This window comes from Sarcophilus harrisii, chromosome 1 (assembly GCF_902635505.1).
Source record: "Sarcophilus harrisii chromosome 1, mSarHar1.11, whole genome shotgun sequence".
NCBI classification, from domain to species: domain Eukaryota; kingdom Metazoa; phylum Chordata; class Mammalia; order Dasyuromorphia; family Dasyuridae; genus Sarcophilus; species Sarcophilus harrisii.
The window spans coordinates 199,134,926-199,249,715 of NC_045426.1; the positions used below are offsets into that span (position 1 = coordinate 199,134,926).

Below are 114,790 nucleotides of genomic sequence, written 5' to 3' on the forward strand. Positions count from 1 at the left end.
ATATTCTTAGGCTTTTCAGTGTTTTTTTCTTTTTTAGTCTCTATACTTGTTGCTTGACCTGGAAGAGGAACTCGATAGACTTATCTCCCTTGCACTGGACAGTATTAGAAACAAAATCAGCATACGGTATTCTCATCTGCTCCCCTCAAACATCACAGCTAAAATTTATACATTCATGCCAGGCAATATCTGGCTTCGCTTCTATTAAGGGATCTCCTGCCTTTGCAGTTACATGCCTGCCTGTAACTGGCTGCCTGGCTCAGGGAACTTCTGGTGTCCCAGCCATACTCTTGCCTGTCTAACTCATGTGTCCCAAGATTGTTCTCTTGTGGGACATACTTTATATCCAGAGAAAATGCCAATTTGAGGTCTCTTATGTCTGTATAGCACAGGGATTATGGTCTCTACTCTAGCTACCATTGGGGCCCCAAAGTAGTCTTAATTTTCTGTTTCATTGGAGATTCATGCCTGAAACATTTTTATTGATGAATAATCATTGAGGGGCTACTAGGCCGAATTAGGATGAAACATATTTAGATCAAAATCATAGAATGTTAAAGCTTGAAAGAATTTTAGCAATTAGCTAGTCAAATTAAAGTTAACGCTTGCTATACAGAAAGCATTGTGTTAGGTCCTAGGTCAAAAAGAGAGATATATCTAAAGTTTAAATGTGCAAAGTTCTTGTCTTTGTTGCACTAAAAAAAGGTTTCATCTAGATATTCTAGGCATTAGGAAAGGCTTCTTGGAAGATGTGACATTTGAGTCACACTTTTAAGGATAGGTACTTATTATCTGTGTGACCTGGAGTAACTTTTTGAGGCTTTACTCATAAGTAAATAAAAAGTTAAGACTGGATCCCAATTTTTAAACTGAGACTCCATAACTGAATGTGGGGGTCACAAAATTAGAATTTATTATCAGTGATTGATTTGTATAACTATTATATACACACACACATGTTGTGTTCTTTTTCCAAAACACAGCCAGGTGATAAAAAGTTCAGATCTTTTATTGTGTCCTCCAATATAGCCCAGTTAGCTCAGATTCCAACACACACACATACTTAAAGTCATGTAAAATTTCTCAGGCAAAAGGGGTCCCAAGTGGAAAAAGTTTCAGATGCCCTGGAATAGATGATCTTTCGGGTCCCTTCTAGCTCTAGATTTGTGATATTAAGATGAGGAGGAGAGGAAAGAAATTCCAGGTAATGGGGTTAATCATGTGAGTAAAGAAAAGAGATTAGAAATCAATCACAGGGCATGTCTTAAAATGGATAAATCAAGTCATTCAAAGACGTTGCCACAGCAAATACATGGCAAGCTTTTAGACTATATATTAAGTAACATATACATATATATGTATATAAATATATATATATATATATATATATCAGTGAGATCACAGGTCCCATGCATTATACACAGGTCCCATGCATATATAGATAGATAGATAGATAGATAAATATATATAGATATAGATATTTATATATATGCATGAGACCTGTGATCTCACTGATATAGAAAACTACCAGATGAAGAAATTCCTTATACTAATGCTGGTCAGTACCTTCTTTACAACCTATGGTGAGAGTTGTCTAGAGTGTGTTAATGGTAGAACTTCAATACAGAACAGATCTTCTTGGTTCCTGGGTTGCTCTCCATTCATTATACTGGGGGCTGCCTCATGTAAGTATTTTGTATGTATGCATGTCTATGACTTAAAAATCATTACTGGATGCATTTTCTGTATTCAGCCCTTCAATTTATAGATCAGGATCTTCCAGACAGTCAGTAATAACAAAACAGCAACAATAATACTAGTAGCGTTTATGTAGTATTTTAAGGTTAGCAAAGAGCTTCATATATCATAAAGAGCTTTTACAGAAATTATCTCGTTTGATCCTCAAAATAATCGTATGAGATTAAACCTAGGTCTTCTGATTCAAAGACACCTGTGCTCCATCTTCTATACACTGTTTGCTTAGTGTCTGCCCTTCTCAAACAGTGCAAAAACTAATAAATATCCATCAAATCGAGAAGCTATCACCATTTGCTATTCTGCACTATAATTTTGGTCTACTCTTAGGTTTTTCCATCTTAAGTGGAACTTTTGAAATCTAAACAGGAAAGAAGAACAAGAAGAAGTGGGAGGTTGTGCCTGCTCAGCTAATAACAAGGTAAATAATGAGTAGAACCGAAATCCTAGGGAATGGGAGGCAGCCTGTAGTAGAAATAACACTAAGAACCCAGATTCAAATGCGGACTCTCTGTCTTTATTTATTTGTCTGACCTTGGACAAGCTACTTCATCTCTCTGACCTCAGTTTCCTCATCTGTAAAATGAATAGAAAAGATCATCTACTCAAGGGTTTTCGGTTGTATTTTATTTTATTTTTTTTGTCCCTTTCAGGCATTAGTATCCAAAAATGCTTCATTTCCTATGTACAGACACCAGAGGCAGCAAGCTACGTGTGGCCACTAGGGGCAGCAAAGAGAGTAAGCAAGCTTCCCTGAGGAAGGGGGGAGGGGAGGGAGGGGGAAAGGGGGCGGGGAGGCGGGAAAGGGGAAGGGAGGGGGAAAGGGGGAGGGGAGGGGAAAGGGGAGGGGAGGCGGGAAGGGGGAGGGAGGAAGGAAAGGGGGGGAGAGGGAAAGGGAGGGGAGGCGAGAAAGGGGAGGGAGGGAAGGGGGAGGGGAGGAAGGAAAGGAGGGAGCCGAGAAAGGGAGGGAGCTGAGAAAGGGAGGGGAGGGGGAAAGGGAGAGGGGAGGCGGGAAGGGGGGAGGGGAGGAAGGAAAGGGGAGGGGAGGGAGAAAGGGGAGGGGAGGGAAAGGGGGAGGGGAGGCGGGAAGGGGGGAGGGGAGGAAGGAAAGGGGAGGGGAGAGGGAAAGGGGAGGGGAGGCGAGAAAGGGAGGGGAGGGGGGAAGGGGGGAGGGGAGGGGAAGGGGGGAGGGGAGGAAGGAAAGGGGAGGGAGGGAGAAAGGGGAGGGAGGCGGAAAGGGGAGGGGAGGGAAAGGGGAGGGGGGGAAAGGGAGGGAGGGAGAAAGGGGAGGGGAGTGGGGAAAGGGGGAGGGGAGGAAGGGGAGAGAGGAAAGGGGAGGGGAGGTAGTGCCTCTGATACCAGAAGGCAAAGGTTAGCCGGCTTCCCGTGGGAGGGGTCCGGCCAAGGTAGGTGGCCCCCCGGTCTGGGCGCACGGCAGTCCGTTCGTGGCGGGCCCGGGGCGGCCGTGCCCTTCCCCGAGCTTTGAATTTTGCCTTTCTTTCCTCCCTTCCTTCCTCCCGCCCTCGAAACCCAGGCGGGAGGCTGGACCGCGGCTCCGAGACCACACTGCGCTCCTGCCCCTTCCCCCTCCGGGGTCCCCCTGGCAGGTGGGTGCTGGCCCCGGGCTTCCCGCAGCAAAGGCGCTGAGAAGGCGAGACGGATGAGGAAGCGTGGGGCCGAAAAGCAAGCCCCTTCCCCGCATTTCCCACAACTCTCTCTGCTTATGTGGGATCACCTTTGGAATGGGGATTTGTTCGTGTATGGTGGCTTAATGTATCAAATGGATTAAATAATTAAAAAGACAAAGAAAAAACATAAACCCTCCTTCTTCCCTTTCCCCTCCTCCTTCTCCTTTCTTCCTCCTTCTCCCTCCTCCTTCTCCCTCCTCCTTCCTCCTCCTTCCTCTTCCCTTTTCCTCCTTCCTCCTCCTTCCTCCTCCTTCTTCCTCTTCCCTTTTCCTCCTTCCTTCCCCTCCCTCCTCCTTCTTCCTCCTTCCCTTTTTCCTTCCTTTTTTCTCCCCCCCCCCTCCCTGCCCCCGCTGCCTTTTGCCCTGATTTCTTCCAAAATTGGTTTTTAAAAGGGAGGGTTTCATTTCCCCTGTCCTTTTTTAAAAAGAATGAGGGAAACGGGGCTTGCTCAGGGTCACATAGCTTTTAAATGTCTAATGCCACATTTAAACTCAGAAAGATGCCCTTTGACCTGGTACTTTATCCACTTCACAACCTAGCTGCCTATATGTATATATAAAGATGTAATGACATAGAAATGGTTTAAAAAGTGAACAAAAATCCTTGTTTTTAATTCATGGTAGAAGTCATAATTTTCTTACTCATCCTCTAGCTCCCTGATTTCCATTATTAACTCAATAATGTACCTTTCTAGGTTTAATTAAATGTCTATACAATGGTACTGCATTATTAAACTTGACAGATTGCTGGAAATAGAGATTGCCTATACCAAACAAATTCAGATTTAAATTTAAGGAACTGTTAGCAAAATTATTTCTAGAGTTTCCCTTGAAGAAGCAAGTGATACGCAGGACAGTAATATAAATACAAGGCAGTTGGATGCTGCTTGCGAGGTATTTCTCCTTCCAGACTGAGCTACCCTTCCCATGCCAAAGTGCATGAGGGAAAACATAGAATTTTACCAATTCCATAAATATTCAGCCTTATAAAAATTAAGTATCAACCCAGATATACTAACAAGCATGTGTTTTCTTTCTCCCATTACTCCCCATAGATCAATAAAAATAAGTATAGTCAAGCAAAACACATTCCCACATTGACCATATCCAAAAACATATCTCCTTCTATGTTTTAAGGCCATCACATGTCAGAAGGTGAGTAGCATATTTTTTTGGTCCTCTAGAATCATGGTTTTGGTATTTCATTTTTCAATTCTCTAGTCTTCCAAAGTTTGTTTTTTTTTTATATTTTTTCCTCGGGTATGCTGTTTTCATTTAGCATCAGTTTAAAGAGTGAGATGAAAGGAAGTAAAGGTTGTTACTGTGATGATCTTCTCAAAGAATTTATCTAAGGGCAAGAAAGATATAGGATGATAATGGAGGTGGACAGTAAGTAAGTTTTTTGAGGACTGGAGAGACATGGGCATGTTTGTAAGCAATAGGAAAGTAACCAATTTCTCCTAGACAGGGAAAGATGGATGATAAGTGAGAGAGATAATAGAGTAGGCCATCAGCTGGAGAGAATGGAATGGAAAGGAATTCTTGTGCATTTAGATGGATTTGTATTGGCAAGGGCCACTTCATGTGAAAAAGTGAAGGAGGAGAGAGTGACAGAAGGCATATAAAGGAAGGTTTGGGAATACTCCTAAATCAGTGTCCCAAACTGGAGCAGGGGAGCATTGAACTACCTAAAAAAGAGATGAATCAGGCAAGTTGGAAAAGAAGGGTTTTTTGCATTTGAGAGCCATATTTAAAATTATTTATTTTCGTGAGATAGTATATTTCTCCTTTATAAACAAGTGGAACAAGTGAAGAATTATGATACTTGTTTAATATTTTGGAAAACTTGGATCTGAAAAAGACTACATGTGACCTGAAAGATAAAACATTCAACTGAAAATCAATCCCCTTTAGCTGTTGGTTCCAAAATTATTTTGATAAGTGATATTCATATTCTGAACTTCTTTCTAAATGTAAACTGAAGGATAATTAAAACTTTGTTTTAATGTAAAAGTCAGTAGGTCAGTTAATCAAACATTTATTAAGTACCTGTTATGTTCCAGAGGGGGAAAAAAAGGCAAAAGAGTTCCTACTCTTTCAAGGCCTTTCCAATATAATGGGAGAATCAATGTGCAAACAACTATATATATTATCTATACATATACTCTAGTTATATATAGGATAAATTTGAAATAATCAACAAAGGGAAAGTACTAAAATGAAAGGAAATCCATGGAGGTTTCCTCTAGAAAGTAGAATTTTAGCTGAGTATCTAGAGAAGGCAGGAAGTAGAAATGAGGTGAGAGAGTATTCCAGATCTGAGAAACAGCCAGAAAAATGTCTATAGTCTGGAGATGGAGTGTCTTTTTTATGGAACGAGAAAGAAGCTAGTGTCACAGCATTACAGAATAGAGGGAGAAGTTAAGGGTCAGGGTGATATGACACCAGGGGATGAGGTAAATTATAAAGAGCTTTTAATGCTAAATAGAGGATTTTGTATTTTATCCTGGATGTGATAGGAATCCATGAAAAATTTTGAGTAGGGAGGGTGACATGGTAATATCCATGCTTTAGAAAGATCACTTTGACAGCAGAGTAGAGAATTGCCTGGACTAGGGAGAGATTTGTGGTAGGCAGACCAAACACCAAACTATCCAAGCCTTATAAAGTGCAGGTATGAGTTTGTTAAGGGCCTGTACCAAGATGATGGCACTGTTAGAGAAGAAAAGGGTTAGTTTTTAAGAGAGAGTTTAAAGATAAAATCAATAGACCTTGGCAACAGATTTAATAATTTTGATAATTTGGGTAAGGAGTAAGGAGCGAGACAGAGTGAAGAATTGACATCTAGCTATGGAAGTCTGAATGAGAGGTAATAAGGAAATTAGGAAGAAGGGAATGTAGGAGGGGTAGAATAATTATTTCATTTTGGGTTATGATGACTTTAAGATGTCTCTGTAAAATACTCAGTTTGAGATATCTGGTAGGTAGTTGGAGATAACTACATTCAAGGTCAACAGAAGGATTAGAACTGGATGAAATCTGAAAATCATCAGCATAGAGATGCCCATTGAATCCATGGTAGCTGATTAAGTTCACCAACTGAAATAGTATCAGGACAGAGCCCTGTGGACTGGATGAGACTTGGATGAAGATACAGTAAAAGAGAAGAAGCAGTCAGATGTAAGAGAGGAGAGAGAAATGTCATAAAAACCCAAAGAGAAGAGGCTATCAAGGAAAACAGGGTTAGTGGCAGTAATAGAAGCTTCAGGAAGGTCAGTAAGGAGGAGGATCAACTTTAAAAGACCATTAGATTTGGCAATTAAGAGTTCAATAGTAACTTCTAGAGAGAGTAGTTTCAATTGTCTGATAAGCTCAGAAGCCAGACTATATAAGAAGAGAATGAAAGGGAAGAAAGTAAAATACTCCTGTCATAGATAGGTTTTTGTTTTTTTTTTAAAGGAGTTTAGCCACAAAAGGCAGGAGAAATATAGCATAGTCATTATTGAGGATGCATGGATCAAATAAGGTAGGGAAGAAAGGGGCATGTTTGTTGACAGTAGGAAAGCAGTAAATAGTAAAAAAAAAAAAAAAAATTGAAGATAAATGGAAAATGGGGTGAGAGAAAGAGAAAACTGCTAGCAAAGATGCGATAGAATGGGTTCTCGTGCACTTAGAGAAATTTTCTTTGGCAAGCAATAAGACAACTTCATTTTCTGAGAGAGATAAAGAAGGATATCATGGTAGAAGGTATCTGAATGATGTGAAATGAAGTATAGGAAAGAAGAAGGAACTCTCATTGAATTGCCTCTATTTTTTCCAGTAAAAGATGAGGCAAGATTTTCAGATAAAATTAGGATGAAAAATTTTGGAAAAGCTGTTGTCATAAATGGGATGCTATGTTATAGTTATTTGCCCTTTGTTCTTGAAGACAACCTCCACATCAGAAAGATAATGCCATGATATGCAAGGGAGTTGGATTTGAGTGAGAGAGGGCTGGGCAAGGTCATCTGCCTCACTTTTTTCTCCAGTTATCTGGGTCTGGTGGCCAGATATATTTCAGGATGACAAGAGATGGCCCTGGATGCCTTTGGAGACCTTTGCCTTTTTAAACTAAGTGGTCTCAGTTTGACTGAAGTAACCACCCATTCAGTGATTAAGGGTAAGGAAGAAAGGAATGAGGCAAATAAGTGGAATGAGTTAATTAGGGAAATGTAAAGGATTGCCTTGCTGCAGAAAGACCTATTTGAGATAATGTAAAATAAATTTATAGTGGATCCAGTTAGCACAGATTCATGATTTTCTCTAGCTTTGTTTAGGAGCACAGTGGTAGAAGCAAAGAAGCAAAGGGGGTTGGAATCATCCAAGGCAGAAAGGCTTGGAAGAAGTTTAGCAAATCAATAAGGGAGCAAGAGATTCAAGAGAGGAGGACAATTTAAAGTTGAATTGGTTCACCAAGGCATCAAGACGGGAAACAAATCTCTAGTGTAGGGATGAAGGCCTGGGAAAGAACTAAAATGTCTAAGAATTGAAGGTCCTGACATCAAATTGTAAGGCAGATAAAAAAATGGAATGGCAATAGATTGTGACCAGATAAGGTGATTCCAGAGCTTAGAAGTGGTATATTTGCAGGTATTGGCAAAATCAAGAGTTGATCAGATTTGTGTGTCTGAGGTGGGGAATAAGAGAAAATCATGGCAAGTGAATATTGAGTGTGAGGTTAGGGTATTTGTGGAAGTGTCTCTTAAATATGACTATGAGGTTAGGATGTTTGAGAATGTATCAGTATATATCTTGAAGTTTCCCCTTCAAAGTATATGGTTAAGTATGTTGAAGGGAAAAATATTGTGAACTTCGCAGTGAATTCGAGTAAAGAAGGGGTATCCTAGGGGCAGCTAGTTGGTGCAGTGAATGGAGCATCAGCCCTGAAGTCAGGAGGAGTTGAGTTCAAATCTGGCCTCAGACACTTAACACTTCCTAGCTGTGTGACTCTGGGCAAGCCACTTAACTCCAATTGCCTTGGGGAAAAAAAGAAAAAAAAAAAGAAGGGGTGTCCTGGATATTGATAGACACTAGCCATGGAAGTTTGGTATATAAATGCTTGTTGAATGAACTAGTGGTCCCATTACCATTAATTCTAGTAGTATAATATATGGTAGTGTATATATATATATTTCTGTATAAATGAATGTAACATTATCTTCACACACCAATGCAAAATAAATGAATTCTGCCACAAGAATGAGAGAAAATGAGAGTCTTTTAAGGAAAAATATTGCTAGCACTGAACCACACCTTACTTCTCTGCTTTTTTTGACTGTGAAAGAAAAAGAGAGCTATAAAAAACTTTAAGTACCCTCAGGGAAAGAATAGCTGAGTGCCACTTATAAAATATGAACACAGAACTCCAAAACAAGACAAAGTGTGATTAAGCTCTACTGTAGAGGTTATAGAAGATTTTAAAGTTTAGAATCATGTTTATTATGAAAGAGTTTTATGGATGCAAAGAGAGGCAAAAATTTGTTCTACTACTTGTTTTGAAAAAGTGAATTTATTCCAACCTGATTGCCGTGTTAGAGTAAGATTTGAAGTTAATGTACTTTTTTTCTTAATCCATCAGGACAAGGAGGCTTTTTCTTTGATAGTTTCTTTCCAGCTAATTCTATTTCCTTTTTTCTGAGATTGGTTATTTAAGACCTCTAGTTTATACTCTGCTAGTTTAAGTATTGTTTTTTAATGTATTCTTCTATTTCTTTTGTAGTCTCCCTTTTGGGATCGTGTAAGTGTACATAATTGGTTTTTGTTATTTTTATTTTTTCTGGTTTTGTGGCGATTTCACCTTGCTCATTTGATATTTTAATTTATTTAATTTTCTGCTTTCTTTAATCAGATTAGCTAAAATTTTGTCAATTTTATTGTTTTTTTCTAAGCCAGCTTTTAGTTTTTTATTTATGATTTCTACAGTTGTTTTTTGGTTTGTTTTCATATATCTTTCTCCTCTAATTTTTAATACCTCCTCTTTTGGGTTTCTTTCAGATTTGTTTCTTTGTTGGCTTTCTAAGTTTTCTTTTGACGTTCTCATTTTTAAAAATGCATATTCAGTTCATTAATTCTCATTCTATTTTATTAATGTGTGTTTGTTGGGAGTGATTCCTGCTATCCTTCAGAGATCTTTTGCAATGTAGAATATTGCTGCAGTGCTAGTAGTAATTTCCTAAATTAATTTTTTTTGATGGATAATGGATGTCAGAGTGTGAGGGCTGTTTTTTGTCATGGTAACTAGAGCGTCTTTGCTGCGGGGACCATGGTCTGTAGTATGGAAGGGGCTGCCGATTGAATAAGAATCAAGTATTAATTCATGGAGTTTTTCCTTTCTTTGGAGTTCCAGATGCTTTAGACCATGGACATAGATAAAGTTGTTTTATTTTTGGTGCATACTTTATATTTTGGAGCAGTTTGAGAAATTGTGAGAATCATAGAACACAACTAGTTTTCCATCTTCTTGGCCATATGACCCAGAAGTCAGATTCTGTGATTTTTAAGATGTCTTGCAGTTCTAATATGTCAGTGAGGCCTGTTGCACATTGAATAGAGTACAAAGATAGGCTGTGGAATTGCCTTTGGATTTTTGAAAAGGTAAGATTCAATAGTGATAAATATTTAATAACCAGCTCTTCTGTCCTTTTGACTAGCTGAAGAATGGCCTAGATGAACTGTCTCTTTCAACCCTGAGTCTGTGATCCCATAGTGCTAGGGTATTTTTGTATTACAAGTCTTTGGAATATAAATTTAGTATGCAAAGTCCCAAGTCCATTTCTTTATATATACTAACAGTTAGTATCAGTAAAATCAAAGAAGAGAGCATGGCTTTAAGTCAAGGCAACATTATTCAGATCTCCCCATCCCTATCTAGTATTTACAGAGATAGAGGTTTGATCAGTTTCTCTCTCTCTTTTTTTTTTTCTTAAGTAGTGTTAGTTCGAATGAGCCAGAAAATGGTAAAATATATTTCAGGTGAGTGATTTGGGAATTGCAGAAATTCTGTTTTGGAGTTGTAGGAGCAAACAGGTAATTAACTAAATTAACTGTGTGTTAAGATATTTTAATGGAATTGCCTGTTTTCTATGATGGCATCTTCAAATGAAATTAATTGTTCTGGTTATAGAGGATAATGTGAAGTCAGCATCATTCTTGGTTTCTCTCCCCAGAGCTAGATTCTGTTATCATTCATGTGTGTGTGTGTGTGTGTGTGTGTGTGTGTGATGAAGGAATTTAAGTGCTTTTTTAAATTTTGTTCTACCATGTGATAGAACCCAACCATATAATTACAATTTTCATTGCGTTCAAGAACAGTTTTACAACATTACACTGCTGCATTGCTGTGTAATTTGAAATGGGAATAGCCTACTCCGGTTTTGGTACAACAGATGTCAGTATTTTAGTGGAATACGGAGGAAGGGAGATAATAGTAATAACAACAACTAGCATTTATATAACATTTAAAGTTTTGCAAAGTGTTTTTACAAACAAGTTATTTGATCCTTACAACAATCTTATAAAGTAAGTGCTATTATCCCCATCTTACAGATGAAGAAAATTGTGAGATTAAATGACTTGTTCAGGATTACATGGCCTAGCATAAACCTTACTGCCTTGGGTAATCATTTAATTCTTCCTGACTTTCAAGCCCAGCACCATCTCCATTCTGCCATTCTCACTACCCCATTTCATTTTATTCATCATGTACCATTGCCATTGCCATTGCCATTAACAAGTGTTAGAATAAAATTGGTCTTTCAATCCTTTGGATTCCAGGGGAGCATAGAGAAAATGTATTATGACTTCTTCTCAGATGTCTGTTATTATTGAAACTTTTGCCTATGACTGTCATGGGCACCAACTGCATTACTGAGTACTCCCCTCAGAAGTAATCATCTGGAAAGTGTGACAGTTGAGACTGAAAGATTCCAAATACATATGAGAGACAGTCCAGAAGACACATTGCTCTTTCTTTTCATTTCCTGTGTGGCCAGCTGCCAAACAAGTGCCCATGAACAAGCAGTTATCAGTCAGGATACAAGAACTGAAATTCATTACTAAAATTTACTTTTAAAATTGTTATAACCCTGTCAAAGAAACAAACAAACAAAAAAAACCTGCCAAAGGAAAAAACAAAACAAAACAAGAATAAGAGCTGAGGCTGAGTGCCTTGCATTCTTGTAGCTCATCTGCTAGACTTTTATCTACATGACTTTCCAAAATCCAACCTAAATAATTTTTCAGAGAATCTATAGTAGGGATGGTTCAATTAAGACCAAGAAACCAATCTCACTTTCACTTTAATCACTTTCACTTTAATCAATACAAATGCTAATGAGTTATATTTATAAATTATATATATTTTTATTTTCTATATCTCATTTGATCCTTAACAATTCAGTGAAGTAGATATAATTATCTTCATTTAATAGATGAAAAAACTGAGGCTGGGAATGGTACATGACTTGTCCATGTACACAGTCTCAAAGTTCTGAAGCAGGAGTCAGATTCAAGTTTTCCTGTCTTTGAGGCTGGCCACTTAATTTCCTTAAATGTACTTGATATTATTATTTATACATCAATAATCAAAGAGATGCCAAGTTATTAGAAATAATTTCTAATGGAGCAGTAATGAACTGAACCAGCTACGCCCAGAGAAAGAACTCTGGGAGATGACTAAAAACCATTACATTGAATTCCCAATCCCCATATTTATGCCCACCTGCATTTTTTATTTCCTTCACAAGCTAATTGTACAATATTTCAGAGTCTGATTCTTTTTGTACAGCAAAATAACGTTTTGGTCATGTATACTTATTGTGTATCTAATTTATATTTTAATATATTTAACATCTACTGGTCATCCTGCCATCTAGGGGAGGGGGTGGGGGGGTAAGAGGTGAAAAATTGGAACAAGAGGTTTGGCAATTGTTAATGCTGTAAAGTTACCCATGCATATATCCTGTAAATAAAAGGCTATTAAATTAAAAAAAAAAAAAGAAATAAATCCTTGGCTAATTTATGAATACTATTTCTCTGCCAGTATTCTACAAAATAAAACTAAATATAGTAGGCTCAGAGGCTGTTCTCCTACTCACACCAGCAGATTGGATTCCCAGAGAGCAATTGGCTATTTTTCCCTCAGTTGTCTTTGGGTAACCCTGAGATGTTGGGGACGTCCAGCTAATGTTATTCTCACAAGTCTCCATCAGAATTTTTTTTTCCTGAGGCAATTGGGGTTAAGTGTCTGAGGCCATATTTGAACTTGGGTCTTTCTGACTTCAGGGCTGGTGCTCTATCCACTACGCCACCTAGCTGCCTCTCCATCAGCATTTTTAATCCAATATATAGTCATTGATATCAATCAAGCCAAAGTTAATTAGCTTTAATTATAGAGTTATTTACTAAGGTGGTCTAGTCAGAAAAGTTGATAAAAGATCCCCCCAAACTCTATTTGTTGTTGTTCAGCTGTACCATTTGCAGTTTTCTTGACAAAGAGACTGGAGTGGTTTACCATTTCCTTTTCTGGCTCATTTTTACAGATGAGGAAATTAAGACAAGCCAGGTTAAGGGATTGGTCCAGGGTCACCCAGCCAGGGAGTGTCTAAGGCCAGATTTTCCTGACTCCAGACTCTACTCTATCCACTGCACCATCTAGCTGCCTTGACTCCATCCTCCTCCACTAATACATCCAGAAACCAAGAGAGAAACTGGATTCAATCTTTGAATGCCCATGTGGCAAAAGGATGACACAATTCCTGCATGTGTTTAGTCTTTTCCTCTCTTTGTGGGATCATCATGAAAGTTCTTTTAAGTACAGTATAGCTTTGTACCAGGATCCCTGTAAAATTCTGAATTTGACCTTCCTTATTGTGTTTAGTTTGTTTTCAATTCCTAATGCAGACATTGCTGTTAGATAATAGTATTATGAAGACATTACTAATACTTCCATGGGAAATTCAGAAGCTTCCAACTTTTCAAATTCATAAGATTATTCTCTGAACAAAGTAGGGAAAGGATGCCCCACCACCACCAATCCTACGGAATTCCTTTTCAAGGGCTCAGATGAAACAATTTCCATCAAAGGTCTGTTCTAACACTGTACTATTGGGTTTCATTTTCTTAACCAAGTTCAGTGCACTTCCTGTGTAATGTCGCTTAATTTCATTTTACAGATTTCACTCCTTCTGAATTGATTAATTAAGTTTTGTACCTAATTTAATAGCTTTGATTAATTGATTCTATACAAAGTGTTCTCACCTGATAAAGCTAACAGACCTAGGGCATCTTGTAATTATTTTAAGTGGGATGGAGTAAATGATTGATTGAATCAAATTCCCCCTTCTCTCTCCTCTCCCTCAAGAAATATGTATCCCTGAAGAAATCATTTATTTTGGAAATAAATCATAAATGCATACCATCCTTTTTTTGAAATAGACTTCAAAATTTTTTTAAATGATCTTTTATTTTCAAAATATATGCAGTGTTTTCAGCATTCACCCTTACAAAACCTTGTGTTCCAAATTTTTCTACCTCCCTTTTCCCCATTCTCTCTCCTAGACAGCAAGTAATCCAATATATATTAAACATGTACAATTGTTCCACACATATTTCCACAATTGTTATGCTGTACAAGAAAAATCAGATGAAAAAGGGAAAAAATGAGAAAGAAAACAAAATGCAAGCAAACAATAACAAAAAATTGCAAATACTGTATTGTAATCCACATTCAGTCCCCACAGTCCTTTCTCTAGGTGCAGATGGGTCTCTCCATCACAAGTCTGTTAGAATTGAACTGAATCACCTCACTGTTAAAAAAAAAAAAAAAGCCACATCCATCAGAATTGATTATCACATAATCTTGTTACTGGGTATAATTATCTTTTGGTTCTACTCATTTAACATCAGTTTATCTAAATCTCTCCAGGCCTTTCTGAAATCATCCTGCTGGTCATTTCTTATAGGACAATAATATTCCATAACATTCATATACCATAAATTATTCAGCCATTCTCCAACTGATGGGCATCCACTCACTTTCCAGTTTCTGGCCACTACAAAAAGGGCTGCCATAAACATTTTTGCACATGTGGGTCCCTTTCCCTCCTTAAGATCTCTTTGGGATATAAGCCCAGTAGAAACACAGCTAACGTGTATGCAGTTTGGTAGCCCTTTGGGCATAGTTCCAAATTGCTTTCTAGAATGGTTGGATCAGTTCACAACTCCACCCACAATATATTAGGGTCCCAGTTTTCCCACATCCCCTCCAACATCTTAGCCAATTTGAGAGGTGTGTAATGGTATGTCAAAGTTGCATTTTTTTTTGCATTTCTCTGATCAGTAGTAATTAAGAGCATTTTTATGTGATTAGAAAGTGCATACTATCTTAAGTAAATATGGAATACTTAATTTTAAGAAGAGATTTTCTTTATTTTTATAAGGACAAAGCTGGATGAATGCTTAATACTGTGAATAACAAAATGACAAAGAAAATTGGCAGGATTAAAGAATCTTCAGAAACCTAGTACTTTAAAAATGCTATGATTAACACTTTGTGGTTCTTGCTGCATGTTTCTAATAGAAACTTTATAATACATTTATGTTAGTTTAGCATTTGTGTATCTAGTTTTCATGAGATAGGTTCTTAGGAAAAATTAGCCCAGTTCCCATGGCAGGGAACTGTGTTGGATAATTATTGCCCTTACTACTCAAACAATAAAGGTTTAAGAGAGTTTTTTTTTGCCTTTCTCTTGGGGAACTAATTGAGGAAGAGAATCAAGCCCATTAAAAAATCTTATCAAAACAGATTGTTCTTAAAGTACTGTTACATAAAATAGATAAGACTTTCAAAATTGATCATTTTCCCAATGTTGCTGTTATAGTATAATTTGTTTTCCTTTTCTGCTCATTTCATTGCACATAATCATAAGTGAAACTTTTTTTTTTCATTCCACTTGTTTTTGAAACACTATATGCATGTAAGCATATTATAGATTTTTCAGGGGGTCATTATGACACCACCAATATCTGCGAAGCAAGTTTATTTGCTCCTTGTGATGCTGTTTGTTGTAGCTTCCAGGTAATAATTACGAACATCAATGTGTGGAAAACATAGATTTACTTTAGTTTTATTTTAACAGATTCAAGATGATTTGGTTATGGTACAACAGAGCACAGCAAGTCCAACATAGCTTTGGATTGATGTTCAAAAAAAGTTGTGCCTCTAAGAAAACCCTTCCAGTTCTGACCCTGTTCACGAAGGTAAAGAGCTGATCAATTAACGTTTGATAAAGATACTGGTAGATAAAATATGAACTATTCTAGAATGAAAAATTAGAGTATAAAAAGGTAGAGTGGAGTAAATTTTTGCTATTCTGAGATTTTCATATCTTATGTATCAATTAGTATATTAGAGCAATATTTTCTTATTCATATATCTCATGTCCCTCAATTCTGAAAGGGTAAGTTTGTGAAATTTTGATGTAAATCTAATTTGTGCCAGACTTCTCTCTAGATTTCCCAGCAAGTTTTATCAAATAGTGAGTTCTTTAGTTGTGTTCTTTAAGTATGTTGAACATTACACTACTAGGTGGATCCTTTGCTCTTGTATGTCATCTACCTAATCTATTCCATTGCCCAACTTTTCTGCATTTTATCCAGTATCAAACAATTTTGATGATAAATGTTTTTATAGTATGATTTGATTATGTGGTACTTCTAGACTCTCTTCTTCTTCCCATTCTCCCCCCCTCCAATTTCTCTTGAGAATCTCAACTTCTTTTCCTTCATATGAATTTTGTTATTGTTTTCCCTAGCTCCTCAAAATAATATTTTTTATATTTTTCAGTTATATGCTTGTCAAAGTGATAGTTTGATAGTTTGGTGTAGGACTGAAGTAGTAAATTAATTTAGCACTATTATCACTTTTATTTTATTGACAGCCCAAATGAGGAATTTATATTTCTCATCTTACCTAGGTCTGTCCTTATTTCTGTTAAAAGTGTTTTGTGGTTGTAGTCACATAGCTCCTTTGAAAGGAACTTGATAAGTGTGATTTTTGAATGGAATTTCTCTTTCTATTTCTTCCAGCTGATGTTTATAGGTAATAGGTAAATGACTAATGATTTATGAGAGCTAATTTAATATACTGATATTTTGCTAAAGTTATTATTTCAAATTCCTTTTTTATTTGGCTTTCTAGGATTGTCTACACAGACCATTTTATCATCTGGCAAAAATCAAAATTTTTATTATGCCTATACTAGTTCTTAGTTATGAGGATATGCTAATTTTTCAATTACTTTTTCTTGTGTTATTGTTATAGCTAGTGTTTGTAACACTGTCAAATAATATGATAATGATTTTTAAAACTTCTTGTTTACCATTAAACTAATGGAAAAGATCTCTGTTTTATCACCATTACATGTAATTCTGGCTTTTGGTTTTAAATAGATACAATTTACCATAATTGGGAAAAAATACACTTAGTCTTGTGTTATTAATTTTTTAAATGGCTGTTATTTTTCAAAAACTTATAGGGAATTTTTTTACATGAAAGCAAAGGGCATGAGAGAGAGATTATAGTTATAAGGAGATCCAAAAGCAACTGACATCTTAACTCTTAGTGAATCTCAAAGAGTATGTCTCTTCAGCATTTAGTTGCAGCTGATTTTCAGCTGAAATATCCAAAAATTAAAACAAATTTGATAACCCTTAAAAAAATATATTCAGCAACAGACAGAGCTTTCAGCTTTTAAGCACTGTGCAGTGAAGCCTGAGGGAAAGCTGATGGAATTGGTAACACAAGTTGGTGGCATAAGTAATATCATTTATTCTAATGAGAATGAAGAACCTGTATGGTTTCTGACCCAGGGATTCTATTGCCTCCTACTGAAATCAGAGCTAGGAAGAGACTTCGGAACTCCAACTGGTGGCTTTAAAAAAAGTCTATATTTGTCTTATACTGATCTCAAAAATTTCTTCATTGAGGGAGCAGGGATTGGAGCAGCCTTTCACCATCACAGAACTAGATGGTGAACAAGTAATATTGTAAGTTTGCACAGAAACATGATGAAACATTGGAGCAGTGGCTCCTAAAGGAATATATTAGTGGAATTAATGTTGAGATTCTCTACATAGCTGTTTTTACAGGCTTGAGGAGCGCTTTAGGAATTCACTGTTAAAAAATCAATTAAAGTCCAGTTGGAGCACATCTGTTGTCCCTTTGTATTTGGCTGAGATGGGGAGTTATTTGCACTCTCTAGTAACAAAGATAAAGGAAACTAGATTTTATTATATCAGTTCCCCTTACAACAACCCCATGTTACCTATGAAGAAGGCAGGTTCACTTGGAAACTTAACTGTGGATTATAGAGAGATGAACAAAATGATCTTGCTTATCTCTTGACCTTATTAAAGAATCAGATCATCCTCTATTCCATTTGATGCTTATAGCAACCCTGCAAGGTAGATGCTATTACTACCCCATTTTACAATTAAGAAAACAGGCAAACAAATGAAATTACTTGCCCAGGGTCACACAGCTATTATACAAAAATGAATTTGAACTCAGATCTTCCTGACTCCAGGCACTGTGTCACCAGCTGCCTTTTATGGAGTTATTAATCTCACCAATGCCTTTTCCAATGAATTTCCCTATCCAGTTTTATTAAGCACTCTTATAAATCTTGTGTGTGTGTATATATATATATATATATATATATATCCCTTTCCTTCTTTCATCTCTTTTAGGTATAATCTTATTGGAGGTATTGCTGAATCACTTTTTTTTTTACAGTAGGGTTGGGCTAAATCATAGATAGCACAGAAAAAATAAATTCTTATTAATTTTTAAAATGAAATAAAAGTCTGAATTATATGTAAATCTAAACATAAGTTATGCAATGTATTGAAGATAACTTCTGCTTTCAACAAAATGCCACAGAAGGCCTTTCACTAGACTGGTATAAGTTAATCAGTATTTAAAAGAGATTGAATGTGATTCTAAAAAAATCATGCCTGTTATTTTCATAAGGTCTTTGAAGGGTTTAGGTTCTTTTTAGAAATTATTGTATATTTCATATTACAGTTTAGGTAACTTTATCTGTTTGTACTTTTTTTTAAGGAGAGAGGAGGGAGAAACTAGCTAAAATGAGAGCATGAGAAAGCAATATAGCCCAGCTTTCTCTTGTAATTATTCCAACATAGATTCAAGAAATTCATCAGAATGAGTAGGGATTAGCTAATCCAAGAAAAAATCATAGTGGGTCATTTTCAGAGAGGAGGTTCAGCTAAGCAAACCTGTGGTAGAGCCTACAGGATAGAAGTAGGGTCTAGAGCAATGTACTAGGGCAAGGATTAGAAATTAGAATTAGGAAGAAAAAAATTGAGGGCATTAAAAGAAAGACTTGGTACAATTAACAGCTTACTAGTTCAGATCCTTAGGCTATAGACAGATTCTGTGAAAATTAGAGTGAACCAAAGAGAAACTGATGATTCCATGATAGCAAGAAATAGTGAGAAAAAAATTTTTTTTTAATTTTAAAGTAGAAAAAAACTGATCTCATAAAAAGTTCTTTAGTAAGGAGATACACAATAATGAAAGATGGGACATGTAAATCTGATAGCTGAACATAGAATAGAAGGAATGATGATAGAAGGCAGCATGATTTTTTGTTATAGCTTCATTTTTCTTTTCTATTCTAGGATCCGTGTCCTCTTTGTGATGAAGCAAAAGAAGTCCTCAAGCCATTAAAAAACAGGGTAATATATGTACATATAAAATATAGTATAGTTTTAATGTGTACCTTATGTGAATTTTTCTTTGAGAAAGGATATGAAACAATTCCCCCCCCCTTATTTTCTGTTATTTTTTACATATTTTAAAAAACTGATTTTCATAAAATTAATTTCATTTAAGAATACAAATTTTCCTGTCCTTATGACTCTTGGTATTAAAAATAAGCTAAAGTGCACTGAGAGGAGACAGTATTATTATTTTTTAAAAGCCTGTATCCTTCTTCCCTTGATGTCTCTATGTGATAGATTTTCACTTTTCCTGAATTTACATTCAGAAACACTTCTGAACTGGTTTTCAGAGGATGATCTATTCAGGCATATTTTGTTCTAACGGAAACCATGAGCCGTGCTGATGAATGTAGAACAAATGAACCAGAAATGTAATTGGTGAAATTGATCTAAATGTGAAGATGAAGGACATTGACCAAAACTATGAACCAGAGAAACCACTCGGCCTTAGATGTATGCCGGTTGGTAGTAGCTGGTTTTCATTCAGTAGCCATAAAGGTCATTCTTTGTAATTTTCGATTTTTATTTCTTTCAGTTTATTTTGCAAGAGGTGGACATTACTCTTCCAGAAAATTCAGTTTGGTATGATAGGTACAAGTTTGACATACCTGTCTTTCATCTGAATGGTCAATTCTTGATGATGCATAGAGTAAATTTTTCAAAGCTTGAAAAACAGCTCAAGAAACTTGAACAGCAAAATAACCGAGGTTGACTCACAGCAAGATGGTTTTCCCACATTATGTGAATGTAAAATTCCTCAAGAATGTGAACAGCACTATCTTCTGAGAGTAAAATGACCAGGCTTGGCCCCAAAGAAGAAATAAGATAACTCCCACTGCTTTATAGAAATGGAGGATCATGGATGTGTAAAAAGTAGATATATAATTATAGCCTTTTTTGCTATGTTGTTTAGTTTTGTGGAAGTATTTTTTTTATTAATACTTTTTTAAAAAATAAAGGTTGGCTCTCTGGGATTGGATGGGGAAGGGGTAGTTTTTCCATATAAAAACAATATATAAAATTTTTTTTTAATCTTTAGAGTACATGTAGATAAATAACCAAAGAGGATCTTAAAACTAAAAGGAAGGATGAGTACTAAACATTAAAAGTACAAAAACAAATGAAAGTGAACCAATCCCAGAAGCAGCATAGGACCCTGTGAAACCCCAAAAAGGTAATTAGAAATTCTAGGATGATTCAAAAAAGAAGTGAAATTATGAAGGGGAAAAATCAGAAAAGTAAAATAGCTTTTGAGGCAGGAATAATTCGCCCATTAGAAAAAAAAATTGAAGATGGCTAGTTTCTCTGACCCAGCAATAAAATAATAGATTTGGAATACAAAAACAAAAACAAAAGAACTGATGTCGGGTCAATAGCTATTTGTTAAGAATTAGTTTTGTACCACACATGTAGTAAGATAAATCAAAGGAAAATGGGTAAGACTTGGCAACTAACTAGACATAGGATGGGGGAGGAGAAGAGTCAAGAAGATACCCAAGACATAGCCTTCAGGACACCTGCAATTAGGAAGCATAGCCTTGACAAAAATTCAGCAAAAGAAGTAGAGATAAGAAAACTAAGAGAGAGCAGAGCAAAAGGAAGAGTGTTAAGGAGAAAATGATAATCAACAATGTCAAAGGCTGCAGAGAAGAAAATGCTATTAGATTTGGCATTTAAGAGAGCATTAGAAACTTTGGAGAGCAGTTTCAGTTGAATGATAAGGTTGGAGGTCAGACTGTAGAGAATTAAGAAGGGTGAAATGAAAGGAAGTAGATGCCTTAATTCCAGATGACATTTTCATGAAGATTAGCCACAAAAAAAGAGACATATGGGATTATTGGTAGAGGGGTGAATGCATCAAATGAGGGATTTTTGAGGATGAAACATGAGCATGTTTATAAGCAGTAAGGAATTAGTAGACAGGGAAAACCTGAAAACTAATAAGAGACTAGGGAGAACAAGGATTGTCCAGCAGGGAACTGGAAAAAAAAAAAGGCATAGTTGCTGATGGAAAATGTTGTTACCAGGAAGCTTATGAGCCCTTTAAAAAGAAAGCCTTTGGGAGGAGTTAAATGTTCCACTCTCCAGCCCTCCAATGAGAGGGGAGAGGGGAGAGGGGAGAGGCAACAGAAGAGGAATTGAGAAGATGGAGATACTATCAAAATCTGATGAAATGATGAGATTTTTAGGGGATCAGCTTATTTTGAGGAGCATGATGTTCCTGTAAAATTGAAACTAAACAGAACTGATTGAAAATGGAGTGAAATATTGTGTTTTTATTTTGGGTGCCACATTTTAGGAGTTCCAGGGGGCAACCACAACGGTGAAAGGTTTCAAGTGCGTGCTGTATAAGAATTTTATTGAAAGAACTAGGGATGTTTAGTATGAAGAAAATGAGATAAGATGAGACAGGTATTACCTTCAGATATTTAAAAGACTGTCACATACAAGAGGAATTTTAATTATTTTGAAACAATAGGTACAAGCTCCAAAGAAATTCAGCAGAATGATTTCAGAAAGGCCTGAAGAGACTTACATGAACTAATGCTAAGTGAAGTGAATAGAACCAAGAGAACTTTGTACACAGCAAAAACAGTGATGATCAACTGTAATGGACTTGGCTCTTTTCAACAGTGAGGTGATTCAGGCCAATTCTAATAGAGTTGTGATGGAGAGAGCCAATTTTCCTGCTTTTTACAGTTCTCAAATAGAATTCTATAGGTATTCATGGACTGTACTTTGGGAAAGGAATGATTGACTAATACAAAACATGCTCCATATAATATTTTGCAGTAGCATCATTAATACATTATAAGTTAATTTCTGTAAAGTCATAAAAAAATCTTTGGTAACATTGAGCAATGAACAAAAACATAAATTGTATAGATGAATCAAAGATCCACTTGTTTTCTGTAATATTTTCTTTTTCATAATAGCTTTTTATTTTTCAAGACACATGCAAAGATATTTTTCAACATTTACCCTTGCAAAACCTTGTGTTCTAAATTATTTTTCCAATGTTTTATAGTACACATTATTTTCCTGGATCTTTTCAAATTCGTCTCTATATCGGTTAAAAATTGACTTTCCCCCTAAAATGTTGAAATATAATGATATCTCTGCATTTCACCCATTTTGCCTTCCCTCTTTAGCCTATAGATCACAAAATAATATTAATATTCTAATCTCAAGTCATTGATCACCTTTGAATGAGAAAAATTATTAGTCTTTCATTATCAATGCCAAAAAGTATCCTGAACTGAAATTTCTTTTACATTATTCTCATCAGTTCCTAAAAGGAGAATTTGATCATCACTTTTTTTTTTTTAAAGTGATTGAGGTAATGAACAGACGAACAGACAGAGGAAGAGGAGATCTTTGATTAATTAAAAATAATTTTCTTTTGAGTTCAACTCTGTTCAATTAAAAAAAAAAAAAAAAAGGAAAATCTCAGGGGAACAAGAGGTTTAAATGGCATTTAATGGTTTTAAGAAAATAATTCTCCAAAGTGTGCTAAATTATTCTGTTGCTGAAGAATCAAACTAACCTGAATTTTGTTACTGTCTTAGTTTATTGTGAAATGTTGTCTTTGAAAAAAGTGAGTGAAAATAGCTTTTGAGAGAAATTTCCAAGGCAGAAATATTTCTGTCCCTTTGGAGTTTTCCCTCTAACAAGAATATGTAAATTGAATTAGAATAATTAAATTAATGAATTCATCTTTGACAGATGAGTGCCACAAACACAAATATTTCACAAATATTCTAGCTCTAAGCTGATTAAAACTAATTTACTGAAATTACTGGGCTTTGCAAATTTTTTTATTTGTTAATATCACATAGGAAAATTTAAACAAGTAACCTTACTTTAAAGAACATAAGTAACATTTCAATATGGAAATACTTCTTTCCCTTCCTTTCTCCTACCCTACCCTCAACCTTGTTGCTTAAGAATCTAAGAACATAAAAAATACCAATTAAAACAAGTTTTATTGTAGCTTTTATTGAATGTTCACATAATTAGGCAACATTAATGTCTTACAAAGTTTCAATTTTTCTATCAAAAAAATCTGTAACACCTTTATTATTACAAAAAAAAAAACCCCAGATACAAAAATGTCCAAAATATTGAAAATGCTTTCCCTCTCCCTCACAGCACCATTATACATAATAGAGAATCATCAATAATAGCACAATGATAATTTAGATGGAGAAATCTCCAAATAACTCCCAGACACAGTGGTTTATTTCTCCTTCTCACAAAAGCTTTCAAAAATAAAGATCAAGAAAAATACAGTAACACAAAAATGGCAGAGAAATTTGAAGGATTAAAAAAAATACACAATCAATAATTCACATTTTACAGAAAAGTTATGATAGAGTTTGTTTTATAAAACATATTTTTCAGTGTCAAAAAGGAAATTAAGGCCATTAAGGCTTCCAGCTTATAAATTCACATAAAGGAAATATAAAAATACTTTGTGCTTCTGAGAAGGTTCTGAGTGTATGTAGATGAGGATTACTGCAGTTTCTAATTTTGAGAAAGATAGTTGAATAATTCACATAATTGCACAGCTTCTCTTGGATGTTCTTAGGTCTCCCTGATTGAAAAGAAGAAAAAAAAGTTATTGTGAAGAAAGAAGAGTCATACTATCTGAGAGCTGGAAGGCCTTAGTAATCAAGTTTAGCCCTGTCCCATTTTATAAAAAGGAGACTTAAGAACCAAGGTTATAAGAGACCTTCCAATGACATAAACAAAATTTTGAAACTGAAAACCAAAATAAAAATTTAATATTTGTGTGCGTGTGTATGTGTATAGAAATAGTTTTACTAATGCCAACATAGTGATTAATATGTACATGCATATACAGATATACACACATAGCTTATACATACATAGCAGTACTTTATCATAGCAAAGGACTGGATACAAAGTTACTATCAAATTACAGAATGGCTTAAAAAAATTATGAAATAAGAATGAATGGAATATTTTGCAGTGTTAGAAAAAACAACCTTAGGGATAGGTTGCAGAGGATAAACTGATGCAGAATGAAGTAAGGAGAACCACAAAAAAATTTTACACAATGACCATATTAAAAAGGAAAACATAATGACCAGCTATGACTTCAGAATCTGATGACACATAGCATTTCTTGTTGGAGAGGTGATGGATCAGGAGGAGACATAATTACAGATATAGCCAATGTGTGGATTTATTTTTCTGACTACTTTATATTTTACAGCGTTTTGGGGGAGACAGGGTTATGAAAAGGGCATCTATAGTGATACTAAGAAGGAAAAAAAAACATTAATAAATTACTTTAAAATATATAACAAAAAACAAAATTTAAGTTTTTATAAGGAGACACAAACAAGCAAGGAAGTGTCAGAACTATCATTCTAAATTTGGAATAGACTTAAAATTATCAGAGTAGAAATTCACAGTTTCATATGCAATCCTCCTGTTCTTCATGTGGAGAAATGTTTTTGTTTGCTGACATTTGTCAGATTTACAATAGTGAAAAAGAAAAAAATTTTCCCCAAACTTACTGACTAAAGAATATTATACTTAGAAGAACTTAACTCACTTAACACATTTTCATTTCATATAGCTATATTTCAGTGGCTTTGCCTACATGCTACATGTTTTTATGTTTCATCAATGTTCTTATGCCACCAACAAATGAACAGCTTGGTAGAAGGTTGGTAACTACTAATCTATCGCCTGATTATACCATTCTCTCCAAATACTTGCTACTGTTATCACAGTGTACTATATTATCAACATACTACATTCCAGAATCGGCCTTTTCTTTATATCAGCATCTGACACTTTTTCCTTCAACTTACTTCCAATTATGACTATCAATGATCCATATGACAGTTTGGCTTTACCAGTTTCTCACCCTCAATCTCTTCATCCCCATTTTACTAGCCACTCACCATATCCGGAATCTCATCTTGGATACAGCAGTGATTCAACCCCAAAAGCAACAAAATTGATGTTATCACCACCTACAATTTTCTTACTCATCAATTACTTAAACTTAATGAAGTCCTTATTGTTGTTACCTACTTTATCCCATTGTCTTAGTTATAGGTCATTCAGGCCAATAATTGGAATCCATTTTTTCCAGTTTCTGATATTCCTTTTAACATTCTAACATCTTTTCCACATCTACAAGCTCTGTGGATTCTTTTTTTTCACATTTCACTCATCTCTTCTACTCTAGATTCAGACTCTTAGCTTCTCCTGTAGGCAACTACAAGTATTTTAAAGCAATTACAGCAATAATATTGGATTTACTTTATAAGTTGTTTTTTAAACAGTTAAAAATCTTTTGATTAATTGGTAAAAATCTAATAAAGTAATTTTACTCTTAATACTTGAACGTAGTTTATTCTTTCCAATTTATTTTCAAAAGGTACGATTGAGCAACTTCTAATGAGTTGAACACATTTACTTATTTTAAAATATTTAATACAATTTATGTATTTTATTAATACAATTTCAAACAAATGAATAAGGTTAATACCTGCTGACGAGAAACATTCTCTTCCTCAACTGCTTCAATAACTTCTTTCTTTCCCTCTTCTTCCTCCTCCTCCTCTTCAGGTAAAGTTGTTTTGAAGACTGTACTTCTTTGAGCAACCTCCTGAAAATAAAAATAAATTTAATATTGCAAGTCTAAATAAGACATAACATTCTCACTAGGCAGGTTGGTCATATATGGTAACCTCTTCTGGGAGAAGGAGAGAGAGCATACTGACAGAAAAAGCAAGAGTGAACCTACAGCCAAAAAAACTTTTGGCCTGTAAAATATTGTCATCTTAAAATATAAAGAATTCAGTGAGAAAAATTAAAACCACACAATAGAAAATACATACATTTATCACCATGTCTACTCATTAGAATAGTTTTAAGATCCTTTCAGTCTTTAAGAAACTAAATAGCAATTCAACACTTCTATTCAATTATATAACCCATCTACATAATTTGCTGAACATTAAACATAAAATAGCTATGATTTTTTAAAGCTATTAAACTCTTTTAGTCAAGCAAAACAGCAAAGAGAAACTAGAGAAGTTCTACAGATGTCAAAGAATACATAAAAATAAATAGGCTCATTAGTTATGAATGAGATTAAGATTTTGGTTCAAATCATGAGAGAAAATAGAACTCTTCAATGGAAGAAATGATATATTCTTAGCAGTTTCTCAAATTGTAAGCCCTAGAGATAGGAATTTTTATCTGAATTCCACCAAGAAAAAGAAGACAGAATGAAAAATAACAAAATTACTAAAATTCTGTAAACATAAGAAATTGATATGCTGGCTGAGAAATAAAAAAATGTTCCCAAAATTTCCAATTATTACCAAGCAATTAACAAGCTGTGTAAAGATGCTATGACATTTATATTGCTTTGTAAAGCTCTGAGCAGAAGCAGGAAGTAAACAGTTAAGGTACAAGCAGATTAGAAAGTTCTTCCAATCAAGTAGGTTTCTTCTTTTATTTTGTTGATTTTGATTTCTGGTAAATTATTCTTTTGGGTAACATGGTAATATTGTTTGTGATTTGTGAGTATTATATAAAAAAACTTAATGTTTACTTGTACTGTTTCAATTAATTATTCAATTCAACTACTTAAAAGCTCTTTAAGGTTTCTGCCCTGGAAAACAGCATTAAATCAAATTCCTTATGTCTCTTCTTTGCACCTGGGCTAAAAGCAGCCATTCAACTTAGAATCTAATAATCCAAACATACTTTGAGATAACCTGATAACAGGTATGATTTCAAATTGTTTGTAAAACTTTATATGTACATACTATATGCAATAAATTCTACTGGGAGAATGGAATTTGGGATTTGGAATGCTTAGAACAACTTTTTATCTGATAAATCTCAAAGAAGATAAAAGAGGCAGGGAATTAGAATTTAATTCAGCTCTTTAGGAAAGACAGGAAAAGATGATATGGAGAAGCTAGGGATTGTCACATGTCTAAGGTAATTTATGAATTTAAGGATACTAATTTTTTTCTTTTGAAGTGCAAAGAGTACTGGGCCTTAGAAATTAAAATATTATCATTTGTAATAAATTAAGCCAATCCATATTTATAAAGCCAAAATCTATCCTGAAAGAAATAAGAACTGAAGATAATAACATAAATTAAAATCTTAACACAAAAGACACTGATTATTTGACATTAAGAAATTTATTAGCTTTAGGTATTTTTAAATGCCAAGAGTAGAATGTTTATAAAACCAAAGTTCTACCAATGGCCCAACAGAAGGCAAATGAGTTTAGGCAAAAGGGTCTCACAGGGATGTGAATTCTAACCTAAGTTCATCCTGTCTCCATAATCAGGAATGCTGTAGAACTTTAATCCAGCCTAATCATGCTCACATAGACATAGTGGACAGTTTGTTTTCATCTGGGACTCTCCCTAACTCTCTAGATTCCGCCTCCTTACTTCCTCTTATCATCTTCTGATCTTTAAAAAGCCCCCTTCACTCAGTCAGTTGCTTAATCACTCTTATTTTGTCCATGAACAATCAATAAGTCAAGTACCTTTTGGTTATGATAGCATCCATTGTGAATTTTTCACATTTCAAACTGCTATCCCACAACCTGCTACCTCTTCAATGATATATTATCTAACATTGTGCATCATCTCACATAATGTCAATTCTTCCCTGCTAAAACAAACTCAGATGACTCTTCTTTCTTTGAAGTTACTCATTGGTTGAATGTTACAGTTTGCTCACCTTTCCACTGACCTAAGTAATATTTAGTTTTAAATTTTCTTGCATTCTTTGTTATGATACAATACAGAAGAAACATTGATAGAATTATTGGAATTAAGAAAATGGACTTTTGGGGAAAAAAACTTGGGATCGTTCAAGAAATTTTAAAATTTTGAAAAAAATCAATGCAGTCAATTTTCCTCAACTTTTTTCCATATGCATTGCCTATCACAGACACAAAAGAAGTTCTACAGAGTATTTACATGAATGAATGTTGTTAGGTTAGGCAGTAAATATCTTTAAACTTCTTTGAGTTATTATAAATTTCTTCTGGAGAATTCTAAAGCTTAATGTAACAACTGACAATGCCATCCACAACCAGGAACACCTGAAAGAATTCACTATTGACAGAAAAGCCATTTTCAGTGTAAACACTAGGTTGGATCAACTATCTGCCAGTAGACTTTGGTAAATATACATCTATCAGTTTCATACTCTGTCTACAAGTTTATCTCTATTTTATCTTTCACAGGATCTAGAGAACTCTAAGGAGTCATTGAGACACAATATACACTTAGCAAAGTTGAAGGATATAAAATACACATAGATCGTATTTAAATATATTATGCCCCAAATAGCAGGAAGAGATATAAAAGAAGTCCTGAGCTAAAGTTTTCTCTGGAATAATTTCTCATTATAATTTGAGTACAGCTAAAAATTAAGCAGGAGTTTCAAACACCAAATAAGAATAAGATTAAAATGTAAATATGAAACTTTTAACAAAATATAAATACAATAAAACACAGAAAATGCTAATGTGAGGTTTTCTTTGTATCCCTGGTAGAGAGGATAGGGCATGATATTTAGAGTCAGAGGGAGCAGGCTTAAATCCCAGGCAACAGGCAAATTACTGCCTGTGACACCTTGAGCAATATCAATTAAGCCTAAATTTCAGCATCATCTTATGTAAAATAAAGGAGCTACAATTCATCTCTAAATCTATGCACTCCAAAGAACTAAATTATTTACTATACAGGCATTTCCCTTTACTAAATATTGCTTCCATTATGTAAGTATCTACTGCTGATTTTTAAAAATATATACAAGGGCCAGACAAAAACAAAACAAAACTATGTACTTGGTTTCCCAACTTGACACTTAAATGTAGTCCTACTTAATATGGTTTATCTGCATGTAGTCAAAAGGGAAGCATTGAAAAACACTGATCTTAACACCTGTACATAAAACTGAGAAATACACAAGAAGTAGCATATAAAAGACTCTGGCTTCTTCCACCTAAGGGATAAAAAACAACTATCACCAGCCTTCCTACTACCCTCTCCCCATCACCAGTATCCTGTACATATATTCAGTAGAATTCCTAGTTTGCCTTTGAGAAACACCCAGTTTCTGAAAAGGAATCATTCTTTTACCTCAAGCCTTCTGGCTGAGCCATCAACAAGATACTCAACCTCTCAGGTATTTTCTCTACTTGTCCCCCATCTGCTCTGACTGCTGATTTCTCCCTGACTTCCTTTAAGTCCTAACTAAAATCCTACCTTCTATAGGAAGCCTTCCCTGATCCATGTTAATCCCAGCAAATCCTTCTGTTAATCACTCTTCTTTATCCTGTATACAATTTACTTTTATTTATTTGTTTACATGTTGTGTCCCTCATTTGGATTGTAAGCTCCCTGAGAGTAAAGACAATTTCTTGCCTCTTTTTCTTTCTCTAATATTTAGCACAGTGTCTGTTATATAGCAGGCACTTGATAAATGTTTATTGATTGGATCCCGATTACTGCATATGACAGAAGATTTAGCTTGAAGAAGGGCAGGAATAGCTACAGAACCATATTAGGCTTACTACATTGATAATTGTTTTATTTCAATGTAGATTATTTGTTAAAGCTCAGGGAAAAATAATGGAGGGGGAAATCTCAATATAATTGTATGATTCTGATGCTACTTTACTTTCTAAATTAATTAGTTTTCTAATTCTAATTTAATATCTAATTCTGTTTAAGATCTTCATTATGAAGCAACCATAAATTTTCAGATGAGCTTTACAACTAGTCTTTTCTAGGAGTTATAAACAAAAATAGACTCATCTATATATACTTTGGATTTACCTTCAGGGTTCATACATATATTTACTCTGATTCCTAAAATGTGACCACAATTTTATAATTTAAGCTATAGATGGGAAAGAATAGTGGTATCAAACTCAAATAAAAATGTAGGCCACCAAACTGTACAAAAATATCACTGTGACTATATAGTGACTTAGAAAACAATGTAAACCACATTCTATTGTAATTTTTAAAAAAATTTGTTTAATATATTCCAATCATTTTTAATTATTTAGGTCACAGTTGGGCATGTACCAGTGCACATCTCTACTGTAGAAGACTAAATTCAGATTCAGAGAACTTGTCTGAATCCCAGTTCTATTACTTGCTGGCTATATATAAAAAGCTTTATATAGCCAGAAGAGTATCTGTAATACCGACCTCACGAGGTAACTGTATGAACCGTATGAAGAATGATAAGTATGAAACTAAATGAGATAAAATGCTCTGCAAGCCATAAAGTGTTATACATATATAACACCAACAGTCAGGAATAAGCCTCCTTCACTCTGGATTATTAGCTCAATTATCAGCAGCAACATTATTAGCCTTTATCTGCATTTCTGAAATGATAGCTTTCAAGAAAAAAATCCTACTGCAGCAGTATTAATAAAATTAAAAATCATAAGATTACAGATTTAAATTCTGAAGGGATGTTAGAGGTCTTTATTTTACAGATACACAAACTGAAGCACAGAGTAGGTGACTTGCTAGGCTGCACAGTTCATAAATGTCTGAGGAAGAATTTGAAGCTGAGTCTGACTCTAAACCCAATGCTTTATTCATTATATAATGCCACCTCTAAACTAAGGATTCCCCCCCCCTTTTTTTTTAGCTCTTAATTGTTGTGGTTCAGTATTTTACTTAACCTTTGTTTTTACAACTTTGAATTCCAGATTCTCTCCCTCCCTCTCTCCTTCCTCACACTGAAAATGCAATTCAATATAGCTTATACATGTGTTGGCATGTTAAACATTTTCATAATAGTCATGTCATGAAAGAAACAGATTAAAAAAAAAAACTCTTAAGAAAAATAAAGTTTAAAAAACTGCAAAATTCATTTAGACACCATCAGTTCTTTCTCTGAGGATGGATAACATTTTTCATTATAACTCTTTTAGAGGTGTCTTCCATCACTGTATTTCTGAGAATAATTTTGTCATTCATAGCTGATCATCTTACAATATCGCTGTTACTTTGTACACAGTACATTTCATTTTGCAACAGCTCATGAAAATCTTTCCAGGAATTTCTGATATTATCCTGCTCATGATTCTAATCATAATCACATATCACAATTTGTTCAGCCATTTCTCACTTGATGGGCATCCTCTCAATTTCTAATTCTCTGCTCCCAGAAAAGAGCTGCAATATAAATATATTTTTGTATGTATGGGTCCTTTTTTTATTATTATTATTATTACTTTTTTTTTCTTTGTATCTCTTCAGATACAGTCCTAAGTAGTGGTATTGCTAGGTCAAAGGGTATTCTTGGTTTTGTAGCTCATCAAGCATAGTTCCAAATTGCTCTACAGAATGATTGGATAAGTTCATAACCCCACCAACAATGCATTAATGTTTTATTCTCCTCATATTCCCTCTACCACCTGTCATTTTCCTTTCTTGTCTTATTAGACAATCTAATAGACATGTAGTAGTATTTCAGAATTGTTTTAATTTTCATTTTTCCAATCAACAAGTTAGAGCAATCTTTCATATGGCTACAGAGAGCTATGATTATGTTCTCTAAAAATTGTTCTTATCTTGTTGTCATTTATCACTTTGGGAATGGCTTTTGAAAAAAAATCAATTTGACTCAGTTCTCTATGTTTGAAAAATGAAGCCTTTATCTGAAACACTTGCTTTAAGATTTCTTTCTTCATAATTATCCTTGCTAATTGTATTTCCCCCTTTATTTATTCTATTCTCTCTCCCCTTTCCCCCTGTCCTTCCTCAAGTGTTTTGTTTCTGACTACCCACCTCCCATTTCTCTCCCCCTCCTATTACCCTATAGGATAAAATAGATTTCTATACCCAATAGAGAATATATTGTTATTCCTCTTTAAGCCACTTCTGATAAGAATAAGGTGCACTCATGCCCTCTCATCTCTCCTTTCCTCCCTTCCACTGTAAAAGCTTTTTCTTGCTTTTTTTATGTGAGATAATTTACCCCATTCTACCTCTCCCTTTCTCCCAATACATTCCTCCATCTCCTCTTAATTTTATTTTTTATATCATCCCTTCACACTTAACACGTGCTCTCTGTCTCTCTTTCTCTGTCTCTCTGTACACACACACACATACACACACACACACACACTCCTTCTAAGTGTCCTAATGAGAAAATTTTTATAAGTTGCAACTATCATTTTCCCATGTAAGAATGTAAATAGTTTAACCTTATTAAGTCCTTTTTTATGCTTCTCTAGAGTTCTGTATTTCAAAGTCAAATTTTCCTTTCAGCTCCAGTCTTTTCATCAAGAATGCAAAGTTCTTTATTATACTGAACATCCATTTTTTTCCCCTTGAAGAATTATACTCAGTTTTTCTGATAAAACCAATCTTGGTTGTAATACTCGATATTTGCTCTCTGGCACATCATAATCCAAGCCTTCTGATCCTCTAATATAGATGTTGCTAAATCTTGTATTATCCTGACTATAACTCCACAATGTATGAATTGTTTTTTTCTGACTGCTTGATCTGGGAGCTCTGGATTTTGGGTATAATATTCCTGGGAGTTTGCATTTTGGAATCTTTTTGATGGTAATCAGTAGATTCTTCCAATTTTTATTTTCCCTCTGGTTGTATAATATCAGAGCAGTTTTCCTTGATAATTTCTTGATAGATTTGGCCTAATCTGTTCTTTAAAGTGCTATTTTCTTCAGAATTTTTTTTGGGTATGTGTGTATGTCTCCTTTACCAAGCTGTTGACATTTTTTCATGATTTTCTTACAGCACTCATTTCTCTTCCCAATTTTTTCTCTAACCTCTTCCTTGATTTTCCAAATCCCTTTTGAGCTCTTCCATAGCCTGAGACCAATTCACATTCGTTTGGAGGCTTTGATGTAGAAGCTTTGACTTTGTTATTTTCCTGAGTGTGTGTTTTGATCTTTCTTGTCATCAAAGTAAATTTCCATGATCAGAATCTTTTTTCTGTAGTTTGCTCATTTCTCTAATCTATTACTTGATTTACAAAACTCTGTTAAAAGTAAGACTCTGCTTCTGGGGTGGAGGGTGAATTGCTCCAACCTTCAGGGTTTTTAGGCAACTATTTTCAAAGATATTTTTAGGGACCTGTAAGTTTTCAGATCTTCCAAGATGGAGTATTTAAGGAGAGGTCTGTTTCCTATTCTTCTGACCCATATTCTGGTCTGTGAGTAACCACAAGTACTTTTTTCTGTCTTAGAACTGTGATAAGGATGCTGTTTCATTGTGGCTACAAGCTCTGGTAGTGCTTCCCCTTGTCCTGGGATTTCTAGGAAGGACTCCTACCCAGATTCAAGTATGGACAAAGCAACAGAATCCTGTCTAAAAAATTCTGTATATACAGCATAATCCTGTATGCTTAGCACACAGTAAGATCTTAATAAATGTTAATTGACTATTACATGCATTATTTTAATAAAGTAAAGTGGACTGTGATACAAAAAAGATTAAGAATTATTGATCTAAATTATCTTACCTCTCCCTGAGAATTTTTTAATATAACTTTCACATCTTCACCAGTACCCCAAGAGTTCTGATTTTTCCAGATAAGGTCAGTGGGAGGAGATGCAGTGACTCCAGCATTTGCAGCCCAAATCTGGAAAATAAAAAACATTTATTATCTACGAAGTCCATATCTTTCTAATGATATAATAGGATGATAATCCAAATTCTTAAGAGCCAAAGATCAAAACACCACAAAAGCAATTATTACAAGTTAGATTATATTACCTGTGTGAATGTAAACAAGTCATTTCACCTCTTGTCCTCAGTTTTCTTACCTGGAAAATGAGGCAGCTGATAAAAGGTCTCCTCCAATGCTAAAATCTTATGATCTTATAAAATGTAGATAGGTGCAATAAGTAAAAAATCTCAAGTACCTTCTCCAACTTGTCATTGTAGGGAGGAGAGGGAGGAAGAGAAGTCCACTATTACAGGGATACTCTAATGCCCAGGGAAGTATTCCCCTTGGATATTTCCAAACCAGGCTCTTTTTGTTGGATTGCTACCATTACTTTCAAGAAATGAAAGGATAAAGATCTGAATCTTCTATATCACAAATGAAGAAGGGCAGCTTACCAGCCCTTTAGTCCCAGGGCATGCACAGGAAGCAGCATGGGCATAAGGTAGAATGCCAGACTCTGACAAATATCTTCATATCTGCTGTTGCTGGGCAGATTCATAGAGAGCAAGTGGGAGATGTGACATTAAGGGCAAACAAATCAGTAGCTGGCTCAGACAAGGGCACTGTGATTAGGAAAACTGGCTACCCTTGCAATACCTGGGTCAGATAATTTGCTGAACATTATCAGAAAAACCTTGTATTTCCTGCCTAAAAGATGTTAACTGAATCAGTTACTGGGTACATAAAAAGCTGCCTGGCACACAAATGGGTCAATCAGCAGTGAAAAACCTTCCACTTTCTACTGGCAGCAGTTTCATCTGAACTTTAAAAAACAAGACACTTGTTCCAGTATCAAACCTAAGTTTGAAGCCCTTCCCAGAAAAAGGAGAAAAACTTTTTTTCATTTTATGAAAAACATTTCTTTAAGAAGTATGCTAATAATTTTATGAGGTATAGTTTACTGTAATATTACCTTTCATTTACTGTGTAAATATGTATGTGTATATGTATATATGTATATCTATGTACATGTGTACACACACACACAACGGTTTGCATCTTGTCTTTATTATAACATTAATTATCCTTGAGGGTAGGAACCATGTTTTTGGCCTTTTTTACTGTCAGTGCTTAAAACAGTACCTGGTATATAAAAAATACTTGTTGCCTGACTGAATGATATTCTAGAATATACTAAGAAATGTTTCAGTGTTTAATTCCAAATCAAGTTAAAATTTCAAATCTCTTTGATGACATCAGTCAACATGCAAAGCCATATCACAGATGACTTTCTGTGCCCTCAAGTTTCAGAGATTGGGAAAATTATCTTAATGTTTGTTTCAACAAGGTATGGTTTCCCAAATAAGATTGAAATACAGTAATAGTAAAGGCAAATATTCTGTGTTCATGAAGCAAAAAGGAAAATCTAGATTTAGCAACTCATCCTGTGAGTTGAATATCATCATTAGCCAATATAGAAATACTTATCATTTTACAGAGTTCTCTAAGAAACTGAAAAAAAATCCATGACCTTAAAATACTTATTATTAGAAATCCAATAAAAAAATACAAAAAAATATTAAAACAGAATTAGGCAATGTAACATAGTGGATAAGGGTATTTGGAATCAGGAAAACCAAGATTTAAGACCTGTATTTGATACATACTTGCTCTGTGGCCTGGGGAAAGTGCCTCAAGAGAAATCTCAAAACTATAGATGACAGAGTAGGGGTTGTTGATCTGAATTGGTAGATGAAACTTCATTATTGAGAGCTCTCTACCCTAATGAAATCACAGCTAGACTTTCTCTCCCAGTACCCCCACCCCAAAATAATTAATCTAATTAATACCTTAAGTTTATTTCCAGCAAGAAAAAAAAAAATCACTTACTGTAACAGTTTGGCCTGCTTTCAATACATATCTTGAAGAATATTTATAAGTGACAGAACTATCTCCTATTTTTCTGATCATCTCCCAGCCTCCCATTGGTTGATCCTAGGCACAGAATAAATAAAGATTGTTTCAAATATACACAAAGGTAGTTGAGAACTAAATAAACTTTTAAATTTATTCAAACATAGGTTGGCTTAATAAAGGAAGCTTTTTTCTTTCTTTGTGGTTTTTAAGGTTCGCATTTTCACATTCTGAAATAAAGGGCCTCTCATTTGGCAGACTGCACTTCATGTAATTCACAATTAAAAGTCTCATAAAAATAAAGTTTATTAAAAATATCTAAAACCTCCCAAACACCAGCTATACTTTGTGATTTAATGAAATAAAAGTATTGTTCTGGTATGGAAATGATCCTGGTTTCTCTGAAAGAGTATAAGCCCTTCTAATTCCTATTAAGATGAAAAAGCTTTAAACCTGGTAACAGTCATGCACTTGTTATATAAGGCTCAGTTCAGTAAGAGTTTCATTTTGTGGCTGTATTTTTCAGACACAAAAATTTTCAAAGATCATGTAAAGTGAAGCAATTATCAATGATTAAAAAAAAAATCAGAGATCTCTGGAAATTTCTAGTACAAATCATTATAAATAAAATAAAAATTAAATCTATTACCTTTAATTTTATTTTACCTGTTCAGAAGTGTTCTTTAGGCAAATAAATTTTCCATCTACATCTATCTTTTCAATGCAAACATTTCCAGTAGCTGAGGCTGAATGAGAGATGCTGATGCTACTACTCGCCTCAGATTCCTCCACATCAACTCTCTTCCTCTTTCCTTTAGTTGTACGCACACTTTGACTAGATGATGCTCTTGACACTGTTACACGAGAAGAAGGAGTTGGAGAAAGCTTCAACCTACATAAAAAAGAAGAAAGATTCACTTGGTGTTTCACAATGTATATTTTCCTTTCTCAACTAAAATAAAAGCTGATTAGCTTTCTAAGATAAAGTACTGCTAACTTTCTGTTATATAATACTGATGTGCAAATGAACAAAAATCACCCTAGATTTTACTTCTGGCTCCAAACTGACCCCAAGTCAGTTACCTCACATTTATAAATCAGATTCCCCACCTTTAAAATGAAGATAAAAAAATTTTCTATCACCTAAATATTATCAAAATCAGTAGGATAATCATTTTAGAATGTATTTTATGTAAATTATATGAAGTTAGCTTTAACATGATAAATCAGGCTCTTGAAATTGTAGATTTTAACTTTTGCAAATTTATCATTTTTATGTAGAAGCATACATTAATAAGGATAGCTTCATTAAAAACTGCTGTTAAAAGACAAAATGTTACATTTCTACTTTGTCTCATGTTTTACAGTTTCTTTTAAATATCTCTGCATTGTGATTCCTATATTATAAGTTGGCACTAATCATTACCAGAATATATTAATAGAATGTTTTTAACCCCAATCAGTCTCTATAAAGCCTTAAAACATTTTAAAAACTTCATTCCTATCACAGCTAAACTCTGGTAAGTCTCAAGTCTCACAGGAATTCTCATACTGCAAGGCATAATCTACCAACAAAATGTGTTGTTTTTCTGCAATATTTCCTGGTTATAAGAGAGGACTGTGATCCATTATTCTCTTTCTTTGAAAGCTTTTGAGGGGAAAAGAAATGGCAATGAATAAATAAATAGCAGTGCCAGCTTTAAGTGCTGAAAGAAAATATAAATTCGTTCTTTAAAAAAATAATCACAGAAGGGTAGGAAGGAAAAGGCAGTGGCACTTCATTTCTTACCTTTCTTCTTCAACTTCCAACAATTTCCTATATGCACGGATTTCCACATCTAGGGCTAATTTCACATCTAGAAGTTGTTCATATTCATTTAACTGTTGCTGCATTTGATTCCTTACTTCTGCCATTTCCCTTTCTTTATCGGATAGCAGTCGTCGAGAGTTGTCTCTTTCTTTTACAAGCAAATCCTCCAGCTCTTGCATCCTATCCAAGCATGCTCTATACTGTAAATATTAAGAAAAATGTGTTTTCCAGAAAAATTCTGTTCAGCAAACCAATCACTAGCAAGATGGAAAACAAATAGATTTTACTTTATACAAATAAGTAAATCTAAGTGAATATATACTGTTATTATATATATATATATATATATATATATATATATATATATATATAATGGAAATGACACAAAGAAGGTTAATTTTCAAGAAAATGAAGCCCTATGTCCTTAAAATATACGTCTGCTTACAAATTTTCTTTTAATATGAGCTCCCTATATTTTGCATCTATAAAAATCTCTTAGTTTTGGGACAACTAGAAGTCATATCAATTATAGAAACTTAAATTGAGTAAAACAGTAGGTAAGTTGATACTTCAAAATGTATTAATAAAAATAAAGAAGGAAATATGTGAAATATTTAGAAACTAAAAGCAAATTCTGAATACTGGTTGTATATGTGTTTAAAAAACAAAACAAAAAACTCTGCCAAATCAAATCCTTCATGTTGGAAATCCTAAATAAGCTTCTTTTGTTAATCTGTACTAATATAATGAAACATTAAGAATGCCCTGTCAGGAAGTTTCCTGGATAATTCTGTGTTATCCCAATAATCAATTCCTAAAGAACAGCAACTATAAGATTTCCAATTTGGTTTTTTTTCCAGTTTTGTTCTTTTAAAGTAGATGGTTACCCTAATTTTTAAGGAGAAGTTACAATAGTTGGGATAAAATGGCAACTCAAATGAAAAATCAAATATGCTCAAATGAAAAATAGACAATACATTTCTAAAAACTCACATGGTTCAGTAAATGATCTTACAATTTTCCCCATGATAGAAAAATCCCTTCGTCAACCTAAAATGTTAACTTGAAAAGAGTGATTAAAGGGCCAAATCCAAATACTGGAACAAAAGAGAAAGAGTCCCTTCTTTTTTTAAACTTCAGTCCAAAAATTAATATAAAAATCATAGCAACATTTATTTTTCTGTAGTGATGAAGATGTAAGATGCCACAAAGAAAATTCAGTTTTCCATGCCATAAGAAAGCTTGCTACACCAAACCTCCCTCCATATAGGCTGTAGCTTAAAAGGTACTGAATCTGTCCTTGAGACTTAATTAACTCAGTGTGCTGAATCAAAGGGAAAAAAAAAACAATTGGAAATCATTAGGATAGAGATTAATATTTTAATCACTGCTGCAAGGCTGAAATCAAGCAGAGCTAACCACTTTACTGAATACTGAGCAAGAAGTCCTGGCACAAAGCCCCAGGTGAAGAACTAAGACTGAAGAGATATGAATAAGCATTCAGACTACTAGAAAGAATTGTAATAGATTCAAAAATACTAAAAAATAAAATAAAACAAAAACAAACAAAAAAAAAAACCCATCCTAATCTAGAAGGAAAGAGAAATTCTAATTACTTGTAAAGCAAAACTTTTCAAAGGAAAAGACTGATTTCCTACAAAAACTACATGACTATCTGAAAGAAATAAAGCAAAGAAAGAAAAAATGGTTTAGACAAAAATTGGTAGTTTAAATAACAGACATCATGAAATTAGAAGAGGCCAAAGGAAAACGAATGTTTCTATGTAAAACAGAAAAAAAAAGAAAAAAAAAAAAAGAATAAATGTGAAATATATGCTATCAAAAGCAACTGATCAGAAAAAGAGGTCAAGTAGAGATAATTTAAGAATCATGAGACAACCAGGAAAACAATTTTTTTAAAAAAGTCTGGGATTGAAAGGAATATACATATATCTCAATTATGTACATAATCTTTATAAAACCTGATTATTACATTAAAACCTCACATACAAATGCAGAGTAGTAGTAATATAAAATATTCTTTTGCAGACTACAATGCAATAAAATTATATTCAATAAAAAGTCAATGAAGAAAGGATCAACAATTTACTGAAGACCAAATAATTTTGTCCAAAAAATTAGTAGGTAAAAGATAAATCATAAAAACAATTGGTAATTTCATTAGCTAAAAAAATAAGGCAACATACCAAAATTTGGGAGATAAGCCAAAATCATTCTTCAGAGAAAATGCCTAGCTTTAAATACTTTCATAGCTGCAAAGTCAAGATGAAGGACATTTTTGCTTTAACTCTTCCACAGCTAAAAGAGCTTGCCAGAATCAATTCTAATTAGAAAAGTTAAAAAAAAAAAAGTCAACAGTGTGAGTCATTTAGGAAGACAGAGCTTATAACCACTGAACTGGTTGCTTCTCAGGAGTACAATGTAGTAATGGCAACATGCCAGTAGCAACATTGGGGAACAAGCAGGACTGAACACTTGTATAGAAAGAGATCCTAGGAAACCCTCTGCACCAGCAATAGGAGCAGGAACAGGAACCATCTGCCAATAGTTCTGTCACCCATTACTCAATTCTGGGTCAGAGATACAAGGTGAGAGGAATATTTGTAATTAGAAATGAACAGGGGGCCCTCCCTATGGAAAAGGCAAGGGACAAGTTCCAGAATGGAACTTAAGTGCAGAGTAAAGACTTCATTTTAACTTTTAGCCCTACATACAAGCCTACAATGAAATAAACAAGTATAGGAGATCAAAGCCAAAGGGGATTTAGGAATTCAGTCACTCTGAACCTGCAGTGCACTTGGAATTTTACTAACAGTAGCTGTGCCCAATAAAAGTCTGTGGAAACTTAACCAACTTTACATAAAACAATAGATACAAATCAAAACTAGGTCAGGAACTTGCAGAGAGAAGACAAGGGCATAAACAGTCTCTACCTGCACTCTTATCACACCACTTTTGAAGTGGTTATAGGTCTCAAAATGAGTGGTGAAATCAGAATGAGAAAAAAAAAAAAAAAAGACAAAAACTGAGGTTCAAAATCACCTCCTTCCTCCCCAAAGTGAGCAGAAAACAATGTTAACATAGAATATAAAGTCAAGAACTGGGCTGGAAAAAAGAGGGAAACAAGAAAACAATTTGACTATAAAAAGTTAGTATGGTGTTGAGGAAGACAGTATCTTGAAAATATTAAGAAGCAAAGCCTCAAAGGAAAATGCAAGTTGGAAACAAATCCAATAAGAATTTCTAGAAAAAAAATTCACAAAAAAGATAAAATAAAAGAACAATTTAAAAAATCAAATATAATACCAGAGGTGGTTATTAGTTTAAAAGAGAAAGAAATAGAATATTTTAAGAAACACTACTTTAGAAAAAAGAAATTGATAATCCACAAAAGAGTTCTCAAAGAAAAATAAAAATCTTGAAAACAACATAATACCAAAAGGCTTTACAAGCAAATTATACCCAACGTTCAAAGAACAATTAATTCTAATATGCCATTAACTTTTGAAAGATAAGTAAAAAAGAGGTTCTACCAAGTTTCTTTTTTTTAACAAAAACATAATCTTGATACCTATACCAAGAAGAGTCAAAAAAGAAAGAATATTTATACAAAACTTTGAAATAAAAGTTTAAATAAAAGGAAGGAGATTATAATTATATTTATCATAAATTTCATATACTATGGCCAGGCTGTATTTATACTAGGAATGCTTAGGAAAATTATAAGTATAACTAATCAAATCAGTAACACTAACAAAGCAAAATCATGATTATTTCAATAGAAGCAGAAAAGGTTTTGACAAAATACAACACCAATTCTTATTAAAAATACTAGAATACTAGAATTTCCTTAAAATAATGAGCAACATCTATTTATTCTTAAATTTTATTTATTTTAATTCATGGGATAAAATGAGCATTTCTATAATATACAATAATAAAAAAGGATAAAATCACACATGAAACTACATATCTATTATTTACAACTTGCTATTCCTTTTAAATATATAATAAAGTTATCTGTAACTTTCTTTTTTCCCCCCTTCACATAGAATATAGCCAAGTTTCAAAACTTCCAGATTAAAGAGAAAATATTTCAAGGAATAAGAAAAGTAACAATTTAAATACTGAGGAGATACAGTCAGGATTTCACAAGATTTAGAAGTTTCTTTGAACATTAATATTTCAAAGATCAAAAGAACAGGCTTCCAACCAAGAATAATTTATTCAGCAAAGTTTAGTATAATCCTGAATGAAAAAAAAAAAAAAAAGAAATAGACATTTGATGAACAGAAAGACTTTCAAATATCTGTAACAAAGACTAGAAAACAATGGAAGATTTGATAAAAAAAAAAATCCACAAGAAATAGAAGGAAAACATCAAATACTACTAATAATGTATTCATTAAAGCCAACTGTTCTACTTCTTATAAATGAAAACATTACCAGTACTCTTAAAACTGTCATCACTACTAAGGTAGACTGAAAAAAAAAGTTGGGGCTAAAATGTGTATTTTGGGTCAATTCTAAGAAGTAGAAGTACGTAAAGGTAAAAAGGAGCAATTATCTAATACAAGGTGTGAAAGGAAGAACTGATGAGGAATCAGGTTGAACTGGTAATGTTGGATACTCTCATTTGATCACACAGCATATACATCTGAAGAGGCATAGAAATCTTCTGAACTTGTCCAAAGGTGAGAGGATTGTGGGGATAAGGTAAGGGAGGGACTTTTAGAATGGTGGGAGGGAAGAGAATAAGGGGGGCATTCTTAGAGGAGTGGATAGAATAAGGTAGGGAGAAAAGATAAAGTAACAGGGATAGAGTAAAAAGAGGCTGAGAAGGAAGATGGAGAGAAATTCACAAATAGTAACTATAATTTTGAATATGAATGGGAGGTATTCACTCATAAAATGGAAATGGATAACAGAATTGATTAAAAATAAAAATTCAACAATATGTTGATTACAAGAAACATTTAAGAATGAGAGAAGCATATGAAGTTAAAATGGAGGGTTAGAGAAGAATTTCTTATGCTTTAGCAGATACAAAAATAGCAGTGATGGCAATTATAAATTCATAGAAAGTTATGGCTAAAATATATTTAATTAAAAGGGATAGAACAGGGTAACTACCTTTTGATAAAAGGTAAAACAATGCAGCAATATCAATACTGAACCTATATGTATCAAATATATAGAATTTAAATTTTCAAAAGAAAAGTTAAATAAATTCAAGCAATTTACTTCCTCCTCTGTTAGTCTGGGAAGTCTGTATTTTTGGAGGTAGTCATCCATTTCACTTAGGTTATCAAATTTATTGGCATAAAGTTGAGCAAAATAACTCCTTATTATTTCTCTAATTTCCTCTTCATTGGTGGAAAGTTCTCCCTTTTCATTTTTAAGACTAATTTCATTTTCCTCCCTCCTTTTTCTAATCAGATTTACCAAAGGCTTGTCTATTTTATTGGCTTTTTCATAGAACCAACTCTTAGTTTTATTAATTAGTTCAATAGTTTTTTTACTTTCAATATTTTTAATTTCTCCTTTTAATTTTAGAATTTCCAATTTAGTATTTGATGGGGGTTTTTAATTTGGTCTTTTTTTAGTTTTTTTAGTTGCAAGCCCAATTCATTAATCTTTTCTTTCTCTGTTTTATTCAAGTAAGCCTCTAAGGATATAAAATTCCCTCTTATTACCGCTTTGGCTGCATCCCACAAATTTTGGTATGATGTCTCATCATTGTCATTATCTTGAGTGAAATTATTAATTGTATCTATAATTTGCTGCTTCACCCAATCATTCTTTAAGATGAGATTGTTTAGTTTCCAATTACTTTTTGGTCTATTTCCCCCTAACGAAAAGTTAAATAAATTATAGGTAGAGACAAATAGTACTATAATAGTAAGGGACATTCATCTTCCCTTCTCAGAACTTGACAAATTTAACCATAAATAAATAAGACATCAAGTAAATGCACAGAATTTAATTTAGTTAAGCTAAATATGATACATAAATGGAGAGAATTTAATGGAAATAGAAAGGAGTACATACACCCTTTTATCAGTAATTTATGATACATTTACAAAGGTTATATATTATTAGGCCAATATTAGGACATATAGATTTTATAGCTAAAAGCAGAAAAGCAAAAACATTAAAAGTATATTTTCAGACAACAATGCTATAAAAATTATATTTAACAAGGGGTCATAGAAATATTAATCAAAAACTAATTGAAGAGTAAATAACCTGACCTTAAAGAATTAGAGGGTTAAAGAACAAGTCATATAAACAATGAATAATTTCATTAAAGAGAATTATAAGAAAGAAATAATATATCAAAACATATGGGATATAACAAAAACAGTGATCAGAGGAAAATCTATATCTCTAAATGTTTAAATCAATAAAACCAAAAAAGAGCAGAAAAATAAATTTAAATATACAATTTTAAAAAACTACAGAAAGAACAAATTAAAAATTCCCAATTAAGCACATTCGAAAGCTTAAAAATTAAAGATGAGATCAATAAAATTCAGTGTAAAAAATATTTAATTATTAAATAAAACAGAGTTTGGTTCATGGAAAAAAACCCAATAAAATAAAGCATTGGTTAATTTGATTAAAAGACAGAGAAAAGAAAACAAAATCATCAGTATTAAAGATGCAAAGAGTGAATATACCACTAACAAAAATGAAATTAAAGTCATTAGAAGAAGCTATTTTGCCCAATTTTTATATGCCAATAAATTGAAAATTAAATAAAATGGAAGAATATTTATAAAAATTGTATAGGTTGGCAGAAGAGGAAATAGGATTTTTAAATAGTAATTTTAGAAAAAGAAATTGAATAAAATCTTCCTAAGAAAAAAGCAGCAACCCCAGACATATTTAAAAGTAAATTCTACCACACATTTAAAGACCATCTCATTCCAAAAAATTCTTTTAGGAAACAAATATGATACTTATACCTAAACCTAAACTTATATCTAAAAACAGATAAAGAAAATTATAGGTCAATTTCATTATAGAATATGGATGAAAAAATTCTATTAGTTAACAGATTATAATATATTTATACATAAAGATCAAGTGATTTATAGCAAGAATGCAAGAATTATTTAATATAAGAAAAATTACTAACAAAATTAATTACATAAAGAATGAAAAATTAAATTAAGAATTAAAACTTTATGAAATATCAATAGATAGAGAAAAATTATTTGATAAAATACAATATTCATTTCTATTAAAAACACTTCAAAGTATTGGTAGAAAAATGTTTTTTCCTAAATACATAAAAAGTATTTATCTAAAGCCATCAGCAAGCATTATTTTTAGTGGGCATAAGCTAGAAACCTTTCCAGTAAGATTAATGTGAAATAAGGATGCTCACTATTGCCAATAAAATTAAACATTGTATTGGAAATCCTAGTAATAGTACTAAGAGAAGAAAAAGAAATAAAATCAGAATGAGATAATAAAACTCTCTTTTTGCAGATGATATAAGCTTGAAAAATCCTAAATACATGTCAAAACACAGGAACTATATAAACAAAATTATAACAAAAATTTTTATACAAATAAAATCAGATTTAAATAATTAGAAAATAAATTGTTCATGAGTAGGCAGAAACAATATAATAAAAAAGATAATTTTACCTCTGGTAATTTATATATTCAACACCATCTCAATTAAATTAACCAAAGTTATTTTAGTAAATTAGGAAAAAATAATAGCAAAATTCATTTGGAAGAGTAGTATCTATTTAAAATCAAGAACAAACATTATTGGTAATGAGTGCAGGCCAGTAGCTTTTCTACCAAGATTGACAATAAAACTAGGTCATCATTTTTATTCAATACTGTACTAGAAATGCTAGCTACAGTAATAAGAGAAGAAAAAGAAATTGAAAGAATAAGAAAAGACAATGAGGAAACAAAATTATCACTTTTTGCACACAGAAAATCCTAGTCTACTAAAAAGCTAATCTAAACAATAACTTCAGTAAAATTAGAAGATATAAAATACATAAATTCATCATTTACCCATCTATATCACACACACACACACACACACACACACACACACACACACACCCCTCCAACAAAAAGCAATTAGAAGAGAAAGAAAGAAGTTGCATGTTGAGTAAATACACATGATATAAAATTCTTTGGAGTCTTAACTGCCAATATATACACACAGAGGACTATATGAGCAGTTGAAAAACACCTCAAAACACTCATTGGTAGGTCAAGAGAAAATAAAAATGATAGTACTATGAAAATTTACTTATTCAGTGCTATATTAATTAAGCTATCAAAGAACTAATTTATAGAGCTAGAAACAATAACAAAATTTAGCAGAAAAAAAAAGATCAAAAATATCAAGTAAATCAGTGTCAAAAATACATGAAAGAATGGGGCTACATAGTACTAGATCTCTAATTATAGAACCAGATAAGAAACACAGTGGCTGATCAATGAAACAAAATAGGTAAAAAAATAAACAGAAGCAAACAAATAAAGTGACAAATGTCTGATATATCCAAAGATTCCAGTTACTGGGGGAAAAACTCTCATTATTTGAAAAACTGCCGAGAAAACTGGAAAGTAGTCTGGCAGAAATTAGGCATAGACCAATTCCTTACACCATAAACCAAGCTAAGTTCAAAAATAGGCATTTGATTTAGACATAAAAACTGATATAATAAGAAAGTTGGGGAAGCAAAGAAAATATTACCTGTCAGATCTATGGATAGGGATCAAGTTCATAACCAAACAAAAGATAGAGAAGTCCAACAAATTCAATACAGCTAAAACTGAAAGCATGAAACCCGGGGGTGGGGGGTGGAGGTAGAGGAAAAAAATCTTTGTGGCAAGTTTCTCTGATAAAGGTCTCATTTCTCAAAAATATAGGAAATGAGACAAATTTATGAGAACAAAAGCCATCCCCCAAATAATAAATTATCATGGAATATAAGTAGGCAGTTTAAAAAAAAATTAAAAACTATGAATAATCATATCAAAGGATGCTCTGAATTATTAGTAATTAGAGAAATCAAAGTTAAAATAACTGAGATACTACCTCATACTCATTAAATTAGCTAAGATGACAGAAAAGAAAAATGACAATGTTGAAAGGGACATGGAAAAACAAGTTCACTAGTGCAATATTAGTGCAATTGTGTAGTCCAATCATTCTGGAAAATAATCTGAGACTATGACCAAAAATTTATTTAATTTAGCATGCCCTATGGGCAAGCAATGAAGCTAGATATATAACCCGAGAACAAAGAGACAACAAAAAATCCATTCACATAAAAAATTTTATAGCAGTTTTTTATATGGTGAAAAAGAATTGGAAACTTGAGAGTTTGCTCATCAATAAGGGAAAGGCTGAAAAAGTTATGGTCTATGAGTGTAATGGAATACTTTATGATATGAGAAATGATAAAGTAGATGATTTCAGAGAAAACCTAGGAAAACTTATTTGGAGTTATACAAAGTGAAGTGAGCAGAACTAGAAGAATGATTTGCAGAGTAATAGCAATATTGTAAAGAAAATTAACTGTAATGACTTAGTAACTGATCAATACAATGACCCACCCCCATTGCAAAAGACTTATGAAGAAAAATGCTATCCTTGTCCAGACAGAAAAATGATGAACTCCAGAATCCAAACTGAAGCACACTTTTTTCCTTGCTTTTTCACAAGGGATTTGTTTTTATTTGGTTTTCTTCTTCAATGAGAACTGAGTTTAGAGGAGAAAAAACAAAATCTTGATAACTGAAAAAAAGTTTTAATAAAAAATAAAAGTAGTTACTCACCTGCTACTCACTACTAGTTGCTACTGGACAGATGTTGCAAGGTCATACCATCACCCTTTCCTAAGAATGCCTATTATGAGATGGATGATACATGATGTCACTTTTATAAGGTTGATATAGCACAGGATCTTTCAGCTGTTTGTCCCTTTCAAAACAAGTTGTGTGGAAATCAGCCAAGCTAACTATTCCACAGAGATCTGGAAAATGCACAGATTAAGTCCTAATTGAGAAATCCAAGAAAAAAGTAACAATGAGTCATTTTTCCAGTCCAAAAGAGCAGGAGCAAGAGAGACTTGTGGACACTAGAGACCAATGTTTAATGAGAAGAGGCTATACTGCCTTCATGGATAGAGAATGAACTAGCAAGTGAACAAGTTCTTGCTCAGCACTGAGGACAAGAGCAAGAATAGAGCATGGAGAGACCTGCCCTGTGGAGGGAGCAGGAATAGGTCTTATCAACTTGTGACCCAGCCAGGTGCCAGATAAGAGAATCTATCTTTAGATTAGGAGATCAGTTGAGGGTTGGGAAGGGTCTTCAGATATAGGTTAGATATTGAGCAAGGAGCAAATAAAGAAGTAAGCAGTACCTATGCAATTTTGACCCCAGACCTCCCCCCCCCCAAAAAAAAAAAAGTTCGTTGGTATAATCAGGGCAGGGAAGCCAGTGGTTATTTCTCTGAAACTGCAAAATTTTTTTCCAGTTGGCTGTCAGTAGCTGAGTCTCACAGCAGTCTAATTGAAACTGTAACCAAGGGTCAAGCCCACAGTTGTGCTGTCTGGTCAAGAACTACCTCCAGAGCTCAGACTCTGCCCTTGGTCAGACTGTTTTGATTGTATTGAAAACTTGGAGGTTCCCAGACTTAACTGTTCCTGAGATCATGGAACTAACAGTACCCTACAAAAGCAGCAGCAGGATCTAAGAGGACACAAAAGAAGACCAAGGACAGGTCCTTTCCAAAATGCAGAATGCCTAGCCTGAAATAAGGTCCAAAGTTAGAAAATAAAGCTAGAAGAATGAGCCAATAACAACAACAAAAAAACTCATTACAACTATTTTACTTAACAGGGACATTTAAGATACCAACACAGAAGAGAATGACTCTAAAAGATCTACAAGAAAAACCTCAAAGAAAAACACAGCTTTGAGAGTATAAGGACAATGATTCCTAGAAGAAATAAAGAGGTTTTTAAAAAAAAAGACCTAAAAAGTAATTTATTTTCAAAAAAATGAAGATTGCTTTAAAAAAAAAAAAGTTAATATATGAGTTCTCTAGAAAAAAACTGGAAAGAAAATCAACAGCTTCATACAAAAACTGGAAAACCGTATACCAGTAACAAATTTTGAAAATTAATATAGACTGGTTGGAGTCCAAATGGTGGAGAGTAGACATGTCTTTATTTGAGCTCTCCTTAGTGTCCCTCAGATGAATATCGGATCAAGCCTCTGAACTGGTTTTGGAGGGAGAGAACCCACAAATATTTGGAGTGTAATAAATTTTCAGCAGAAGGTATTTTGGAAGAACTTTGGAAAAGGTCTGTTTCAACTGGGCAGGGAGAGGGGGGCAGCATAGTGCATAAGCGCAGCACAGGGACTACAGGGTGGTGTGGCATCTACACAGGGAAACAACCTGGGGGGCTCTAAAATAGAACAGCTATTGGTTATTCTGTCCTGGATAGAAGCCAGTGGATCAGCAGATTATCTGTGAGACATCCAACACAAATACAAAAGGCAAATTTAAAGCCCTTGAACCCCAGAATAACATGGGATTTAGCCACAATCACCCAGCACCTAAAGGAGCAGCAGCACCAGCCCAGGACAGCCTGAAATCACTCTCATTTATAGAGAAAGCATGGGACAATCTCCTCTTTGCCCCAAGAGCAGACCTCAATCATTTAAAAAAAAATGAGTAAAAAACCCCAAAAGAACACTCAACATAGATAGTTTTTTTTGGAAAAAAAGAACAGATCTCAAACCCTAAAGGCAAATTGTCAGCCCTAAAAGCTGATATAAGTTGGTCCTTACCTTGCAAGGCTCTATTGGAAAAATTTAAAAAGGACCTTAAAAGAGAATTAAAGAAATACAAGGGAAAAGGTATAAGAAAGGAGGAAGAACTATAAAAGAGAAGGGCTGTTTGAGGGAGGTGGTGGCCAGAAGCAAAATAGTGGTGACGAGGGAAAGGGGGAAAGGAAAGAGAAAACTATAACTTGGGGGAAATAAAATGGCAGGAAATACAGAGTTAGCGATTTTAAGTGTGAATGTGAATGAGATGAACTCTCTCATAATAGCAGACTGGATTAAAACTCAGGATCCTACAATATGTTGTTTGCAAGAAACACATTTAAAGCAGAGTGATATATTGAGTAAGGGTAAAAGACTGGAGCAGATTCTATTATGCTTCAGCTGAAGTAAAAAAAGCAGGGGTTAACGATCCTGATCTCAGATCAAGCAAAAGCAAAAGTAGATCTAATTAAAGAGATAAGGAAGGAAACTACATCTTGCTAAAAGATAATGAAGTAATATCAATACTTAATATATATGCAAACAAATGGTATAAGATTCAAATTTCTTCTGGAGAAGTTTAAGAGTTCTGCAAGAAGAATTAGACAGCAAAACTATACTAGTGGGGGATTTCAATCTTGCTTTCTTAGAACTGGATTAATCGAACCATAAAATAAAAAAGAAGTTAAGGAGGAAAGAGAATTTTAGAAAAATTAGGTATAATAGATCTTTGGAGAAAAGTGAATGGAGACAGAAAGGAAAATACTTTTTTCTCAGCAGTACATAGAACCTATACAAAAACCAACCCCATGTATTAGGGCAGGAGTCCTCAAACTTTTTAAATAGGGGACCAGTTCACTGTCCCTCAGACTGTTGGAGGGCTGGACTATAGTAAAAACAAAAACTTTGTTTTGTGGGCCTTTAAATAAAGAAACTTCATAGCCCTGGGTTAGGGGGATAATCAACCTCAGCTAGCGCATCTGGCCCACGGGCCATAGTTTGAGGACCCCTGTATTAGGGCATAAAACCTCAAAATCATATGTAGAAAGGCAGAAATAGCAAATGCATATTTTTCAGATTATGATGCAATAAAAATTATATGCAAATAAAAAGGCCAGGGGAAAATAGAACAAAAATTAATGGGAAACTTAAATAATCTAAGCCTAAAGAATGAGTGGGTGAAACAACAAATCATAGACACAATCAATAATTTCATCCAAGAGAATGACAATGAAACAAAATACCAAAATTTATGGGGCACAACCAAAGCAGTTCTTAGAGAAAATCTTATATCTCTAAATGCTTACTTTCATAAAACAAGAAAAGAGAAGATCAAGAAATTGGACATGCAACTAAAAAAACTAGAAAAGAAACAAATTAAACCCCCCCCAATTAAATACTAAATTTGAAATTCTTAACTCAAAGGAAAGACTAATAAAACTGAAAATAAGAAAACTATAGGGGGCAGCTGGGTGCTGCAGTGGATAGAGTACCAGCCCTTAAGTCATGAACCCGAGTTCAAATTTGACCTCAGATACTTAACACTTGCTAGCTATGTGACCCTGGGCAAGTCACTTAACCCCAATTGCCTCAGCAAAAAACAAAAAACAACCAAAAAAACCCCTACTGAATTAATAAACAAAACTAAGATACATAAATAGATAAATCTTTATAATAGATACAAAATAGATAAATATTTAATTAATTTGATTAGAAAAAGAAAAGAAGAAAATCAAATTGTTAGTATCAAAAATGAAAAGGGAGAACTTTCCATAAATGGAGAGGAAATTAGAGCAATAATTATGAGTTAATTTGCCCAACTATAAGTCAATAAATCTGATAATCTAAGTGAAATAGAGGAATACCTACAAAAATATAGTTTGCCCAGATTAACAGAAGAAGAAATAAATTACTTAAATATTTCCATTTTAGAAAAATAAATTGAACAAGCTATTAATCAACTCCCTAAGAAAAAATTTCCAGGACCAGATGGATTTACATGTGAATTCCACCAAACATTTAAAGAACAATTAACTCCAATGATATGCAAACTATTTGGAAAAATAGGAAAAGGAGTCCTACCAAATTCCTTTTATGATATGATATGATATGCTGATCAGATATGATGCTGATAGCTAAACCAGGCAGGGTCAAAATAGAGAAAGAAAATTACAGATCAATTTCCCTAATGAATTAATGCAAAAATCTTAAATAAAATGTTAGCAAAGAGATGACAGAAAATCATCCCCAGGATAATACATGACCAAGTAGGATTTATACCAGGAATTCAGGGCTGGTTCAATATTAGGAAAACTATTAGCATAACTGACTATTATCAATAACCAATTTAACAAAAACCATATGAGCATTTGATAAAATCCAACATCCATTCCAATTAAAAACAGTAGAAAGGATAGGAATAAATGGACTTTTCCTTAAAATAGTCAGTAACATCTATTTAAAAACATCAGCAAGCACCATATGTAAAGGGGATAATCTGGAACCATTCTCATTAAGATCAGGGATGAAACAAGGTTGCCCACTATCATCATTACTATTCAATATTCTATTAGAATTATTAGCTTTAGCAACAAGGAAAGAAAAAGAATTGAAAAGAATCAGAGTAGGTCATGAGATATGAAGGCATGGGCTTCTGCTAAGAGGTAGTGCTGAGGCCACCTTGATCTTTGATACACAATAAGTTTTCTGCCACGTTGCAGAAACACCCTTGTTGAGCAAAGAACATTGATCTGTGATCGTGGGAATGAGTGTAAACCAAGGGTCACAGCTAGGGGCTACATAAACAGGGATGCCTGACCAGGGCCTCTTGCTTGTGAGTGAGTTGCTAAATTGCTGGATTGGCTTTCCTCCCATTGGCAGATACCATGCATACAGCAAAGCCTATGAGTTGCTTCTCTGAATAGTGATCGGGGATTGCCTACTGTTCACATGTTGATCATGCTTGCAAAAATGTCTATCTAACAAGGCTATATGCCATAATAAACTGGAGCTCTTTTCACACTCTATGAATCTCCTGCCTCATTCATCTTGTCTCTGAGATCAAAGGGCTCATATGCCATGAGCTCTTAAAAGATGGCCACAACAATGAGGAAATCAAATGATCACTCTTTCCAGATGATTGAGAATCCTAGAGAATCAACTAAAAAACTACTAGAAATAATTCACAACTTTAGCAAAGTGGCAGAATGCAAAATAAATCCACAGAAATCATCAGGATTTTTATATGTTACTAACAATGTCCAGCAGCAAGAGATACAAAGAGAAATGCCATTTAAAATAACTATAGAGAGGCAGCTATGTGGTGCAGTGAATAGAGCACCAGGAGGACCTGAGTTCAAATATGATCCCAGACATGTGATATTTCCTAGCTGTGTGACCCTGGGAAAGTCACTTAACCCCAATTGCCTCAAGGGAAAAAAAGAAGAAATAAAATAAAATAAAATAACTGTAGATAATATAAAATATTTGGGAGACTACCTACCAAAACAAAGTCAGGAATATATGAACACAATTACAAAACACTTTCCACATAAATAAAGTCAGATCTAATCATCTGGGAAAATATCTAGTGCTCATGGGTAGGCCAAGCTAATATAATAAAAAATGACAATACTACCTAAATTAATTTTGTAATTTTAGAGCTAGAAAAAATAATAACAAAGTTCATCTGGAAGAATAAAAGGTCAAGTATTTCAAGAGAATTAATGGAAAAAATGCAAATGAAGGTGGCCTGGCTATATTAGATCTAAAACTATATTATAAAGCAGTGGTCATTAAAACCATTTAGTACTGGCTAAGAAATAGAGTAGTCAATCAGAGGAATACATTAGGTTCACAGGACAAAACAGTCAATGGCTTACAGTAATCTAATGTTTGACAAACCCAAAAGACTCCAGCTTTAGGGATAAGAACTCAATATTTGACAAAAACAGCTGGGAAAATTGGAAATCAGTATGGCAGAAACTAGACATTGACCCACACCTAACACTCTAAACCAAGATAAGGTCAAAATGGATTCATGATTTAGATACAAAAGAGTGATATTATAAACAAATTAGAAAAATAAAGGATAGTTTACCTCTCAGATCTGTGGAGAAGGCCACAAATTCTTTCCAAAGAAGAATTGGAATACAATATTGAATACAAAATGGATAAGCTTGATTATATTAAGCTAAAAAGTTTTTGTACAAATCAAACTAATGGAGACAAAATTAGAAGGGAAGCAATACATTGGAAGGATTCTGATAAGGGCCTCATTTCTAAAATAGATAGAGAATTAACAAATTTATAAAAATTCAAGCTATTTTTTTAATTGATAAGTGGTCAAAGGACATGAACAGACAATTTTCACATAAAGAAACTGAAACCATTTCTAGTCATATGAAAAGGTGCTCTAAATCACTATTGTTCAGAGAAATGCAAATGAAGACAACTCTGAGGTACCTCTCAGATTGGCTAAGATGACAGGAAAAGACAATGATGAATGTTGGAGGGGATATGGGAAAACTGGGACATTAATATACTATTGGTGGAGTTATGAATTGATCCAACCATTTTGGAGAGCAATTTGGAACTGTACTCAAAGGGCTATCTATTTGTGCATACCTTTTGATCCAGCAATGTCTCTACTGGGCTTGTATCCCAAAGAGATCATAAAGGAGGGAAAGGGACCCATATGTGTAAAAATATTTGTGGCAGCCCTTTTTGTAGCAGCAAGCAACTAGAAACTGAGTGGATATCCATCAGTTGGAGAATGGCTAAATGAATTATGGTATTTGAATGTTATGGAATATTGTGGTTCTATAAGAAATGATCAGCAGGATGATTTCAGAGAGGCCTGGAGAGACTTACATGAACTGATGCTTAAGTGAAGTGAGTAGAATCAGGAGATCATTGTACATGGCAACAGCAAGTTTATACGATGATCAATTCTGATGAACAATGAGATAATTCAGGCCAGTTCCAATGATCTTGTGATGAAGAGAGCCATCTGCCACCTAGAGAGAGGACTGTGGGAACTGAATGTGGATCACAACATAGTATTTTCACTCTTTTTGTTGCTGTTTGCTTGCATTTTATTTTCTTTCTTATTTTTCCTTTTTGATATGATTTTTCTTGTGCAACATAATTGTGGAAATACGTACAGAAGAATTGCATATGTTTAACAAATATTGGATTACTTGCCATCTAGGGGAGGAAGTGAGGGGAAAGGAGAGGAAAATTTTGGAGCAGAAGGTTTTGCAAGAGTGAATGTTGAAAATTATCCATACATAAGTTTTGAAAATAAAAATCTTTAATAAAAAAATACAAGCAGAAAAAAATTAATACAGACTGAATAGAAGTTAATGATTCTATAAGATGAGAAGAAATATTATTTTTAAGAGGTCAAGACTGGAATAATGTTAAACTATCATATAGCAAAAACAAGTGAGCTAGAAAATATCAGACAAATATAATTTGACAATCACTGAAATTCATGATCAAAAAAAGGAGCCAAAAGAAATCATAAAACTGTCCAGAATTTTAGAACTAGAGGACAAAATGAAAATCGAAAGGATATACAAGGCCCACCTAAAAAATCCCAAAATAAAAACTCCTAGAAATGTTATAGTCAATATTGAGAGTTTGAAAATCCAAGAAAAAAAATTACTGCAAATAGTCAGAAAGAAAGAAATTAAATACAAGGATCCACAGTCAGAATCACGCAAGATTTAGCAACTACTATCCTAAAGGAATAGGGAACTTGAAATATAAAATTCTGGAAAGAAAATGATACGACTTACAAAAAAAAGAATAATTTCATTTTTGATGCCAAGTGAAAAGAATAGAACACTAAGATATCCTTGTATACACCAACAAGATTTAGGCCAATCCCAAAAAACTTGTGATAGAAAGATTCATCTGAATCCAGAAAGAGGACCATGGGGACTGAATGTGGATTTCAACATAATGTCTTCATCTTGCTTATTGTTGTTAGCTTTCTTTTTTTTTTCCCCTTTTAATTTTTTCCTTTTTGATTTGATTTTTCTTGTGCAGCATGATAAATGTGGAAATATGTTTAGAATTGTACATGGTTTCACCTCTCTTGGATTATTTGCTGTTTAGGGGTGGGGTTGAGGGAAAGGAAAGGAGAAAAATTTGGAACAGAAAGTTTTGCAAGAATGAATGCTGAAAATTATCTTTGCATGTATTTGGAAAATAAAGAGCTATTATTAAAAAAATTTAAATTTAATTAAAGAATAATTTTATCAAAATTGGGTCAAAACATACAGAAGAAAAAATAGATCTTTAATGAAAGAGTATTACCAAGCACTGTTGATAAAAAAAAAAAAAATCTGAGATAGTAGCAACTTTGAAATATAAACACTGGAGTCAAGTCAATTAATAAACATTTATTAAGGACTTGCCAACACTGCCAAAATATTAGAATGTAAACAGTTTAATTAAAAAAAAAAAACCTTTATATAAATTGCTTGCTCATATTTACCAATTCAATATTGATCTGATTCTGGACCTCTGGTGGTATATGAATCAGTTGAAGAAAAATCTCACAGAGTACCTATCAGGGAGGGGATATGGGTTTCTGGACCTGTGATTTCACCAGACTGTGTAAAGAACTATTACTGAAAAAACTTACTCCCAAAGTGGATCCCCACTTCATCTACAAGTTCTAGGCTTAGAAAACTAACCACTGAGAAATTAATGTTTTGAAAGAGGTTTTCTTTTTTGTTTGTTTTTTTAAATCCTCAGGAATTGGCAACAGTTTTTAGTAGCGTTCGTAGGTACTTAATAAATGTTTATTGACTAACTTGACTCCAGTGTTTGTATTTCAAATTTGAATTTGAAAAAGAAAATATAGAAATGTTTTGAAGAAAACAACTCCTTAAAAATACAACTGGAGAAATAGGGAAAAGAAAAACATACTGAAGAAAACCACTTCTTAAAAAATAGATTTGGAAAAATGGAAAAAGAAAACATTTTCTTGAATATTAATAAAGTTGGCAAAATGGAAAAAGAGAACACCTGAAAAAACAGAACTGGTGAATGGAAAGAGAGGGTAGGAAAATGACCAATGCAAGGACCGGCCAGATTACTTACAATATTTACTCCTCCTGACGAGAGCTGATGAAATCATGTTACAGAATAAGGTATATCTTTTGTGTATGGCCAAGGTGGGAAAGTTTTTCTAAATTATGAATATTTGTTAGAAATGTTCGGTTTTCTTTCTTTTTCAAAAAGGAGAAGAAAAGAAGATGGATTTTCATTAATTGAAAAAAAAAAAAAAAAAAGAAATTAAATTTAAAAGGAAATATGTTGTAACTACCAGAGACTGAGCCATTCAGTAATTTAACCTTATTTCCTGCACTAGCCTAATGAGATCTTTCTTTCAAGGCCCATTTAGTCTTTTCTTTCCTTCTTACTATACAGTCTTCAGTGACATAGAAGAGGAGAAATTGTCATAACATAATTATACTGATTATAAATCTACCTAAGAAAAAGGAGAGCCTTTATCTGAACTGGTGGCAATCCTCAAATCTCTGTGGACTTTCAGCTGTTCTTTGAAACAACTTACAGAAGTGCTTCTCAAGGTCATACCTTCCATGAGATTCTCTTCCTGTTGAAATGTATTTAAACTCTTGCCTCTTCTGACCCTTCAGGTACTCTAGTAGTCTAGTAGTCTAGTGCTGTGCAGTGTCCTGAAATGTAATTTCCTTGCCTTTATTAAAAGACCCTCATAACTGTAGCTTTTTCAGTCTTTTATTTTAGGTTGACATTTCTGTTGTCAAAAGTGAGATTCAAAAACTCCAGTCTATCTGGCCAGTTTCAACCTTAGACATCTTTGTTTACACTTAGACACCTAGTACCAGAGGAGAAGAGAGAGCTATTGGCAAATGACTCCAAATTTTTTTCCAGTAAAAATCTCTTCTGGGTTTGTTTTAGTTACTGCTGATATCATAAATGCCCTTTATATAGACATAATTTTTTCTAACCATTTTTGTAATTTGAAGTCTCAGAAGTTAAGTTGCAAAACAAAATAAGGAAGGACTTTTCCTGTGCTCCTAGAGTGAGGGGGAGTCCTTAGGCCAGACTCTGTCTTCAGGTTAGGGTTCCAATCAGTGTCTTCTTCTTTACCACAGACTTCAAGAGTTCCCTTCACCCATGATTATGTATAGTACAAGTCTTTTTATTTAATGAGGAGAGAAAGAAAAAGTCTTTCCAAGTCTTTCCTTTAATTTTCAGTTTAATCTGAGATTGCTCATGCTTGGTGGGAAAGATCTAGCTGAAAGCCTCCTAATTTTTACTTACCTCACTACATGAATGCCTTTTTATTCCCCAATTCATTTTTTTCCCTCTAAAATGAACCGTCACTCCAAGTAGAGAGTTTTATTCTTGACACAGATTTTTGTTCTTAGCCAAATCTTTTACTTTGCTATTTTCAAGGATCAGGCCTTCTTGAGGAAGCTAGGAATGTTGGATCTAGAGTCAAGATAACTTTAGTTCAAATTTAGCCTCAGACATTTATGGAAAGCCACTTAGCCACTGCTTGCCTCAGTTTCCTCAACCATAAAATCAGGTTAATACCTTGTAAGAAGGACTGTTGTAAGATAATTTTTATAAAGCAAAAAACGCATAGTAAGTGCTATATATAAATGTTCATTGTCTTTCCTCTTCTCCTTCCATTTTGTGACTCCCATAATACCTCATGGTATTATGCTGCCTCTTGGGAATATTATTACTACTTAGACCAAATACCTTATGGAGTTGTTGTTAGGATAAAATTAATTTAAAATCACTTTGTAAAAAATGTAAAAAGTACCTACTATGTATCAGATAACATACTAAGTAGCGCTGAAAACTAAAAACAAAAACAAATACAACCGAAAAACTTTGCTTTCATGAAGTTCACAGTCCACTGAGGAAGACAACATGCAAACCAATTATATACAAAAATGATACATAGATAACACACATATATATACACACAGAATAAATCAGAAATTATCAACTAAGGGAATCAAAAGACTTCTGGTGAAAAGCTTAAGGAAGAAGTCAGGGAAGCCATGAAGGAGAGATGAAGAAAAGAATTCTATACATTGGGAAAAGTCACCGAAAACAGAGAGAGATAGGAAATGGAATATTTTGTGCAAGGAAAAACAAGAAAGCTGTTGTCACAGATTGCAGAGCACATGAAGGTCGTAAAGTATAAGATAAAAGAGTAATGAAAGGTTTTGAATGGCAGACAAAGGATTTAGGGTTTTATAGTAGATTGTAAGGATAATACAAAGCTGCCACAGTTTATTGAACAGAGTTGAGGGGTGGCAGGGTAGAGTAACTGAAATGCTCAGATCTACACTTTAGAAAGATCAATTTGACCACTAAATATTAGACAGACTTGAGTAGGGAAATACTTGAGGCAGAGAGCTCAAATAGCAAGCTACTGTAACAATTCAGGCATGAAGGTGAGGGCCCTGTACTAGGGTGGTGATAGTGTCAGAGCAGAGAAGAGAAAATATGCTAAAAAATATGAGAGTTATGAACAAAAACAGAATAATCATAATTAGGTAATGGCTTGGATATGGGAGATGAGAGACAGTAAGGAGCTGAAGATGAAATCCAGTTTGCTAACCACAGTGACTGGGAAGATAGTAGTAGACACTTTTTTTCCTACAAAATAATCAATTTAACATAAACAATAGATAGTCAGATAGTAAGATTGGATGTTAGGAAAGAATAAGAGCTGGACAAGGAGATTTTACAATCATCATTATAGAGATGATAATAGAGTCCAGAGGAGAAAATATCAAGGGATACAATATATAGGAAGAGGAGAAAAGAGCCTAGGAAAAGAGCCATGGGAGACATTTATGGCTAGTGGGGAAAACTTGGATGAAGATCTAGCAAGGGAGATTGAGGAGAGGTCAGATATGTAGGTATGTAGAAGAAGGTATTCATGAAGAAAGGAGAGTCACAGAAACTCTGGAAAGTGTATCAAGAGAAGAAGATAATCATGTTAAAGGCTACGGAGAAGTCAAAAAAAAAAAATGAGTAAAGATAATTAGATGTGGCAATAAACAGATTATTAATAACTCTGAAGTAAAAATTTTCAACTGAATGATAAGGTCAGAAGCTAGATTGTAGAGAGTTGTGAAGAGAGTTAGAAGAAAAGTACTATTATAGACCAGTTTTTAGACATGAAAAACTGGAAAAATAGATTATGATAATTATTATGGGTGAGTCAAGTAAAAGTTTTTGGAATATGGATAAGCAATGGCATGTTTGTAGACAGTGAAGAAACAGCCTTTATAGGGAGAGATCAAAGATTAGTGAGAGAGGGGGTAGTGGAAAAGGCAACCTGTTAGAAAATATGGGATAAAATAGATTAATTTTTGCATGTACAGGGGTTTGCCTTGGGAGGGAGGGGGAAAAGGTACTTTTTCAAGTGAAACAGGAATGAAAGGGAAGATAGTGGCAGAAGGCAATTGAGTGATGTGAGATGAGGAAGGGGGGAAATGAAGGAGATCTAAGGAAATGTACTTGATGTTTTTAGGGAAGATTTCAGCTAGGAAAAATGGGAGGAAGAAGATTCATGGAAGATTTGGAGAGGGATCAAAAGGTATGACTGAGTTTCTGTGGGAGGTATAATAGTGAATAAAAAAGGGACATGTGAAAAATACAGTTAAGAGTCCAATTAAATAAGTTTTGATTAGTGTAATATCTATGAAACCGAAAGTTTTTAGCAAAAGTATTCCTTGTCTTAAACTCATCCCATGCTCCAAAAAAACTCATTCACATAATTCACATAAGATCAGCTTTTTTTCTAATTTATAATCATTCCTCATAATGACTTTCTTGAATGACATTAAGAGAAATAAGGTTTCAGAGAAGAGAGTTAAAGCAAAATTGAGGACTGGATCAAATAATGAAGAAATTGGATTCTGGGTCCAGCACAATCTAGCCTTGGTTTCCTCAACTATAAAATAGAGGTAATGATGCCGTTCTTTCTGATATACAGGATTCTTAGAAAGATCAGATGAGATACAATGTGAAACATTTCTTTGAAAATATAAAGTGCTATATAAATACAAGATGAGATCAATATCATCATTATTAGGACAGAGATGAACAAGGCAAAAAAAGTTATAATAAAGATCATGTCAAAAGATTTTTATTCTAAGTGGCAAATGCATGCTTACCTCTTTCTGTAAATTAGAAAGCTGGGAGGAAAGGCTTTCAATCCTCATTTGGCTTTCCATCAGTTCTTCTCTGGCACTGTTGACAGTGAATGCAGTCATCTCTGAGGACAATCTAGCATTTTCAAGCTAAACAAAATAAATAAATTTCAGTTAAATTCATGATGTAAATAAGCACTAACAAAAGCAGAAGCATGAGTCAACAAGAGATGTTTCATAAATAATTCTGCTAGTAAAAAGTTGTTGAAATCCAGGAAAAGCATCATGAAGTTTCCTGATCTTGAAAAGGAGAACTAAGTCTAAATTGGGACTATACTGGATTACTACTTGCTACATAGACAAATACAATTTTGATGATTTAATAATAAAGCTAATGATGGTTCCAAAGCTTTTAATGATGTTTTTTCCATTCAATTTTTAACATCTTATATAAACTTCTAATTAGATAACTGGGAAATATCAATTCTGGTGTGGTAGTTATTTAGAAAAGTATATCACATTCTTAACTTACTAAGTTAATTAATTCATTAACCAACCTGATCCTATAAATTAAAAAATAAGAGATAGTAAATTTAAATTTAAAATTATTTAAATTAAATTATTTAAAATCAGATAAAGCATATTATCATGGCATTAAGTTCTATAAATAGTTTTTGTTAAAGCAAACAAAAATCCCTAATTAACTTTGAAAGACTTGGGTTTCTTCACACTGATACAGGAAGGTAGCAAGCATTTATTAATTGGCAAGCACTGTGCTAAGCATTTAATCCTTACAACAACCTTGGGAAATAAGTGCTACAGTTAAGAAAAATGCCTCATATTTATACTCAAAGAGGATAAGTAATTTGCATAGGTTCATACAACTACTAAATTTCTGAAGCCACATTTGAATTCAGAACTTTTTAATTTAAGGCCCAGTGCTTAATCCACTGTATCATAATGAGACAGTTGTTGGTAAACAAGATACAGTCATCTAAGTCTTTGTCTGAAATCAAAATATGATTTTTCTGGTGATTTGCAAAACTTTAGTTTATGAAAAACTAAGAAAATCTGAACCTGCATAAAAGAAGAATAATTTCTCCAATTCAAATCTGTGATTCATTTTAGAAATGTCAAACTTAACTGCAACTAACAAGTTCTAGCAATGACTTTATGCAATATCCTGTCAAATGATAAGAAACTTTAAAACAAATTTTTTAAAATAGTAAGATATCATGGAGTAATGGATAGAAACCCAGCCTCATAAATAAGAAGATCTGGGTTCAAGTACTGTCTCTGACACTCTAATCACGTGACTCCAGTCAAATGATTTAATCTTGCAGTGTCTTCAGGCAACTCTCTAAGATTTTAAGTTGCTGAGTAAATGGTGACCTACATTAGTACAGGAGGTCCTCATAAGAAGTTCCCTGTACTAAAGAAATCACAAGTAAACTCCAAAAAATTTGGAAAGAATTTCTTACTTTGGCATGATAACTCTGTTCTAGCTCCTCTTTGTACAATTTCACTTGTTCATTGTGCTGTTCTCTCATCTCGTGTACTGCTTGAGCCAATTTATACTCATACTCAATCTGGCGCCCAGAATCCACTTCTACTAAGCGTGTTTCATGTTTTCTTCTTGTTTCATTGATCTCCTAGGAAAAGAGAAAAACAACTCATCTTCCATCATAAGAATATTAGACACAAAAGTAATGTGAAATTGCAAAGGTTAGCATTTTTATGTCTAATGAATTAACTACTTTTTAGTTATGAAGAAAAAAAAAGCCTAATCATCAGGCTAGATTTTCTACTAGAATGTCTACTAAAGCAAATGTTGGCTTCTCCAAGTCCTTGGCCAAAGCAAACAGAAAATTGTATATGACTGTTATTTCTAGTAAAAGAATCAGTAAAAGAAACCAATCAACAACAAACTGTTCCTGATAAACTCTTCAGAGAATGAATAAGATTCACATTCCTGATTACAGTAATTTCAGTTCCTTGTTTGTTTAGTCAGCAACAGTACTTCAGCAATTTATCCTTTTCAGATGAATAAAGAATGAAGTCATCAAGGTAGATAAATATAATTATACAAACATATATATGCATATATATATATACATATATCTATACACACATATAATTTAAATAAATAGCTACAGGGCATTTTTCATTTTCACTTTAAAATTTTAAGTTACTTTTTTTTTTACCTCTTCATACATATTTTTGCGAAACTCCAGGTCTTCAGTGAGACTTTGACAATGGTTCTCAAGATCTACTTTAAGTAAGGTTTCATCTGCTAACTGATTCTTGGTAGCTGCTAAGGAAGCTTCCAACTAGAAAAAAAAAGAATATAATTAGTGGAAATAAATACATAAGGAAAAAAGAATCTCTGCAACACAATAGTCATGCCATACTTTATGGCAAGAAAATATGAAGCCATCTGTGAATCAAATCAAATTTACTAAATTTTAAATACCATAACTGTATATGTATGTGGGTATCTAATTGAATTGAATATCTAGATGCCCACTCTAATTATACCAAGCTTACTCATAAAAATAAAATGAAACATCAAATAAATCCTTACTTTCTGTTAATTGAGAATGAGAAAGGAAAAAGATAAATAAAATTCATCTTCCTCTTGCTATAAGCTTCATTAAGGCAGAGAGTATTTTATTCATCTTTTGAATACAACTAAGAATTCAAAAGTATCTTGGTACACAGAAGAGTTTAAGAAACATTTTCTCCATGAAATTTTTTTAACTGAAATGCAAAGTCAAATTTTTAATTTTGGCTAATTAGTTTATCCTTTTCCTTTTACCAGAGCAGCATATTGCAGAAAAAAGTTTCCTACTCTTAAGGAACCTACAATCTAATGGGAGAAGAGAATATGCAAAACAAAAGATTAATCCTTCTCTTCCCCCACCAAAAAAACAAGAACTCTTTATTCCAACAAGATATAGACACAATAACTTGGAGACAATTTTAGGAGAAAGGCACCAGTATTTAAAAGGATCAGAAAAAAGCTTCTTGCAGAAAAGAAAGATTTCTGCTAGAATCTTTAGGAAGTCTAAGAACACAAGAGATAGAGATGAGGAATGGACAAAAAGGATAAAAGGATAAAAATGGAGGTTATCACTGGTGAAGACTTAGAGTCATAGAATCAGAGTTGGATGAGGCATTATACACTCTTATAATTTAACCCTCATATTTTATAGGTAAGAAATATGACACCCAGAAAGATTCAAAAACTTGTCAATAGTCATACAGTGGCAAAGTTAGGATAAATTTAAGCTCTTCCCCCTGCTATCACAAGGTCACCTGAGGGGAAAGATGAAAAGGAAAAAAAGTGCTACTTAATCCATAAACTGGGTTGTTCTGTCCATGAAAAACAGTAAGTTAATAATAGTTTTCTTTGTAAATAATCTCAAGACTTTATTTTTAAAAAATGCAACTCTGAAAAAAAAATGCAACTCTGTGCCAAGGGCAGATTACAAAGAATTAACAAATGAGAGAAGAGAGTTAACCTGCTGTCATATCCAAAATGAAAGACTTCCACTTATCTCACCTGTACAATTTGGTCCCTCAGCTCCTTCAAGTCATTCTCCAGGCTTTTCTTGTCACCAAGTGCTGTAGCCAAGGCAGCTTCTTTGGCATTCAGCGAAGCTTCGTATTCTCTAAGCTTAATCTGGGCACCATTAAGATCAGATTCTTTCTTGGTATAACTACAACAAATTTGAGAAAGGCTCAGAACACTCTAAAATGACTTTATACTGCCTACTTTCTATGCCTCTACCTTCCTAAAAAGGCCAAGAAAAAAAACCAAGAATACCAAGTTTATTCATGTTGTTGTAATTTTAAAATAAGAAATAGTGTATCCTTCTGAAACCAAACAAAGAAACTTAAAAATTCCATTTACCTCAGAAAGATCCAATAAAAAACAAAACAGCAAAACCTAACATTCTACTAGGAGTCAGGGGGCAAAGTACACTCCTAGAGGAAACTCCCTCTACCATCCTAGATCTGCATGTACTTTATAACTTTTAATCTTAGAGAGCCTGAGGCTCTGAGACTTTAAATGGCTTGCCAACAGCCACAGAGGCAGAATATGTTAAAAACTGGACTTGAATCCATCTCTTCCAGTCTTTAAGGTTACTGTTCTCTATGCTATGAATCCCAAGTGAATAGTCTATCAGAATTTTAGATTCTCTATTAAGATGCCAAAAAAAGTATAAATTGCCTACTAACCAACACACACACACACACATACACATACACACACACACACACAGTAATTTAAGAAAATGTAGTGGGAAGAAAACTAGATTGACCAAGCAAAAACATTATAAAATTTTTCTTTAAAAAAAATAAATCATTCAAGTAATACCCATAGATATAAAAAGATAGTAAACAAAATGTCATTAAAATAGAATGACATGACTAAAAGTTCATATTCAACTTAAGGTTTAAATACATCTACTTTGAACACAACTGTGAGGTATCAGTTTCCTTTAATTACTTATCCAAGGTCATCAGAGTGGTTGAAATGAAGTCTTCTAACTCTAAGTCCAGTGATTTCCAATTCTTTGCTGCTTCTCCAAATTATTGTATACCACCAAGATAGCGGATAGAGATTGGATCTATAATTTTATGGGTATGGGGAACTCTGGATAAGGAAATTCACCATACCCATATTAGTTAGCATTTTCTTCTCAAGTAATAGTCAACTTAGAGAGTACCCCTAGCACACTTAAAGATTAAGTTCCCCAGGGTCACAAACACAGTACCTATTAAAGGCAGCACTTCAACTCAGGTCTTCCTGGTCTGAAGGCCATCACTAATCAATAGGGAACACTACTTCTCATGTCACAAACAGAAAGGCCTTTAATAAAGAAAATGTCAGTTTTTAAAATTCTTGCTTACACATACACAATGGTTTTAAATTATCTTTCTTATTTACAAACAACCTAAAATTTTGTAGAAGAAATTGTCAACCTAGGCATATCCAATTACAAATACTCCCACAACTAATTTTAAATCAGTATGGTACAACTTAATGTGATTTTACTATATTTCTAAATTTATTCTTTATAAAACTGAATTATATAAAACCTATAGCACCTATATAAAACCTGTAGCGCATTATATGAAACAGTAAAGCTCATTTAATCTACTTATACTCTTAAATAGTACTGATCCCATAATGTTAAATTTTCAGACTTATCCTTTTCTAAGAATATCACTCTAGTATATTTCAATTATTGGTGCTTGTGGATAGGAAACAAACTTCTAGTTAAATTCTATCATACTGAAAATTGAAGAATAAAAAACTATCTACACAAGTAAAAAATTGATCTGTTATTCAACATTAAAGTAATCAAGTGATAACGCTATGAAATATGAAATTTAATTATATTTTATTTTTGCTCAACTTTCTACCACAGAGCAGCTTCTTTTGCCAAAAATGCTCTAGGAAAAATGCTTGAATTTGCTTAAATAATGTGCTATTTTAAAAAATAATATTCTAAGTCCTAGATGTAAAAGCCACAGGCAGGCTTAACTAAAGACTGCTTGAAAAATTCCTAATTATTTTTAAAGAATAAGCAACACTACACATATTAATAATTTATAAGGGAAACTTATTTAAAATGGAACTACATAAATGTAGCCATTTCCTGAAGTCCAAAAATCATGGCTTATTTCATTATATAAATGCTTTCTACAGTAACCATTACATATGAGAGAATTCCAGCCAACATGGCTTCCTTTACAAAAGGCAGATCTTCCTAGTTCCTATATAGGTACTTTAGAAAAATCCTAAAATTAACACCAGAATAAATGATGCTTAAGAAATCCATAAAGAAATTACAAAAGGTGATTTAAGTAGTATAGTAGAAAGAGCAACCAGTCCTGGACCCGAGTTTAAATCTGGTCTCAGACCTGAGGAAGTCTGATTGCCTTTAAAATAATAAGTAAATAAAAATAAAAAAGTGATCTTTGTCATATCAGGTCTTCACATAGTTGGCCTGGGCAATAGGAGAAAGGGTTCCTCTAGCCAAGCAAATATGAGCACTAGTGTGACAAATACATTCTGTAAACCTGCCTTGGAAATCAATAAGAGGAGAAGGTTCTGCTAAAAACAAACAAAAACAAAACATCTCAGGATTATCAACCATCTTGGCACTGCAGTGTTGAGACTTAAGTAGCCAAAGTTCCAAGGCTCTGATGTAGCTGTTACTCTGTCCTGAAAATCCCAAACCCAGAAAATCAGGAATTCTGAAGCTCAAAGATACAGGGTAGGGAATAGAGGGGAAGAAGAGGACTGATCTTTCAGAAGCAGAAGTCTAATTAAGAACTCAGAGATCCCAGAGGAAGTGGAAGTAGAATGAACATTCCAAAAGTCCATCAGGGAATAGACCCAGAATCTGCCACAAAAATCACAATTCAGAACTAAAACTAGAGAGAAAAGTAAAAACAAAGAAGACAACAGCTAATATTAAAAAAATTATTAGAACTCTATTGTTAACTGCAAACAGAATCTCAAAAGAAAAAACAGATTTGCTACAGGAGTTCTTGACAATCTAGAAGAAATGGAGTATGATTTTTTTAAAACATCTTTTGAGGAAAGGATTAGGAGAATAAGTAATTTAGAAGGAAAATTTAAGCTTAAATTAAGTGGTGAACAAGATAGGAATCAGAAAATCAGAATAGACCAAACAGAAATCAATGAGACTATTTGAGAGCAAGAAATCTTAGAACAAAATTTAAAAATTAAAAAGGTTGAAAATAAAATATATATCAGAAACAAATGACCTAGAAAATAAGTCAAGGAAAGGTAACTTAAGAAATCACAGGATTCACTGAAAACTAAATGACTAAAAAAAAGAGGGTGGGATAGAGGGAAGAACATATTTGTGTACTATAATTCTTTTATTTTCTTTCTTCTTTCCATGTTTCTTTCCTTCTTTTGAAAGTCTGGGTTCTCTTTATCTTACCCAAGGGTGTAAGTATAGGGCTTCTCATGAGCCAATCCCTCTACTGACAGACAAAGAAATTTTGACCTGTTCCATTTCTGACCTTGGCTGACTTGTAACTCTTTGGGCACCCTGGAGGCCTCTCATTCACTATATTAATGCTAAACTTAGTTTGAACACCCAAGCAGCATAAATCTATTTCAACTTAGAACTTCCAAGTTCAAGAAATTACCCTTATCCTCAGGGTCCTCAGTAGCTGAGATTATAGGCCCCATCCTAGATATCATATTTCAATAAATAAAAATGAAAATTGACAGAGGATAAAGATGGAAACAATTCCTAATAACTCTTAGAAGGAACCCCAAAAAGCAAAAATCCCAGGAATGTCATAGTAAAAATCTAGAGCTCGCCTCAGAGATAAAATACTGTAAGTATCAAGAAAAGATTTCAAGTTCCAAAGAACTATAGTTAGGATCACAAAGGGTCTGGCATCTTCTATTAAAAATAAGATGGATCTTGAACTACATTTCAAACCTGCCACGGTTGAGTATAATCCTAAACCTTTTATAGAAGATGTTTAAGCATTCTAATGAATAGATAAGAAATAAGAAGTTTAAATTTTATAAACACAAAAATCCAGAAAACCATTTTAAGCAATTGCTTTCAATTGCTATATGATGATACTATATAATACTATATGATGATTTAGTGCTAATATTTTAGTGGGAGAAGAAACAAGTATCTCTTCAAAACTTTAATGCTTTCAAAGATTATTTAGTGAGTTAAATAAGAAAAATAGAGGGGAGAGAAAGATTCTTTTTTGAGTGTTTTAAGAAAGGAAAAAGGGGGAATATACCGATGTAGAAAAGAGGAAGAAGTTGGTTAAAGGAATTTCATTGTTATTTGAACCAGACTAAAAGAATATTGAACACACACACACACACACACACACACACACACACAGAATTTGGTGTAAAAAATACATCAAACTCAAAAGGGAAAAAAAGTGGAGATGGAGGGAGACAGTTGAGAGGGAATAATACCAGAGAAGGAAATAATCACAAGCAAAACAGATTTTCTAAGAGAAGATTAGGAGAAGGGAGAAAAGTAAAACAAATAACAAGAATTTAAGGGTATACCTGAGATTGTCTCTTAAAAAGTTGGGCAATGTTTTAACAAATCATGGCATATAAACATAATGGAAAATTCTTCTACTATAATAACAAAAGGGACAATTTCAAGGAATCCTGGTTTGTATGTTCTAAGATTTCTTCAGAGTATCAGGACAAGTGAAGAGGATAAAACTAGAAGAATTTATGTAAGGACAACATTATAAAGAAAAATAACATTGAAAATCTTAAAAATTCTAGTGCTTGTGACAAAACTCAAAGGCGAGATGATCAATCATGTTATCCACTTTCAGATAGACACAATGTAATGAGATATTTTTGGACATGACCATTATATGGATTAATTTTGCTTAAAACTAAATCTTACTTATTACAGGGTTGTTCTTTTCTCCTTTCTCCATATCCATTAAAGGAAAGAAGAGATTAGCAATAGATATAATCCAAAAAGAATCATTTAGACATTTTAATGCACAGAAGGAAGTGCAGACAAGGAAGACAGTTTTTAATTTAATATATAAAATTATATACTTTTCTGAAAAGCAAGCAGAATGACATAGGAACACGCATTTTAAATTAAAATACAATAAAATACAAAGAATTGACAGAGAGGATGAATTTAGAGAAACAGAAAGATTTGCATTTAACTGATGCATATGCTTATTTGCATCATTTCATGCAATGTTGACACTAAGAATGAAGGTAGGGCCCTTTTTTGCACAGTGCCTGACACAATGGAAACACTTAATAAGTACTGGTTAATGTTGATGGTGAAATAAGCAGAACCAAGTAAACAATATACAACATGATAATTATATAAATAGCCTCAAACAAATGTTGTGGTATTATAAAGAATAAGCTTGATTCTAAAGAAAAGATATATGACAAGATTTCTTCCATTCCTTTGTGAAGGTACAGGTCCAGGTATAAAATATTAGATATAGTGTCATTTTTTTTTTTAAGACATATCAATTGGATTTGCAATTTTTTTCTTCTAATTTTTTTTTTCCTGAGGCAACTGGGGTTAAGTCACTTGCCCAGGGTCACACAGCTAGGAAATGTTAAGTGTCTGAGGCCAGATTTGAACTCAGATCCTCCTGACTTCAGGCCTGGTGTTCTATCCTTTGCACCACCTAGCTGCTCCTTTTTATTATTTTTTAAAGGGGGAATGAAATATAGAGGGAAATTGGGCAATGTGAAAACAAAATAAAAATCAAGTGACATTTTCAAAAATTCTAATGAATGATATATACATGTAATTCTGATTAATTCAAAGGCTATTTAAGGGTTTTTATTTTAAGCTTTAATAAAAGTTACAACAGTTCAGTTATCACCTTCCTTCCTCCCCCAATCTTTTTATCAAATAATCTAAAATAGAGGCTTTCTTTTGTTATAATTGGCATCTCAAAGATGCCAAATTTTAATCCTAACAAATCTTTTCTTGTTGTTAAAATTATGTTTATAAAATTGAATTTAAACCCTATGAAAAGAATTTGAAACTTTTCCTTCTGATTTACTTAAATTCAAACTCCCAAATTCAAAGTACTGCATAAATTTATCATCATATATTAACAAAGGACTCCAAGAATCTATAAATGTGTAAACTGAAGTTTTAACTTAAAGATTGTAAAAATTCAGAAACATTGTAAATAAAACTAAACTGAAGTCCCATGAACATAAAATTATATATAAAATTACATTTTTCAAAGTGAGGCTTGCCAAAGATTTTGCTTTTAATAGCAAATTTCATTTTTTAAAGGAACTTATAAAACACATTTTAAAAAATATTTTTACAAAGTCTCTTTAAATCCCCTTAATCTGTCCTCCATTTTATTACATCCTCTCCCCTTTTTCTTATTCCCTTCTTCTCTTTACTAGCCTATTAGGTAAAATAAATTTCTATACCCAACTGAATGTATACATGTATTCTTCCCTCTGAACTAATTCTAAAGAGGAGTATCCTAAAGATCAGCATATAACTGTTACTGGAATTTTAATTATGTGCTACATAAGGACTGAATAACTCTCAAAGGAGAAGAGGTGACTGGGCGATGGTGACAGAGGGAGAACTGGAAAGTGATGACTGTGAGCAAGGAGTATTCCAACTCCTCCATTTCAAACAATGAATTAGAAGAATGAATGAGTCTCAGTGATAGCCAGAAGGGTGGAAAAGCAAAAGATCTAAGATAACTTATTTGTTACTTACTGAGCAGAAACAACAGTGGAAGGTTTGGGTAATAAGAATGGGAGATTGGGAGGGTTGGGTTGAAGGAGGTGAGAATATTGGAGTAGCCAATTGGGGATAAAGAATGGTGTTTAAACAAAATCACTGGAATGTGAATGGTATTATTGAGTGAAATTTCTTTTACCCAATGAGTTCAGGTATATAATATCCTTAGGAATGGGGTCTCAGGGTTCTCTCAGAGTTAAGTCAGAATAAGGGATGGAAGAGTGGGAGAGTATGGAGGGTGTCTCTTTTCTCCTTAAGGTAGAAAAAGGTAGAGATAGGAAACCTGTATGTAATGGAAAGTAAGCAGACAAAATTACTGTCTGAGCTATGAAGTGTAAAGGAATAAAATACATGTGCACAATCTCTGTATAAAGGAAGAAAGGTGATGGGTAAAGAGCTGCGGGGTTAGTTTCCCTAAAGTAACCACTACTTTGTTTGTAGCCACTAGATAAACAATGAAGATCTAGGAGGGCTTGGTAGAGAGGTGAAATCAGTAACTTTTATTTATAAATCCCATTCCTAACTGGATATAACAAATGCAACAAACATTTAAACTTACTACAAGCAAGTCAGAGATACCAAAACAGAAGGTGTTTGTTACCATCTGCTAACAAAGAGCTAGCATTCTTCTAGGGATGGACAGGTGTTCAGAGAAGACTAGGACTCTAGTGTAAGGACTACTAAGCCCTTTTCAAGGTTGTTTTCCACATTTGGTGCAACCCAACTCCTGAACTTTAGTTCCAAGTGACAATGCAGCAGGCATGGTTATATTGGGATTTATAGTCACAACCCAGCACACAGACAGCCTAGATCACAGGGTCACCTTTCTTATTGGACTGAAGGAGGAATGCCCCCCCATCTGATAATCCAGGAACTGATACTGATCCTCAACTCACTTAGCACCAAGACTGAGTAAAAAGCACAGTATTTAACTGGGGCCAATTCAGACCACCTTAAAGTTATCTGAGACACTAGGCTGGTGAACCATGAATGATCATGCATGGGTGGAAACTGAGATGCTTTGAGATCCAATCCCAAGGAAACCACAATTAAGAATTAGGAAGTGGGAGACAAGGAAAATGAGGCAGGGAAATCTCAAGGACCTTAAACATCAACAGAAAAAAATCAGTAATTGAAAGAAATATGGTCACCAGTTCTAGTAAAGTTTAGAATCTCTGAATAAATATTGGAAAATGATTAAGTACTTCATGAGACAGAGGACCCTATGGAATTTAAGGAGAATAGGGAACTAAACAAACTGTTCCTGAGTAGTTTAAAAGAAAAATGAGACTTATGAAAGCAGAATTTATGTCCTCAACAGCAAAAAATATTGAGAACAGAAAAACTTGAATAAATAACAGCAAGTTTCACCAAAGAAACTAGAGAAGAAATTGTGAATTCATAGAACTGAAGGACAACCTAGAAGAAGAGAGGTAAAAATTTGAAACATTAAAAGAAAAATATGCTCTATGAAAACAAAGTATGTAACTAAAAGACAATTTGCATAGAGACATCCTAAGGATCCTCCACCTCCCAGAAAAATCCAACAGGGGAAAAAACTTTTACACCACAATTAAGGAAATAATAGAAGAAAAAATGTTCAGAACTTCTGAACATAGAAAATATCTCAATTCAAAGAATTCACTTATTACCCCCAGAAAAAGACCAAGGCTAAAAACTCCAAGATGCAGTGGTTAAATTTAACAATTTAATTTAGAAATACACAAACCATTGGGAAAAGACCATCAAATATAAAGTAAAGGACATTTGAATAAGGTATGAGAGAAATGATTTTTTTCTCTCTCATATCTTATTAATATAATCATTTATCAAAGTAGGTTATTTAGTCACTGAAGGATGTATGGATAAGATTGCTCAAATTCATGGGGTCTAAGCTTTTTAATCCAAAACGGGAGACCCTACCTAACTAGAGATCTTTACAAAGGTTTAATCTAAGATGAATTCAAGTCTATTGTATTATGTTTAGGGTTGGGTGGGTGGAGGCAGATCTTTTGTCTAGACTGATTGAGGCTAACAGTAGTAAGATGATCAGTCAGGTCCCTCAGCCTCTCACAGAATACCTTTACCTGTCATAATATTCATTCTCTCATTAATTGTTAATTAGAGTTGATTACTACCCTCAACACCCACTCTTCCAAGGGTATGTAAGCTTTGAGTAGGTTTCATGAGAAGATCTATGGAATTCAAGAGTGTCACTGACCAATTTTTTTTTAAATTAACTGCTAGTATGATTAATAAAATGATGAATTACCCAGAAACTATATCTCAAACTTTTTATATATCCAGGCAAGATTACTCTACAATCACTAGAAAATGGGTAGAAAATTGTCTTCCAAAGAACACTGGAGCTCAGGTTGCAGCCCAAGGTATTCCTATCTGGCAAATCTGAGTTTAACCATACAAAACAGATGTTCAGTAATAAAAAACTAAAAAATATTTTTAGAAAGACAACCACAACTGAAGAGATTAGTTACTTCTCCAATACCCTAAATAACAGAACTTCAAGAGGAATGAATAAATGTAGACAACAGCAGGGAACAAAACAGAAAGACCAAGAAAAAACGTCTTTCTAATGGTTCACATCTTGTAGTTTGTGGTCTAGAAGTGCATTTCCCCCTTCAGTGCTACTTCTTTATATAATTTTGATGTGGTAGTAGGGGTAGTGAAGAGGTGTGAGAATTGAGGTGGGGAATCCCCTCTTGTCAGTGCAGGTCCAATGTGAAAGAATTGGCAAATCCAAAAAGTCTGAGTAGCAGAAGAGATTTGTTGTTGGCACTGAGAAGCCAGATTTCCTAGGAAGACAGACTTCTCAGTGGGTAAAGTCCTGTCAGGGAAATAAAGGTTAACACTTGAGAAGAGAATATCTTCACAGTGGGCAAGAGTGCTGACGGGCGGTTTTGCCAAGAAGAAAGTTTTTTTGGCAAGCATAATCCTGTTTCAGAGTTCAGAATTGTCTTGGTAAGTCTGAGGCTCGGGCTTCCATTCAAAATTGAATGAGATTCCTTCAATGACGTCACTGTCCAGGGCTTAGATTTCCAGTTGAAAAGAGATTATTTATCTTGGAGTTTCAAGCCACTCAATAGGAATATCAGGCTGAGATCTCCAACTGAATGAGACCACTTAACTGGACATTGTCAGGGAAAGGTATGGTTCTCCTAGGGGAGAGCCTGCGGGTGTGGTCCCTTTAAGAACTGCCTTATTTCTTTCTGATTCCCAACCCCTCCTAGCTGATGTAATTATCAATCAAGAACCTTTTTGATTCACAAATCCTGGTCCCTTTGAATTCCAATAGAAGATCTGGGCCAGTCCTAGCCCCACCGGGATCTGTGCCAATTTGGGACTACACCATAGGCCCCTCTAGCCAAATCTCCCATTATAAAAGAGCCAATTGGGACCTCCTCTTTGCAGAGATTCCAAACATGCCAGGAATCTTTGTCCACTGGAATCTGTGTCCAGTGCCCTTCTTATCTCTACTTTCACCTATTTCCTCAAGTATATTTTAACCTTATTTCCAAACCCCATAATACTTCCAAACCCCATAATAAACCTCCTTTATCAATCTAGCTTTTCAGGCCTATAAATTCTTTTATAGGGAACTCTCATGCTGCTACTAGACTTCATTTAACTCAGTATCCTTGCGCCAAACCCAAGGGAGTTGCAGGGGAACTCTATTTGTTTTTTTTTTGTTTTTTTTTTTTAAATAGCCTTTTATTTACTGGTTATATGTATGGGTAACTTTACAGCATTAACAATTGCCAAACCTCTTGTTCCAATTTTTCACCTCTTACCCCCCATCCACTCCCCCAGATGGCAGGATGACCAGTAGATGTTAAATACATTAAAATATAAATTAGATACACAATAAGTATACATGATCAAACCGTTATTTTGCTGTACAAAAAGAATCAGACTCTGAAATATTGTACAATTAGCTTGTGAAGGAAATCAAAAATGCAGGTGGGCATAAATATAGGGATTGGGAATTCAATGTAATGGTTTTTAGTCATCACCCAGAGTTCTTTCTCTGGGCATAGCTGGTTCAGTATTACTGCTCCATTGGAAATGATTTGGTTGATCTCATTGCCGAGGATGGCCAGGTCCATCAGAACTGGTCATCTCATATAGTATTGTTGTTGAAGTATATAATGATCTCCTGGTCCTGCTCATTTCACTCAGCATCAGTTCGTGTAAGTCTCTCCAGGCCTTTCTGAAATCATCCTGTTGGTCACTTCTTACAGAACAGTAATATTCCATAATTTTCATATACCACAATTTATTCAGCCATTCTCCAACTGATGGACATCCATTCAGTTTCCAGTTTCTAGCCACTACAAAAAGGGCTGCCACAAACATTCGTGCACATACAGGTCCCTTTCCCTTCTTTATAATCTCTTTGGGATATAATCCCAGTAGTAACACTACTGGATCAAAGGGTATGCACAGTTTGATAACTTTTTGAGCACAGTTCCAAACTACTCTCCAGAATGGTTGGATTCGTTCACAACTCCACCAACAATGCATCAATGTAGGGGAACTCTATTTGACTGCCTGTACCCTGAACCTGCCACTAGACCTCAATTAAACCCTAATTTCATTTAGGTCCCCCATATCTAGACCTCATCATGAATCTCCCTTCTTTTACAGATTAAAAGGGACACAGATTCAGGGTTCATCCTGTCAATTCCACTTGATATTCTAGAAATTTTTGCTTTTCTAAATTAACTTTATTATTATTATTATTATCATTATCATCATCATCAAGTTTTATAGAGTATCTCCTACTCTATTTGACTGGTAATACATTCACAAATTAGTATAAATTAATTTTGTTAGTATTTTCATTTTTATTGCAGTGGCATGGCACTGAATATTCCTCTAGCTACTTAAGCTGTTCTTTATATCTTTAAAAAGCACTATGTAATCAAATCTATAGGTTTCTGTAAACTTCAGTGTGTGGGGGTCAGTATCAACCACAAAAACAATGAAGAGACTCTCAAGGTAAGAAAAAGCAAAAGGGAGGTTTATAACGATCTCCTAAGAAATGGTATCTCCCCTCTGACAAGGTGTTTGTCACTAAAAGGAGTGCAAAGTAAAAACTGCAAAAAACAAGATTAAACAACCTGAACACAGAAGCCCCCACTGCTACAGTTCGGCCTTTTCTCCCACTGTTTGGTAGATTACAAGCTTACATTCTAAGTGAAGAAATCTAACCCAGCAATAACAGGATAAAAAATTGGTTCTTAAATGCTAATTAAGAGGTGGTAGGAAACAGGAGGGGACAAACACCTGCAATTTTCTTGTTGTTGTTGTTTTATCTTGGTATGTTATTATAAAGTCTTAAGTTACAATTAAGGTATAGTTTAAGGCTCTATTTCCATGAGAATGTCTTCACGCAGTTAATTCTGTACAAGTGGATCAATCTCCAGATAATCTATGCACTATATTGATATTTAGAATGAGAATTTCTGTTATTGTTTGTTTTGTTAGTATTACATAGAAATGATATGATTTATTTTGTAGCCTGCCACTTTGCTGAAATTACTAATTGTCCCAATTAGCATCATTGCAGATCACCCAGTGTGAGAAATAGATGGATATCTCATTTTTACTTATGAAAATTAAATTGGAGAAATGAATCTTAAATTAGAAAATTGAAACACAAGGACATCAAGGAATAATCAAGGGTGGAAGTTACCTTCCAAAAAAATGGGGATTGACTTTTGTAATCCAGGATGGTGGTCTAAGATTTGAAAAGAATCTCTTGTTCTTTTATTGTAGTCCTCCACTGTTATCTTCCTCTCTCAAGAATGTAATTTAAGCTCCTTGGGGACACGGAGTGCTTCAAATCCTATAACTTCAGTAACATCCAATTAATGGGAAATTAGGGGAGGGATTATGTGGTAGGATAAGAAATAAAATGCTGCCTTTGGAGTTTCAAAGATGTGTCTATTTACTTACCTACCCATTCTTTTATTTGTTTGTTTGTTTGTTTTGTTGAAATACATAGCTAGGAAGTGTTGTGTCTGAGACCACACTGGAACTCAGGTCCTCCTGACTTCAGGGGGTGTGTGCTCTTATACATTGTGCCAACTAGCTGCCCCTAAGCACCCATTCTTGCAAGAATGTAAAATAAACCTTTCATGCATTCATCAGTGAGTCAGTGGAGTTTTTGGCAAGATATTCATTCTGTTTCTTATAATCAGGATTTTCCAGTAAACTGTCATTTTATCAATAGAGATATTTTTAACTCCTCTTTACCTATCTTTATACTTCTAATTCTATTCTCTTGTCTTATTGCTCTTACTGACATTTCCAGAACGTTATCAGTAATAACTAGGAATGTGGGCATCACCTTCTCCTGTATTTACTGGAAGAAATTCTAATGTATCCCCCCCCTTGTACATGATGCTTTCTTTTCATTTTAAAAGGGTCCCTCTAACACCTACAATTTGTTGGTTTCTAGTATAACAGAATATTGCATTTTGTCAAAAGCCTTTTCTGTATCTTTTGAGAGAACTTTTCTACTATATGAACACAAAATACCATGCTAAAGTTGAAATATTAAAAAAAAACAAAAAACAGATTCATTGCTTCACACACAGAAATCCATTGACATTGAATTTTTCCATTATCAAGTTTGCATTTTCATCTATCAAATTCAATTATAAGTTTCTCATTCATACAACCCTCACCCACCCCAATACACATACAAAGCCAGATCTTTGATTTAATCACTGTATAGAGCTTCCTATGAGCTAACTCCCTCTACCAAGTCACATAAGCATCCTTATCTGCAAATTATATACTTAGGGAGAGGTTAGGAGACTAACATAGTGAGAACATGTTAGAGAAATGATTTTTCTACCAAGTCTTTCTGATCTAGTCACAGTTCATGGATTTTGGAAAGCCCCTGACTTATCATGAGTCAAACTGATGTAATATAGCAATGATTTTTATGGTCCCCTGATTTTAGAGGGAGCTTCTGTTCTAACAGTAAGTCAGTAATCCTAAATCTTCTGGCTTTGGAATCTGCTTCAGAGACCTCTCACAATCCAAGAACAACAAATCTGTCAGATTCTGAACAGACCTATCCTTAATTTATTGCTGATTGATAATTTGGTCAGTGATGATCTAGTCAGTGAGAACCAAATTCCAGAGACTACTCCTTAGCCCTACCTATGAGCCACAGAATTATCATGTCAATGATAAAAAGCTATTTCCTTGCTAATTTCTTTTGGAACTTAGCCCACTTGTCATGGCTTACAATTGCAATAAAACTTTGCTCCTTGATTAGGAAATGGGTTCAAGTCTGCAAATTCTTTTGACATTTCATGAAATCTGTCTTTGACTCCAAACTTTGGGGGTCCCCTTCCCAACCTCAACAAAACTATTTAAGAACAAAGGCCAAAAACAGAAGGCAAATTCTTCCAGACAAAATGTATGTTGTTCTAAAAATTCATTAAATATAAATATAAATATCAATTCTCCCTATAGTACTTATGTAGAAAGAAAATCAATGTTCATAATTAGAATACAACTTTACATCTAACATTATACATACTAATTTATAGTTTTTCCTATAACTACTAAGTTACCAAGGAAAATGCAGAATTATATGATCATTTTTAATTACTAAGAAGGAAACCAACTCAACAAATAAGAAAACAAATAACTAAAGACTTAATTTCAAAAGAAAAATAGATGAAATTGCAAAGCAAATTTTTGATAGAAATTGAAAATATGGACCACAATATTACTTAATCAATTGATCAACAAACATGTATTAAATACTTACTAAGGACAAACCACTGAAGAAACAAGATAAGAAAAATGCAGTACCTATCCTAAAGGAGCTTACATTCAACAGGGAGAAAACATACATAAAACAGAACTTACAAAATAGAGTTAATAGAAGGTAACCTTAAGAGGATTGGCACGGGTAGCTGGGAGGGGAAGGAAAGATTTCATAGAGGAGAAGGCTGAGTCTTAAAGGAAATTGAAGATTCTACAAGTAGGGAGTTGGGTCTGGAAATATTCCAAGTATGGGGAATACACCAAGTACAAAGACATATTTGGCAGAAATAAGAAATAGCAAGAAGATTAATATTAGAAAGGGTCAATCTCACAGCAAGCACTAGACTAACTTAAATGACAGAAAGCAGTCACTCTAGTGACAATCAATACATCAAACGTGCCTTCCAAATCCCTTGTAAAAAGAGCTTTAAATGCCAAAGGGATTTTATATTTGATCTCAGGAGTAAAAGGCAACAGATACACATTATGAAATTAATTTGTGTGGGACACAGTAGAATTTTTATAAGTCAATAAAACACTAAAAGGTGTTTATTTTTTAACTCAGATTATAGTACCTCACTGACACTTCTGAAGAAGCTTACATTTAATAAAACCATAGAAATATTATCATTTCAATTATCTCATTCTTAAGTTATGACTACTTTAACCACTCAGAACAATGTCATCTTTAAAACAGATAGGACCATCTTTATGAGGGTCTTGGGACAAATACTGTATTCAAGAACTTAATCTCTGAATTTTTACAACATATACACTTTAGAATATCCTCTAGAAAATATAATTAAGGATACATGTAATTTAATATGTTCTGGTGAAAAAAATGGGGGATAGGACTGGGGTATTTGAGGCAGATTTTTATAGGGTGTATTAAATTGTGGTTTCTATCAGCCTTTATGTAGGATACAGTTTTGTTCTGAGAATTTTAAAATTGAAAGGGCTATTCTTTCTTACTCCAAAGACTATAAATCAATATTGTTTGCTACATATATATGCAGATTTCAAATAGCTTTTAATTAATAACTCCTGTATCTCCTTATTAGGATTCTTTGCATTTTGGAATCTTCATTTGCATCTTACTTCATTTCTAGGGAGGAGGAAAAACATAAACACCTCTATTACGCTTTGATTCTTCACAAAGAAAAATAACTCAAGGAGAATTTTCTTGGTACTTGTAAGTTATAGGCAAATATGAGCACTTTCTGGGAATTCCGCAATTAGCTAGAAGGAATCCTATAAATTTTAATTTTCGTCTTGCTTTTTGCTTTCACTCCTAAAACTGAGGCCTCTTCTTCTTTTCCTAATAATAACTCCAAAGAGCCCTAAAGCATCTTTCAATACAGATAAGACCTCCATATTCTATTATTAGCTAACTACAAGTAATTCAGGAAACACTGTAGATCCAGTTTTATCCACTCAATTAGTTGAGTATCTCAAAGTATATATCTTTAGAAGCAAATATAGCAAATTGCATCCTTACAATACTCATATTGGAACCCCGAAAAGGATCTCTCTCTAGTTATATATTTCTTTATAAAAAGGAAAGAGGAGAAGTAATCTTTGGAGCCTCCAAATCATTATTGTTTGGACCATTACCATTGCACCAATTTGGTCAAAGATTGGAAGATAACTGAACTTGGACACTGACTTTATTTCCTATCTTTTCATCTAAACATCAAATGTACATTGGATGTAAAGAGTAAGTGTTTCCAAGTTACAATACTTTTAATAACAAATAAGAGTAACCAACATTTACGGAACATATAATGTACAAAGTATCTTACATACATTATTATTTCATGTGATTTCATAGCATCTCTACAAACTAGGTCGTACTGGTATTATTATGCCCATTCTATATATGAAGAAACTGAGGTTTATAGATTAATCTACTTGGGTCATACAGCTATTAACAGAACCTAAAACCTAGTATTCTTTCCACTACATTCTAGAAGAATGGTTTCATTCCAAACACAGGTTACCCAATTTCTTCATCATTTTGTTACAATAACCAAATATTTATTCTAATCTCTGCAACTCTGTGGACAAACTACCCATTTTCCCTAAACCTCCTTATGTAAAAATATGTTCTAAAGCAGGATCTCAGAGATCCTTAAGTGCACTGTGCTCTATTCAACATAAAACCTTCGAGAAGAAACCAATTTCAGGAGATCAGTACAATAAGGAGGGGAAAAAAAAAACAAAGCTATTTATTTATGGTTATCCATAAACATGGGCAGCTAAAGTAGCTCATTGCTTAGAGGGCTGGGCTTGGAGTTAGGAAGATTTGATTTAAGACCTGGCCTCAGACACTCACCGACTATGTAAACCTACACAAGTCACATAACCTGTTTGTCTTAATTCACTGCAAAAGAAAATGGCAAAACACTTCAATATGCTGGGAAAACACCATATGAGATTATGAGGAATAAGACACAACTGAACAACAAATCCAGAAACATATCTTATCTTAAGGAAATAAACATTTATATAGCCCTTCTGGGATATGCCAGATACAATGGTGAGCACTTATTTCAGCTTCACAGAACTCTGTGAAATGGATGCTATAATTATGCCCATTTTATAGTTAAGGAAAATAAGGCAGGCAAAAATCAACTGCCTTAATGTAGGTTACATAATTAGTAAAGAGGCCAGATTTAAACTCCACTTTTCTCGACTCTGGGCTCAGTGCCTATCCAATATACTATCTAACTATCCCTCCTACCATACTTCCTATTAACAGAGAGGTAATGAGGAAAATAAGTTAAATATAATAAATGCCTCGTATAATACCGACTATATTCAAGTAAGGTATAATCTGTTGACTTTGAGGTCTTAACAAGGTTCAATATGAAAAAATAAGGTTAATCACCTAAGGAATGCTAAGTGTGATCCTGATAAGAATAGGGAAGTTACTAAACCTCAACAAGGATTTAAAATGCCTACCTCAAAAAGGATGGAAAATATATTCAATGTAAGATAAACTGTTTCTCAGAAAAAAGGTTGCAATGACCTAAGTATTTGATGATAAGAAGAATAATGAAAAAGACAAAGTAATTTGTCAGTAGATACTTAATATTCTACAATGTGAGGGTGGTGGAGGCAAAAACAATAAAATAATCTATAGTGAAAGAATTTTTCAGATTTTATCCTAGCTCAGTGTAATGTTCCACAAAATTATCCCATTCTCTCTGATTTGATTCCACATTCATCAAGTACCCTTCTGATTGCTCATTCAGCTTTACTATGTACCTTTGTGTTAGAAGGAAATGTTCTCCACTATATCAATTCTATAGAACCATAACTCCACCTCTCTAACCTTCACCATCACCAACCATACCATGGCCTTTAACATCCCTTTCAGCTCTAAATTCTCTGATTCTGAGTAGCAGACTTGAGTATTACTGTCAACTGAAGAACACACCTCCAACTTAAATCCACTGTGTGGCAAATATGACAGAAAATGATAATGGCAATAGTTGGAGAGGCTAAAGTAGAATAGGTATACTAACATCCTTTTCGTGGAAATATAAATCAATTTGATCAGGAAAGCATCAGGAAATAATATATAAAAAAGTATCCTATAGGGCACAGTGGATAGAGCACCAGCTTTTAAGTCAAGAAGACCTGAGTTCAAATCTGGCCTCAGACACTTTAACACTTTCTAGCTGTGTGACCCTGTGCAAGTCACTTAACCCCAATTGTCTCAAAAAAAAGTATTCTACACAATGCAAAGTTATGTACTAAAAAGGCTCTAAACTGAGTCTTTCACCTAAGGATAACATCAATAGGTTTATTCCATCCCAAATATCAAAGACAAAGGTAAAGAAAACATGTGTATAAAATTTTTTATAGTAACAAAGAATCTGAAGCAAAATGGGTATCCATCAACTGGGGAATGACTGATGAAACTGCAGTATCTGAATGTAATGAAACATTATTGTGCTCTAAAAACGACTATTTAACAAATTCAGAGAAAGCCAGTAAGACTTGCACAAACTGATAACTGAATGAAATAAGCAAAATCAAGACAATGTGCACAATGAATACAATAAGGGGGGGAGAGAAGAGAAGGGAATAAGTGTTTATAAAGTACCTACTATGTACCAAGTCCTGTGCAGAATGATTTTTACAAATATTATTTCATTTCTGCACAACAACTCTTCAAGGTAGGTGCTATTATCATTCCATTTTAAAGTTGAGGAAATTGAGTCAAAAAGATTAATTGATTTGTCCAGGGTCACACAGCTAGGATGTGTCTAAAGCCAAACATATAATGCAAAAGAAAAGAACTCTGAATGATTACAGAATTCTGATTAATGCAGTAACCAATCATGACTTTAAAAGACTGAAAAGGAAACAACACACTCACTTCTTGGCCTTCAGCAGATGGACGAGAAGTACAAAACCAACATTTTCAGACATGATCAATACACTAAATTATTGCGCTTGTTATAAAGGAGAGTGAATTCGTAGATAGAAAAAGATGAAAAACTGGCACTAAATTTTTTTTTGAGTATACAGAAGAAAACAAAAGTTCAAAAGGCTTCATAACCAAATAGAATAATTTTGGCAGCAAAATGATAACAGAATGATGGACCTGGACAGGAACTCAAACATTTATTTAGCTCTGTGATTATAATAAGAAAGTCACTTAACCTCTCTGTGCCTTCATTTCTTCATCTGTAGGGATGCACTTTGCAAACTTTAATAAGTTATATAAAGGCCAGTTCCTATTGTAATTATCAAATACCATCTTGAAGGATTAATCTTTTAAGGAAAAACTGGTCTTGCTTACATGGTAAATATTGCTCTTATCAAATCATCCAAGTGAAAATATAGACAACATGATTTACAATCTCAAAGAAAGGGTCAAAGAGCTATTAAGATTTAGTTGAAAGAGACCTTGAAAATTATCTTGTCCAATCCCCTCTTTTTATAAGTAATTAAAGTGAGGCCCAGGAAAGTGATGTGACTTACCCAAAATCACACAAGTAGTAAGCAGGGTGGGAGGTCAGAGGTCAGGCCTAGGTATATAAATTTGAAAGTCATATGTAAGTAGAGACATCTGCTTTGTTGTATATATTAAGAACTGAATTCTAAAGGTCTTGTCACAATTACTAATTTTGGCCACTTATTAGCTGTGTGACCAAGGACAGAGTTATTACAAATCCTCAACTTTCATGAGGGTAACATTGCTAAAAAAAACTGTGAAAATCAAAAACATGAATATACATTGAACCTATGGAAAATAGGGGGTTAGGTTCCTGTAACCACCAAAAATTAAGTTTTCATTAGAAATGGCTGAAAATATATTTTTCATTTCTTTATAATAAAATATCAATACTGATAACATGTACTTTTCCTAATACAGTAACCACGAAAGAACCTATAAAATGTAGTATAGAAAATAAAATTAGTAACATGAAAAACATTTTTTGCTTGCTAATAAGTCACTAGAATTCTGAGACTTTCTATACTAACATTTCCAAAATAAAAAGTTATTTCAGACAATATTAACTTTTCATAGCACATGAAATCTACATTATCATAAAATCTGTACAGCATAAAATTCTTAAACCTAAATCATTTAAAATGAATCTTACCTTCCACTGTCAGATTGTGGTATGAAGGTATTATACTCTACTATTCTGCTGTAAATCTTTCTACCTTGGTCACCCTCTGAAAACCAATAAAGAGACTGCTGGGATTTTAGATGGTACTGTCAGAAGAAACTGAGGATATTGAGATCTTGACATCACCTCCAACACTCTGCCCTTCATGGTGGCTGGTATTGAAAATAAACACACCAGCCTAAAATAATTCACCATTGACATCTGCCTCCTTTGCTATCTGAGATCCTTGAGGATCTTCTGGTTAACAGTGGCTATATACATTCTGGTACACAGTTTATCTAACAAGACAATGACTACATAAATTCTGGCACAAAGTTTATCTATTTTATTTTCTTATTAAGCTGCAGCATTGACTTTAGCACCTTTGGGCATAGAGCCCACAGGACTTGTGCTATGCATTAGGGGCATAACTGCAACATAAAATTTGAGTTCTAAAGGCAACGAAAACATGCAACAAATGCTCTTTATCATAGTAGAGTGAACAAGATCAGGGAAAATGAGATTACTAATAAAACCATTGAGGCAGAAGACCTGAATCTTGCTTCTGACATTAGCTATGTGATAGCTATGTGATTACTAGTAAATCTCTTAACCTGGGTTTCAGTTTTCTACCTGTTAAAATGTGAATCAAACAGGGGCAGCTATCATAAGCCTCAATGAGAAAATGTATGTAAAAGTACTCAAAACCTCCAAGAGCTATCTCAATTATTTGAGAGGAATAAGAAAATAAAATGTTGGAAAAAATACATGTCATGATGTAAAAATCTCTGGCATGCTTTAGCTAGTAAAAATAAAACTTTATATAACTAAGATATCAAGACTATAATATTTCATTCTTTTGGGTTTTTCCCTTTTCTTAGTAAACAACTAAAGGAGGTGGGGATGACAAGTGAATTGTCACATTACATATTTTCACATCTAGGGCCTTCCTCTGCTAAAACCTGATCATCCTTGGAAAAAACTTTCAGTAAAATACCTTAACAAGAAACACTGGAGTTTTAGTATTGTATTCCATTACTCATTGTGTATGTGTGTGTTTAATAGCAAAACTGGAATCTCAAAATTGAGAGGAAAGGCAACACGTGGTAGTAGGTTTACTATTTAATATATGATCATGTTCAACTGCACAAGTAGACACAGTTTAAAATAGAATTATGTATTAATTATTTTTAACAAAATCATTAAACTATCTTTTTAAAATTTTAATAGCTTTTTATTTACAAGTTATATGCATGGGTAATTTTACAGCACTGACAATTGCCAAACCTTTTGTTCCAATTTTTCCCCTCCTTTCCCCCACCCTCTCCCCTAGATGGCATGATGACCAGTAGATGTTAAATATATTAAAATATAAATTAAATACAAAATAAGTATACATGCCTAAACTGTTATTTTGCTGTACAAAAAGAATCAGACTCTGAAATACTGTACAATTAGCCTGTGAAGGAAATAAAAAATGCAGGCGGGCAAAAATATAGGGATTGGGAATTCAATGTAATGGTTCTTAGTCATCTCCCAGAGTTCTTTCGCTGAGTGTAAGCTATCTTCTAAGGGAAGTCATCCAAAGAGTTCAAAGAAGACTAGATCTATCAGCATAAAAATATTTATAGTATTTTTTTGTTGTTGTAAAAAAATCAACACAAAAAAATCCCCACTTATAAATAGAGAAGGTGTCAATTAAGGAATGGCTGAACAAATATGATAAAATATTATTGAACTAGTAAGAGATGACAAAAAGGATGATTCAGAGAAACCTGGGAGCATTTATATGAATTTATAGAAAGTGAGGAGAAACAAGAGGCCCAATGGATAGAGTGTTAGGCCTGGAGTCAGAAAGACTCATCTTCCTGTGTTCAAATGTAGCCTCAGACACTTCTTAGTTGGATGACTTAATCACTTAATCTTGTTTACCTCAGATTCCACATTCCCCAAATGAACTGGACAAGGAAATGGCAAAACACTCTTATCAAATAAGCTAGAAAAAGAAATAGCAAACCACTCCAGTTATATTTGCCAAGGAAACTCCAAATGGGATCACAAAGAGTTAGAAATAACTGAAAAAAATTACTGAAAACACCTTAAAGAAAAACTGCTGTGTAATACTTAGCAATACTTAAGTATTGCAATGACCAGTAACAAGTACAGAAGACTTATAATGAGGTGATGGGTTAGAAGTGCAGAAGATATATATCCTCATATATAAAGTTGAGATTTGTTTTGCTTGACTATATTTGTTAGAAGAAAGAATTTCCACCTCCACCCCCCTTGGAATCTTTACAAACTGTTAAGTCATTAGAGTTGATAGAGACAAATAATGATCTAATTTAGCATGGTTCAGTATGTTTAATCTGATCCTACGAGGAGATGTTATGGGCCAGAACTTGAAACAAGGTATTAAGTACAACTGATAGACAATAATGCTTGTGTTCACATCTTTAGAGAGCTCTTATAAGCAAGAAGTATTTAAGTACTCATTGGAGTTCACACGTTTGGGAGATTTCAGGGTTTAGTATGAGATATCTGAATTCACACCTCCCTTGAAGCTCTTAGGGCCAGAGAGCACGCTGGGAGATATCCCACAATCCCACTCTCGGAGAAGCAGCATAAATACAGCTCCAGTGAGCCATTCGAGAGTTTTTACTTGGGAACATTCCCAGGGGTTGGAGATTCAGCACCCTGGGAGATTAAGAGCCAGAAGCCCTCTCTCAGAGGCAAGAGAGATTCACTGCATCTTCCACCTTGGTGTTGGCTGGAGGCTGAAGAAAGCAGAGGCAGAAGCCAAGAACAAAGCTGCAAGAGCTCTTAGAACCTAGCAGAGAGATAGGCCTCTGAGCTAACCAGGCTATATTGAAGGACACAATAAAAGATCTGAACTTTTATCAGCTGGCTGCAATTTTGGGTGATTATTTACTTGTAACTAAAACTAAAGCTGCCTCCAGAAAACCTCCCCGAGAAACCTTCTCTCCCAGAGAGAACCTTCATATTATAAAGAACAAGAATACCATACACCCCCCCCCCCATTAGTAGTATTTTATTTTTTTCCCCAATTACATTCAAAGAGTTTTCAACATTTATTTTTTATAAAATTTTGTTTTCCTTTTTTTATTCCTCCTTCCCCACCCCTTCAAGATAGGAAACAGATTGATACAGGTTAAACATTTCCACATCAGTCTTGTTTTGCCAAAATTTAAGACAAAAAAAAAAGCTTTACATATCTGTTACAGTTTGAAACACAATCCTCTTTTATTATTATTTGTATAAGGAAATAGCTCCTGATATTAGATTCACAAGAAGAAAAAAATTCAAATTATATTTCTCTAAGTTCATTAATGTTATAATTCTATCTTAAAAGAAAAACTGTCACTTGATTACAATTAACTTATGTCCAACTTTTCCTATTTTTGTCCATGAAGTCAGGAGTGGAGAACCTTTTCTCTGCCAATGATCATTTGAATATTTATGACATCATTCAAGGACTATACAAAATTATCAATTTATAGAACTTAAACAGAAGGAAGGTTGTTTTACCTAGTTTTCAGCACATCAATGCCTGTGGTTGCCTTAGTAAATGATTTTGTGGGCCTTGTACAGCCCCATCCCTACACTAAGCATCAAATATTTGCATATAATTTTTCACTATGTAAACCCTACCAACATGGCACAAATTAACCATTCAAGAGGGTTTTTTTTATGCCTATTTCCTTCAATAGATAAATAGACTGATTACTCCGATATCACACAGAAACTAAGCAGCAAAGTCAGTCTCATATAAACATCTCATAGCTAAACCCATCATTTCTTTGGTTTTCACTCAAATCAAAAACAAAAGCAAAGTCAATCGAAAACATTCCTACTATGAGACAGGCACAGTGTTAAGCACTGAAGATACAAAAAAGACAAAAGACAGATACTGCCCCTAAGTAGTTTATAATCTAACAGAGGAAGAAAATATACAAAGGAAGCACAAAAACAGGGGGTAGGATAGAAATACTCAGCACCAGGACATGATGGATAAATCCAGAGATATATAGCTGAATGGGAAATAAAGAGATGACTGACTCCTCTGGGTAAAGAGGTCTCTGTTCCCCAGGCCAAAGGAGGGAGAAACCCCAGGGGCCGATGAAGAAATCCCGGTACCATGGAAATGTCCAAAGGAATACAGCTAAGTAGAAATTGAAAAGGTGACTAATCTGAATTCCAACCTCAAATGAAGACTGTAGGTGGAGAAGTCAGATGAAAGTCCACTGCTATCCCAAAGGAGAAGACTGACTTCTTTTACCAAAGATATTTTTATACACAATCTCTAATGTAGTAGAAAGAAAGCATGCTGGTTCTAGATTTTGAGGACCTGTGTTGGAATCACAGTTCTTCCAACTATTACACAGGTGATCTTAGGCAAGGGTCTAAGTGCACAATGAATAGAGGGCTAAGTCAGAAATCTGAAAAACTCTTTCCAAGTTCAAATCTGGCTTCAGACACTTACTATCTGTGTTTCCCTGGGCATCTCACTTAATCCTATTTGCCTCAGTTTTTCATCTATAAAATGAGTTGCAGAAGAAAATGGCAAAGTGTTCTATCTAGCATCTGGAACTAGAATCACAAAGAGTTGGATATGACTGAAACAAAAAAAAAAATGAGCAAATCATTTAATATCTCAAGGCTTCAGCATCCTAATCTAAAAAATAGGAGATTTGTACTAAATAATCTCTACATTCCCTTCTAATTTGAAATCTATGATACTATGATCTTACCTTCCATTTTCAGCAATAAAGATAAACCTGAAAATATTAAATCACTGAAGCCTAATAAACCTTTTAATCTTTTTTAAAATTTCTTTGACTTTTTCCTCTTTAAAGTTTAAGAGAAATAATTAATTAATTTGCATGGGATAGAAAGAGCTCCTACAAATAGTTAAGCTTGAATCAAGATACAAACACACAATAGTTTTCCTAAGTAGAGTTTCAGCAATATTCTTCAAAAGGTAAAACTGTCTTTCCTCTTATGATTCAAGACCAGAAACATATTCTAATTGTTCAAGATTAACAATTTGTATTATCCTTTTCATGAAATCCCCTACACACAAAGCATTTCTGAAGCATCAAGTAAACTAGATTCATCAAGAAAAATAAAAAAAGAAGTTGGCTTAGAGTTGAAAATATACAAGCTAAAAAGGATCCTGAAAATCCACATAATTAAGCTCTAAAAGGTTGCCTAGTAAACTCGAGAAATTTATTTTTTACAATTAATTGTATTGTTTTTCTAAATGATTTCAATTTCATACTACCAAAATAAGTGGTAACCTAACATTTTAAAAGTGAATTTTCTTGTTCTAATAAACTTTTAATAGTCATGGTTAGCATAATACACCATAAGCTCTTATAAAGCCTTCTAAATGGAAAATGAAATATAACTACAGACATCTACTTAATATGAAAAGACTATACTTAGATTTAACATATAGTTTTCTTGCTGATTCTATGGCACCACTAATATGGAAGCTGTTCTAAGAGTACTGAGAGTACCAAAGGTCTCCACACCTCCTCTATTATGGTCAGTAGAGATAATAAAAAAATGTTAAATTTGTAATTTTTAATTCTCAACATTGTTTTCTAGTTATAAACTCTTCTAAATGTAATGTTAAAACTTAATTACCTAGAAAAAATAACAACAACATTCATCTGAAAGAATAAAAGGTCAAGACTTTTAAGGGAACTAATGAAAAAAAAAATCAAATGAAGGTGGCCTAGCTGTACCAGATCTAAGCTGTATCTGCTCATAAAACAGCGGTCACTAAAACCATTTGGTATTGGGTAAGAAATAGACTAGTTGATCAGTGGAATAGGTTAGGTTCACAGGACAAAATAATTAAAAACTTTAATAATCTAGTGTTTGACAAACCCAAAGACCCCAGCTTTTGGGATAAGAATTCACTGTTTGACAAAAAACTGCTGGGAAAATTGGAAATTAGTATGGCAGAAACTAGGCACTGACCCACACTTAACACCGTACACCAAAATAAGATCAATGGGTTCATGGTCTAGGCATAAATAATGAGATTATCAATAAATTAGAAGAACATAGGATAGTGTAGCTCTCAGACCTGTGGAGGAAAAAGGAATTTGTGACCAAAGAAGAACTAGAGATCATTATTGATCACAAAGTAGAAAATTTTGATTATATCAAATTAAAAAGCTTTTGTACAAACAAAACTAATGCAGACAAAATTAGAAGGGAAGAATAAACTGGGAAAACATTTTTAGTCAAAGGTTCTGATAAAAGCTTTACTTCCAAAATATATAAAGAACTGATTCTAATTTATAAGAAATTAAGCCATTCTCCAATTGATAAATGGTCAAAGAATATGAAGAAACAATTTTCAGATGATGAAATTGAAACTAGCCATTTCCAGCCATTTGAAAAGATGCTCCAAATCATTATTAATCAAAGAAATGCAAATTAAGACAACTCTGAGATACCACTACACATCTGTCAGATTGGCTAGAATGACAGGAAAAGATAATGCTGAATGTTGGAGGGGATGTGGGAAAACTGGGACATTGATACATTGTTGGTGGAATTGTGAATACATCCAGTCATTCTGGAGAGCAATTTGGAACTATGCTCAAAAAGTTACCAAACTGTGCATACCCTTTGATCTAGCAGTGGTACAACTGGGCTTATACCCAAAGAGATACTAAAGAAGGAAAAGGGACCTGTATGTGCAAAAATGTTTGTGGCAGCCCTCTTTGTAGTAGCTAGAAACTGGAAATTGAATGGATACCCATCTATTGGAGAATGGCTGAATAAATTGTGTTATATGAATGTTATGGAATATTATTGTTCGGTAAGAAATGACCAGCAGGATGATTTCAGAAAGGTCTGGAGAGACTTACATGAACAGATGCTGAGTGAAATGAGCAGGCCCAGGAGATCATTATATACTTCAACAACAACAACAACAACATGATGATCAATTCTGATGGACGTGGCTTTCTTCAACAATGAGATGAACCAAATCAGCTCCATTTGTTCAATAATGAAGAGAACCAGCTACATCCAGTGAAAGAACTCTGGGAAATTAGTGTGAACCACTACATAGCATTTCCAATTCCTCTGTTTTTGTCTGCTTGCATTTTTTATTTCCTTTTCAGGTTAATTTTACATTATTTCAAGTTTTCCTTGTGCAGCAAAATAATTGTATGGATATATATACATATATTGTATTTAATATATACTTTAACATATTTAACATGTATTGATCTACCTGCCATCTGGGGGGTAGAGTGGGGGAAAGAAGGGGAAAAGTTGGAACAGGGGTTTTGCAAGGGTCAAAGCTAAAAATTACCCATGCATATATCTTGTAAATAAAAATAAAAAGCTACAATAAAAAAACCTTAATGTATTAATTTAAAGGTTTTATATGTATCAGAATATTTACAGCAGCATCTTTTATAGTAGCAAAAAACTTGGAAACACAATAGAATTCCCAATATATGGGGGAATGGCTAAATAAAACAGACACAAATGCAATGAAATAGTATTGAATGATTAAAAAATGACAGCTAGATGGTTCAATGGATATAACACTGTGACTGGAGTCTGGAAGACTTCAAATTCAGCCTCAAACACTTACTAGTGACCGTGAACAAGTCACTTAAGTGGCTTAGTGGATAAAGCCCTGGGCTGGGAATCAAGAAAAATTAAGTTCAAATGTGGTCTTAGACACTTACTAGCTGTGTCACCCTGAGCAAGTCATTTAACCTCAATTTGTCTTAATCCACTGACCAAGGAAATGGAAAAGCAGTATCTCTGCCAAAAAAATACCATGGGTAGTATGGTCACAAAGGGTTGAATATAACTAAACAACACAACAAAGAAATAATGGATATGAATACAAAGAAGCATAGAAAAACTGTGATATAATAAACACAAACTGATGTAAGTTAAGCAAAAGCAGAAAAACAATATTCACGATTGAAAGAACAAAACAACAATGGAGAGCGAAGGTTATAAAATTATAATAACCAAGCTTGACCCTGAAGAAGAGATATGCATTTGCCTTTTTTTGCAGAGGTGGAAGATTTGGGTATGAAACACTACACATAATTTGAATTTGAACTTGGCTGCTGAGTTAAATAGCTTAATTTTTTAATCTCTCTTATTCTTCATTATAAGTAAGGGGCATCTAGAAGGAGTGGATGAAATAATATTGGAAAATAAAGGTAATATAAAAACAAAATTTACACAAATGGATCTGTGATTTCACTGCTTCCAAATTGCTTCCAATGATATAGATCATAATCATTTTATGCCCTCCTATCTTGGGGACACCTATCTATGACCTACTGAAAAAGGATCATTGGAAATCCTTCCTTGATTTCTCCCAAGAATGAGAGATTGTCTAGGAGAGCAATCTGATTGTTCACCTATCATTTCATGATCTTGCCATAAAACTAGTCCATCATCTCTTCCCATCATATAATTTCTTGATGATATAAATCACTCCTGTACTTCTTTGATAATTGATTCCTCATTGGCTATATGTTGCAACCAACTCATACCTGTTATGTGCCTGTCACTGCTTTTTTGCCTAAACTTAGTTTTTAGTTCTTTAGAGCAAGTGATATTCCATGTCTCCCTGTCATATAGCAACTCTGATAAAACATTAGCTCTGGAAAGATGGATCTTAGCTTTCATGAAAAACTTGAGGTCAAAAAAAGTACAATTTTCCAAAAGCAATCCAGCCCATTCTCCTGCTTGGGTCCAGTTTATTATCTTCTGAAGTCTGTCCCAGAGATATATAATACAGACACACTCATACCCATACCTTGCTAGATAAGCTATCTATATAATGTTCAAATTAGGACATAAACATTCTTCATTCACTTGTTTTTCCCTGTGCAAATGAATAGGTCAAACTTGTTTGGTTTCTTGCAAAAGGTTCTGCAAGTCCTGGGGCTTCATATGGTTATTAAAAGGAAATCTGAAAATAGGAGCTTCTGAAAAGTTCCACTATTCACTAATTATCCCTTTATAATCCAGACAATGTGCTGGATCTCCATCAGAATGACAAATATTTTTGGTAAACATACCTCCTTATTCTATGCTTATCTGATAGTTATTAATGACCAAGTATTTCTCTTGTTACATTTTCAAGAAATTTTAATCATGATGAATAGATGGAAGACATTGTGCTGCAAAAAGAGACTATTAAACAGTTTACTAAATCTATTTTTAAAGTCATTAACAAATGTCAAGAGCATTCAAGGAATAAAAGGAGAACTAAAAAACAAGGGAAAATTATAAAGACTGGAAATTTAAAATGTTTTTTCTCTATCAACGATAATGAAGTCATCTTAGCTAGACCCTAAAAAACAATACCCAAGAAATAAGGGAAATAGAAATGGCATTAAAGAGACTAAAGAGAGGGAAAGTAGCCAGTGAATGAAGCCAGTGAATGTGTGTGTGTGTGTGTGTGTGTGTGTGTGTGTGTGTACATTTACACAGTGGATTTGGGGGACAGGTGCTGAAGGCAATATAATTGCCCAGAGTTCCAAACCTGGTAAGCCTCTCTCTGAGGTAGAAATCAAACCCAGAACTTTCTGGTTTCAAATTCATAGATTTGGGAAAGATATTAAAGGCATGAAAAAAAAATCTTGGACAATATTAATACCTTATGGACTCTCTCTAAAAATAAAAAAGGTGACCAAGAGAAAATTAGTAACAATTAAGCTTTATGACTATTCTCTCATCTATACAAAATCTTTACGAGAATCACTTAAATACAAATCAAGGGAAAGTATTAAACAACAGGCAGACTTTCACAAGCACTATTAAAAAACAAATCCTAACTTTACCACCTCGCTATTAAATGAAATATAGAGACTACAAAATCTCATTGTACTTGTTGATTTAAAAACACAAGACACCAATTTAAAAATGAACATGATTTTTTAAAAAAAAGAGCGAACTAAAAGAATACTAACAATAACTCATCTTCAAAATTTTTTTTCCTTCCTTGTACCTCTCAAGCTCAGCTTCCAACTGTTCTTCAAAAAAAAGAAGCCACCAAACCTAGTCTTGCGAGATTTTTAATATGGAAACGAATACTGTGAAGTATACTAGAACTAGGAACTAAGATATAAAGTGTTTTACAAATACTACTTCATTTGACCCTCATAATATTGTATTTATTATTAAATACATTAAAATAATGTATTTATTATTATTACCATTTAACTAGTCAACAGAGGCTAAAAGCTTAAGTGACTTGCTCAGGACCAAACAGTTTAATATATCTGAATAAGTTTTCAAATAAATTTCTCAGATTTCAAGGTCTAGAACTTCATTATATCACCTCACTACTTTTTGTCAGAGCTCTGAAGTGATGAAACAAATCTGACCTAGCATAATATTCCACGTTTAGTTGGTATTAAAACATTTGTTAATGATAGTTAATGATAATCTTTTTTTAAAAAGAAAAGGCTATATATAATACTTCATCATTGCCTTGTCACCATATATACTCTTTCAGGCACCATTAAATACAAATGGGAGTGTAGAAACCTAGAACAGTATTGCTTCTTTGAAAACCATGGTTAAATCATTAATTAAGATATTAAACAGAAGTTTATATGGTGGTTGCTCACCTACTGTACATAGTACATTTTAACATTCTTGTCTCCCCCACACCTTTTTTTAAAGCAAAAGCAAAGACTCATCTACCATTAACTGCTGATTTGTTGATGGTAATTTTCAATCATTCTGGCTTGAACATTTGAGCTTGAGTTAGGTGTAGAAGACAGATTACCATCTTTATTGCTGTGGTGTGTTAGGCATTATATGCTCACAGAAGCTAGTTAATTGTTTCTGGTGAAAAGTATTCTTTGAGTTTCCATTTTCAATGTGTTTTGACTAAACATACAATAAACAATGAAGCTTCAAGCCCATAGTAGAGTGGGTTCAACAAATCAAGGAAAGCAGAAATGCTGAACTGGATAGAAACATATTGATACATTTATTTAACAGGAAGAAATCTGTTGTAACTGCTACAAACCAGAGATACTTGCTTAATTATTGCCGGGAGATGCTATGATTGCGCTGAATAAAAGCAGTCTTTTTTTTTTTTTAAACCTATACACAAACTAGTTAGGGGGTTCTCATCATTCCACCTGTCAGAAAAAGCAAAGGAAACGAATATAACTCAGTAAAGTCCAATGCCACCCAGATCTACCGTCTGCCCTTGGGGACTGGAATAATTTCTTGTCCCCATTTAGACTTTTTCCCATGGCTACCTTAACTATAGCTCCCTCCAGCTATACTGTGACTGAACAGCTTTATTGATTTTAAACTAGAGATGGCAGTCATATCTATTGCGCAGCACCCGAGTTCCTGTCTTGCTAGCAAAACCACTGGACTAGGAATTAAGTTATAAACCTATCTATTCTGCTCTATATGGATTTAGAGAGATGAAGACTCACTCAATATAAAAAATGTCCTACCTAGGCACCAGCTCCTGCATGAAATCAAGAAAAGTGAATGAAATGATCCTAAGTTTTAATTTCTTTCCATGCCTGAAAAGCACGAATCCCAATGTACCCAAAAGCTTAAGAGTGAACAATCGTCACATTTAGCTATCATCATTTCTGCTCCCTTTTCTTCAGAACCCAACCCCAGTTCCAGTCTTCCAAGAGAATTGTTTTCTTTTCATCCCTCAAATTTATATGGGTCAGCCTTTCCTTTAACTCGGTTACATTCCAATTAGCTTCTCACACCCCAAATCATCAAGTCCAGCTATAATGCAGATTCCTTCTTTTAACATCCCCAAAGAGAGGATCAAGTTCAAAAGGGTTTGCAATTAGAGAACACATCTATAAGACCTTTCTTCTCCTTCGTCTCTTCAAGCATAAATATCTGTCAGGAAGACCCACCCACTCCAAGGGAATACTGAAAGGAAGAGAGATATCGATTGCCTATTACCCACCTCCTTTTCATCCCTAGATTGTAAATACAATCTCCAATCGCTTCAAATACCCACATGTAGAAAATCATTTAATACAACTGCCTAGACCCATCTTTAGATTCAGGCCCCAAGCCCAGATCTATATATTCTCCCAGCGTGCAGAGAGAACACTTACTTAAGCAGCAGCTGATCATGTTCTGCCTTAAACTTGCCCAGTTCGATCTGCAACTTGGCTCTCTCGCAGGCCGTGTCGTCCAAAGCCCGGCGGGCATCCGCGAGCTCGGTCTCATACAGCGTCTTGAGTCCAGTGAGCTCGCGGTCGTGCTCAGTCACCTGCAGCTGCAGCACGCTTTTCTCGAGTTCTAGGCTCCGCACTTTGTCTATATAGACCGCCAACCGGTCATTAAGCTCTCGCAGTTCCTCCTTCTCCCGCAAGCGAGACAACCGAGTCGGGCTGAGCGGGGTTGAAGGCCCACTGGCCCGGCCTCCTGTTCTCTGCACCATTGGAGTGGTAGTCGCCATTACCCACAATGCGAGATGGTTTAATCTGCAGTGAACAGCGTTGCTAGAATAGAGAAGCGTAGTGTACCGGCTGTCTAGCCCTGAGGCAGTAAGACCGGGTAGAAGAGCGTAAAGCTAAAGAAAGAGGAGGAGGAAGCTACGAATGAGTGGGAGCAGAGAGAGACAGGGGAATTGGGGGAGGAGAGAGGAGCAGGAAAGACCAATAAGCATTCAATCGAAGCCTATCGTTGAACACGAGCAGCCACAACAAAAACGCCAGACCACTAAAGCCAAGAAACTCAAGGTTCAGGCATCAAGTCAGTTTGCAAAAACTAAATACAAAAGCAATCAATAGTGCACATGCAAGCCTCAGGCGTCAAAGCAAAGCATTTAGGGAAGAGTGAAAGGAAAAATGTTACAAAGGACTAGTTTAAAAAACAAAAACCACAAGGGTGGGGAAAGGAAGAGACTTGTTTACATATCATTAGTGATTTAAATGTTTCTTAAAAACTAGGAACAACAAATAAAGAAAAAAGAAAAGTGTTATTAAGGGCTGATTTAGGAATTCTCTGGCACTCACCGCCGCCTCCTCCGCCTCAGATCCGCTATACTTTGTGCCCCCTTAGGCAAAATGAACCCGGGGAAGTAAGATACAGGAGGAAAAGGGGGGGGGGGGGCGCCACCAGAAAAGACTGAAGATATGGGATGAAAGGGGGGCAGGGAAGAGAAGGGGAAGAAGACCTTTTTATTGGTTCAGAATCCCCTCCGTGGCGTGCCAAAGCTCCGCGTGACATTGAAAGAGCCAATACTAGCTCGAAACAGAACTGGCTCTTCAATCACCTGGTGCCAAGCAACTAAATTCAAAATACGACCCCCAGCTGCAGTTCCAGGATTTTCAGTTAGTCTAGGCCATAGGAGTAAGGAAAACCAAAAAGAGGAAATAGAATGAGAGGAAGGGGTGCCTGTTGGACTCCAGTCTCTCTCTGGCCCTCATTCATATGTTGCTCTGCGGTTTGGCCCCAGTAAACAGTAGTGCCCTGTCGAAGACAGTGTCCCCATTCTTTAGTAAGTATGTTCTGATTTAAATCCGGCTACTGGACCCAGATGACTCTGGAGAGCAAAGTAAGGCAGGTGACCTTCCACAGCCCTCCTTCACTTAGATCCATTTTACTTACATGTTATGACATCTCCTCCTTGTCATGGTCCTCTTCGAGAATGAAGGACAAATGACAATCCTATTCTTTAAGCTTGTCCCCATCCCTATTACTTCCAACTTAAATGTGTTACTACTACATAAGGATTACAGACAGGAAAAACTAGACCACTAAATCAAATGTGACATTAATCTCCACCAAAAAAGTGTGTTCTAGACCCAAATAGTAGGGGTGCTGTGGTGTGGAAAAAAATTATTCGTTGTATTTCTTTTGGCTTCTCTAAATAGGTTTATTTCATCATCACTTTCTTTTTATAACTTGGAAAAATAAATATTATTAAAATGTCTCATTCAATTGACATGTACCTACTACAATTATACACATTTACGTGATATCTAAATAAATACAATCTTTTATAAATTGATTCAAAGTGAAATGAATAGATGTAAAAGTGTACATGATGACCGCAGTAACATAAAGAAAAATATAACTTTCAAAACCTTCGAAATATCATAAATTCAATCACTGATGATAAATTTAGAAGACTGATAATGACATATTGGGGGAAAAGTGATAGGCTAGACATGCAAAATGATATTTTTTAATGTGGTTTGGTTTGCTTGACAACACAGTACTTTTGTAGATACATCAATTAGTACACAGTGATAAAGATACAAAAAAAAAAAAGAGCCTCAAAAAAGCATTTAAAATACATTGAAGAAAAAGTTCAACAGGGATCACAGTAGCAATCCTGTTGTTTCCTTATTCCATTTAATGCACATTTAAAAAAACGAATTACAGAAGTTCAAAGATTTCTTCTTTTTGTCCTTTCTATGTGGAATTGTTTGTGTTTGTTGAATGTTAGGATCATAAAACAAAATCATTAAGATGGTACAGTCAGAAATTGAGATTGTCACTTGGCTATCTGATGATTTATGATGGAAATCATTCATAGTGTTTCCAAAAAAAAATTTTCCATCACAATCATCTCCCTCAACATCTTTAACCATTCCCAATTGAAAGACATCTATCATTTTAACCAATCCGCTAGATATAAAATGATATCACAAAATTCTTTTAATTTGCATTTAATCAATAAGAATTTTATAAACTTTATATAAGTATTATATATATATACAGTTTTGATTTCTTCATTGAAAAGCTGTATGTCTTTTTACTATTTATCAACCAAGGAATAACTCATATTCTTATAAATCTGACAGTTCTTTATATATTTGAGAAATGAGTCTTTATCTAAGAGATGATCTATTAAGGTTTTCCCCTCAATTTTCTACTTTCTAATCTTGCTGAAATTGATTTTATTTGCACAAGAACTTTATCACTGAATATAATCAAAATTACCCATTTTACATATCAAATGCTCTATATCCCTTGTTTCTTCATATATTCTCCTATCCATGAGTCTAACAGTAATTTTATTTCATGTTCTAATTTTCTTGTAATTGCTCCTTTCATATGTAAGTGATATATGCATTTTTGACTCAAAATATTGGTCTATGCCTTCTTTCTGCCAGACAGCTTTCTAGATTTCCCAATAATTTTTACCAAACAATTAATTTTTATCCCCCAAACTTAAATCTTTACAACTGTCAAAGACAAGATTACCATAATCTTTTACTAATATGAATTGCATATGTCTATTTTGTTTCACTGAGCAACCTTTCTATTTCTTAATCAGTATCAGATAACTTTGATGTTTACTTCCCTATAACATAGGTTATGATCTGGCATTGCTAAATCTTCTTCCTTTACAATTTTTTCCACTAATTTCTTTGAAATTTTGACTTTTTGTTCTTTTAAGTGAATTTTATTATTACTTTTTCCAACTGTAAAATAATTTTTTTAGTAATTTAATTGGGATGGCATTGAATACATAGATTAGATAGATAAAACTGTCATTTTTATTATATTAGCTTTGTCTACCCATGAACAGTTAATATTTTTCCAATTATTAAAATATAACTATTTCTATAAAGATTATTTTACAATTATATATATGTAGTTCCTGGGTCTTTTTTGGCAGGTTATACTCTCAGATATTTTATACTGTCTACAATTATTTTAAACTATCAAAAATAATATTAAATATTGATGATACATAGTTTATCTTTTAAAATTAAATCTGTTTTAGCTTTAACTTTGTTAGAGATAATTGATTTCCCTGTTTGTTTGGGGTTTTTTGGGGGATGAAGCATAATACATTCTACTCTAGCCCTTTATTTAAACTGTGTGAATTTCTCATTTCAGATTTTTAATCCACCCTGCGATAGATTTCCATGTTATAGGTAAATTCATCACATTCACATTCAAAGTTATAATTACTAATTGTATATTTTCCCTCCATCCTATTTTGTCTCATTATCCTTGCCTTATATGCTCTAGCCTTGTCACTCATATAATTGCTTCTACCTACTATCTTGCTTGCCTTCCTATTACTTAAAATATATCCCTTTAAGTCCTCCCTTATCCCTTTATCCTCTTATTTTTTTATAATTTTAAAAGACCTGTATATAGTTCTACATGTATTATATTCTGTCTTTAACCCAGTTCTCATCAACTAAGGTTCAAACACTCCTAACCCTTGCCCAATTTTTGTATCACTTTTTTAAATACTTTATTTGTAAGAGATAATTGCTCCTTTTTACATCTCTTTAACCAGTTTTTTTTTTTTTTTTAGCATCAATCCATCTTACCCAGCTCAGTCCAAGCCTTTCTTTCAAACTATCCAAATAATGATGACAATCATTAAGAGTATTGATAACATTTTCACATATAAGAAATAAACAATGTGACCTTATTGAGTCCCTTACAATTGGTCTTTAATTTTTACCTTATATTTCTTCTGGATCTTGTATGCTGAATTTTCCATTGAGTCTGGTCTTTTTGCTACAAATACCTTATACGTTTTCAGTTTGTTAAATGTCCATTTTATTTTTTCATTTGAGACTATATTTCACTTTGCTGTGGTAAATTACTCTTGATTATAATCCCAACACTTTTCCTCTTCAAAAACTACTGTCCTTCAGTGTAGAAACTGTGAGGTCTTCTGTGATCCTGATTATTGCTCTAATGTACTTCAATTTTTTTTTTTCTTGCTTGAAATATTTTTTCCTAATCTGACAGCTTTGAAAGTTGACTGTGATATTCCTGTAGGTTTTCTTCCTAGAATTTCTTTCAGGTGATAATCAGTGTATTTTTTCCCCCCTATTTCTGCTATATTTTCTTGTTCTAGAACTTCAGGGCAATTTTCCTTCATAATCTGTTATAACATTGTATCAAGATTTTTTGGGGGGGGAGGGGATGGTGTTTGTAACTTTCAGGTTGTCCAACAGTTCTTACATTATCTCTCCTTGATCAATTGTTTCTTTAAAGAGATGTTTCACACTCTCTTATGTTTTTTCATCCTCTTATTTTATTATTTCTTTTCTTTTATAACATCATAGCTTCTTCTTGCCCGATTCTAGTTTTCAAAAAGTTATTTTCTTCTTTTTTATTTTTTAAAAGTATGTATTTATTTAAAATTTAATACAAAATAGAAAAAGAAAAAATCATTGTCATGTATAGAGCAGAACAATAAATTTCCATTTCGAGAAAATAGATATAATAATAAAGCACACTGTATTCAGAATCGTTCACCTTCCAAAGGATCTCTCCCTTATCCTGTCCCCATACTTTTTCCTTCCCTCTTTATCCCATTCCAATTAATCTCCACACCCCTTTATATCCTTGCCTTATCCTAATCTCTCTTTCTTTTATTTTTCTATAAATTTCAAAGAGTTTTATACCTTTATAGATATATTTGTATTGTTATTTTCTTAAATTTTTGGATCTCTTTTCCCAATTGGTTGAATTTCTTCTCATAATTTTCTTAATTTTCTTGGGTTGCTTTTTTTTTTCCCCCCTAATTTTCTCTCAATTTCTTATTTAACTTTTGAAGTTCTATTTGAGTTTTTCCAAGAACTCCTTTTGGGATTGTGACCATCTGATTTTTCTCTTTAAAAAAGGAGTAGCTTTTTTTTTTTTTAGCTTAGCTATCTTCCTCTGAATACAAACAGATCTTCTCTATCCCCCTAGTGGCCGTCTGTTGTTGGCTTTTTTCTCCTTTTTTGCACATTTTTATTTTTAGCAGCTTATTACTATAATCAAATACGAACCCAGGGTTGTGAGGAATAGTGCCTCAGGTCTTTCTTATTGCTATTTTTCTGAACTCTTGTCAAAGGGCCCCACCTTGGGCATTCCACTCCACCCAAAAGCTTTATAGATAAGGCCCCAGCCACACTGACCTGGAACAGAAACCAGCCAATAGCCAAAAAGGATCCCACCTGTCTGTTATTACACTAACTGGGCAAATGCTTACTCTGTCTCCTACAGCCACAATTTGGGAGTATCACATCAGCACAATTGGGTCTAGCTTCCTTGGACAGTGACAGTAGAAGGTCCTTCATTCTTCCCCTGCTGAGTTGTTCAACTCCCAACAAGGTCTATAAGATGAAATTTTCAGAGACAATTCTGCCTCTCCACTCAGATATTCCTGGGACTTGAAATTTCTTGATTACCTGGACTCTGGAGGCATTTGCACTTCACTTAGGCCAAACACCCATCCCTAAAAGTCAAGTCTTTGTTGCAGTCGGAGCAAGTTGAGGAGGAATACTGTTTTACCCAGATTTATTTATTTATTTTGTTCTATATTCACTTTGATAGGATGTTCTGTCTTTTTTTTTTGGATGGGGAAACCTGTAGAACCTGAAGTTTTCTGACTTACTTCTCTGTTCTTCCACAATTCTCTATAGGATGGGTTTCTTGAAACAGGAAGTTCCCAGAAACCATTTAAAATTATTTAATTAGTGTAGAAGAAAAAAATCAGTAAGTCTATGTTTGAGGTACAAGTTTTTCAGGAGTAGTATTAAGTTACCCAAATTTTGAGCATCTCTAATTAAAGAGAAATACAAAAAGGGACAGCAATCCTTTCTGCCTTTGAAAATATTTCATAAACCATTTTAAAACTGTAATTTATGGTATTTTCAAAGACAAAATTCCACAGTAAGATGAAATGGTCAGATGAAAGTTGTTGACAGTTTTGATTTATCAAACTGAACACTACTCATTTCAAATGCTATTTTCTCCTGGAAAAAAATTTCTTAAAAAACCAATCAGGCCAAGGGTATACATAGGTAATAACTTTTAATTAGAATAAAATATTCCTAATCATTCCTCAGTTGATAAAAGGTCAAAGGATATGAACAGACAATTTTCAAATAAAGGAACTAGCCATATTAAAAAAGCTCTAAGTAACTGTTCATTAGAAAAATGGAAATTAAGACAACTCTTACTTACCATCTCATATCTCTTAAGATTGGCTAAGGTGACAGGAAAAGATAATAATAAATGCTGGAGGAGATGTGGGAAAACTAGAACCTCTAATGTATTGTTAGCTGAGTCTAGAACTGATCTAATCATTCTAAAGAGCAATTTTGAACTATGCCCCCGGGCCAAAAATGTGTCTGGCCTTTGATCCAGCAGTGTCTCTACTGGGTCTGTGTCCCAATGAGATAATAAAAAAGAGAAAATCCATATGTGCAAAAATATTTGTAGCAGCTCTTTTTGTAGTGGCAAGAAACTAGAAATTAAATGGATGCCCATCAGTTGGAGAATGACTAAGTTATAATATATGAAGTTATGGAATATTATATAGAACACAAAGGTTTTACAAAAATGAATGTTGGAAAATATTGGAAAAAAAAAGTTTCCTCTTTAAATCTGGCAAATCTGGACAGCATACTAAAAAGCAGAGACATCATCACCTTGCCAAAAAAAGTCTATATAGTTAAAATTATAATTTTTCCAGAAGCAATGTATATCTGTGAGAGTTGGACTATTAAAAAAAAAAAACTTTATACCACAGAATTGACACTTTAGAATTTTGCTGTAGAAAACTTTTGAGACAGAAAGGAGAATACATCAGTCAATAATTGAAGAAATTAATTCATCTTATTTACTGAAATGTCAAATACTGAAGCTGAAGTTTAGATAATTTAGCTGCATAATGAGAAGGCATTACTCATTAGAAAAGAATCTGATATTGGAAAAGATTGAAAGGAAAAAGAAAAGGCAATGGCTGAGGATGAGAAAAATAGATTGTATCACGGAAACAACAAACATGTCCTTGGACAGACTTTTAAGAGAGAGTAGAGAATAGAAGGACCTGACATGCTGTGGGACACAAAGAATCAGACATGACTGAATTACTAGACAATAGCAAAAAACATAATATATTTTCTAGGAACTTAATGTTCCCTACTGAACTTTTACCCAGTTTTCTCTCAGAAAATGGTTAGACTTTTGATAAGGAAGTATAATTTTATTATACATTGTTTGGAAACTGAAAGTTAAAAGAGTTTTTCATTTAGATGGGACAAAAGACTTGAGACAACTATTCTTATAGTTTTATAATATGTAGCCTAAGATGGGTTTGTGTGGCCTTGATATGTTTCTACATCTGCAAAAATTTGATTATATACAGATCTTTTCAGAAATACAGAAAAGAAACACAACAGAATGAAACAGATTTAATGACAAACATTTCATTAATTTTACATTCACTAGTTTTTATGAAAGGTGTTTTCAATGTTATAACAATATGTAAGTATAGAAACAAATATGGTTCAATATTTAATTAGGTACTTTGTTCTCAACAGGTTGCCAAATTCTATTTGCTTTTTCTAAGGATAGGATCAAAATCAGCCAACCTCATTTAATCTTGAAAAGGTTAATGTGAAAAAGCATCTTGACTTGCTTCAATCATAAAGAAACCCAGGGGTTAACTAGAGAGAAATATAAATATGAATGAAAAAAAGCCTAATCTTTATCTAAATGTTAGGAATTTCTTAACTAGAGGCTTAGGGTAATGTGACTATGCTACAAACATCTTGTTTAATATTAAAATTATTAATAAACTTTTTGTTTAATATAAAGAAACAGAGAAAGAGACCCATACAGACCTGTTTTTAGGCTTAAATTAGGTAATTATTTTAACAGCGAATTTCTCATTCACATTAAAAAACCAGAGACTATAAAAGTTTAGTGCTAGACTTGGCTTCAGGAAAACCTGAGCTCAAATTCAGTCTCAGACTTACTGTCTTTGTGAAAATCTTTTAATCTCTATATGACTGTAAAATGGGAATAAGAATAGCACAGCTATTTTCTTGGTATTGGGAAGAGGTATCAAACACAGCCAAAATTGTAAGTCATAGCATCCCTGAATGTGGAATGAGATTAAAATATAACTGGGCAGTATTTAGCAAGGTAAATAAAAAATATAGTAATAAAATTTTTGTTGTTTAGTCATTTTTTTTCAGTCTTGTCCAATTCTTCTTGATCTCATTTGAAATTTTTTTCCACAAAGATCATGAAGTGGTTTGCCATTTCCTTGTTCATCTTACTTTGGAGAGAAGGAAAATAAGTCAAACAGGTTAAGTGACTTGTCCAGGATTGGATAAATGAATCTTTCTGATTCCAACACTAGCATTCTAACCACTGTCCTATCTAGCTATCCACAGTAGAACATAGAAAATATCAATATGTGATTTTCTAAGTCAACATGCAGCTGCCAAAAATCCTGATGTGTACTTTAATAGCCCTATTTGAGGTTGACACCACTGGTGTAAGAAATTCCCTAAGGAAATTCTCTATTAGTAAAAATCAGTAACTGCTCTGGAAAGTAGTGTTAAAAGAGTACTTATAGCTCTCAGAGGTGAAGTAGCTGTCCTTGGTCACATCCAATGTATCTTAAGACTAAGAAGAGCAAGGCAAGTAAAGCCAAGACTTCTTGATTCTAAAAACAGCTCTCCATCACTCCATATCTAGATATTTAAATTGTACCTCCTTTTAATTAAAAAGCATCTTTATTTTCCTTTGTAACCTTTATTTATTTATTTATCAATCCTATGTTAAAGATCTACTTTATAATAACTACCAGTTACATAGCATTTCAAGGTTTACTTTAAAGTAATTCATACCCTTTGGAAAACAATTTAGAGAGATTCATCAAATTTTTTGCATCATGAAGTTGTTTAGAAGAAAAATAGTCTTCAAAAATATCTGAAAACAAAGAATGTATCAGAAATGTGTTAAATCAAAGCCCTTCCTTTGGAAGTAAAAAAAAAAAAAAAAAAATAAAATAAAACATTATGTATCAACAATATCATGCAATAACAATAACAAAATAATAATAACATATATAATAGTACCTACTATATGCCCTTCAAAAACATTTTCTCAGCTGATCCTCACAACACTCCTAGTAGAAAGGCACTATTATTATCCTTATTTAACAAATGAGGAAATTGTGACAAACCATTCAAGTTATTCCCTTAGGATCATGTAGCTATCTAGTGTATAAAATTGGATTTGAACTCAGATTTTCTTGTTATAGAAAAGAACCTAAGTCCTCTAATAATCTCCTTTCCTTTCTTAAAGAAAACATCACACATTTATTTTATACTTTCATTTTATTTCCCTAATATTTACTTGGCAACACATGTAAAAAAATGATTTATTTTAACTTAAATAATGCTTGGACTTTTGGTGAACTTATTGATTGCTCTACTTAGGAAAGGACTTTGATAGTGTCAAAATATTAGGAGACACCCTGTTTTCCAGAGGTAAGTCCCAGAATGCAAGCAGTGCCCTGAGCTTGGTATAAAAACAATTCTTTGCACTTACCCTCTGGATAATCTGTCACAGTCAAATCCCTCCAACAATTGTCAGAACTGGGATTCTGGTCATGAAGCACTGTTATGAATAAAATTTGTTACACTGTTAGACTATTGCTATTACTCTTCACTGTCAGGGTTATATTTCACTGTTTAGCTTTTGTATAAGTATGGAGATTTTCCCACATTAAAGCACCACTCCTCCCAGGGGTGGGACTCCAGCATATATCCTTGCTTGAAAGCCCTTTCCCTCACTTTGAAATTAAACTTATGTTTATTCCTGTCTTTGATCCGCTTTGTTCAATTCTGACCATCCATAAATTAGAGAGTGGTCCTTGGCTGGTTGACATTTTAATTGGTGTCAAAAGTGGGATGGTCGCAGATCTGGGTCAGTGGACTCTCTGCTACCAGTAGAAATAGACTGGACACCAGTAGAGATTTATTTCTCTGGACTGACCACCACCCCACCTCCCTCATCCCTTGAGTACTCTTCCCTTGTTCCTGCTCAATCTCTGGGATCATGTTTTTCTTTTGTGAGGAAAACTCCAGGGCTCCTTCCTTGACCCAATTCATCCCAGATCACTCTGGTAAGGACATCCATTCTTTTTTCACTGAGGCAACTGGGAATAAGTGACTTGCCCAGGGTCATACAGCTAGGAAGTGTTAAGTGTCTGAGGCTGGATTTGAAAATCCTCCTGACTTCAGGGTTGGTGCTCTAACCACTGTACCAACTAGTTATCCCCAAAGATATCTATTCTTAACTGCACAATTCTTGTTAATTGGCTGCTAGTCCTTACTGTACACCTCTGCTTAATATGCAAGTGTTTTATGTCCCAATGAGATAAAAGACTAATTGTGCTAGTTGTGATAAGTTACTAAATTCTTTTCTAATCATTCTGTAAGGCATGCTGACTCATTTATGCTTAGCATTCTCTTTTTTGTGTGGAACTGAAAAATCCAGACTCACCTTCTGCACACTTTAAAAAAAGGCATGGTTAAGGAAAATAAAGTCTTTTATTGGCTCTACCTCATTGTATATATCTCAGTCAGGAGGTATGTAGAATGCCACATTATCAATACTCTGAACTCATGGTCACTTCATTAGTTAGAATTCTAAAGTCTTTCAAAGTTTTTTTTTCTGTATAATGGCATTGCTCTTCTGGTTCATTCTGCATCAGTTCACATAGGTCTTCATAGATTATGCTGAAATTGTCCTTTTCATTATGTCCTAGTAGATAACATCCCATTGCATTCTTATAATTTTTTCCTCCTTTTCAGAATTGGGGATGTTAGCCCGTAGACCACTTATCAACTGAGGAATAAGTCTTATTTTTATAAATTTGACTCCTATGTATTTGAAAAGCTTGCTAATATCAAATTTTTAAATATTATTTTATTGTTTTCATTGTACCTTCTTGGCAAAATGTAATTTTTCTGATTATTACTTTTAATTAGGTCTATTTTTATTTTTGCTTTATCTGAGACCATGATTATTACCCTTGCCTTTAAAAAAATTAACTGAATCATATTAGATTCTGCTCATGTGGAACTATGTACAAAGGGGTATAAAATTATGTATATCTTTTGATCCAGCAATGTTTCTACTGGGTCTGTTTTCCAAAGAGATCATAAAAGAGGGAAAAGGACCTACATGTGAATTATGCATGTATTTGGGAAAATAAAATGCTATTTAAAATTCTTTAGCCTTTTATTTTAACTCTCTGACTTTCCATTTCAAGTATATCTCCTCTAAAAAAAAACAAAAAAAAAAAAAAACAGATTCTGGTTTCTAATTCATTCTGCTATCTGCTTCCATTTATTGATGAATTCATCCCATTCACATTCATAGTTATGGTTATTATGTATTTCCCTTCATCCCATTTTCTTACTCTTTTTTCTTTCCCTCTTTTTATTCTGTCCCTTTTCACAAGAATTTATTTCTGACCACTGCCTTCTTCAACCCCCATCTCTTTTTACCTTCCTTTTTTTTTCTATTAGGTAAATTACATTACCATAATTTCTCTACATTGAACTAATTCTGAAGTGAGGTTTAAGCATAGTCCCCCATCATTTTCTCCTCCACATAAAAACACTTTCTTGTATGCTTTTTATGTGATAAAATTTTCTCCATTCTATTTTTCCCTTTCCTCTTCTCCAAGTGCATTCCTCTTTCTTACCTTTTCAGTTTTTAAATTTCGTTTTGGATATCATCCCAACATAATTGATGCAAACCTATTCCCTCTACTATGTAAATTCATTTTTTTCATTCTTTTGGATTTGTTTTATTGTGTCTTGATTTCTCCTGAAGCCATTAACATTCATTTGCTCAATTCTAATTTTTAAGGAATTATTTTCCTTAATGAGCTTTTGTAGCTGCTTTCCCATTTCTCCTCATTAGCTTTTTGCATTTTCTTTTGCATCACTTTAATTTCTCTTCCCAATTTTTCCTCTTACTTGAAAAGTCCATTTTGAGCTCTTCCATGGCCTGAGATCAATTCTTCTTCTTCTTCTTTTTTTTTTTTTTTTTTTTTTTTTTGAGGCTTTAGATGTAGGAGCTTTGACTTTGTTGTCATTTTCTGAGTGTGTCTCTTCCTTGTAACCATAGTAACTTTCTATAGTCAGAATCTTTTTCTGTTTGTTCATTTTCCTTGCCTATGACTTGGGCTTTTTAACTCTTAGTTGAAGTAGGACTCTGTTTCCAGTGTGTTTTGTGTAGCTTTAGGGGTTTTGTGCACCAGTTTTCAGAGATCCTTTTAGGGACTGTACTGTGGGTCAGCACTGGTATATAGATCTGAGTATGAGCAAAGCAACAGAGTCTTGCCATAGTGTCAACAAAGAAGCTCCTGCAATCTCCCTCTGACCTTCTTATTATCCTGTTCTGGACCCTCTTATTTCTGGACTGAGATCTCCAGAAGCTGTTGTTGTTGCTTCCATGGTCACCATCATGTCCCCATGGTGATTGCTGCCATTGTGGTCATGATTGCTCCTCCTACAGCAACACTGCTGATGCTCTGTTTGCTGTTAATTCAGTGGCTCCCAAAGCCCAAACCTGGGCTGGCAAACATTTCTTGCAGAGTTGTCTTTGGCCTCTGTGGGTTGAGAGGTCTGGAAGTCACTGCTACTTCCTGGTTTTTCTGGGGTAGTGCTATTTTAGTGAGGTCTACACTGAGATTGCACTCCAAATCCACCCTGAAGCTACAGACCCCTCCTGAAAAATTGTTCCATTCCATCTTTTTTTTGAGTTATGATGTTCTAAAATTTGTTTAGAGTCATTATGTAAAGGTTTTTGGAGGGCTTTAGGGGAGAATTCAAGCAAATCCCTACTTTTACAAAGCCATCTTGCCTCTGCCTTAAAAACAACAAAATTCTTATGAGTTACATGTATCATATTTCCATATGGGAATGTAAACAGTTTAACTTTATTGAAACTCTTATAATTATTCTTTCATGTTTATCTTTGAGAAAAATGATTCTTTCTCTCATATTAATAACCATTTATTAAATTAGGATGAAGGTTTTTTCCTTGCTATTTCATCATTCAAAGTCCAATTTCTCTGGAACATTTCTGACTTTGCCCCCAAATTTACTCCACCCAGATCACTATATCTAGGTAGAATTATTTTTCCACAATCATTCACTGTTCATTGACTGGATGGAAGATAAAGTCTTTTAGATAGATTGCCCAAGACAAGGGTGTTATGAAGAAAAGGACTTTCATATACAGAAAAAAAAAAAAATTATAGCAGCTCTTTCCTGGGGGCAAAGAATTGGAAATTAAGGGGATATCTATCAGTTGGGGAATGGCTGAATAAATTGCGGTATGTAATTGTGGTGGAATTTTGCTATAAGAAATGATAAACAGGAAGGATGCTCTCAGAAAAACTTGGAAAGAGTTCTATCAACTTATGTAAAGTGAAATGTACTAAATACAAAGAACAACAATATTGTAAGATGATCAGCTGTGAATGATTTTGCTATTTTCAACAATACAATAATCCGGGACAACTCTGAAAGAATTTTGATGAAAAATGCTGTCCATACCCAGAGAAAGACTGGTTGTATATGAATACAGATTAAAATACATATATACTTTATTTTTCTTGAGTTTTTTTTGAGAGGGGGTGAGGAAAGATCTATGTTTTCTTTCCCAACATGACTTTTATAGAATTATTCTACATGACTTCACATATGTCCTCTCAATGGAGTGGGGGTGGGGGGGCTGGGGAGGAAGGAAGGGAGAGAATCTGAAACTTAAAGTTGGAAAAACAAATGTTAAAATTTGTTTTTTACATGTATGTAACTGGAGAAAATAAAATCTTAAAAAAAATACAGGATGGTATGGCTTGAGATAAGTTTTTTTTTTTTTTGTCCATGAGTAACATAGTCAAAGTTATATCACCAGTCCCTCATTAGAATAAACACCTCTCATTATAATATTCATTCTTTCATTAATTGCTAACCAATCTGAGTTTATTTCCACCTATTGAAAATATCCATTCTTCCAAAGATATAGGGCAAAATGATTGTTAATTATCCAGAAATTATGTCTCTTGACTTTTCATACATCATACCTTTTTTATGCTTCTCTTGGGTCTTGTATAAAAATGGCAAAATCTCTATTCAATTCTGGTCTTTTCCTTAGAAGCTTGAAAGTCCTGTATTTCATTAAATATCCATTTTCCTCCTGAAAAATTATGCTCAATTTTGCTGGGTAGGTTATTCTTGGTTTTAGTCTAAGTTCCTTTTCTTTTTGGAATATCATATTCCAAGCCCTCCACTCCTTTAATGTGGAAATTATGGCTCTATGATATTTAATTTTTTTTTTCTTTCTGGTTGATTGATTTTGGCTATAATATTCCTGAGAGTTTTCATTTGGGAATCTCTTTCAGGAAGTGATCATTGGATTCATTCAGCTTCTATTTTGCCCTCTGATTCTAAAATATTTGAAAATTTTCCCTTTAAAATTTCTTGAAATATGATGTCTAGGATCTTTATTTGATCATGGTTTTCAGATAGTCCTGTAATTTTAAAATTATGTCTTAATTTATTTTCTAGGTCAATTGTTTTCCAATAAAGTATTCCACATTTTATTTTTTTATTCTTTTGATTTTTTTTTAATGTCTAATGGAGTCATTAGCTTTCTTTTATTCAGTTCTATGTTTTAAGAAATTATTTTGTTCAATGAATTTTTGCTTCCTTTTTCCCCCATGTGGCTAATTCTGTTTTTTAAGGAGTATATTCTTCAGTGAATTATTGTAACTCTTTTTCCATTTGGTCTATTTTACTTTTTAAGTAGTTCTTTTCTTTAGGGAATTTTTCTGCTTCTTTTATCAATAGGCAAATTCAGTTTTTTAAGGTGCTATTTTCTTCAGTATTTTTGTGTTCTTCTCCCAAACTATTCTCTTTTCATAATTTTCTTACATCACTCATTTCATTTCCCAATTTTTTCCTCTACTACACTTGTCTTTTTTTTTTTTTTTTTTTTTAATGTTTTCTGGAATTCTTGTTCAGCTTAGGTCCAAGTAGCATTTTTCTTTGATGCTTTGTTTGTAGCTGTTTTCACATTGTCTTTTTTTTTTCCAGTTGATGTCTTGGTCTTCCTATGGTCAAGTGCTTTTGTTGTTGTTTGTTCATTTTAAAAATCTATTGAACTGAATTTTATATAAAAGTTGGAATATGGAAGTACTGTCCCAACCTTTGGGCTTTTTCATATTTTTATGTCCAAAGCTGTTTCTGAGGCACTATAAGTTTTTTGTTACTTCCAAGTGGTATGATTCTAAGAGATGTATGGTCACTATTCCCCTGGACCACATTTTGCTCCTTACCTGGACCCTTGCAAAGATAAAGCTCTAGCATTGTCTTAAAACTGCAACTAAAGCCCCTTCTTCTTTGTGACTGACTCCCTGGTGCTTCTCTCTACATTGGAATTGTGACTCAGAACTGTATATACCCAATACCAGGCAGCAACAGTTGTACCTAGTGCCAGCAAAGACTCTCCTGTAATCTCTCTCTCTCTCTCTCTCTCTCTCTCTCTCTCTCTCTCTCTCTCTCTTTCTCCCCCCACTTCTCTCTCTCTCTCTCAAAAACATTTCCATAAAAGTCATGTTGTGGGGAAAAAAAAAACATATCTCTCCTGTTTCTCAAAAAAATCTCAAGAAAAATAAAGTTTTAAAAAAAGGAATGTGCTTCAATCTGTTTTCAAACACTATCAGTTGTTTCTCTGGGTATGGATAGCATTTTTCATCAGAAGTCCTTCATAGTTGTCTTGGATTTGTTGAAAAAATGCAGTCATTCATAGCTGATGATCACAATATTGCTATTATTTTGTACATAGTACATTTCATTCTGTTTGAGTTCATGCAGAATTTTCTGAGTTTTTCTGAGAACATCCTGCTCATTATTTCTCATTGAATAATATTCCATCATAATCACATACCACACTTTATCTGCCCATTACTCAATGATAGGCATCCCCTCGATTTCCAATATTTTGCTGTAAGAACAGGGATTCTATAAATATTTTTGTACATATAGGTTTTCCCTTTTTTCTTAAACTTCTTTTGGGATTCATGCCTAATAGTAGTATTATTAGGTCAAAGGATATGCATGATTTTATAGTCCTTAGGGCATAGGGCATATCTTTTGATCATTGAGGAATGGCTTTTTTTTTTAATAGTTTTGACTCAGTTACCTATACATTTAAGAAATGAGGCCTTCATTAAGAGAAACTTGCTTCAAAATTCTTTTCCCAGTTGCTATTGCTAATTGTATTCCCGACCTTGTTTATTCTATTTTGTTCTTTCACCCTGACCCTCCTTAAAAGTGTTTTGCTCCCCCAATATTCCCTCTCTTCTACCACACCCCTTCCTTCTCCTATCTTCTTCCCCTCTACTTTTCTGAAGGGTAAGATAGATTTCCATACCCATATTGAGTGTATATGAACCAATTCTATTGAGAGCAAGGTCGACAAACTTTAAGAAGTTAGATTTCTCTATAATTATAGAAACAAGCAGATCTTGCTAAATGTAGCTCAGTCAATGTCAGAAAATCCCTTCATGATGTTCTAGTATACTGACTTTTTTTTCTTTTTCTTTTTTTTTTTTTTTAATTTAATAGCCTTTTATTTACAGGTTATATGCATGGGTAACTTTACAGCATTAACAATTGCCAAACCTCTTGTTCCAATTTTTCACCTCTTAACCCCCACCTCCTCCCCCAGATGGCAGGATGACCAGTAGATGTTAAATATATTAAAATATAAATTAGATACACAATAAGTATAGTATACTGACTTATGGAATTGTCTATAGTCCCACCTTGTTATGGGCCAGAACTCTGAACTTGAAACAAAGGATTCTCACAAGGTACTAAATCAGTGGAATTGATAGACACAATAGTTATCTAATTTAGCATGGTTCAGTATGATTGATTTAATCCTACAAGGAGATGTTATGGGCCAGAACTTGAAACAAGGTACTAAGTGGAATTGAGGAGATAATGGTTAAATCTAGTTTAGCAATGATTTAATCCTACAACAAATAATGGTTTCCTAGTGATATGATTGGTATATACTCAGTGTGGGGCACATAAACTAGCAGCTCAGGGCCAGAAAGGACAAGCTCACTAGAAGCTCTCAGAGGCTGAGACAGATTCATTTCATTGTCCACCTTTGTGGTGGCTGCAGTCTGAAACACAAACCTTTGGAGTCAGGGAGATTCAGAAGCCAGAGAAGGCAGGTGGAAGCTCAAGCTCTTGGAACCAAGGAGAGAGATGGGCCTCTGGAAAACTAACTGAGCCCCAAGTGAAAGAGATAGCACTTTGAAAGAGACAATAAAGGATTTGTACTTTAACCCCTGGCTACTTGTATGGTGATTACTGAATTG

General features: G+C 33.9%; 2 protein-coding genes across 5 annotated transcripts; one reads left to right on the forward strand and one right to left on the reverse strand.

The window, feature by feature from the left end:
* The first annotated feature begins 14,837 nt into the window (after window positions 1–14,837).
* Window positions 14,838–33,830, forward strand: C1H5orf63 (chromosome 1 C5orf63 homolog). 2 transcript variants are annotated; one of them, XM_031968567.1, is made up of 3 exons: window positions 14,838–15,739; window positions 19,184–19,240; window positions 33,572–33,830. In XM_031968567.1, the coding sequence occupies exons 1-3, from the start codon at window positions 15,626–15,628 to the stop codon at window positions 33,695–33,697; spliced, it is 297 nt and encodes a 98-aa protein (XP_031824427.1). In that variant the 5' UTR covers window positions 14,838–15,625; the 3' UTR covers window positions 33,698–33,830. The 2 variants fall into 2 exon arrangements, with proteins under 2 accessions (XP_031824427.1, XP_003759558.1); XM_003759510.4 differs by lacking the exon at window positions 33,572–33,830 and adding an exon at window positions 19,821–20,258 and having other exon boundaries at window positions 15,472–15,739.
* LMNB1 (lamin B1) lies at window positions 23,265–97,719 on the reverse strand. 3 transcript variants are annotated; one of them, XR_004234184.1, is made up of 12 exons: window positions 96,696–97,719; window positions 64,327–64,483; window positions 62,966–63,091; window positions 62,243–62,413; window positions 60,786–60,911; window positions 37,698–37,918; window positions 36,575–36,800; window positions 35,885–35,989; window positions 34,102–34,151; window positions 33,848–33,967; window positions 25,821–25,940; window positions 23,265–23,882 (listed from the first exon to the last, which is right to left on the reverse strand). XR_004234184.1 is itself a non-coding variant. In XM_003759501.4 (12 exons), exons 2-12 carry the CDS (start codon window positions 97,040–97,042, stop codon window positions 23,841–23,843), a joined length of 1,761 nt encoding a protein of 586 aa, XP_003759549.1. In that variant the 5' UTR covers window positions 97,043–97,085; window positions 97,602–97,710; the 3' UTR covers window positions 23,265–23,840. The 3 variants fall into 3 exon arrangements, 2 of the variants coding, with proteins under 2 accessions (XP_003759549.1, XP_031824405.1); XM_003759501.4 differs by lacking the exon at window positions 34,102–34,151 and having other exon boundaries at window positions 96,696–97,085; window positions 97,602–97,710; XM_031968545.1 differs by lacking the exon at window positions 34,102–34,151 and having other exon boundaries at window positions 96,696–97,156; window positions 97,602–97,710.
* Between the last annotated feature and the right edge of the window lie 17,071 nt (window positions 97,720–114,790).

What these genes read in the sequence shown, in the direction of transcription:
- C1H5orf63 (XM_003759510.4), top strand. Translation starts at nt 15,626, where the DNA reads ATGATTTGGTTATGGTACAACAGAGCACAGCAAGTCCAACATAGCTTT. An exon ending in TTCTGACCCTGTTCACGAAG is followed by an intron (nt 15,740 to 19,183) that starts GTAAAGAGCTGA and finishes TTTCTATTCTAG; the next exon opens with GATCCGTGTCCTCTTTGTGA. An exon ending in TCAAGCCATTAAAAAACAGG is followed by an intron (nt 19,241 to 19,820) that starts GTAATATATGTA and finishes TATTTCTTTCAG; the next exon opens with TTTATTTTGCAAGAGGTGGA.
- LMNB1 (XM_003759501.4), bottom strand. Translation starts at nt 97,042, where the DNA reads ATGGCGACTACCACTCCAATGGTGCAGAGAACAGGAGGCCGGGCCAGT. An exon ending in TGAGGGACCAAATTGTACAG is followed by an intron (nt 63,092 to 64,326) that starts GTGAGATAAGTG and finishes TTTTTTTTCTAG; the next exon opens with TTGGAAGCTTCCTTAGCAGC. An exon ending in AACAGAGTTATCATGCCAAA is followed by an intron (nt 60,912 to 62,242) that starts GTAAGAAATTCT and finishes TATTTTGTTTAG; the next exon opens with CTTGAAAATGCTAGATTGTC.